At 39.1% G+C, this 135,294-nt stretch overlaps 2 protein-coding genes across 6 annotated transcripts; one reads left to right on the top strand and one right to left on the bottom strand.

Moving 5' to 3' along the window:
- The first annotated feature begins 35,410 nt into the window (after positions 1-35,410).
- On the top strand, positions 35,411-100,796 carry SCAF4 (SR-related CTD associated factor 4). Of its 5 annotated transcripts, none has more exons than XM_081326318.1 (20): positions 35,411-35,637; positions 58,572-58,655; positions 59,065-59,109; positions 60,125-60,286; positions 61,985-62,120; positions 63,475-63,611; positions 64,543-64,719; positions 65,481-65,578; positions 65,980-66,088; positions 66,224-66,391; positions 68,081-68,160; positions 70,680-70,870; positions 73,533-73,633; positions 74,153-74,266; positions 75,115-75,271; positions 83,350-83,513; positions 85,942-86,104; positions 86,387-86,482; positions 86,563-86,751; positions 98,102-100,796. In XM_081326318.1, the coding sequence occupies exons 1-20, from the start codon at positions 35,608-35,610 to the stop codon at positions 98,920-98,922; spliced, it is 3,222 nt and encodes a 1,073-aa protein (XP_081182444.1). In that variant the 5' UTR covers positions 35,411-35,607; the 3' UTR covers positions 98,923-100,796. The 5 variants fall into 5 exon arrangements, with proteins under 5 accessions (XP_081182444.1, XP_081182443.1, XP_081182446.1 ...); XM_081326317.1 differs by having other exon boundaries at positions 65,478-65,578; XM_081326320.1 differs by lacking the exon at positions 64,543-64,719.
- A 279-nt stretch (positions 100,797-101,075) lies between these two features.
- On the bottom strand, positions 101,076-109,299 carry SOD1 (superoxide dismutase 1). Its single transcript, XM_081326322.1, has 5 exons — positions 109,011-109,299; positions 104,726-104,819; positions 104,306-104,375; positions 102,285-102,402; positions 101,076-101,414 (listed from the first exon to the last, which is right to left on the bottom strand). Exons 1-5 carry the CDS (start codon positions 109,107-109,109, stop codon positions 101,304-101,306), a joined length of 492 nt encoding a protein of 163 aa, XP_081182448.1. The 5' UTR covers positions 109,110-109,299; the 3' UTR covers positions 101,076-101,303.
- Between the last annotated feature and the right edge of the window lie 25,995 nt (positions 109,300-135,294).

Genomic DNA, 135,294 nt, shown 5'->3' with positions numbered 1-135,294 from the left:
TGTCTCCAGCCTCCTTGGAAGCCGGTTGGCTGCCGCTTCCTCATTGGATCTGTCCATCACTTGTCCCCTCCCTCTCGCATCGTGCCTGGCTAGCTAGCTGCCTCTCTCTCTCTCTCTCTCTCTCTCTCTCTCTCTCTCTCTCCTGGCGCCGCTCTTGGGGCTCCTTTCCCCTCCAGCTGGCGAGGGAGGGGGGGAATGGGGAGCGAGGACTTCATTCAGGCTGGATTTGCCCTAATGTAACCCGATCGATCGCTCGGTTAGGGACAGACGCAGGAAAAGAAATAACGTGAAAATCGATGACGACCGAGATCTTGAAGTTCGGGTGACTCTTCCCCGTTATTCCCTGCCGTCCTTCCCCCCCCCCCCCCAGACACACACACCACTCCTCCCCCATTTCGCTTTATTTAGTGCGGTTTGTCTCCGGTACTAAAGCCAAGCCACATCACGAGGAAGCTCGTTTCTAGAGAACGTTAACATGAGTTACCTTAAATGCACGAAGATGCTGCGTGTTTCTATTATTAGGACACGCGAGCCGTCTCCTAGGCTCTTTGCATGTGTCTCTTGCCTGAGCAAAGCGTTTATTTTTCTCAAGATCTTTTATTCTTACCCCGACAATGTTGTTACGCTGCTTTCCCCCCCACCCCTTTTTTTTGCACCTTTTGTGCTCAAAAGCACTTCGTTTTCACTGTTTTTTTTCTGCCGGTGAAATGAGCTTGTTAGCTCAGATCGTGACAGCTCTGCCAATACAAGTATAATGCTTCCTACCTCCCTTTTCTGTGGATAAAGATTTGAAGCTGAAATGGCAGTTTCCCCTAGCAGCTGAAAGAAAAGCTCCACCTTTTCTTGTACATTATTTTGATTTGGAGCACTTGTCTCCGTTATCAACATCTTGTTTTATCTTAAACCTAGTTTAATAACTTGCTAATATAGCAAGTATAGCGTTCTAGAGTACTCTGATTGATTATACTTCTATACCAATAAAAATGGAGACTCTGAATAAATGCAGAACTCTCAGAACAATTTAATATCAGACAAAAAAAATACAGAACATCTGTGGATCCAACAAATCTGCCTCCAGTTATCATAAAGACTAAATCAAAAACATTACGGTTGCCACATAAAGATTGCTCCAAATACTTTCACATGTGGTAACTCTGTTATGAGGGCTTGTAAAAAAAATTTTTCAGCATGAGCCAAACCAGAAAAAGGGGGGGCCTTTTGGGAGTTAGCAAGTGTAGAAATATGAAAAGGCTATCATATGGTCTTTGATAAAGTAACGAGAATAAGGAAATTAGTCAGCTGAAAAGAAAGAGTGATTATCTATATTTCAATTGGGAGTCCATTCTAGGCATTGAACCATTCAAGATTGTTCAGTACTGACTGGTCAAAGAATGTATAACTACTATATTTTTTCTTCTGTTCCAATAGTTGGCCATCCTTTTCATGGCCTTGGAAAGCTGCCGAACTATCTGTTCTTTGCCAGATTCCTGTTTTGCTCCACCTCTTTGTCCATTGGCCTATTCCCTCTCTCTCTCTCATTGTGCTCCTGTCACTTCCCTCCTTCTACCAGGACTGCTTAAGAACATTAGGCCCATTTATCAATTCCTATTGGGGGGGGGCTGGACCTACTGAGATCTACAGATTCAACCTTTGGGCAAAACTTCCTGTTTTTAAGAAAATGTAAATCTATGACTAGACCTAAACTTATTAACACTGAAATATTCCCATTTTTTCAAAATTTATTGATGTAAGATGGCATTGAGTTGGACTCAATCCCTGACAACTGGCAATTATTATAGATAATTAGCACTGCTCAGTCTGATTAGTATCCAGTTAAAAAATTCTATGATATGCTAATTTATGGCATGGAAACAATTTCTTTAAATTCATTCTACCAAAGAGAATACATTGGTTGGAGTCTGATGCCTTCATATGTTTGATTTCATTTTACTCTTAAATATTGGAAAAAATAGTAGAGGACAGGAAGGCCTGGAGGAACGTTGTCCATGGGGTTGCGATGAGTCGGACACGACTTCGCAACTAACAACAAATTGGGAAAAAACTATCATTGTATTCTTTTGAATATGCCAAGGAAGATTCAAACTTTGAAAACATTTGATAATATCATCAAGGCTTTGTATAAGCAATTTACTGCTAAAACATGATTTACAATTTGACTAGGAAAATGTGAATGAATGGATTTTGACCTCAGGCTCATTAATCTAGGACAGGGATCCCCAAACCCTGGTCCATGGACTGACACTGGGCCGTGGCATGCCAGCAACCGGGCTGCAGGCAGCACAGGAAATCACGTCCCCTCTGGTCCATGGAAAATCCTCTCTCCACAGAACCGGTCTCTGGTGCCCCAAAGGTTGGGGACCTCTGATTTAGGATATAGAATTTCAGGCTCTGAGGAAAGCTGAAGATGTCCTTTATCTAGCTACTTTCATTGCCAGGAAACACTAATGCAGAAGATATAATTGGCTCAGTACAGAAGGTGTAACTGATCTGGACTAGAGTTATACTAGTTTTCTACAGAAAAAGTTGAAAACTTCCTTTTTCCATTCTCTTTGTCATTTGGTACAAGTGAGATGTCATTCCACTTGTGTGAAATACACTGAAATTATATCTGATCCAAGTTAATGGTTGGTGGAAATGGAGAAGGAAGGGAGGCTACATATTAGGCCAAATGATAGTTACTGTTCTTTGACATTAATGGATTATTTCTTCTATATATATTCTTGAAGTAGCAGCTGAGACATTAGTTTGAAAAATCACACCATCTCAGGTAGATTTTTTGGAAGTTCCCAAAGAACAGAGTGTCAAGGAATTAAGAAACCATGATTAAAGATGGTTGTTATATGAATAAATAACTTTTCTAGGTAGAATGGGAAAATCAAGAAATAAAGCATTTTTAGTTCACTCAGAAAAAGGTGGAATGGTTTTGACCTTTGTAATTCAGAACCTGCCAAATCTTTCTTAGAAAGAAAGGCTACTGATTAAAATAAAACCAGATATACACATACACACACACACACAGTATATTATCTGCAATCATTGACCACTAGAGCTTATATAGCTCCTAAAGCTAAAGCACTGTATATGGTCATTTAAAGTAGAAAGTTCAATGAGTTCAATTCCTACTCCAAACCTCATAGACCAACATCTATAACATCTGAAAATAACATCCCAACAAAGATGAAACCAGCCCCGTGATGCCTTCCCAGTGGTCAATGTCCTAATAATTAGATATTTCTCAATGAGGCTTTTTAATACTATTAAGCTTTTACAACATATTACAGATAGGCAGAGTTGTTCTCTTATTTCATTTGTAACTTCCCACATTTCTTCAATTTATCTAACATCTTTTTTCTAATTAGTAAATAATCCAAAATTGTACAATATCCCCCCCATTTAAAATTTCTGAAAAAAGGGAAAAATATATAAATATATAAAGTGCAATTACCTAGCTGTGTTTTTCACAGATTTATGCTGCAATAATTAAGAAGTAGATGCTACAATAAACGTTGAGTAAATTAAAACATTTAACTGAAAGCCATCTTTTTCTAAGAAATTGATGTCCTAAAATAGGAAACATTTTTTTTCTGACTTTAGTATAGGACAACACTTGCAAATGAGATTTAGCAATAATTGTGTGACAATTCACACAATTAACTTGCTTCACTTGGGTCTTTGTGCTGTTTTTGTCACTAATGAAGACATGAGAGAAATCTGCTGTTGAAGAATTGACTTATGGAGAAGGCATTTTAAAATATTGCTACATGTACATGGAAATTAGCATACTTTTGAGTATTTTACTGAAGCTAGGTAATTAAATAAAATTTTAAAGAAAGTTTTAAGATATGGAACCCAATGCAAACGAGCACAGTTTCATTTAACTACTATAAATGTGTTATTTAGTATATTTCATTTATGTAATGATGTTACAGTTAGCAAGCTAAGCAGGAACCTACAAGAACCACTTACTTAGTAGAAAGGGGCCTTAAAAATAGACTAATAGAGGATTTGTTACTAGGGTAAAATTATGAATAGTAAATGGAGAGAACCATGGAGAGCATTAATTTTCATACTAAGAATCTGTAAAATCCAGGAAAGACCTCATTCTGACCTTGTGAGTAAATTAGGGTTTAGCTACAGGGCACTCTGGCTTATATTTTTTCTGCTCACTTGCTCTCCTATTCATAATAATAATAATAATAATAATAATAATAATAATAATAATAATAATAATAATAATAATAATAATTATTATTATTATTATTATTATTATTATTATTATTATTATTATTATTATTATTATTATTATTATTATTATTATTATTTTATTTATATACCGCCCTTCTCCCGAAGGACTCAGGGCGGTGAACAGGGCAAACATATAAAGATACAAAAGTTAAAAAAGAATTAAACACAATGCCCAAGCTAAAACAATAAATATATACCGGTATATTAAAAACAACAGTAAGATCCCAACCCAGGCCAGCTTGTTCGAATAAGTGAGTCTTCAGATCGCTTCCTTCATAACAGATGTTGATTAAATTGGACAAGCTTTGAGTCAAAAAGTTTGCATTTAGAACACATGAGAAAAAGTTAATGAATCCTAAAATAAAATGTGTCACATAAAGTTCATATATTTATAAAGATGGGTGACAAACTTTTCATAGATTCATTCTACCTTAAAATTACATCTACTGCTATAATTTTTCAAAATGTGGTAACCAGGAAAAAATCCACGCAGAAAGCTAATGTTGGTGACATTAGCTCTTTAATAAGCACAAGGCGTAGTTATTTGTAGAACTGCCTATCTCCACCTATCTCTGCATATCGCTTTGGCAGTGTGAGCAGTGTGGGCATGCTCCAGGTACCAATGTACTGGACAGTGTTGTGTTGTATTGTGGGACATAGAAATCTTCTTTGTTGCAATGTCTGTCTTATGGAATAGCATCCCCCAAGAGATCCTGGCTCTGTTGGCCTTTAAGCTAGGTAGGAGGTTAAGTGAACTTTATTGACTGATATTTTTTCAGTTCCAGTTTTTTGGATTAGATGTTAGAGACTGGTTGTTCTAGATATTTATTTTATATTTTGTTGTTTTTAACCTTCATGTTTGCTGACTAGGTTTATTGCAAGTGAAATAAACAGCTATATAAGTTGTATAGCTAAATAATACTTTTAAGTGAAAAATGAGGAAAAGAACTCTATTTTGCTCCAGTAGCTGTAAACCAGGGGTCTTCAACTCCGTACCTGGCTGAGGAATTCTGGGAGTTGAAGTCCACAAGTCATAAAAGGGCCAAAGTTGAAGACCCCTGCTGTAAACAGTATAAATTTTCTCTTCACAATAACAGGCCTGTGAACTATGTTGGATAAAATTGATTTAGATAAAGTCAGCCAACTCATAACTAAGGTGACTTGAATCCAGATCTCTCTAATCCTAGTCTATTTCTTAATTATTTCACTGATTTTATCCTTGCATGTTTTATTCTGTTGCCTTATGGTGTCTAGCATGACCTCCATGCTCTGGAAAATGTCTTTCCCTGGAAATTCAGCTTGTCACAACATTGATGGACTTTCAGATTAAGATTAACTCCTATGGTGATTTGGAGTTTTGCAGCCCAGATCTTATATCCCTTTTAATAAAAAAAGTCAGTGGCTATAGCAACCTCAGTTATTAACTATGCCAAACTCTCACTGACAACACTCATAAAAGAATTAATAACAGCCATGATCAGCAAAGTTTGCTCGCCTGGAGAGTAGGAAAATAGCAACTACTCTTTTTCACAGTGCTCATCAAGCCCCAATGGCTTGCTCTGAGGAGTCCTTCCTCAGAGGGAAGCATTGTGAGCATGGTGTCCATGGAGACCATCTGTGCTGTGGCAGCACCAGCAGTCTCCATGGACACTTCGCCCACAGTGTCTTGCTCTGAGAAGGAGCCCCTTTGAACAAGCCACAAAGAATAAAGCTGCTAGAGGTAGCAGCTGCTTTCACACCTGAGGTGGGACATATCTTGGGCTCCACTAAATATACTTAATTTTTGCACTGAAAGTCATTTCTACTGCCAGCCCTGCTGTTTTCAGAATGTTTTAGCCCCATAGATCACATTTTACTTTCAGTGTGACCACTTACACTACCAAAACTGTGGAATGCATTACAAAAACACAAGGACAAAAAAAGGAGGCAAATTGGCATTAAAGTAACAACTGCCCAGCCACTGTTATCGGGACTTGTAGGTAAGCAAGATTAGTCCTAGTTAGTATTTGGTTAGGAGACCACCAGAGAATTCTAAGATTGTAAACAGAACTAAATTATACACCCACCTATCCACACATCCAAAAGAAGACAACTGCCAACTGCTTCAATGCTATTTGTTAAGCAAGCTGCCTATATATCTCCATATGGTCACCAAAACCCTTGCTGAACTTTACTCTTACTTTACTATTAAGTACTGATGAAAACTTTATAAATAATGAACAATGTTTTATATGGTAGTGCAGTAAATCATGCTGTAACACAGAAGATTTTATCTAGGTATCCATCTGTTTCTTCTACTGTACCTGATGTCCAGATTGTCTTAAAAGTCAGCTTTGAGGCTCCCCATTCTCTCAGTCCCTGATATTTGAACTGGGTATAGGTGACATAAACTTTAAAGAAAGAGCATTTTTCAGTAAAGGATTATTTTCTGTAAAGGAAAACACATGGCCATCCTAACCACATGTATATCTGTCACTGGGGATAATAATTCAAGCATATAATGAAGAGAGTTCTAGACTGTGGAAAGCTGTGCTATATTAAATCTGTTTGCTTTTAAGTTACTTTAGCTTCCTTTGTTCTTTTAAGAGTAACATATGATCATTGTTATCCTCTGGAATTTTACCATGGTGTTATTACATCTGGTAATTTTTATGACAATTTTTTTGTTTATTTATATATATATAGTATTTATTGATTTATGATCTTCTGAAATTTCAACAGGCATTTCACATATTTAACTACTCATCTTTTATATTCTTCATAAGCATTTTAAATCACATATATACTTTCTTTTTTTCTAGTTCCGTCAGAGCTCTTGGTTTACCTTCATCTTAACTGTTTAATAAAGGTAAAGATAAAGGTTTTCCCTGTCCAGTTTTGTCCGACTCCAAGGGATGGTGCTCATTTCCATTTCTTATTAAATTTACATGCTATAGTTTACAAATCAGTAAGACTGCAAAAATGTTTAAACCAGAGCAGAGTATGATCTTGGTACTTCTGGCTAATTTTTAAGCAGGGTTATTTCTCTTAAGTGGAAATTTCAGAATTTCTTTTTTTTTTGTTTTTTGAAAAATACATGATACTGGGAATTTAATTTATGTGACGTTCAAGATTCTTCTTCTTCTTCTTCTTCTTCTTCTTCTTCTTCTTTTTCTTCTTCTTTCTTCCTCCTCCTCCTCCTCCTCTTTAAATTGCCATTTTTGAAATTTATTTCAATATTTCAAAGTTTGTATATATTCCATTTTATACATGTCTTAATATCACATGTCATTCTTAAACAATTTATTAGGAATTGTTTGTGGATATAATACCTTTTTAAAGAAATGTGTAAGTGTTCTAATGTAACATTTTCTCACAAGCTGATTGACACATTCACACAGTATGCAAGAGAAATGTGTTTGTTGGTGGTTAGGCTGGTTGCATCACATACCTCAAAAGCCTGTATGTTAAGCCAAACAAAGAGCAGTGCAGATTGCTGCTTCTGCACAGTTACTTAGCAACCATACAGTGAGTACTGAAAACAAAATATTGCCATACAACATTTAACATGTTGAACCTGAAATAAAACTGATAGTGTATTTGGTGAAATATATTACATATAAATGATTTTAAAGTGTTGATCAGAAAGAAAGAAGCAAGAAAATACCGTGAGTCTTTTGATATTTCCCCATCCTGATGGGTCTGTACCTAAAAATCCTGCTATAAAAAAACTTATCAGAAAGACTTATTCATATGACTCCCACACATGTTGCTCCTGTCTCCATGTTGCAAGTTAACTGCACTAATTTACTTACTGTTTTTATTGAATGTGTGCTACCAAGCCAGTGCTGACACTTAAAATCACATAGATTTTCTCCACAATGATCTTTTCACAACCTGATCCTTGAGGTATTCCAAAGATACATATGTCCTTTGTCATAGCCCTTTTCATGTCCATAGACCCAGAATTAGCCAAGCAATCTATGACAACATTGATCCATAGTGCACCCAACTTAGCCAAATACACAAAGATTGAAAAACCCAGGATTGTGGATTTTATAAACCTCTGCTTAACCACATACTTTCAATTAGACAGGCAAACCTATCAACAAATAAAAGGGAAGGAAAATATGGGGTCACTGCTTTCAGAATTCATAGCGGAGGTCATTATGCAAAGTCTTGAAACGATAGCACTTTTACAAATCCAATCCAATATATGGATCAGATATGTAGAGGATACCTTCACCATAATAAAAAGGACTAATTAGAGAACACTCACAAAAACATCAACAATATCTTCAAAGTAATCCAATTTACCAGGGAGAAAAAAAAACAACTCACTACCTTTTCTGGACATCCTGATCAGCAGAGACTATGATGGCAAACTAGAAACACAAGTGTACTGAAAAACCACCCACACCAATCAAGTGCTCCACTAAGAAAGCAGTATCCTAACCTACCATAAAAGAAAGCTGAAGATATAAATCCTTCCATTCCCCACCATCCAGTCAGAGCTGAAGAAGCTTCTTGGATGAAAAGCAAAATTTCTTCAAAGAAAAACAAGAAAGTCCAGTTGCCTCTTGAAAAGTCACCTCTGGGCCAACCATGACCTGGATGACTGAGAATCTCCATAGACATTCAGACATTTAAAGAACTATTCTGTGGATACTTAAAGATTTAATATGAGCAAATTAAAAAGCAGATCATAAATTTATGGAAATCAAAAATTGTCTATCAGAAGCCCCTCTTTCCAATAAATTCTCAGCCTCCCTCCAGTGTATTTTTATTACTAATCACAAATTTGCAAAATCATTGGGTTTTCTTATTCCATGATCTTCAGAAAAACTAATTCTGGTTAGTGTCTACTCAGACCAATTCCAAACTTGACTGGGAATCTCTTAACTGCCATTTGTTTGTGCACTTCATAACCTTGCAGAATTATTTAAGAAATACCAGAACTAAATGTTGCTTTTCACTAATACAAAAGAGACAATATCTATATTGTGTAGTGGGTCCGACGCAAGAGAGACGCCAGCCGGTGTGTGAGTTCAGCTCTTTATTGGAAGGGGAAGTGAACTGGGGAATGAGGCTACCTGGCCTCCTTATATACCTGGCCAGGTAAGCTAACAGCCAATGGGGTTGGCCCTAGGTTTCCCGCCGAAACTGTTCAGGCCAACGTCCTCTGGTGGCTGTTGCTATGCAGGTGCCTGCATACATAACACCCCTCCCCCTTTAGAGAAGACCCACATAACAACAACAACATGCAACTACTATAACTATGAGTATATATATATAAAAAAACAGTGGAGTCCTTGTGTGAGGGTCACTTGCACACATAGTCCGACAGGTAGGCTGGTGTCCTGTGTGGACAGGTGGATCGTCTGGGTGTGCTTGGCCCCTGGGCTTGGACCGTGGGTTCCTGAGGCCTTTGTGCAGGGCTGCAAGGAGCCGGCATCAGGAAGTCCTCCTCCTCTGGTCCCTGCCCTGTGACGTCCTCAGCTGGGTTGACCCCTCCTGGAGTGTGGTCCTCCTGTTGATCGTGTGCGTTGAGTTCAGGGACGTGTGTGACGCGCTCAGGGGCGTGTGTGACGTGCTCAGGGACTCTTCCTCTGAGCTGATCGATGTGTCGCCTTATGCGTCTGTCCCCCTCCACCCCTACAATGTACGAAAGGGGTCCTGTTTTCCCGACCACTGTCCCCGGAACCCAAGGATGTCCAGCCCCATAGTTCCTTGCCCAGACCAGGTCCCCCAGGTTGAGGACCCTGTGTGTGGGTGATGATGGCAATGGTGATGGTAGTGATGCTGGTGGTGATGGTGATGATGGTGATGATGGTGATGTTGCCCTTCCGGTTTCGGCTGCTACCCGGTCTGGGTGTAGGCGGTCCAGCTTGGTGATGAGGCGCCGTCCCCATCGCAGTTCTGCTGGGCTCTTGCCGGTAGCCACGCATGGTGTTGTGTGTTGGGCTAGTAAACATTTGGCCAGTCTGTGGTGCCAATCCCCGCTGATGATGTGTCGGAGTGCGTCTTTGGTCATCCTTACCATCCGTTCGGCCTGCCCGTTGGTAGATGGATGGAAAGGCGCGGAGGTGGCGTGCCTAATCCAGTTCGCCTTCAAGAACGCCTGGAAATCAGCAGCAGTAAACTGAGGCCCATTATCAGACACAATTATGTCGGGGAGGCCGTGTGTGGCAAAGAGAGCTCTGAGCACCTGGATTGTCCTCCCCGAGGTCATGTTGGGGACAGGGACTACCTCTAACCACTTGGAGTGACTGTCCACCACTACTAAAAATAGTTGACCCTGGAATGGCCCCGCATAGTCAATGTGAATGCGGGACCATGGCGTGTGTGTGGCCTCCCACCGGTGTACTGGTGCATGTGGCACTTCTGGCCTGGATCTCTGGCACGTATAACAGGCCTTGACCCGATCCTCAATCTCCTTGTCCAACCCGGGCCACCAGAGGTAGCTCCTAGCCAGTGCCTTCATCCTGACCACCCCCGGGTGCCCTTCGTGTAAGGAGTCCAATACCCTGGCGCGTAGTGCGGGTGGAATGATGACCCTGCTACCCCAAAGGAGGCACCCCTTGTGTGTGGAGATTTCATCGCGTCTAATGAAATAGGCCTGAAGCTCTGGTCCCGGGGATTTGTCCTGCCACCCTGTGCAAACCCACGAGTGCACCCTGCCCATGATGTTGTCTGTGGCTGTGTGGCTGGCAATGTCCTTGGCAAGAACTGGACACTCGGGTAGTTCCTGCAGGGCTAGGATCTGTGTGGCTGGTGCTGGGTCTAGGTCGTGTGTGTCTAAGGGGAGCCTACTTAGACCGTCTGCGTGGCCCATCTCCTTCCCTGGCTTATGCACCAGCTTGCAATTGTATGCTGCAAGGAAGATGGACCACCAGAGCATCCTGGGGGACAGAATCTGGGGGGTTTGCCTGTCTGTGGTGAACAGGCCCAGGAGTGGTTTGTGGTCTGTGAAGACAGTGAACTCCCTGCCATATAAGTAATCGTGGAATTTCTTGATTCCTGCCACGATTGCCAGGGCTTCTTTGTCTATTTGGGCGTAGTTTCTTTCTGCTCCAGACAGTGTCCTAGAATAGTATGCTATGGGGACTTGTGCCCCGTTGGGCTCAAGGTGGCTTAGGACAATGCCCACACCATAAGGGGATGCATCGCAGGCGATACAAATGGGCTTGGACTCGATGAAATGGGTTACTGTGGACTTGTCCGACAGCAATGCCTTCAGGGCCTTGAAGCTCTGATCATGGGTGGCCGTCCAGGCCCATGTTGCCTGTTTGTCTAGCAGCCTGTGGAGCGGTTCAGCGATGGCTGCCTTGTGTGGGAGGAATGTATGGTAGAAATTCAGCAGACCCAGGAATGCCTGAAGCTCTGCTTTGTTCTTGGGTGTGGGTGCTAGTTTGATGGCCCTCACCTTGGATTCTGTGGGGTGGATTCCCCTGGCGTCTACTCTGAACCCCAAAAATTCTGTGGAAGGAACGCCTATGCTACATTTTTCCTTTTTGAGTTTGAGGCCAGCTGTGCGCAGCCTTGCTAGCACTTCCCTAAGCCTCCCTGCCAGTTCCTTTGCTGATGCTCCTGCGATCAGGATGTCATCAAAATAGGGGCAGACTCCTGGAATGCCCTTGAGTGTCTTTTCCATAACCTCCTGGAAAATGCCGGGAGCAACGCTGACTCCAAACTGCAGCCTGTTCACCCGGAACGCCCCCTATGGGTTACTATGGTTTGGATGTCAGCTGTTTCCCTAGTGACCGTGAGTTGCTGGTACGCCTGTGCAAGATCGAGCCTTGCAAAGATGGCGCTGCCTTGGAGTGAAGCGAGAACGTGGCTGACCGCGGGAACCGGGTAAGCGTGCGGGTTTAGGGCGCGGTTTACCGAGCACTTATAGTCGGCGCAGATCCTTATTTCCCCGTTGGATTTGAGGGGGGTCACGATGGGGGTTTCCCACTCCCCTCCATCTACAGGCTCTAAGATTCCCTGGGCCACCAACTTGTCTAGTTTGCGCTCGATTTTGTGTTTGAGCGCAAACGGGACTCGCCGCGGCCAGACCCTAACGGGGGAGATGTTCGAGTTAAGCTTGAACGATATGGGGGCCCCGGTGTACTTGCCTAATGACCCGTCGAAGACGGCTAACTCCCGGCAAACGGCCTCAACGGAGTCCCCCTGGATCCGATGGATCCCAGATACTGAGATTCCCAGGGCCTCAAACCAGTCCAGCCTGACCAGGCTGGCTCTGCGGCCCTCTACCACTACAACGTCCAGGTGCCCTTCACGACCCTTAAACCCCACTGAAATGGTGGCCTCCCCCTTCACCTTGACCGGCGAATTCTGAAAATCGGTCAGGGTTAATTTAGTAGGCCGTAATTTAATCCGTTGCTTGCTCCGGCTAATTATGTGGTTAAGGGTCTCGTCCGAAATAATCGAGACCGCTGATCCGGAGTCAAGCTCCATGCTGCAAGGGACGCCTTGCAAACGGATTGCTAATCTAATTTTGGGTTTGAGCAGCCGGCGGCTACCTGTGTGGTTAATGGCCAGCCGGCTCTCGACATAGCCAATTTTTGTTTTGGTGGGGGCCCCAGTACCTTCGAACGGCGGTTCCTCCAGCTGCAGCTCGTGGATCTCCTCCCGGGTGCGGCGGCTACGGCAGACGGCGGCTATGTGGCCTGTTTTCTTGCAGGCCCGGCATGTGGCGGACCGGAACTTGCAGAGGCTGCGCATGTGGTTCCCACCACACCCTGCGCACCTCTGGGGAACGGCGGTGTTGCTGGGAGGCCTGGGCCTGTCTAGGCGTCTGGCTCGCTGGTTGGGGGTCAACTTCCGCTGGAGGAGGTCGATGCTCAGGTCGTCCTCCTCTGTGGCCCCTTGCCAGTGGACGCTGGTTGCCTGGTTGGGTTCCCTGGCAGGCTTGGACGGCCCCGCAGGCCGCTTTGTGGGCTAGGATGGCGTCCTCGGCTTCCTGGAGAGAGACCTCCTCTCTTTCGAACAGGCGCTCCTGCAACCGCCTGTCGCGTAGGCCGCAAATCAGCCAGTCCCGTAGTCGCTCCTCTAAATTTGTGAACCTGCAAGCGACGGCAGCTTCCCGCAGGGCAGCGAGGAAGTTGGCGCCGGTCTCGTCGGGGCGCTGGTCCCTTTTCTCGAATTGTGACCGTGCGGCCACCTTGGAGCGCCGGGGCCTGAAATGTGCATTGAGCCTGGCCACGAGTTCTCGGTACGCGACGGTGTTGATGGCCTCCTGGGGGAACAGGTTCACGGCAACTTCCAGCAGCGCTGGTCCCCCAAGGCAGAGCAGGGCGGCCGCCTTTGCACCGTCCTCCGATATCTGATTGAACCGCATGTACAGTTCAACGTGAGCCAGGTAACGGGGCCAGGTTTCGGGGCAGCGGGTCTCGAATTTGCGGGGTTGTCCGGCTCTAGCCATGGCGGCAGTTGGTCGTGGATGTGGCGCTTGGCGTTGCTGGTTCGGCTGGTGGTCGTGGGGGGAAGAAGGAAAAATGCCTTTCCCTTCAGCTCGCGGAGCGTTTCCCCAGTGACTTTAGCTCTTGGTCGGCAGCAATCCCACCTTCGTCGCCACTATTGTGTAGTGGGTCCGACGCAAGAGAGACGCCAGCCGGTGTGTGAGTTCAGCTCTTTATTGGAAGGGGAAGTGAACTGGGGAATGAGGCTACCTGGCCTCCTTATATACCTGGCCAGGTAAGCTAACAGCCAATGGGGTTGGCCCTAGGTTTCCCGCCGAAACTGTCCAGGCCAACGCCCCCTGGTGGCTGTTGCTATGCAGGTGCCTGCATACATAACAATCTACACAATTGAATGGAAGATCACTTCATCAGTATAAATGACAAAGTAACATGTTCCATTTCATTTGGAAAATTTTTATGTTCTTTGACTTTAAGAAGTTAAGGAGCATGATGTTTACATTGCTCATTGTCACCTAAATATTACTTTGACAACAAGAATATGGTGACAAAAGGTACTGAAGTATATAACAAGAAGTACATCTTTATACATCTTCCCCAAAGTTGAAGTCTAACTGCTGTTTGAAAATGGATCTTACTGCCTAGTAAAGAAGTTGACTTTGGCCTGTGAAAATAAAGGGCAAAGATTCTTTGCTAATTTTAAGGAAATTACAGATACTTTTCCACTTGTGCAATAATATTTTGTCCTGCATGATGCAAAGTTCAGTTTATGTTGGTTATCTGTTATGAATGTGAAGCAGAGAAACAGATACTCCAGATAGCATTACATTTGAATAGGTTATCAAATCTAGTCAGAGATTTGTATTAGATTTGTATTTGTATGAGAGTTTTTCTTTCATTTTGTCTATATTTCTCTATTTCATATATTGTCTCTATTTCTCTATAAAAATTATGTGTGTGGTTTTGTGTCCACTTTCAATCAACTTAAACATGTACAAGGATATTATTTATGTTTGGAAACTTCTTATTTCTGTGTGATAACCTGCATTCTACTCTAAACAATTTACAGGAAATTTTGTGGCAGACCATCTCCATCTTCTGGAGCACCGCATGTTTATATTTAAAATTAAACAGATATTTTTGTATTTTATATTTTCTTGTTCTAATGACATTTGTTTATTTTAGTGGACTTTGTCTATTTCCAAAAGGCTAAATAATCCAACTACAAATCTCTAAGCTACACGTTGCATTTGAGAAATTATTTCTCTCCTGTTGTGTAGTGGGTTCTGGAGAGCAGGAAGGACGCCGAGACGATGAGTACAACATAACAGCTCTTTATTAGGTGGAAGTGACTGTACTGGGGAATAGGGGCTACCTGCACTCCTTATATACCTGGCCAGTACCTGGCCAGGTACACAACCAACCAATCGGATTGAACCTCTGTTTCCCGCCAAAACTGCTTCCCGCCAAAGCAGTTACAGTTCAACGCCTCCTGGTGGTGACTCTTATACAAGTGCTTTAGTTGTTCCTAAAAGCCTAATACATAACACCTCTTCCCCCTTAAGGATGAAACAATACACATATACAACTATTACATTCATGACAACCAAACTTCCCAATGGACCTAGCCAGCTGGCTTCCCTTATTTGCACACATAGTCAGTGAGGTACGTCTTAGGGGTTCTTCCCCCTTGTGGGCTGGTGCCTTACTCGGTGTATCCTGGACGTCCAAGTTCTCCTGAACTGGAGAGTCAGCAGGTAAGCTCTGGCTGACCATTTCTGGTAGACCCACCCCATAGTCAGACCCTGTGGCAGGGTTAGCCCTGCGGTCCTGGGAGGGTTGCTGTCCTGGTTGCTCGGGGTTCTCCCAATGCAGCTCTGTGTCAACCTGGTCCTCCTCGTGCTCGGATGCAATTGTTTGTTGGTGGTGCTGGTAGGGGGGATGTGAGCTAGCTTGTGTGCCAGCTTGAAAACTCAATGAGGGGTAATTCTCCCTGTGGTCGCTTGGTGACCATTCTGGAACTCTTTTCCTTACTTGGTCTATGTGCCGTCTGACCTGACGACCCCCCTCCACCCCTACTACATAAGATAAGGGCCCCGTTTTGTCAACCACCACCCCCGAAATCCACAAGTGTCCCGGACCGTAGTTCCTGGCCCAAACCAAGTCACCTGGGTGTAGTTCTCTTGGGGTTTTGGGTTGAACGGCCTCAGAAGCCACTCTTTCGGGGTGAAGCCTGTCCAGTTTGGTGATGAGGCATCTGCCCCAACAGAGCTCCACAGGACTCTTCCCCGTGGCTGTACATGGTGTGGTGTGTTGTGATAATAGGAATTCCGCCAACCTGTGGTGCCAATCACCAACGATAATGCGCCTGAGTGCGTCTTTGATTGTTCTCACCATCCTTTCTGCTTGTCCATTAGTCGATGGGTGGAAGGGTGTGGATGTGGCGTGTCTAATCAAGTTTGCTCTCATGAAGGCCTGAAATTCAGCAGCGGTAAATTGAGCCCCATTATCTGATACCACAACGTCAGGCAGACCATGTGTGGCAAAAAGTCTCCTGAGCACTTGGATTGTTCTGGCTGTGGTCATATTTGGGACTGGCACTACCTCCAGCCATTTTGAGTGGCTGTCTACCACTACTAGGAAAAGCTGTCCTAGAAATGGACCAGCGTAGTCTATATGGACCCTGGACCAGGGTGTATGTGTTGCCTCCCATTTGTGGACAGGTGCTTGGGGCATCTCAGGTCTGGACCTTTGGCAAGTGTAGCATCCCTATACTTGCTCTTCCACTGCCTTATCTAACCCTGGCCACCAAAGATAGCTCCTTGCTAGAGCTTTCATGAGAACTATGCCACGATGCCCTTCATGTAGAGACTGCAGAACTCTATCTCTTAGTGTTGATTGTATAATAACCCTACTACCCCACAACAGGCATCCTTTATGTGTGGACAATTCATGCCTCCTTAAAAAATACGCTTGGAATTCCGGGCCTGGACTTTTATCCTGCCACCCTATGAATACCCAAGACTGAACTCTGCTCAGGATTTTGTCTGAGGCTGTCTCCGCTGCAACGTCCTTTGCATGGAGAGGGCATTCCGGTAGCTCTTGGATTGCCAGTATCTGTGCAGCTGGCATCGGATCTGGTTCTATGTTTGCTAGGGGTAGCCTACTTAACCCATCTACATGGCCCATTTCTTTCCCTGGCTTATGAATCAGTTTAAAATTGTAAGCCAATAGGAATATGGGCCATCTGAGCATCCTAGGGGAGAGTATTTGTGGGGTTTGTTTGTCAGTGGTGAATAAGCCTAATAGAGGCTTATGGTCCGTAAACACTGTGAACTCCCTACCATACAGATAGTCATGGAATTTTTTGACCCCAGCCACTATTGCCAGGGCTTCCTTGTCTATCTGTGCATAGTCCCTTTCTGCCCCTGACAAGGTTCTAGAGTAGTAAGCTATGGGGACCTGTGTACCATTTCCCTCCAGATGGCTTAGCACTGCTCCCACTCCATATGGTGAAGCATCGCAAGCAATGCAGATAGGCTTGGTTTCAATGAAATGGGTGACTGTGGACTTGTTGGACAGTAGAGCCTTTAGGCCCTGGAAGCTTTTGTCATGGACATTGGTCCAGTTCCATTCAGCTTTTTTATCTAGGAGTCTATGCAGGGGTTCAGCTATGGCTGCTTTGTGGGGTAGGAAGGAGTGGTAAAAGTTTAGTAATCCCAGAAAGGCTTGCAGTTCCACCTTGTTCTTGGGAGTGGGGGCCATCTTAATTGCCTTCACTTTGGATTCTGCGGGATGAATCCCACTGGCATCGATCCTGAACCCCAAAAATTCTGTGGATGCAACCCCTATGCTGCATTTGTCTCTTTTTAGTTTGAGACCTGCAGAGCGAAGCCTCTTTAAAACTGCCCTTAGTCTGTCTGCTAACACTTCCTCTGTTTCTCCAGCAATGAGGACATCGTCAAAATAAGGGCATACACCTTGGATGCCCTTAAGTGTTCGCTCCATTACCTCCTGAAAAATTCCTGGTGCTACACTTACTCCAAACTGCAGGCGGTTAACTCTGAAGGCTCCCTTATGAGTTACAATTGTTTGTGCTACTATACTGTGGGAAGTCAGCCCCCCAGAGAAGGAAATATTAAAAGGGCAGAAAAATATATTTCCTCAAAAGGATCTTAAAGAGGCAGGAAAGCATGCCCAGTTTTTCTTGATAGCCCCCAGGTCTCCCTCCAGCAAGCAGAAACCAGTTCTGTACAAATGCAGATGTAAATCCAGGAAGGTTGCAGGCCCCCAGCTGGGAGATTAAGAAGACAAAGACACCTAAAATTTACATACCCCGGCCCCAGGGAAGCTGAATATGAACTTTGGACAAAATAGGAATAACCCATCACCATTAGAATACCAGAAGGGAAACCCAGACTCAGCTCAGAATACATGACACAGGAAATAGCCTCAAACAGGAACAGGAAATCACTCCAAACAAAAGGCTCAAGAGGGTATAAAAACCCACTCCCTACATGTGCTCAGTCCTTTTTTTTCTGCCAGCCAGACATCTTCCTGTCTGATTCTCCTCTCCAATAAACTACAACCTTCTTCCCAAAGCAGTTGCCATGTTTATTCCCAGCTTGGATGAACCATGATGAAGGCCTTTCTTCCAACAATACTATACCCTCTTCCTTAGAGAAGTTGTCAAACATACTTCCTGGAGACAAATAGCATATAAATTGCAAGGAAAGTAGATTTGTGTATTCTGGAGAAGGAACTGCCCATTCTGAGTTCTCCTAAAATCAGAGCCATGGGCTATCTGGAGTAAAAGTACATTTATGAATTCTGACCATAGAATAAAGAGGCATAGATGATGCTTGGCATCTAGAATTTGAGGGCAATATTCTTGGTCCCCAGGGTTTGATATCTAACCCTTTCCCAATAGCTACATTTTCTGAAAAATTGTCAGAATTTTATGATTAACTTTAGATACATCACTAATTTTTACTATACTCTTCAGATGTTTAACTAGAGCTATTACTTCCCTTACAGACAAGAATTTCTCTACTGATTCTTTTAACTGGAAGCTGAAGCCAATTAGTGTTGGCAGGAAAAAGATAACCTCCTGATCTATGTTCCATTTTGTGGCTGCCCATACCACCTACAAAAGATTTAGAAATAACTCAGTATTTAAGAACTTTGCCTCAGCTGTATGAAAAAAGTATATAAATGTATAAAACCAAGACCAACATGTATTTTCAGCTCCTTTTACTCTAATTATGGTGCCTGGCTCAAACTATTTAATTAACCCTTAACTTTTGGAGAGAAAAAGTCACGTGGCAAAAGCAATCATGCTTATTTTCCATAGTTATAACTTATTCTGTCTGAATATGCAAAAATTCAGAAACTCTGAGAAAAAAATAAGAGCAGAGAAGAGCAACAAAGATGATTAGGGGGCTGGAGGCTAAAACATATAAGGAACGGTTGCTGGAATTGGGTATGTGTAGTTTAACGAAGAGAAGGGTGAAGGGTGACATGATAGCAGTGTTCCAATATCTCAGGGGCTACCACAAAGAAGAGGGAGTCAAGCTATTCTCCAAAGCACCTGAAAGCAGGACAAGAAGCAACGGATGGAAACTAGTCAAGGAGAGAAGCAACCTAGAACTAAGGAGAAACTTCCTGAGAGTTAGAACAATTAACCAGTGGAACAACCTGCCTCCAGAAGTGGTGAATGCTCCAACACTGGAGGTTTTTAAGAAGAGACTGGACAGCCATTTGCCTGAAATGGTATAAGGTTTCCTGCCTGAGCAGGGGGTTGGACTAGATGACCTCCAAGGTCCCTTCCAACTACTTCTTCTTCTTCTTCTTCTTCTTCTTCTTCTTCTTCTTCTTCTTATTATTATTATTATTATTATTATTATTATTATTATTATTAAAAATGATCAAAATTTCTCAAGGGTGAGTCTCTCCTTAGGCAGAATCCATATTCCACTGCTTTTTTTAATTTGTTCTGATTAAAAATATTTATTTTCACTTCGTTTGCTTTATGTATTTATACATAGTTGAAAAATAAAAAATAATATTATCAGAACAATTCTCAGGAAACAACATAGAAAATGAGCCTTGCGTTTAAAAACAGATCATGAACCTGATTCTTCCAATCCTGCCTTGAGACAAATAGTCAGTTGCAGAATTTGTCAGTCCTGGACCGCTCTACAAGGATACATGTTGTCACACGTGCTCCATTCTTTCACCCACATCCCACTGATCATTACTATACGAAGAGATTTCAATGAGTCAGTCTGTAGTTAAGTGCCATCTACTGGTACACCAATACTTCAAAATACACTGTCCTCTATTAAACTCATTTGGCAAGCTAGCCAAAAGCATTTTTTTGTTAAAGCAACAAAGAAAAAAAATCAAAGTAGTATTAAAAATTAAAATATCAACTCTCAATGATATCATGGCACCTCCATGCAGGATTTTTTTGGCAACAGTATGGAATATCTATGTAAGCTTATGAAAATATATGTATCAAACTGTTAATGTTTTAATGAGTGGACCATATTCCAATAAGGTCCCAGGCTATTAATCCTGAGACAACCTGATAATCATCACAAGTAATTATCAAGTAATTTTTTTTATAAAATCACTTAAGCAAGGATCAGTGACAAAACATCAGAATCAGCTGTCTTATTACGTGCAGACTTATTCTAATCACCCTCTTTAAAGATACAATTTAAATATGATCCAGTTCAGGAAAAATGATTGCATTTCAACTAAAATAAAATGTTTTTGTATTTTTTTTTAATCAGGACAATGCTTTCTATGAAAGAGTTTGTAGAATAAAAGGCAACAAAATTTAAATATGTTGTCAGCCATTGCTCATCTTAGAATTAATTCCATTTTGAAAACAATGAAATCTAAGTATTGTCTACACTTCATATTATTGGCATCACAGATAGGATGGAGTACATAGTAATTATAAACTGTAATTGTTCTGCCCCAAGTTCTTTACGTTATTTTGCCTATGTTCCTCTAGGGGCCATTGAGGGCCACATCAGCATTGTGGTTGCCCTCGGGGGGCCGGGTGGGTATGGCCAGGGTGGGCGGGGCCTACTGGGTGGGCGCAGCTGGAGTGTGTATGGCCTACTGGGTGGGCATGGCCAGCTCTACATCATTGGCATCAAGGGTGCCTATGGGGGCCTGGGCAGGACTGGGACAGATCTGGGAGTATCTGGCAGAAGGAGGGTCTCTGGGCCAGGGCCAAGGCAGCGGGGACCGTTCCCTCACTGTTTCCAGGATAGCTTTGGGGGCCACATGAAACCACTTCGCGGGCCGGATCTGGCCCCCAGGCCTTGTGTTTGACATGTCTGCTCTAGGCTTTTTAATCCACTGTGCTATGCTAAGCATTAATTCTTCCATTTATTTTAATAGCAGTACTTCTGACATGTTTAAATCTTAAAATCTTAGTCAAGACTGGAAGCAACCTGATCGGAGGATATCCCAATGATCCCAGAAACACTCCATTTTAAAAAAGTGAGCACAATTGAAAACCACAACTCTTTGGCAAAAAAAAAGCAGTCCCAGAGCTGCAGCGCAGCACAAAGTCCAGCTCCAACTTGGCTCATCAGCGCAGCACAAAGCTGCAGCTGACCCAGCACCAATTCCAGCTACAATCGCACTCACTAGTCTGCACTCCCAGGCTCCTGCCACCCTGAGCTCTGCTGCCCTCTGCTGCCCATGCCACCCAGAGCTGCCTTCCTTTTTTTTTTTTTTAATTGAAAAGTTTCAACATACAATTTTTCTTTAAAACCCCCCCTCCCCCTCCCTTCACCCTCCCCCCCTACCTCTCCCCCCTCCCCCCCTCCCCCCCGACTTCCCAGAGCTAAATACAAGGTATATATAAAAAAAACCAATCATAAACAATCATATACTAACAACTATAAACTCTAAAATCCATCACTCTCTAGCTTATATAGGATAAAACAAAGCTTAGTAGTATTAAATATATATATAAAAAAAACTAAAAGAAAAAAAGAAGAAAAAAGAAAGAAGACTTATTCAAATGCTACATAAAACTTCTTAACCCTATACTTATTCTGGATAAACTCAATCCATTTTCTCCATTCCATAATATAGCGTTCTTGCGAGTGATCTTTCAAATAGGCCGAAATCTTCGCCATCTCTGCCAGGTCGGAAACCTTTAAAGTCCACTCTTCTATAGACGGCAATTCCTCTTTCTTCCAATACTGACCTATCAAGAGTCTTGCTGCCGTAATTAAATTCAACATCAACTTAGTGTCCACAACTGTAGCATCTGTAATTATTCCCAACAAAAAAAGTTGCGGACAAAACTTTATCCTCTGTTTAAAAATCTTCTGCATGTTCCACCAAACTTTTATCCAAAAGGCCTTAACCTTTTTACATGTCCACCATATATGAAAATATGTTGCATCTTCATCACCGCACCTCCAACATTTAGGCTGATAATTCGGATACATACTTGCGAGCTTTTTAGGATCTAAATGCCATCTATAAAACATTTTGTAAAAATTCTCTCTTAGATTTTGAGCTTGTGTAAATTTTACGTTCCTCACCCAAATCTTTTCCCATGTGTCCATTGTAATAACTTCCTGGATGTTTTGGGCCCATTTTATCATACAATCCTTAACAAGTTCTGTTTCTGAATCAATCTCTATCAACGCAAGATATATCCGTTTAGTGCTGGTCCCTGGTTTCTAATTTGCTTTATCAAATTTTCATCAGTCATTGTAAAACCATTTTTCTGATCTTCTTTCCACCTGGCCCGTAACTGAGTATATTGAAACCAGTTTTGAACAACCTTCCCTTCTCGCAAGAGGCTATATGATTTCAAACACCAGACATTTCTTTCCAAACTTAGGATCTCCTTGTACGTAGTCACATCATGTTTGAAACCAGCATGTATATTTTCTATTGCATGTTTTGGAATTGCCCACAGTGGTATCTTGCAATCTAACTTATGTCTGTACTTCTTCCAAACTCTCAGCAATGCCTGTCTTAAAATATGCACTCTAAACACATTATCTACCTTCTTGTCATACAACAAATATGCATGCCAGCCAAACAACAAATCATGGCCCTCAAGATTTAATAATCTCTCTTGTGTCAAATTAATCCAATCACTTATTCCTACTAATGCAGCAGCTTCATAATATAGTTTAAGATTGGGCATTTTAAGCCCACCTCTCTCACGAGTATCCTGCATAATCTTAAGTTTAACTCGTGGCTTTTTCCCTGCCCACACAAATTTATTGATACCTCGCTGCCATTCCTCCAAATTAGAATCTTTCTTAAGAATCGGTATCATTTGAAATAGAAATAAAAATTTAGGCAAGACATTCATTTTCACTGCTGCAATCCGTCCCAACAAAGACAATTGCAATTTTTCCCAATTCTCCAATTCCTTTTGAATTTTCCCCCATAGTTTTTCGTAATTATTTTTATATAACTTTGTATTAGAGGGCGACAAAAACACCCCCAAATATTTAACCCTTTTAACAATCTCAAATCCAGTTAGTCCTTCTAAAAGAGCCTTTTGCAAAACTGTCATATTTCTGACCAAAATTTTGGTTTTCTGTGTATTAACTTTAAATCCAGAAACCTTCCCATATTGTGTTATTATCTCCATCAGGTCCACAACAGAGTTCTCTGGCTGGGTCACTGTAACAACCAGATCATCTGCGAATGCTCTCAATCTATAATCCTGATCTCTAATTTGTATCCCCTTAATTTTTTCCGAATTCCGTATTTTAACCAATAATATCTCTAATGTTAACACAAATAACAAGGGCGATAACGGACACCCTTGCCTTGTGCCCTTCTCAATATTACATGCTTCTGTCAAGCTATTATTAACTATAATTCGGGCAGTTTGTTTTTGATATAATGCCCTAATCGGTTGCAAAAATTTTTCCCCAAAATCCATTTTGTCTAAAACTTTCAACAAAAATTGCCAATTCAATTGATCAAAAGCTTTTTCAGCATCTAAGAAAATTAGCGCCGCAGAGATCTGGTTGTTCCTTTCCAAAAACTCTAACACATCAACTATATGCCTCACATTATTTTTCATTTGCCTACCACTAATAAACCCCGTTTGGTCCCCATGAATCACCTGTTGCAGAACCCTCATCAGTCTATTAGCCAAAACCTTAGCAAATATCTTGTAATCTGTATTTAAAAGCGATATCGGTCTGTAATTTTTAACTTGAGTAGCATCTTGGTCTTCCTTCGGAATCAAGGAAATAAAAGCTGTTCTCCAAGACGGTGGCACCTTTCCCCCCCTCTGGATTGTCTGGAACAGTTCCTTTAACGGTTTTATCATCTCTATTTGTAGATTTTTATAATAGGCCGCAGTCAAACCATCCGTACCTGGTGCTTTATCCACCTTCAATTCCTTAATTGCTGTAAAAATTTCTTCTTCTGTAATCAATTGATTAATCCCTTCTTTTTGTACTTGCGTAAGAACCGGGATGCTAGCATTCTCCAAATATATATCAATGTCTTTTTCATTAATTTTCTCCTTAGCATATAATTTAGAATAAAAATCCACAAAAGCGTCCTTGATAAGGTCCTGTTGAAACACAACCCTTCCTTTATGCTCAATCTTGTCTATATTAGAAGTCCTTTGTTTTTTCCTCAATCTATAAGCTAACCATCTACCTGGTTTATTAGCGTTGCAAAAAGTATTATGCCTGGCAAACCGCAGATTGGTTGCCACTTGGTCAGCCATTAATTTATCAAATTGTCCTCTTAACAATTTAATAGCCTCCTTAGTCTTCACATCCTCTGAGTTCAAAATCAAAGCCTTTTCTTTTTCCTTTATTTCATTCTCCAATTCTTTCCTCCTAACTTCCACAGCACGTCTATGTTTATTATTCATATATATCAACACCCCTCTCATGTAGGCCTTGCTAGCATCCCACACCATATCCATAGAGGTACCTTTGTTCATATTAGTTTCAAAAAAATCCTTCATCCGCTGTTTGCATTCTTCCACATTTCTCTGATTTCTAAACAAATTCTCATTTACGCGCCACGAGCGCCTGTCTCTTTTCTCCTTATCAATCTCTAACCAAACTGGACTATGATCAGAGATAGTTCTTGCACAAATCTTCACCTTTTTAGTCCTCAAAAAAAAGTCATTAGTCACCAAAATAAAATCAATCCTCGAAAAAGATTGATGTCTATCAGAATAAAAAGTATAATCCTTTTCCTGCAAGTGTCTCTCACGCCAAATATCTCGCAGTTCCAAGTCATCCTTCATTTAAAAAAAAGATTTAGGCAGTCTAGCATGACTTGGAATGCGCTTAAAAGCTCCAGCCTTATCCATCTGTACATCCAAAACACCATTCCAGTCCCCCATAAAAATAAAAGATTTATAATCCAGCTGGGTAACCTTTGTATGAAGTAAACTAAAAAAGTCAGCCTGTTGTTGTTGTTGATTAGGGGCATACAGTCCAACTAAAAGCGTCTTTTTGCCTTCTAGCAACAAGTCTATCAGTACGTATCTTCCATGCTTGTCTGCTTCAATTAAGTCCGCTGTTATGACACTTTTAATATAAACAACCACTCCATTTTTCTTATTCATTGCAGAGGCAACAAAGTGCGTACCCAGTCTTGAGTTCAATAAAAGCTTTTGGTCCATAGCCCTAATATGCGTTTCTTGCAAACATATAACATCTATCTTGAATTGTTTTAAATATTGAAAAACTTTCTTTCTCTTCTGTGGTGAATTTAGTCCATTAACGTTCCAGGTCAAAAATTTAGTTGCCATGCATATCCTCCCAAAGCTCTTGAAGCACTGCTTTGATAGGACTATCTTCTTTAGGCCGTGCTCCTCCCACTGCTTGGCTATGAGTACGTTGTGAAGATTCCGAAGACTTTTGCTGGTCTTGTTCTTTTATTTTCTTTGCTCGTTTTAAAGCAGCACGTGTTACCCTTTGCTCTCTAGGATCATCCAAAGAAGTTATAGCTTGATCTCCTCCAGCACCGTTTTCCTCTACTTCAACCTCTTGATGTTCTCCTTCTCCAGATCCCTTTGCAGCTTCCAGAAGTGTTAATGGGGTTGCTTTTAAAACGTTGTTATAGAAATCACGCGCTTGCTTCACAGTAATCAGCCGGTACCTTTTGCCTTCATACATCACCATCAACCCATCTGGAATCTCCCATCTGAACCTTATATCTCGTTGCTTAAGCTCTTGCACAAGAAATGTGAAGTCTTTCCTTTTCCTTAAAATCTTTGGAGGAATTTCTTTTAAAACCAAGACTTCTTGATCAGCAATCACAACTTTAGCATCATAGGCAGCTTGTATAACTTCATCTCTAATTTCTCTTTTTGCAAAGTAGACCACCACATCTCTAGGTAGCTTTCTCTGTCTAGCAATCCATGAGTTCACACGGAACACTTTATCCATAGCTTCTCTTATTTCAGATGCTGGCTGATTCAATACCACTTCGAGAGCCTCAGAAACCAGCTGCTTTAAATCTTCCTTAATATTCTCTTTTAAGCCTCTGATTCTAACAGCAAACTGCATCTGGTAATATTGAGCAAGACTTAATTCCCTTTCCATTTTGTCTCTTAAATCTTCATTCTCCCGTACTTTTGCTTCTAATATGGCATTCTTTTGAGTCAAGTCATCCACTTTTTCATCCAAATCATCCACACATTCCGCCACTTTATGCACTGAAGACAAAATGTCTACCTTCATCACGCTGCACTTCTGTTCCATCCTCTCTTCTATTCTCTCCTCCAGTTTCTCCAATTTCTCCTCCATCTGTGCAAATTTATCACCCATTGATTGATTGATTGATTCCAAAAGTACCTGGGCATGTTTATCCAGAGCATCTCGTAAGTCCTTCGGTGTCAATACATCAGGAGGGTGCAACGCCTGTAATGATGATTGTTGCACCGGAGAAGATCCACCACTCCGAAGAGTTTTAGGGGGAGGTTTAGCCGCCATCTTTCACTTTCAATTGTGACGCACTTTCACTTAAAGTTTAAAAAAATCCATCAAGCTCGAGAGTAAAATAAAATAATCCTCTTCACCTTTTCCTCTTGTACCGCTCTGCCTGCTCCTTTTAATCCATAGTCCTTTCCTCAGGCAGGGGTGGTCGCAGACGCCTGGCTCTGCTCCAAGAAATCCGGAGCAGAGACGCCGGCCAGCTGGGAGCAACCCAGGCTTCGGGGGAGTTCAATCCTTCAGCCGCCCAAGCTCCAAGCTCAGGCGGCCCCGGAGAACTCTACCCCTACCTGGGGCCTCACCCCCTCCTCTTCTCCCGAGGAGGGGGCTTCAAATTCACCCGAACAGCTGATCGGCGCTGTTTCAGGCGAAAAAACACTCAGCTGAGCCGCGGGCAGCCCGGGAAGGCTGTCTCCGTCGCCGCGGAGCCACCGGAAGTCCCCTGCCTTCCTTGTCTTCTTGCTCCTGCTGCTGATGAGGCATGCTTGGCTTGGCTCTTCATGAAGCAGCTGCTGATCATGTGAGGGTAGCTTTTCTAGGTCTCCAAAGATATTTTTTATAAACAACTATATGAAAAACTAGCTGCAAACTTCCCCAGATGAGGTGAAAGGCGAAAAGGCTGCCCGTGCTACAGTGAGAACTGAGAAACTTGAGAGTACCATAAAACCAGAATAAGATTTTCAATTCAATGAGCTGAGCAAAGTGGACTATGCCTGGAGGCTAGCAGCATACACCTAAATAGACTATGACTATAGCCCTGCAGATGATGTTGGGGCAATGGATGAGAATGCCCCATTGGAGTTATAGCACATCCCACGCATTCAGTCTAAGCTACCTAATAATATATAGAGCCAAATCCAGCACCTCACAGATCACAGCAAAGATCTCAACTCAAGGAAACGGAGCAACAAACACAATTGATCTAGTTAGGAAACAACTAAAAATAACTTGCGACATCTGGATTTATGAAGTTACATGACAATTGAGATGACAGAAATTAGATAGTTTCTTTAAAATTATTGAAGGCATGAAACTACCTCCCACTACCAACACATCAAGCTCAGCCTGTAGATAAAACAGCTGTGGCATAAAATCCAACAGTGAAGAAAAGTTCAAGGCAGCATTTGGGAAGTCATTGAACTCCAACTGGAACAGACTGGACACTTGCTGCAACACACTTATACTGCAAGAGTCTGGTCTTATGAAGAGACTAAGAACATTTTCAGAAGTAGCATGAATGATTTCTTCAACTTATGGGACTCAAATCGTATTTAAACTGATCAATTCTGAGGAAGTGGACTCTGTCCTTGCTGTAGTGAGCTCTGCCACTTGCGTTGTGAGCCCATGTCCATTCTGGTTAGTGAAGGCCTCCTAGGAGGTGGCATATGGTTGTGTCAATGGGGTGATTAATACCTCATTGTGGGAGGAGGTAGTGCCACCTGCCTTGAAGAAGGAGAAATTATGTCTCCTTCTCAAAAGGTCATCCTTCGATCTATTTGATATAGCAAAGTAAGTGTACTTGCATAAAATAAGCAAAATGTCATGGTTACGATAGATGAGACCAGAAGAAATAAGACTTCTGAGGCATTTGTTTTCCTCAAAGAACAATTTTAATGGCTACATATCAGCACGAACATAGGTGAAACCAAGATGGGACGTCCCCCCCACCAAAAGGTTACAAAGTAAAACTCCCTACCCACTAAATATGTAATAAATCACATTCTCCAATTAACACCTTTGGCGGGCTCTCTAAAGGTAATTCTAGCCTGCCAAATGCTTGAGCAATTTGACCTTGGTTCCTACAAGAAAGTTATTGTTTTGACTGAACTGGAAGAATGCATTTTCCCTCCCCCCATAACTGTGGCAAGCCGAAAAAACAGAAGAAAGATGGCTGCAACCAAAAGTAGTTTTGTAGGTTTGACATAAGCAAGAAAAGTTATGCTTAAAATTGACTTTAAACTCTTTGATAACAAGTAAATATATACTTTAATGACAGATTGAACCAACTGGTTGATCGATTCAGGACTCGTCCTCACCTGCTTTTCTCCTCTCCTTGAGATGGGAGAAATGTGTGTCAGGGCAAAAGGTGCTGCCTCTATGGCCTATTGATATTGTGCATCAGCAATGAGTTAATCACTGCTGCTGTTAATCAGTGCTTCTTTTAGATTTCTTCCATATTTGAGCCAGGTCTGTTTCACTGTTCTTATTTGATTTCTTTCCTTGGAAGGAGGAATTGATGAGATTGATCAAAGAACATGGAAGATCTTTGTTTCAAAGAATAACTCAAATGCAACTAAGCCTGCTTCAGTTGTTTGTTTGTTAATCAGAGACAGGATGGGCAATTTCAAGCAAATTGCCCCTAGTTCTTATAAAGGGAATAGAGATCTGAAAAAGAACCTTACTTGGTTCTCTCTAATGGTTCATATTCCTCTGATTAAAAATAAACTGGTGGGGGCAAGATTTTGCTCTCTCTGGCAGCTAAGTACCATGGCCATTTCAGGTAAAGACCCCAGCAGTAGGATGGAAGTGGCCTGTCTTGAGGCAGATTATTTGGAGACCGGAAGGTCACCAACGTTTAAACTTCTTAGTACAGGGGTCTTCAAACTTGGCCCTTTTATGACTTGTTGACTTCAACTCCCAGAATTCCTCAGCCACAAGATTTTCTTTCATTCTTCCAGATAAAAACTACTTTCAAGCCAGAACAGCTGGAACTAGCTTTATCTTGCTTCAGTTGCATATTGGATACAAGATGGAGGACATTCCTTAGGAAAATGGAGTTTCTTTGAGCTAGGGCAAAAAATGGTTTGTGTGGACAAATTAGAATGTCTTTAAACCATGGAATTCAGTGCTACACCCACACAGCACTCTCCTTTTTAAGAAATGGGAATATTTAAAATAATGTATCTTATGTTCCCCTTCATGGATTACCGCCTTGTTGTGGCGAAGGGGCTTGCGTAATTCAATAAAGCTATGACCTATCCCGTGCAGGGCCACCCAAGACGGAAAGGTCATAGCAGAGAGTTCTGACAAAACGTGATCCACTGGAGAAGGAAATGGCAACCCACTCCAGTATCTTTGCCATGAGAACCCTATGGACAGTACCAAAAGGCAATACGATATGACGCTGGAAGATGAGCCCCTCAGGTTTGAAGGTGTCCAATATGCTACTAGGGATGAGCAGAGGGCTAGTACTAGTAGCGCCAGAAAGAATGAAGCGACTGGGCCAAAGCCGAAAGGACGCTCAGCTGTGGATGTGTCTGGTGGTGAAAGGAAAGTCCGATGCTGTAAAGATTTTTTCTCCATAGGAACCTGGAATGTAAGATCCATGAATCAAGGAAAGCTGGACGTGGTCAAACAAGAGATGACAAGACTGAACATCAACATCTTAGGTATCAGCGAACTAAAATGGACAGGAATGGGTGAATTTAATTCAGATGACCATCAGGTATACTACTGTGGGCAAGAATCCCTAAGAAGAAATGGAGTAGCCTTCATAGTCAATAAAAGAATAGGAAAAGCAATACTGGGATACAATCCTCAAAATGACAGAATGATCTCAGTTCGAATCCAAAGCAAACCATTCAATATCACAGTAGTCCAAGTCTATGCCCCAACCACCAGTGATGAAATTGACTGGTTCTATGAAGCCCTACAGCACCTTATAGAACTAACACCAAAAAATGATGTCCTTATCATCATGGGGGATTGGAATGCTAAAGTAGATAACCGGAATAACAGGCAAGTTTGGCCTTGGAGTACAAAATGAAGCAGGGCACATGTTGACAGAATTTTGTCAAGAGAATACGATGGTCATAGCAAACACTCTTTTCCAACAACCCAAGAGACGGCTCTACACATGGACATCACCAGATGGTCAACACAGAAATCAGATTGACTATATGCTCTGCAGCCAAAGATGGAGAAGCTCTATACAGTCAGTAAAAACAAGACCAGGAGCTGACTGTGGCTCAGACCATGAGCTTCTCATTGCAAAGTTTAGGCTTAAACTGAAGAAAGTAGGGAAAAGCACTAGGCCATTCAGGTATGAATTAAATCATATCCCTGTTGAATATACAGTAGAGGTGACAAATAGATTTAAGGAATTAGATCTGATAGACAGAGCGCCTGAAGAACTATGGACAGAGGTTAGCAACATTGTACAACAGGTAGCAACCAAAACCATCTGAAAGAAAAAGAAATGCAAGAAAGCAAAATGGTTGTCTGAGGAAGCTTTGCAAATAGCTGAGGAAAGGAGGGAAGCGAAAGGCAAGGGAGAAAAAGAAAGATACGCCCAATTGAATGCAGAATTCCAGAGAATAGCTAGAAGAGATAAGAATGCCTTCTTAAATGAACAGTGCAGAGAAATAGAAGAAAACAATAGAATAGGGAGGACCAGAGATCTTTTCAAGAAAATTGGAGAGATGAAGGGAACGTTTAATGCAAAAATGGGCATGATAAAGGACCAAAATGGCAGGGACCTAACAGAGGCAGAAGAGATTAAGAAGAGGTGGCAAGAAGAACTATACAAGAATGAGCTTAACGTCCCTGATAATCACAATGAGGTGGTCACTGACCTTGAGCCAGACATCCTAAAATGTGAAGTGGGCCTTAGAAAAGCTGAGCAACAACAAAGCTAGTGGAGGTGACAGTATTCCAGCTGAGCTATTCAAAATCTTAAAAGATGATGCAGTAAAAGTGCTACACTCAATTTGCCAGCAAATTTGGAAAACTCAACAGTGGCCACAGGATTGGAAAAGATCAGTTTACATTCCAATTCCAAAGAAAGGCAGTGCGAAAGAATGTTCAAACTATCGCACCATTGCACTCATTTCTCATGCTAGTAAAGTTATGCTTAAAATCCTCCAGAGGTATGTGGATCGAGAACTACCAGAAGTACAGGCAGGATTTCGAAGAGGCAGAGGAACTAGAGATCAAATTGCCAATATACGCTGGATCATGGAGAAAGCTAGAGAGTTCCAGAAAAACATCTACTTCTGCTTCATTGACTATGCTAAAGCCTTTGATTGTGTGGATCATAACAAACTGTGGCAAGTTCTTAAAGAGATGGGCGTACCAGACCATCTTATTTGTCTCTTGAGAAACCTATATGTGGGCCAAGAAGCAACAGCGAGAACTGGACACTGATTGGTTCAAAACTGGGAAAGGAGTCCGGCAAGGCTGTATACTGTCGCCCTGCCTATTTAACTTATATGCAGAGCACATCATGAGAAAGGCAGGGCTAGTTGAATCAAAAGTTGGAATTAAGATTGCCGGAAGAAATATCAACAACCTAAGATACGCAGATGATACCACTCTAATGGCAGAAAGTGAAGAGGAACTAAAGAGCCTCGGTTGCGGGTGAAGAAGGAGAGTGCAAAAGTTGGGTTGAAACTTAACGTTAAAAAAACTAAGATTATGGCATCCGGCTCTCTCAATTCCTGGCTAATAGATGGGGAAGATATGGAGGTAGTGACAGATTTTATTTTTCTGGGCTCCAAGATCACTGCAGATGGGGACTGTAGCCAAGAAATTAAAAGACGCTTGCTCCTGGGGAGGAAAGCCATGGCAAATCTAGACAGCACACTAAAAAGCAGAGACATCACCCTGTCAAAAAAAGTGCATTTGGTCAAGGCTATGGTCTTCCCAGTTGCAGTGTATGGCTGTGAAAGTTGGACCATAAGAAAGGCTGAGCGCCAAAGAATTGATGCCTTTGAACTATGGTGCTGGAGAAGACTCCTGCGAGTCCCTTGGACTGCAAGGCGATCAAACTGGTCAGTCCTAGAGGAGATCAACCCTGACTGCTCTTTAGAAGGCCAGATCCTGAAGCTAAAACTCAAATACTTTGGCTACTTAATGAGAAGGAAGGTCTCACTGGAGAAGAGCCTAATGCTGGGAAAGATTGAGGGCAATAGAAGAAGGGGACGACAGAGAATGCGGTGGCTGGATGGAGTCACTGAAGCAGTAGGTGTGAGCTTAAATGGACTCCAGAAGATGGTAGAGGACAGGAAGGCCTGGAGGAACATTGTCCATAGGGTCGCGATGGGTCGGACACGACTTCGCAGCAAACAACATCTTATGTTAGAATAATAGTACTGAAGAATCTATATTTGTAGGTCTTATGTTTGTCTTGTTTTTATAAACAGAAGTACAGAGCCTGCTATCTGAGACAAAATGAAAGACAACAAGGAATACTGTATAATGGTTAAATCCTTTTAAAACAAGATGTTTTCACACTATAATTCTAACCTGGAAACACCTCAATTTTCTTTAGAAAGAAAAATGAGGAAGAAATGATGGTAGATGGAGACCATTTTGTAAACTCCTTGTAAAATTTTAAAAATAAGGAAGGACAGGAGCATAATGAAAGTTAGAAATGTGTTTCAGCTGCTAGATAATCATCTGATTTTCTTAGCTACACACGTGACAAACATTTTGTTTCATTGGATAAGGCAACAGTCCCTTTAAGAGAGCAGCTTTCTCTTATCCTTGGTATTATATAAAATTTTGAGGATTTTGCTCAAAAGGAAAAAGAAAAATAACTGGCAATATTTAAACAGGAAGCCTAGTTGCTTTTATTTGTTCTTTTGAACTAATCTTTCTGCGGTGCAAATGTGCTGGAATTTGATATGAGGCAAGCATGTATTGACTTGTTTAATTAGGTGTACAGTCTCTTCACTTATAGATTTGTAATCACTGGCTTGAAAAGGAATTGCTCATTGAATTTTTTCCCATGTGCAATCCCACTTGTTTGTACACATCATTTGTGTTTCAGGATTGGCACAAAATTAAGTTCTGTATGGTGCTTTTGAGCAGGAAGAACCAAAACACCTCCCTTGTTTTTTTTATTGCTTTTAGTGTAATTGACCCAGGCATCCTTTTGGATAGCCTGGGAGAATTTGGCCTTGGAACCACTATTTTCTGATCATTCCAATCCTCCCCTTAGGGTTTGCTGGTGTAAATTATCTTGAGTCTGATGCTGGTCAAGATTTCCATGAAACCTTGGAGCAGTTAATTCTAGCCTTAATGGTATTCCATTTGCAAACTTAACTCTAAAAAACAATCTCTGTTCTTGAATTATATTTGTGCTTCATAATGGTCTGGGTAAAACAGCAAAATAAAAAAATCAAGACTAAATTGCTCCTAATTTAGTGCTTACTGAGCCTTAACAATCACTGGCTATAGTAAGGAATGCAGTTACAATTAGTACATAGCTGCAACTGTTGAATTAACCATTTTGTTTTGGTAAAAATTTTCTATGCCTTAAATACAAACTTGACTTGAGCACTGCAGTGTCCTCTATTTGTGGCTACTCTTGAAAATTGGACCCTAAGAAGAGAAAATACCACACAACAGAACAAAACAGAAATTTACTTTGGAAATAATGACTCTGATTAATCCAATGCATTTCTACTGTATTAGATTACATCACATATTGTACCCAAATGACAGGCTGAGAGTTTTTAAATGGGGTTTTATATTTGTTCAGGGATTAAATTTAATTATTTTAAGTGTCTTTAACTTTTGTATTGTATTGACGTTTTTAAATACTTTGTAAACCGCCCTGAGTCCTATGGGAAAAGGGCGGTATATAAATTCAATAAACTAAACTAATGTAGCCTAAAATACATTGGACCACACAAAGACTTTTTACTCCAGCAAGTGATATTTTTCTTTTATCTTCTGCATGTTATCCTTTCTACATGGTATCTGTAGTGAAAGATCTGCAATGATCGTAACTCATTTTTCATTCACAGTTTGATATTTATGTTTAAATGTCTAAATTGATTTATGTAAAGCTGAGGTCCCCAAACTTTTGGGCACCAGGGACCGGTTCCGTGGAGAGAGGTATTTCCATGGACCGGAGGGGCTTTGCTTGTTTGTGTGGCCTGGTTGCTGGCATGCTGTGGCCCAGTACCAGTCCATGGACCGGGGGTTGGGGACCCCAGATTTAAAGGACCTTCATCTGTTACCAACCTGTCTGAATATTAGAAAATGCAAGACAGGGCCTGAAAATGTTCCTGCTTTCAAGGGACTTATTATGAAACAATGTTTTCTCTTACATAAATTCCAAACATATAGGATACATTCCCTTGTGAGTTATGATTTGGTCCCTACTGTTTTTGATGAAAAAGGTTTATTTTTATCTATAAATCTTTTAAAGACAAATTTTTACTATTTTGTTTATATCTTTTGCATTTTGTATTAAACTGTACAGTGACCTAAGTTTCCAATTTGAACTTAAAGGCTGTATATAAATCAAATATAATTTTTCGGTTTGGTAGACCCAGAAACCCTCAGTCCTGCAGCACCTTTAATCCCCATCAGCAATGGGTTCATTTCCAACCGTCCACAGGGTTACAACATTCGTTCTGACGTCTTTAAACTGTAAGAATGGACAAAGTAGCGAAGTTTTTAAATTGCCCTTTTGATTTTAACCAGCGTGTATTGTTTAACTGCTTGTTTGATATTGGTATTTATCGTTAACGTGAAGACAAGTCAGGAAAATGTTCATTAATCAAGGACAGGGTAGCCTTAACAGAGTCTTCGGAATATAGTCCAACAAAACCGACAACTGGAAAAAAAAGAAAGCTCAATCTCGTGCGTTTCCTTGCGCGCGTGCGCATTCGCTCGCTTCTGTGTCTATGGTTTTTGTCCCGCGGTCTCCTTCCTCCGATGGGTGGCGCGAGGCTTGGGAGGCCCTTGCTATCCCATGGTGCCGTTCGCGGCGTGCACTTTGCCATTCCGCTGGAGGGAGAGAGAGAGAGGGAGAGAGAGGGAGAGAGAGAGACAGTCTGTGCGAAAACTTCGCCAACGAGTCGCTGCGGGCTGCCGCCAAAACGGACATGTTAGCGCCGAGGCCCTGAAGGCGGGACGGCTGCTGAAAGCGACGTTCGGCGATCACCTTTCAGCTCCTCTCGCGCGGTAGCCTAGGCCGCCGACCGACAAACATGGAGGCAGTGAACGCCTTCAACCAGGAGGTGGGAATGGAGTCCGGCAAGCGAGCGCGGGACAGCCAGGCCCTGCCAGGGCTCGGCCTCTTTGATGGGTGGAGGTGGTTGTTGGCACGGCCCCTAACTGGAACTATGAGGAGGTGTTTAGTGGTTGGGACGGACTTGAGTGGAAGAATTATCGGGTTTTTTCCCCCCCTTAGGCTGTGCGGCCTCTCCTGGGCCCGGCATGTGTAAAGGCCAAGCTGCAGCAGAGTGACACGAGACTTAAGAGGCCTACCTCTGAGGGCTCTCCCCTTTCCCTATGAAGCCTATTAGCCCTCAGAGAACCGACCCAGTTTGCCGTGGTCCAAATTGTGCAGGAAACTTGGCAGAGCTGCTTAAGGGGGGTGGGGGGAGGGGAGGTGACCGAAAGAAAGGGAGCAGAAGTTCGTCGGTGCGCGCCTATCTGCGTGCTAGGTCACACTCCTCCTGTGGGTGGTGTGGGCATTCCCATTGTGTGTGTATGCGCCAGTTTGGTGAGAGATGGGGTGGAGCGAAGAGGAAGTATTTGGCCTTTTTTCCTCTACAGATGTAATGAAGAGCTCAGCGTCAGACAAACGGACAAATTCGTTTATGGTCTAGTATTTTCTCTTTCGAAACGGTAGACGCTTGAGCCCAGTCTCGAGCCTCGTCCACTTTTGTATTGTGGAAATGGGAAACGAATAAAACAGTAGTCTCAAATTGGCGAAGAGATTGAGGGAAGATGAATAGACACTCTGGAACATTTTGTCAGCAAGGTTGTGGTTCTGAAGAGGCGCTAGTGCTTAAAACAGTATTGAGCAAATAACTTAATTTGCAGACAGTACTGTAGAATTTCAAGCGGTGTCATACATTTCTTTGAAACGTTGCAGGAGGTTTTCCAGTAAGTCACAAATTAACACTCATAAAAGTACTCCTAAAAACTGAACTGATGGGGATATGTGTGTTTTTTTGTTTAGCTACATTATAGGTTTTCTCATGGTTTAACTTACTGAACAGAAAGCTCTCTAAAATTTCCAGCAATTATTGTAAATTGAACTATTGAATTACTATAGGTAGTCCTCGACTTACTACCACAATTGAGATCAGAATTTCTGTCATTAAGTAAGATGATTGTTAAGTGAGTCACACCCAATTCCGTGGTCTTTTCTGCCACAATTGTTAAGTGAATCATTGTAGCTGTTAAATGAATCTTTTGGCCTTAAGCTAATCCAACTCTCATTGAATGTGCTTGTTGGGGGAAAAAAAAACTGGAAAAGTTGCAATCATATTAAATGCATTCTGGTTGCCAAATTCTGATCACGTGACTGTGGGCATGCTGCAATGGTCGTAACTGCAAGGACCAGTTGTCACTCTTGTAACTTTGAATGAGTGGCTGTAAATCAAGGACTACCTGTATATCCCTCCTGGTTAAATATAGATACAAGGCTACATGTAGGTAATTTGTAGCTACATATGACAAAACTGCTTGCAAAGCACAATTTGTTACAAAAGTGGTGGACTCTGATTTTTGGATCCATAAAGCATTAATCTTTAAATTAGGTGAATAACAGGTAATATATGTACAATTGTCTAAAGTTTAAATGCTTCTCATATGCTTTTCAGAGCTGCTATACTTGGATAGCAGATTTAGAATGTGACTCTTTTCTCTGGGTTGGATAAAGATGCTATAAAGCAGTCTTTCTTAACATTGGCAGCTTTAGGATGCTGGCTGGGAAATTCTGGAGTTTAAAAACTGCCAAGGTTGAGAAGGTAAAGTGCTGACTTACTTTGAGTCAATAAATGTAATTCATCTATATTAAAAAAATTTCCTAGTATTGCCTTCCCTGATGTGTTGCCTTGCAAATGTATTAATCTGTGGCTCCTAGCAGCTGGGATTCTGTGCATGATTAGTGTAGGATTTCTTTCTATTTTGTGTCTGAAGCACATATGCAACGGCTACCATATCAAAAGAGAATGGTGTTATAAGATCTGGAGAAGGATTCAACTCTTTAGGAACTGTAGTCCAATATATGATGTTAGTGAAGTGACACCAGATTAAAGAAGATTGCTGGACACTATATTAGTAATTGGAAGGGGTATTGTCACTTCAAAATAGACACCATTTGACTGTCGCATACTATTGTCAGTAGTTGTTTACTTTTGAAATAATATTTAATTTCAATAAGATTTCCATAAGAAAATGGAAAGTTGCCTAATGATTCATACTAAGTAAATACAATTTTGCAGTGTGCCCTAGATAGGATAAGGTCTGAGACATAATGAAATAGTCATAGAATTCAGCTTTATTTCTATATAGCAATTGCATATATGTATCCTTATTATAGCAGAAGGAGCTGTACTACTCCCACTCTCATACAAGTTCAATAGCTGGAGATTAAAGTATATATCTCTGTGTGCTTTGTGATTTCTCTTTTCTCTCAATGGTGGAACAGCTGATCCTTGAGTTGTGGGTGCTTCAGTATTATACATTTTCAATGGTAGGAGGATTCCTATGCTAGGCAAGGGTTTGGACTAGAAGACTTCCAAGATCTTGCCATTCCTGTGATTCTATTTCTTTCCTGCACATTCCTAGGGATACAGAATGAGAAATATTTATTCTTCATGTCCCTAGTGTTATAAGGCAGTTGAGAGTTACATTTGCCCCTTGTTTTTAATTTGGGTAACTTAACTCTTAAATGTTTATTGATATATAGCAAAGAGAAATTTTATTGTCTACAGAAGGGTAGTTCTGTTCATTCCTACTGTTTCAATAACAGTATAAGCAGTAATTAAATAGTTTTAATTACATTTATTTGAAAAAGATAGCATTTATCTTAAAGTCATTGTATTAAAATTATTTTTAAGAATGTTAGCCTTGTGGTTAATTTTCAAAGTGAATGAATGTTGCGCTTAGATAGAGTTAAAGGTGTCTTATATGCAGAGTTGCTTATCAGTAAGATGAATGGCATAAAAATTTAATAGATGAATAAAATATGTAATTGAATACTTTCTTCTCAAGCAATTTTAGGTTTATTATTTAAAACATTTTAATGGAAATAGCCCTCCAATGATGTCTTCATAAATATATTAAAATTGTAGAACTAATCAATCAACAGAGTCAAAGCAGTCACCATAATAAAATCATTTAAAAATATCACAGTAATTTGAAATTGAAACATCCCAAACTTGAAACATTCTATTTCAAGAATATTACTCTGTGGTTTAAAACAGCTTTTCCAACTTCAGAATATGTTGGCCTAGTTGTTGTGGAAGTATTTTGAACTGAAAATACATTCACTCAAAATAGAAGTCTTGAAACTTCCTTACAAATGAATGGTGTGGCGTAATGAACATTAGATAAGATGTAAGTGTGAGAACTTTACTCAAGGAGCCTTCTGTCTTGTTTTGACAGAGCCCTCAAAGAAAGGTCACAGAGAAAACCCTCTGATTCAGATATTAAAACATGGATAAATTGATATAAATTAAGAAACTACTTCAAGTAATTCACAAGGATTTACAGTGTACCTGCCAACTTACAGTACAAACTTTAGTTTCAGTATAAAATGGTTATATTTCCTTCTGCCTCTAGTCATGAGTATTTTATTTTTACTTTCTGTTCTGACACCTGAACTAAGAATAAAGGAGAAACATGGAAAAGGAAAAAAATCCACAATTTTGTCTAATTTGTAAATTCTTATGGTCCTCACAAAATGTATTAGCTTTTTCTTTATAGGTAAAACAGCATAAGTATAGTACAGTATAGTGCAGTGAAAAAGTTGCAAAGCTTGATTGCAAGAATGAAAGTATAGAGGAAGGAAATCCCAAATACTTTCTATCATTAGGTGGCAAGCACTATTCTTAATGGTTGTCTATTTTTGAGATGTATACATGATACATACAATTCATTCAAGAACATTGCCTGTAGACCTGGAAAGGTAACTGTTGTGTAAATATGCAATGATTTTAGGAAATCAGAATGTAGTACAAATAGTTCCCAGTTTAAGAATGAGTTCTGTTCTTGAAGTCTGTCCTTAGGCCCAATTTCTATGTAACCTGGAACAGTTTAGTGCAGAAGTCCCCAAAATTTTGGGCACCAGGGACTGGTTCCGTGGAGAGAGGTTTTTCCACGGACTGGAGGGTGTGTGGTTTTGTATGCTGCCTGCATCCCATGGATGGGGCTTTGCTTGTTTGTGCGGACCGGTTGCTGGCATGCTGTGGCCCTGTACTGGTCAACGGACCAGGGGTTGGGGACCCCTGGTTTAGTGTATAATATTGTGTAATAAACCATTGCATATTTAACTTAAAACATTGTGTATTTAACTCAATTTTGCTATAATAGGCTCTGTTATCAACCATGGATTGTTCTTAAACCAAGGAGCTCTTAACCTGGAGACTTGCTGTACAAGGAAAGACTGTTTCTACTATCATTTTCTAGAGATTGTCAATATAAGAAGCTTTTGTTTGCAATACTGTTAGGTTTTTTTCCATTTTATAGAGTGGTATGTATACAGTATGATGCGTTAGTTATAGAGGTAACCATTTGGGAGAGTTACTGCATACCTTCAGGCAAATATGTGTTACCAGTCTCCTTGCTCAGTACATCCTTATGTGGAAAAGATAATATTTTAATACTAAGTGTTAAAATCTAATTTAAGGTAAAATTAGGGAATGAAGCAAATATTAAAACATAAAGTTCATACTCTCTCCTCCTACTCCAAATTATGCACAATGTTTTATCAACAGTTGCTGGCAACTATTGTCAACTAGCATACGAAACCAAAATACTTTTTTTCACTATAGAGCAGTCCTCTTATGAGTAACTGGACTTTTGGGACTCTGGGTTTCTGATCTCACAATATGGGAATGTCACAGTCAATCCTGATGATACAACATTATTGTGAAGAAAGTTCACTAAATCGGTACTATATAAGGCAAAGGTCCCCAACCTTTTGGGCACCAGGGACCAGTTATGTGGAGAGAGGTATTTCCATGGACTGGAGGGTGCATGGTTTTGTGTGTTGCCTGCATCCTGCGTATGGGACTTTGCTTGTTTGTGCGGACCGGTTGCTGGTATGCTGTGGCCCAGTACCAGTCCATGGACCGGGGGTTGGGGACCCCAGATTTAAAGGACCTTCATCTGTTACCAACCTGTCTGAATTGGATGCAGTATTCCAAGTGTGGCCTTGGCTTTTTGGGCAGTTGCAGCACACTGATGGCTCATATTTAAGTGATTGTCTACTAGGTCTGACAATCTGGTACCTATTGCATCTGTGCTTCTCCACAAATCAGGAAAACGGTTAGCTCTTCCTTTCATAACATCTCCAGGATCTGGGAATTGTTTTGAATACCATTCCAGGTTTAGCTCCTTCCAAATGCTAGGAAACCAAAGAAGATAAAAAGTGATGACCTGCCAAATAGTGTTGAATTTATTTGGCAGATCATTCTTTTAATTTATATATGCAGATCCTTATGAAGTTACGCATGGTGCGGTTCATGGCCGTGGCTAAGGATCGTCCATAGGTTGTGCAGTGGATGATATTGCCTTTTTAGAAGGTGATAGCAACAGGGAGCTGAGCCAAAGTTCCACTGAACTTACACTTAGCAGAGTCATTTGAGTTTGGATGTCCAACTACCTTAATTTTCCATTAATGAGTTCTTTGTACTAGTGAATGTCTGGACAAGGCTGACCTCGGAGCCAGTATTTTGCTGTGGATGCTACTGGACTATGGATATCTCTGATACTGGCTTTCAGTTTTTTCTGATTAAGGGCTGCTGCTTTCACTTACTTCATTTCAAATCTAATTAAGGCATTATGTATCATTTCCAGTTTTTTTTACCAATACTTTGTTTGGTGCTATTCTTTGGACTTCTGCTGTTCGAATTTCTTTCTCCCTTAGTATTCTGTAAACTCAAAACCCTAGATAGTAAAAGTTATAAGGGAAACATTCCCATTCACCCTAGTCACATGTGATACTAGCCTTCTAGATTGGGGTGCCTACTGCATGGCTATGTGATCCATAAATGCTGGACATTCGGGTCTGTTTGAACATTCACTATGTCATTAGCACAATGCTGTCCTGGTGGACAACAACACAACCTGAATTTTTATCAGTTGCCAAAGAGTTTTGGTTTATAGTGAGGAAGTCCTGTAGATCAGGGTCCCCAAGCCCCGGTCCGTGGACCAGTACTGGGCCGTGGCATGCCAGCAACCTGTCCGCACAAATAAGCAAAGCCCCATCTGCAGGATGCAGGCAGCACACAAAACCACGCACTCTCCAGGCCGCGTAAAAACCTTTCTCCACGAAACCGGTTCCTGGTGCCCAAAAGGTTGGGGATCTCTGCTCTTAAGATAGAGCTTCATCTCCTATCCTCTCAACAGAGCATATCTGAAGTTGAATGATAGATTGGTTGAGCTAATGTAATGGTATGTGGGAATGATCTTGGGAGGCAGAAGGAAGACCTGCAGTCTAGGAAACAATCTGATTAGAGGGGACTCAGTCCTGAGGTGGGGGGGAAAGCATGGGAATTGTTTCAGAAGGGACCCTCTCTAGTTTTCTGGAGACTCTAAAGTGAGGAGGGAAGAAATGCAAAATGGGTGCAAGGTGGTCCAGGCGAGAGGCACAGCCAGATGACCTAATCCTACATTATTTTAAAGTTACATTAGTGTTTTCCACTGTACAAGTATAGATTGTGTTGCCAAGCAAGTCACCAGTTCATTTTGTGGTTTTCTTTGGAGGGAGCCATAGACTTTGAGATTCAGTATTGGTTCAATTGCCCACAAATCTCTGTTGTACCTCCTCAGTTAGAAAGTCCAGCTTCATCTAGAATTGAAGTGGTTACAGTTGCAATTCGCAGGTTAAATATCAGGCCTTGCAAATACTGTGCTTTAACCTAGCCTATTCTCCTGCTGAACATCAGTAGTCCAAACATATGAAATCACCAGTTGTACCTTTGCTGCTAGCAAAGGAAGAAGAAGATCTGGTCCATCACAGCTTCAGTTGTTCATTTATAGTTCTTCTTTGGTTTAATATGTCCTGAAGTCAATTTTATAGATTTTTTTTCCTGCAAGGCATGGAAAGAATGTAAAACATACCTAGCTTCTTGTGCATGCACAAGAATGAAGGCTATTGCTAAGCACATTGATTTGTGCTTAGATTGTAAGCCGCCCTGAGTCTTCGGAGAAGGGCGGGATATAAATGGGATTAAAATAAATAAATGAAATAACAAACATGCACAGTACAAATGGTAATCTGATTTATAAAAAAACTTGATTTGTGCAACAGTTCTTAGAATGGAATGGGTATGTAAACTGGGGACTGGCCTTTTCCAAGCAGGACTTGACGACGGTCTGGAATACAATAAAGATGTCAGTGCTGGTTTGAGGCCTTCCAGATTCCCAGGGACCATCCACCTCCATGTGTTCATACATCATAATATTACTTTCTGAAGTCATAATCTATTTCATAGGTTTCCTTTACGTCATCTCCAACCGGTTCTAAAAATGCCACTGTACTATTGTTTTGAACTCATCCACTAATTATTCAGAAACTGCTTTCTTTGCAACCATAACTATGATCAGACAGTGATTGTAACTGTTGGTTTGAGAAGAACTATGTAAACTATCCAGTCCTTGTGGTCCTATATATGAATCCCAAGGTAAACTTAACATATGACTGTTCAGAACACAAAATTCAGCCACCATCTTAAAGAAACAGCAGTACAAATTAGCCATCAGAAGAACTACCTTAAAAGTATCAGGGCTACCTCTTTGTTTTCTTTCAGTAAGCTCTTCTCTGCCATCTTGTAACCTCCAGTACAACCAGCTTGATAGAAGCTTACTGTACTTTGTCCTTTTCACCAGTCCTTCACTGAACAACTTATTCAGAATGGCAAAATGGTCTTCCTTAAATTAGACACTTCATTTCCAAGTCTTGGCCAATGCCTTTTTGGCAGTGGAATTATAATTGTAATCAGTGGCTAGTACCTCCCCTTACCTAAAAAACACTCTCAAGCTACTGTAGCAAAATAGAGCTTTGAATTTTATTAGTTTTCCAATATTACAATAATATCTTTAAAGAGCAACGTGGTGTCCGGGTTACAATAGTTCCATTTCAGACAAATACATATTATTACAAATCTCCAAGTTATTATAACCAATACTTCCTCTCTCTCTTTTCCTTTAATATATACTATCTCTTATCTAAATTAACATATTTCTTATTGCTACCCATCAGTCATTTAATAGTTTTTTAATATATATATTTATCAATCTTTTAGTATATTTCATATTTTAACATTCCATCTTTAAAACATCAAAGACCTTATCTATTTTTCTAGCTTTAATTTTACATTGATATTGAAATTAAAAAGATTTCTCATTTTCATATTACTAAATAACCTCCTTTCCCTTTACACAATTTTCTTCAATACCTAGTAATGTAATCCAGTTCTTATTTATTTCATTTCCATATCCATATCCATATCAGTCATACAATATTTAGAATAGTAGTAATTAAAATACCAATTGCAAGGAGGAGAAAAAAAGGGAGGACAATATAATATTCTTGTTTCTCATTTCTAGTTTCCACATGTTAAAAATTAACCAAACTTTATTCCATTTCGACATTTAATCCTTTCATGTCTCTACATCCAAGTATATTAGTTACATTCTATCATTTTTAGCATATATACATCTTAACCCATATCATTTAAAGAACTCTATATTTCAATGTTAGTATTCATACATCTGTATTTTTTTTATTTTTTTTTTAGTTAATCAGTATTTTTATCTACTCATCAAAACAATCTCTCGTAATCCCAATACAATCCTGTCCATTTTAATATTATCTATTTCAGGCCTCTTAAAAATGTTCATATTTCTTCAATCTTATTGTTGCTTTCTTCCTTTGCCATGTCATTTTACGCTTCTTTGCCTCAGGGTCATCAAAGCATTCTTGTATTACTATATCATATTGAAGTGGCCCTCCAGTCTCCACCTTTGAAGGATTGAAGAATCTGCCAACAGCACCAAATCTTCTCATTATTTTTACCTCTTGATATAATTGTCCTGGTCCAAATAAACTTCCTTCCATATTTTCTCCATTACAATCATCAAAAACCTGTATTTGTTGAATATTTAATTCTGCCAATGTATTTAATTGTTCAATTTCTTCTGTTAAGTTCTGTCCCAATAAAATATTAATTGTAGTCACAGTTTAAATTTGGGTTTGTTTCATTGAGATGCTTTCTAATTCTTTTCCAAAAGCTCTTATTTCATCGCCAGCTGTAGAAAGGAACTGATAAGTTTGGTAAGATATTTCCCACATAGCATGGATTTGTTTTTGAATCTCTTCCGTCGTAAAATTTCACATCTGGTGTTCAAGGTTACTCTTATCTTGTTTTTCTTAAATATTTTCTTCGTTTTTTTAAAGAGAAAGTCAGAATTGCAATTTCAAGTTTAGCCACTGGGTGTCCCCCAAGTACTTTGGAAATGCTTTTTTTATTATTTCTTTCTTCAACGTTTTTTTTTAAAAAAGCACCCCTGGGCTTGTTTGCCGCTTTTTGAAGGGAGGGTTAAATTTCCCCCTCCCCCTCCACAGGGGGGAAAGTACTTAGCAGCTTAATTAAGTGTAAAGAAGATTAAGGTATAAGAGAGGAATCTTACCCCCGTCTCTTCCACGCTGCTTTAATGTTGCCTGATGGTAAGTTTGACTTTGGCTGTCTGCAGCCTAGTAACTGGCTTTATTCCTATGGCCAGTCTTTTGTCCGCTGGTACAAAGGGAATGCAGGCACTAATGGGGGTTGCTGCTCCCCCGCGTTTCTGCAAAAGCCCCTTCTGTCTGGACACCCCTCCAGGGTGACTCTTAGGTCCTTTTAGGACCCCCCAGCGATGCGAATCTGGACGTGGAAGACAGGAGCCGTCTTCCAGACATCCATTGTCGGCTGTTGGCAAACCGGAAGTCTGCTATGAAATTTCTTTTTCTACAATACATAGAAGGTATCTACTCCCTTATCTACATCTCTTTTTAGCCTATGTAATTCCTATTAATATCTCTTGTCAGTACAAAAACTGGCTATGGGTTCTCTACTGCCATTTGGGACCTTCTGAAGAATTTTAGTTGCTTGAGCAACTGAAGTGGTACAATTCCACGTTCTGAAGAAAGGCAAGGGCAAACCACTGCCATATTGTTTCCCCAAAACTAGAAGGGGCATGTTCCTATATCAGGTGTTGAACTCAGGTGGAATCTTTACCACTGGGATATGGAATGCTTTCTTTGTAGATAAACAATTTTGTGAAATGATATTTAGAGTAGAATGATTATTCTGACTTTTATACTGGAAATAAAGACTAACAATTAATCAGAGGAGTGGGGAACCATTCTCTAGTTCTGCAGGTTATTGTACTGTGTCTTGGAATAATTCACACATATAGCTTTATACATCTAACATACTTCATTTGCATAATTCTTAATTTATGACTGCATAATTATTAACCAAAGTGAGCAGTCAATAAATTGCATTCTTCCCTCCCACTATTGCTGGGAAGATAAGATAACCTCACCTCTATTGTTATTTTTTTTACTGTCGGCACAATGGTACACATCAAAAATGAAATTTAGTTGCCCACTCTCAAAGTGAACACATACATGACATAACATACTATATACAATATATGTATAGACCCATACCCCTACATATACATAACAAATATTAAACACTGTCCATCTTGAGAATATAATGGAAGGAGGAAGCTTGAGAGTTCACAAGGTTAATGCTGTATGGAATGAAACTGGCTGAATCTGGATGTTCTGCTATGGATACCACGAAGCCATCCAGAAGGTAACAAGGAAAACAGGTCGTGAAGAGGATGTGTAGTGTCCCAGACAATATGGCGGAACCTGCTTAAGCAACGCTTCTGTGCTATGTCCTGGATGGAAGGGAGGGAACTGCCAATGATCTTTTCGGCCATCCTCACAACACTTTGCATCGCCTTCCTGTCTGAAGCAGTGATGTTTCCAAACTAGACTGTGATGCTATATGACAGGATGCTCTTGATCGTCCCCTTGTAGAAAGTGGTAAGGATAGGAGAAGGAAGATGTGCTTTTTTCATGCAATGCAGAAAATGCAGGCACTGCTGTGCCCGCTTCACCAGTTTCTCCCTGTTGAGCGACCAAGCCAGCCTGCTTGTTAGCTGCACACCCAGGAATTTGATGCTGGTAACCATCTCCACAGGTAGATCCTTAATGCACAGAGAAGTGTGGCTGTGCCTACCTTTTCTGAAATCGACAATGATTTCATTGGTTTTTCTGGTACTTAAAACTAGGCTGTTTTCCTTACACCAGTTCACCAACCCCACAACCTCCTTGCGGTAAGCGCCCTCCCTGTGCTCAAGAAAATGGTATTTGAGGTATTTGTTCCAACTCACACATATTGGGGCCTTTTGGTAAGAAAATCAAGAATCCATTTGCACAAAGGAGTCTTTAAGCCCAAAAGGCCCAGTTTGTCTACTAGATGCTGGGGAATGATTGTATTAGATGCCAAACTGAAGTCAACAAATAACAAACGCACATGAGTATTTATTTGCTCTAAGTGCTTCAAGCTCAGATGGAGAACGGAAGAAATAGCATCCTCCGTTGAGCGATTTGGTCAGTAGGCAAACTGAAGTGTGTAAGTAATGTCCGTTATCAGCTTCTGAAAGCATTTCATAATGGTGGATGTCAGTGCAACCGGACGGTAATCATTGAGGCCTGCAATTGTGAACTTTTTTGATACTGGCAAGATGATGACCATTTTAAAAGATGATGGGACCACTGCCTGCTGCAATGGGAGATTGAAAATATCTGTGAGAACACAAGCCACCTCATCTGTGCATTCTCTAAGGACATGTCCAGGGATGTTATCTGGGCCTGCTGCTGTCTGTTTGTTAACTTTCTGCGGTGGACAGAGGTGACATCAAAGCTTAGCACTTGCTCATCAGGATGGGGCACAGCTTTCCTAGCAGGAGTGCTATTTGATGCCTCAAATCTACCAAAAAATGCATTCAGTTTGTTTAGGAAGTCTGTCGTCCTTGCATCTCGAGGGAGTCACCTTGTAAGCCATAATGGCCTGGATTCCTTGCCACATTCTCCTGGTGTTTGTTGGGTCTTGGCAATGGGCTTGCTTTGCACCTTTTATGGCACTTTTCAGATTTGCTCTGGCTGTTCTAAGTGCCAGCATGTCACCAGATTTAAAAGCCATGTTCCGTGCTTTCAGCATCTTGCAGACCTCATAAGAGCTACGTTTTTTCATTCTCCCTCATAACAATGCTTTTTAGGACACAGACATCTTCTATGCACTTTTGGATATATGCAGACACCATGGTGGCATACTCCCCAACATTTGTATGTTGGTTATCAGTAGCTGCTTCCTTAAACATGCCCCAATCCATGCACTCAAAGCAGTCTTGTAATGCTTCTATACTCTTACTCACACTCAAGCATCAATTTGTAGCAACTTGAATTTCATTATGAAGAACATTGTGATATACATATAAGCAAATACTTTGATCAATCATACCAACCTTTAGTCTGAAAGTAATGTATTGTATATGAAAAATATTGAGGTAGTATATATAATTCCATCTATTATATCCAATTATAGCATTTACATCAGAGGTGTCAAACTCGCAACATCATGTGATGTGTTGTGACGTATCGTGACTTTTTTTCCACTGCTGGCAATGGGGTGGGCATGGTTTTGGCATGATGCATCCGGCTCACGGGCCAGCAGTTTGACACCCCTGATCTACATGATTAAAAGTTTACTGGTTAAATTGAACTATCTGAAAAGTTTAGTGAGCTAGCTTAGTAGATGCAGTTTTTCCTGTTTTTAGGAAAGAAGATGACATCAATCTTCACCTAGCACCCATTATGACTGCAGCAGACTGGATGGCAGGGAATGGGAAGGAGGTCAAGTGCTTAGATAGAAATAGTTATGATATTTTTAGTAAACAAAAGATATTTTGCTACACACATGAATGTTAGTGATTTCTGTCTTCATAATATAGAATTATAAAGTGTAAGTGGCTGTGTTATAGAATTGGAGGTGCTTTGATAGAGAATGCAATGTCACAACATTAAGAATTATTCTTGGAATAAGAAAGTATATACTTTTCAAATTTTTTTATTTTGGAGTATATTTGGTGATATAATTCTTGTTTTGAAGAAAATTGTTTGGTCCTTTGGTTCTGTCGCCACTTCACAGAAGTATGTTTGACAGTCATAAACTGTTATCATGTAACAGTTTATGAATAACACGAATAACAAAAAAAAAATCATCTTTTTTATTTGCCTCTGTCTATTAAACTCACCAAATAAATGAATAAAGTATCTCGGCGTTGCTTATGGAAATTTGAAATATAATTAATAAATTGTATTGCATCCCTATCTGTAATGCAAGGTAGGAGGAACCTGCAAAATGTTTCAAATTTAAACAGTTATCTCAGGATTTAACTGGGTTGTTTACCCGAAAGTAAGACCTACCCCGAAAATAAGCCCTAGTTTTGGGGCGAGGTGCATGCCTAAAAATTAAGGTTGGGTGGCGGTGAGAGGGAGCTTACCATTGCAGCCAGGCCTCCCATGGATCAACACTTGCCGCGAAATGGGACAGCTGGATGGGGCTTTATTTTCGGGGAAACACGGTAGAAGTAGCATGGTACTATTCTGACTATCCTAGAATTGCTTCAAGCTTGAAACATCTATTTTAGTTCAAAACATATATCCAGTACCTACTTGAATGTAGCCATTTTGAGTTCAGGGTGTTTTAGCAGCAGGCACGATAGCATTGCAAGAGAGAGCTTCAAACGAGAAAGCAAAAGTTTTGAATTTTTTTTGTACACTATTAATTTGCATACATAGCTGACAGATTGCATTCTGTGAACTATCATAATATAGGAGAGGGAGTAAAGGTCTTAAGTTACTGTTGGGTCATGGTAAGATATTAAGAAAATGCCCTAATTGGAAGAATAGTTTTCATCATGGAACCTTTGTCCTCAGGAGGCAACATTCTTCCCTTGTTTTATGTGCCCAGTGATAGACATTGTAAGTGATGCTTTGTTCCACTGTGCTGACTCTAGCATTTCTGTTCTCTGATTTTAAGAAATGTTTTCCATATTGGTTTTGTTAAGGGCTTTTTGAAACTCACTCCCCCAAAAGAAAGATCTCAGATTTCCTATTCTCTTTTCCAAAAGTTGTGGTCTGGTCAAATAATCTGTATTAGCCAGCTGTTTTCATTAGTATTACTTTGATTTGTTTTATGTAATAAAGGATATGAATACAATATGAAAATACTGGCAAAAAATCTTGTGTGGAAGAAAAAGAATCTTCCATTAAGATGTTTCCATTTTCCTCCTGGAGAAAATATTAAAAAAATCCAATACCATATTGACATAATTCTTCTAAAGAATGAATACATCAGTGACATCTGAGTATACCTTATTCATTTGGGCAGTTCGGGTAGCTATTTTGGGAGATGGTTGGAATAGTAAAATAAATCATTCCTGAAATGTTCTGTTAATAATGTTAATCTATGCCTATTAAGGATGGAATATTTATAAAATATTTTTGCAGAAGTTGATTTTTAAAAAATACAAATGTCATTTAAGTTATCCTTCCCATTGTACTTTTCCATATACAATATTGCTTCAGTAAAATGGAGTAATTATAGGAAGAGAAAGCATAAGGTTTGTTATCAGAACATAGAACAACAGACTGATTTGAAATTGGATGTAAGAAAAGACAACATGGAAGCTGCTTGAATCTAAATAAAAAAGAATAAAAAGAATGTGTGGGAGTTGAAATAATAGGAGATATGAAGAAAGTTTAGTATAATGATAAAATCAAGGAGGCGGTGGAAGAAAAATCCATATAAGAGTTTTTTTGCAAAAACTGCAAAGGATATTGAGTAATGTGCCTATACTGAAAAATAATTTTTCAATTATTTTCAAAGTCAAAGAGAGAAAGGAATGGTTAAGAGGCAGAGAAAATAGAGACTAATTCTGATGGAAATAAAAATAGCTTGCAGGTATGTTAAAGGAGCTAAAGAAGGAGCCTGTGAAAGAGTGAATGAAATATAAAAAGTAATGATATTAAAACTGAATTTGAAATTTGAAATAGTTTTAGAGGTTCTTGGATAATTGGGGTGACTATCAAACTTGTACAGTTTGATTGCTATCTGGATAATTATGTGCATTCAATACCAGTGATTGTATGTTCTATTCACTGAGTCAAATTCTGTCAGGTGTGAAATTTAGGTCTACATGTAAAGATTCAGTGAAACTGATTTATTGCTAAAACCTATGCACAGGAATCCTTTCAACTAATGGTCAGCACCTGGTGAGAGTTAGATAAGGGTCAATGGAGTTCAAGGGGGATTGAACTTTGTTTGCTTGTGCTACATAGGGATTCTAGGCTGATCACTCTTTTCACTCTTAACTCCAGGTTTTGCCATTCCTTCTATAGCAGGCATGTCAAACTCGTGACGTCACGTGACATTGTGCGACGTATCATGACTTTTTCCCCATTGCCGGCAATGGGGTGGGCGGGGTTTCAGCATGACACATCCAGCCCACGGGCCGGGAGATTGACATGCTTGTTCTATAGAATCCAAGAGAAGTGTAATATTGTTTTGTGAGCATGAATAGCAATCTCTTCACTTAGATGAGTTAGCTGTCAACTTTTAAACCATTATGAATTATTTAGGGTTTTCAAGAATACTCTGAAATCATTAGTGTTTTGTCAATTGTAATCCATGAAAAATTTAAATAGTTTGGAGTAAAAGTTAGAACTTCAGTTTACCATTGCTTCAGTTCTCAAAATGGCCTTTATAAGGGTAAATGGCCCGTATGTTCAGAAGAAGGCCAGGAATAGAGAGGAACTATAAAAACCATGAAAGTTGAAAATATATATAGGGCTTTTAAGCAGTAGGAAGAAATTAGATGGTTTTAAAAGTAGAATTGTTCATTGTGCATCTGAATTGGTACCATATAAATTCGGTAATAAAAATGTAGGGTATGACATAGAAATCCAATTAGGAGCTTTATGAATTGCTTAATTGCTGAAGAGATTTACTAAAAAGGCATTTAAAGTTTTAATAAAAGTATAAAACGGTATATTCACGTAAATGTAGAACACTAGAATGAAAATGTTCCATTCAGCTTTTAGGAGTCATAAGAACTTACCACGGCTGGCAGAGGAAACACCAAGCTATAGCGTCAACAGTAAAGATAGAAAAGCCATAAGGAAAGATGGATTTGACTTAACCTTATGTAAATTATTGGGGGAAACTATTGAATCTGAAGTTCAGTGTTTTAACAGTACTTAGAAAAAGAATGATCAAGAATCATTCAGGCAAATAAAGCTAATAGTATTGCTCAAATTTACATTCAACAGTTAGTTGGACTAGGTTTTCCTGGGAAAACAAGTGACAGATTCCATTGTTTACTTGTTTTATTTATGCCTAATAGCTGCATTAACATGTTTTATAGAGTGGAATTAGACTTTGGAAAAAATACTTTGTTTTATATTACAGGTATATTCCATATAAAGTACAGAGGTTTGCATCAATTTAATTTCCATATTTTCCTTGAGAAGTGGAAATAATTTTGTATTTTTCATTTTAGGGATTGAACCGTTAGTTGGTTATATCTGAGTTAATGCTAAAATACAAACATTAGGGATTTAATAATTGCATTCCAGTACTAAGGAAAATGTCATCTTTTTTTATTATGAGGCATGATTAGAAATTATTACTGTAAATCAGAATTTACCTCTATAACTGGCAGAGGAGAATTGAAGTTTGTAGCGTTAGTTCAATAGCTTTAAGTATCTTGAGAATTACAGTCCATAAAATTTTGGAACAATTTTTAAAATGTTTAAAAAGTAGCAAAATAAAATTATACTGATATACAGTATGTCAAATATAATTTTATTTTGCTACTTTTAAAACATTTACAAATTTTTAAGTAAGTTAATCTTTCAAGGCAGAATAAGTTGAAATGTGGAATATATAAAATAGCTGTCAAATTGGTGAGTTGCTCAAATCACAATTAGTACTTGAAGTTCTTCATATTTGAATTATAGGGGAATGCTTCAAATGTTAGACAGGCTAACTTGATTTTAGCAGAAAAGTCTTAATTGGTAAATTTACTGTACTACACAGAACTAGAATGGGAGTGGATAAATTGACTACACTTGCTTCTTCCTCTTGTTTCTTAGTGTTCTATTTTGATTCTTCTGATTTTTTTCCCTTTTATAGAACATAAACAGCAGCATATATGAAAAGCTTTATCATTATTATCTTTGGATATTTTGCTTATCTGTTTTTATTTTTTTGCTTTTTGTTATTAGCCTTATGATTAATATGCTATGTAAATGTTACATTTTTATATTCTTTTAGAGCAGGGGTGTCAAACTCGCAACGTCACGTGACGTGTCGTGACGTATCGTGACTTTTTTTCCATTGGCAGCAATGGAGTGGGCGTGTTTTTGCCATGACGCATCCGGCCTGTGGGCTGGCAGTTTGACACCCGTGTTTTAGAGGGTACATTTTCACTGTATAACCAAATAATGGTCTGGGACCAGATTTGAACTTGTGCTTTTAAAAGTAGATCTATTTGCTGACATTGCTACTTAGTTTAGTCATAAAGTTGTGGAAGTTCCTTGGTATTTTGAAGACCTAATTGGAGGAAAAACTTGAGGTAGATGATAAAGATACCAATAATGGAAGTCTAGCAATAAAGGAGAATATTTGTAGCTCAAGGTTGAATGGGGGATTCTTGGTGCTCTCTGAGCTTGTTTTCTTGCAGAGCTTTCGTTACTCAAACTAAGTAAAATCATCAGAGCTAGTCCCAAACTAGGTAACATTATCAGTGCTAGTCTAATGACTAAACTAGTTGGGATTATGAAATGTCTACAAGAAAACAACCAAGCGCAGAGAGCACCAGGGACCCCTCAATGGAATCTTATTATAACACAGTAAATAGTGAAAATATGTAATCTTACTTTAGTGGTCATGGCAATGAATAAATCATATTTTTACATCACCGCTGCATCTATTCCGTATAATTTATCTTAGTTGTTTAAAAGGTAGTTGTTAAGTGAAAGACCATTTTAATTTGCTGGGAAAACAGGATGTAGACAGACTTCTTAAAGAAACATACTATATATTCTTTAGGCTTTTTTTTACCTATGAAGTCAGCCAAAACTCAAGTCTATTGGAGTGGGTTTTTTTTAAGGCAAAAGAGTTTTAAATTGCAAAGGAGAATGTTTTTTTAAAGAAGCAGTACTGAATTTTTTCTTAAATGAAAATTACATCTTATATCTTCAGAAAACTATTATTCACTATTAACCTGTGTCCACTTGGATAGTAGCAGTCTTTGTTCACTGTCCATTTTAGGTTCATGGGTGGAAATTAGGTTAACCCGTGCAGGGGAGAATACAGAGACTAGTTGCTATAAAGCTTCATCAGGGTTAGCTTTAATATTCCTAAAATGGGTTTTACTGTACTATTCTGAAAATGAAGAGAAGAGAAAGATTTGGAGAAAACAGTAAAATCATAAAATATGAAGACCTGCAAATAGAAATAGAATGACTTTGGCAAAAGAAACAAATTTAATACCAATAGTAGGCCTGGTAGGTGGATAAAAATGGCAAATCCACTCTAAACATATGGCTGACTATGCAACCAACCATCATGAATAATCATAATGAATAATAATGAATATTAACCTGATGAGTTTGAGAGCTATGCTGGTGGTAATGTATTCTACCTGAATGGTCATACATGGCTGACAGGTTTCAGGAAGGAGCCAGACTAAGTGTGTCTACCAACGCATTTAATATGGTAAAAAACAGAAAAAAATTATACTGGTTATTGCCCAGGTCAACAAGGACTACATACTTTTTTAGAATTCTTGGTTATCTGGCAACAAGTGGGCAACAGGACTCAGGAGCTGTGTAACTCTGTAGCATTGCTGGAAGAATAACCTCAATCAAGCTAAAAGTATACTGTATACTGTGCTTGAAAACTGCACCATAATGACCTGCTATTACAAGATATAAACAGGGTCAACAAAGCAGGGATACTTAAAGTGAATGCTTGAACTGTGGAAAAGAATTTATTCAGACTCAAATACTCAGAACAATGAGTAGCAGATAGAGGGAGATTCATTACCAGAAATAAAATATTCAGAGATGCCAAACTGGAAGAGATTCAGAAAAATTGTGAAGATGGAAGATACTATAAAAACAATAGAATAGGAAAAGGAACTCGAATAACAACAATTGGAAATTTGGAAATATAATGGAAAAAGCTGATGTGAACTACGGAAATGATCACTTAGAAGAAGTAACAACAACAGAGAAGTAATAGCAACAGAGTACTATAAATTGGCACTAAAACAATTTATAGACTAATCCCCTCAGAAGAATTAAGAGAGAAAATTATGGTAAAAGCAGAATTACCAGTAGAAAGATAAAGACTGCCAGCATTGAAAGTGGTACTCCAAAAAGACCTGGCACCTATAATGAATTATGTAAATAATGCCTTTGAAGGATTAAAATACCTATTGAACAGACTGGATTGTTTGCTGTACAGTGGTGGTTACAGAAGAACTGGGTATAAAAATTAAAAAAAATCTAGATCTTATTCAATCCCAAAGTGGGAGATCAGATTGGATGCCAAGATAAGTAAAGATCAAGAAAGAGCAAAAATTGGAGAATATAAGAAGACAAGCCTAATTAAAACCCATGAGAAAATGAAGCAACTTTAGAAATCAGAAAGCAACAAATAACAGCAATAACTAGGAAAATTGAATGCTACGAGGCACTAATCATCCAATTTTAGTAAAATCAGCTATTTCAATCAGACTAGAGGTGATACTACCGAAGTATAAATGGCAACAAAAACTCTGAAAAGAATTGAATTTTGAAAAGATCTATGGGAATCTAAAAAAGACTTTAATAAAAATGCTGGATAAAAGAATATGAAGATGTATTTTGTATCAAACAGGAAAAAATGCTAATGAAATCTCACATTTGCTTATATAGATCAACTGAAGCTTTATGGAAAATCAAAAATTGAAATCCAGTCATTGACAAAGTGTAAGAATCTATAGCACAGATACAGCAATGGATTTTGGCCTAGAGAAATGTGCTACAGTAACAATGAATTGGGGTTAATTCCAGAACAGTAATAGAACTGAAATGCTAAATGGTCCAAGCTTCATGTGCCATCAAGATGAAGCCTATAAATATCTGGGCATCTTACAGTTGGATAACATCAACTATGGAAAAGTTAAAGGCTTGATTAGTAAAGAATACATGAAAAGAGTCAGAAAATTGCTAAAGACAAAATTAAATGGGAAACATCCTCAGAACCATCAATACTTGGGCCATACATCTAATAGGACACACTGGTTGAATTATTAACTGGACACAAGCTGAACTGGATAATTTGGACTGAAAAAAAGGAAATTGATGATTATTCACTATGCATTACATCCCCATAGTTATGTTGATAGATTATACTTGCCCTGCAGAAATAGAGGCAGAGGTTTACTTTAAGTCAAATAAGCTATCAACAAAGAAAAGCATAACATTGGCCGATTATGTAAAAGACTCAAAAATTAGAACTTACTGCATGTGCAAGAAACAAAACGTGATATCAAAACAATGTAATAAAAAGAATACTGGCAAAGAAAAGCACCATTCCAAAGGTGATTTCCAAAAAGCACTTGGACTTTCTTTTTTTTTCCCCTTGAAAATATTTCACTTCCGAACTGAACGGAAGAATCTTCTTGGATGAGAAGTGAAATGTTGTCAGGGGAAAAAAAGACAAAAACCAAGATCCAGTTGCCTTTTGGAAAGCATCTTTGGAACAACCCTGACCTGGATGATTGAGAATCTCCATAGACATTACATGGTCTATTTCTGCAAATAGTTGAGGGGAAAGGGGATAAAGATGAAACCTGGCAATCACTTACAATTGGAAAATTAAAAAATAAATAAATTGGAGACTTTGTTGTTCAAGTTATTTGAAATAATGCAATCAAGGCTGGAATTGAAAAATGACCAAATAATTTGGGGTGCAGATTGTGCAACAAAGCAGAAGAAACAGATCATATTTTAAGCTACCATGCTTTCCCCCAAATAAGACCTAGCTTGATTTTTTACATGTACGCCCAATATAAATCCTATCCCAAAAATAAGTTTTGGGGCGAGGCGCACATGTAAAAATTAAGCTAGGTCAATGGGTGTGTGTGGGGGTGGAGCTGCCCCACACGCCCTTCAACCGCTTACCTTAGGACTGCTGCAGCCAGGCCTCCCACATGCTGACACCTGTTGTGCCTCTGCGCAAGTTCGTCTGTGGCCACACTCCACGTGGCGCGTTGCGCTGCTGCTGCTAATTGCAGCAGGAGACCATGAGGCTCATCGTGCCACTCGCAATCGGTGTGATGAGCCTTCCGGCCTCCTCCCACAACCGGCGGTGATCGGCAAGATGCACTAAGCAGCCTCTTGTTGCTACCGGTGGCAGCGGTGCGATCAGCATGACGAGCCTCGCGGCCTCCTGCGAGTGGCTGCAGCAGAGCGATTGGCACGACGAACTCAGGCAGCGGCGCGACAGGTGTCGGGGTATGGGAGGCCTGGCTGCAGCAGTCCTGAGGTAAGCGGATAAGACATAGGCCGAAAATAAGACCTGGTGCCTTTTTTGGAGGCAAAAAAAAGATACGACCAGGTCTTATTTTCGGGGAAACACGGTAGTGCAAGAATATCACAGAAACTGATTATAAATATAACACAGTTGCTAAAATGATGCACTGGAGTATTTATAAAAATTGCCATGTGCCAGTAATGAAAAATTGGTGGAAAAATATAGTTGAAAAAGTAGTTGAAAATGACCAGGTTAAAATATTTCTGAATACAAAAAGTTTTGGCTAATAACATGCCAGATTTAACTCTTATTGAAAAGAAAAATAATTGGATAATTATGAATAATTGATACGGCAATACCAGGGAATAGTGGAATATAAGACAAAGCATTGGAGAAGATCACCAAATACCAAGATCTGAAAATTGAAGCTGAAAGATTATGGCATAAACCAGCCATTGTGGTCCCAGCGGTTATCCGCTTACTGGGTGTCATACAAAAAATCTTGGATGGCACAAAGACAGTTTGTACATTGACAAAATTTCCATCTGCTTGGTTCACACATATACTAATCTGATACATTATGACATCTTAGCTTTTTGGGAAGACCCTTGATGCATATCAGTGTCAACACCTGCTAAATGTTTAATAAGAAACAGTACATGGCACCAGTATATCTTTGAAGATGGTACAAGGTCATCTTAGCCAATTCTGTAACTGTTACATAGTAGTAGTTAGAGTATGTAGTTACTTTTAAGAGAAACTAGCAATTCTAAATGTCTTGTCCATTTAAAATGTTAAATGAGTTTCTTAAATCCTATCTACATACTTTACATTTTGTCTGGTTCTCAATTTTTTTTTATTTTTTAGTAGGTGCAAGGGAGTATAGGCAGTTTTTAGGCGTCCTTTTATCTCATTTTATCTTCTAATATTGAGGAGGAACTTGAAAATCACTCCTTTGCAGTTTTGCTTTACTTTCTTGACCATATAATTGATTTTCGTAGATTTCTAAAATAGAACATGATTTTATCCTAATGAGTTAAATAATTATTTATAATGGAATACTAATATATAGTATTATAAAGTAATAAAGTTTCATTTTCATAAAAAGTAGAGAACAGTCTTATCATTTTTAAGGTATTAAGGTTCCAAATCAGAATAAATAGTTTCATGTGTAATTTTATAATTTTATAATGATTACATAGTGTAGTAAATAACATATTTATCTAGAAATATTGCATTTTTAATTTTGCTACATTTCTTTTTTTTTTTTTTAGCTCTTCTCATTGATGGAGATGAAGCCTCCAATTTCTCGTGCAAAGATGATTCTCATTACTAAAGCTGCCATTAAAGCTATTAAGGTAACTTAATAAATAATATTTCTTCTGTCTTAGGCAAAGTTGCCCTATCATAGCAAAATGCAAGATTTGTAGAGTTTTATTATGTTTTTTTTTACAAATTAATTAAGAGTTTATGTCCATTTTCATTATTTTGTAAACCTTGAAGAATATTTGGATTCACCTTCTTAATATGTACTCTTCATGGTATGTGTAGAGGTCTTTTAAAAAATAATTTAAAAGAATTGTTCAAAAGAATTGAACTGATTTTTAAAAATTTCCATAACATTTACTAAAAGATTCCATCTTGCTTTTAATTATAATTGTTGTGCTCTGCAATTTATACCTGTAGAAATAAAAAGGTATTTTTCTATATGTTTTATGGAATGAAAGATTTCACACCAAATAAAACACATTTAATTCTTCCTTTCAGCTTTACAAACATGTAGTCCAAATTGTAGAGAAGTTTATTAAAAAGGTAAGTGGAATTACATAACTGAAATAAATTGTAAAGAGTCGGCAGTTTTCTTCCTATTAACATTTTGTCACATATAACATCTGAGAAAGGATATTGTACAAATCATGGAATTATCTTGCTTCCTAGGTTTCTTGGAGGCTGGCAGTGTAGAGCGAGGTTAAACTTGTTCCCTTAACAATTCTGATCAGGTTTGAAGTAGAATAGTTTGATCTTCATCCTGACAGCATTCTGTTTGGGTGGATGGAAAAACTGCTAAAGTAAATGCATGTCCAACAATGGGAACATTCTGCTCACCTCCATCTTTAGGTGTGGTTTTAGTGGGTTTTAATAATATTTTAAGGTCAGTTCCTTTTAATCTTTTAACTATTTCTCACTTGTTTTTATCATTTGTAAGCTACCCAAAGTCACCTTGTAGGGGAAATAGGTGGCATAGAAATTTAATATAAAATAAATAGACCGTATCCATATCAAGGAAAATAATAGAGAAGAGGGCAAAGTATTTGAATAAGAGGTAGAGTGGGAAAATATTTGAAATTAAGCTGAGAAGTTTAAGAGATGGATAACTGGTCATGTGTGACTTTTCTATTTTGTTTAAAATTCCATCACTGATGATCCTGTAGTCTCCAAGTTAGAAACTCAGATACAGAATAATAGCCCATTGTGAAGAACCAGTGATGTTGGTTCTCCAGAAAGTAGGTGCATCAAAGCACCACATTATTCATGGAGAAAAGAGACAGCAGGTAGTGAAAAACAAAAGAGGAAACTATAGTTCTGTGAATGCGAGCCAGGCACTAGAAAGGAGAAAGTACTGGAAAGATAAGAAACATGATCTTGGGCATCAGTCTGAAACCCTTAAATATGCTAGAAGCTCAAGCATAAGAAAGGAATAGTTGTTGGCTAAACCTGAAATTGTTATCCAAGTTATCCAACAGACTGATGAGCATTTAGTAATTAATGTTAGTACGTTCAACTTCAGTTGTGCATTTAGAAATGGTGATATGTTTTCTTTCTTTAGTGTAAGCCTGAATATAAAGTTCCTGGACTGTATGTTATTGACTCCATTGTTCGCCAATCTCGTCATCAATTTGGAACAGACAAGGATGTTTTTGGGCCAAGATTCTGTAAGAATATAACTGCCACATTCCAGTATTTATATCTCTGTCCATCAGAAGATAAGGTATAGTTGTTGGTTTTAGCTTTGTTACAAGTGAAGGTGTTTAATTTTGCTTGAAATTAATTTATAACCTGTACATGAGCATTTGTCTAGGATAGAGACCCAGTGATTGTTAAATAAGACTCTGGTTTTGAATAAGTCCTCTAAGTTGAATATTGCTGGTGATGACCTATAAAGCCCTAAAGCTTAGGGAGCACCTGCTGCCAGCATCAACTTCCCATCGTCTTGTGCGCTTCCACAGGGAGGGCCTCCTCAGGGTCCCGCTGGTCAGGGAGTGCCAGCAGGCGATCCCCAGGGGGAGAGCGTTCTTGGTGGGCGCGCCTGCCCTATGGAATCAACTGCCTGTGGAACTCCGGATCGCCCCCGACCTTTGCTGGTTTTGCCGGGACCTAAAAACCTGGCTATTTGAGTTAGCCGGCCTGGACTGAGGGATTTTAAGGTTTTAAATTTTAAATTTTAAACTCTTTTGGGGCTATTAATTTAATTTTATTTTAATTTGTACATTGCACTGTTTTAATTTGCCCTGTAAACCGCCCTGAGTCCCTCGGGAAAAGGGCGGTATATAAATCTAAATCTAAATCTAAATCTAAATCTAAATCATGTTTATAAATAAATAAATAAATAAATAAATAAATAAATAAATAAATAAATAAATAAATTGCTCTTTGCTTTCAGTTTTGTGAGGCACTTTTTCCTCATTAAGACTGGAAGAACTTTTCAGTGGGATTGCAAAGTGACTTGGGAATTGTAAGGACACATGGAACACAATTATTGGTTACTATAAGCTTAGCTTTGAGCATTTGTTCACAATTGCTATATGAGCAGCTATTTACGTTCTGTATAACCTTTACTCTTTAGATTCGGATTGCTGCATAATCCTGCTTTCTAATGTAGATAGTCCTGGAATTTGAATGTTAATCTATTTGAAATAATACTACCATAAGGCTTGATATGATCGATGATTTAGAACAAGGATTTTTCAGTAGTTCTCAGCCTGTATAATTTAAGTTTTTTTTAAAAAAAATCTGGAACCCTTGATCAAGAGGCAAAATTCCAGTGATAGCATGCCCGAGTGATCATTTGGGTGTGTGTGTGTGTGGATTCCTTCATCTATCATGGAGCTCATGGTTCTGTTGTGCACAATTAAAAAAAATCTGATTTCTAAATGTTCTGCAAAATAGATATTCCCAAATTTAGAATACCACATTCCAAATAAAGCTCTGGGACATGTTGGAGTTTGAGTTGGATTTCATGTGATGTTGTCTCTCTACCTAATTACTATAACTCATGCTTTTAGATACTTTGCCCTCTCCTAATCTTTTTTTCACATGTAAAGACTAAATGATACTTTTCCTTTTCTTTTCTAATGGGAGACTGATATTGTATTGCGATTCAGTACTACTGCTAAGCTTGTAAGCCGCCCTGAGTCTTCGGAGAAGGGCGGGATATAAATGGAATTAAAAACATTAACTTCTTTCTCAGAATAAAAAAAATACTCAGATTGGAATAGCCTACATTTATTGAATAATGGAAAGGAAGTCCCGTGGGTGGATGTGGGTGGTTTTTTATTATTATTATTTCTTTTATATGGTGTTTTTATATCCTTGTAAGTTGCCTTGAGTCGCCACTACTTTCTGAGTAGTGTTTAAAAATATCAAACTGTTTTTTAAAAGTGTACTGACATAATTTCTTGTTGAACAGAGTAAGATAGTTCGTGTCCTCAACTTATGGCAGAAAAATGGTGTGTTTAAAATAGAAATAATTCAGCCACTTCTGGACATGGCAGCAGGAGCTAGCAGTGCAACTTCAGTGACAGAAGATGCTACCAATAATGAAGGTAGGAATAGGATCACCTTGATTAGACCCAAACGATCTCAGCTTCAGTCCTTAATATATTAAAGCAAGATTGAAAAAAAACTGCCTGGAATCCTGGAGAACTCTTATATATAACTTGGGAGAACAGTGGTCTGACTCAATAGAAGGCAGTTTCCTAAGTTTGAATATTGATAGCATTATTTGAAGTCTTATTTTGTTATAATCTGTGTATGATGAACTGAAATAAGGTTGCTGATTAAGTACTCCTTTTTATAAAGGAATGCATATTTTATTCTGATGATGTGAGTGAATATATGAAAGATCGGGAATGCTGAAGAGCATTCTAGTATGCTTGGTGTTTTTCAAGACCTGTCCAGATAGGTTTTTTTATATTCTTTTTCTTTGATTTTTCTTCAGTATTGACAAGGATGAGCAGAGCAACTCTTGAGCGAAAGAGGTACTCTGCACATCCTTATCATTGGTCATATACCTAACAAATATTATTAACTCCTGTGTTCTAAATAAATTTGCCTGAAAATAAATAGAATTAAATTGCCCTAATGGATATGGAAGATATTTTCTTGATGAAAATTATTTTGGTTTAAATAAATATGCCTAGGAGAATTTTATGAAAATGTGGGTGAAGTTGTATTTCACAATAAATGATTCAAGCAGCAATTTTGTGATTTTTTAAAATAACAAACGGGTACTAAATAGAAGGGAAGATATAAAATCCAGTAGTACCAATCATAATAATTGTTTCACCTAACCTAGCTTTTGCTACATTTTTTTAAAAAAACAATCTTGCCACTGCCATCTGCCATGATTACTCTTGTGTTATGATGTAAGCCTTGTACATTGTATGATCTTCAAATAGAATACAGATTGTATTAGGAGAATGCAGAACCTCTTCATGGTTGTGAGACATATATAGAGGACATATTCAATCCAATTTAAAGAATCTTGCTGTAGGAAGTCAAAGCTACTTATCGTACCGTAGAACAGGGGTCTTCAAATTTGGCCCTTTTGTGACTTGTGGACTTGTGCCTGGCTGAGGAATTCTGGGAGTTGAAGTCCACAAGTCATAAAAGGGCCAGGTTTGAAGACCCTTGCTGTAGCATAGACTTGTCAAACTCGTGACATCACGTGACGTCGCACAACCTATCCGGGCTTTTTCCCCATTGCCAGCAATGGGGTGGGCGTGGTTTCCTCGTGATGTGTCCGGCCCATGGGCCGGCAGTTTGACACCCCTGCCATAGAAGATCTAGAATTTAATCACTTCAGAATAACATTGAAGTACAAAGTGGTTTATATATAGGAGCATTTCAAAATCTTAAATTGTATTTAAGATTTATATATTTAAATATATTCCATAGGTTCACCACAACCTGCTACAATTCCATCTGAGCCACCACAGGTTGGTGCTAATTCAGTACCTGCTGTGCCACAACTGCCCAGTTCTGATGCATTTGCTGCTGTTGCTCAGTTATTTCAATCAACACAAGGACAGCAGGTAAGTAAGGGATTTTTTTTAAAAAAAGTACTTCATTAAGAAAATATTATCTAAGGCAAACTATGTCTTCAGTAATACACGTTTAAAACTATCACAGGAACTTGTGAAATACATTGATAAAAAGTAAAATTTGATTTTCCGCTGTAATACATACTATATCAGCATATGAGTAAAAAATGTTCAGTCATGCAGTTTACCTATGCTTGCTCTCTGAGGAGAATATCAAATGTCCTAACACATGTAGGAAACTGTATTTTTCATTTTCCCAACAGCAGTCCATTCCCACTGCCATTGCATTCCTCTAAAAGCAATCATGGTACGTTGCAGTATTTACATGCCAAAATGGTATTGTAGCTGCCTATTCTAATTTTTATGCCATGTTGTAGTCTGCAAGGTAGATGCATAGTCGCAAGAGCAACTATCTTTTTACTACAGTATGTAAAATCCATGGCTAGTGGTAAAAAGTAGTTGAAATGTGGTTCATTTTATTCAGTTATTTTTGACTTAACTGAATATTCATAGATCTCAGAGAGAAATTCAACCAATAAACAATCTAAGAAATAAAATAAGTGACAATATATAGTTCACATTGAAAAAGCCTTAATTCATTTTCAAATAAAAGTGTAGATAAAAAGCCAGGTTTAAATGAAATTGAAATAAAACCAAGGGTAGTACCTGTTGGATCTCCTGAGGACTATATTCCATAATTTTGGGTAGCCAAAGAGCCCCTGTCTGGTTTCTACATAAGAGACAGTTCCCAGTAATGAGAAGCAAAGGAGAACTGTTTTAGGAGATTGTAATTTTCAGGCAGGAGAGAATACTGTACTAGTTCTGTTCACCTTGGGAGTGCTCCAAATTTTAGTGCCTAAACAATGTCTCTAGTGTCCCTATCCTTAAATTATATTAACAAGTTTCAATTTTAATCTGATAGCTCCAACAGATTCTCCAGACTTTTCAGCAGCCTCCTAAACCTCAGTCTCCAGTAATAGATAATAATGTAATGGCTCAGGTTCAAGCTATCACAGCTCAGCTGCAGACCACGACAACACAGCCATCAGAACAAAAGCATGATTTCCAAATACCAGAACAAAAAACATCTTTTGATAAGGTAGTATTTTTCTTCTACTTGAAAAGGAATTACCCAAATATTTTGTTTCAGGAGAAATCCATGTCAAACTGTAGTTTAGTGCTGTGAGAACAAGCCTGAAGGCATCTCCTTGCATTCCCTCCTTTCATATGCATGCAAAAATTCCATCTTCCATTTCTGCCTTTTGGTAAACCATAATGTTGGGATATTTAGGGAGTCTTACAGCTTTTTAGAGTGTCCGGCTATATGTAAAATTGTTGCTCTTTTTGAAACAATAATACAGTCCTGTGGTTCTTTTTTTTTAAAGTGAGTCTTATTGCATTAATTGCATTAATTTCAGGTGTGCATATAGCAGTCATGATGCAGATAAGCAATTGATACTGACTTTAATATTTGAGGTGATACAAGCCATGATTTAGCTCCGATTGGTACTTTATCTGACCTTTGGCCTAGATAACATTGCTGTTCTTAAAATTGTTGAAATGTCTGGAAAAAGTAGAGGAGAGAATCAAAGCTAGTTCTGGCAGGTTTAATGGCTAGGTTAGATTTTAAACAATTAGTAATACTTAATTGGATATCCAATTTCAACTAAGTATTTATTTCAGCTTTGCTCTTCTAATATTAATGGACCATTTTCTAAGATTGAGGAGGCAAGGGGAAAAGACTGCTTCCTTAATTTGGAAAATACTTACAAAAACTTACATCATTGGTAATATGTTTTGTTTATTGTTCTATTATTATAAAAGAAAATGGAATTGGCTCAATGTAATATGTTTCAGAAGCTGTTGGATCGCTTTGACTATGATGATGAACCAGAAGCAGTAGAAGATACAAAAAAAGAAGAGGCCACAACTTCTCCTTCACTCTCTCAACCAACATTGTATGTTTTGTTTTGTTTTGTTTTGACAACCATAATAAGATTTTAACATCAAGGGGATAATATAGAAATCTAAAGTTTATAGGTGATTGCATCACTATTTGGAATTTATTATTAGTGGTTTATACTATATTGTTTTGGTATGTAATTATCTGTTGAAAAATTGTTCAGTCTCAGTTGAATATTTACACTCTTTATATTCTTTTAACTGCAATCTTAATTTTGACCAAAAGAAAATGGCAGATGCAAAAAAGAAAAATGGAAATTATAGTTAAAATGGAGCTGGGAATATGGAGTCAATTGAAAACTGTTCACAAGGGAAGGGAACATTGATGTTGTTTTGAGCCAGCTATACAAAATATTGCATTATTGAAATCCTGTTGAATTTTTTTTTTATACCTTAGTGGATTTCCAGGCGAAGGCTTACAACCACCAGTTTATCCTCAGCTTCCAAATATAGATCAGTTTCAGCAGAGAATGCTGGGAATGCAACCGGATGCAATGCTTCACCAGGTAATGGAAAAATGTCCACTAGACTAATCCTTATTTTTTCAAAATGGAGAGCATTTGCTTTCTGTGAAAAGCTGTTCAGATAATGCTTACCTGTGCATTCTTCTATTGCTTACCTGTGCGTTCTCCTTGTGCAAGGTCCCCCTCCCTCCAAATGGACAGATGCCTAGCTATGGACTTCTGCCTACACCGCAGTTTACTCCTATAGCTCAACAAGTGATACAGTCTTCACCTCAGGTGCAGCAGTCTTTCCAGTCTTCTTTTCCAGCACAAAGTGAATCACATTTACAGAAAGCACATCAACAGGTAAAGAGCTATTCATACCCAATATTTTAGGCTTAATGCTCTATCTTGTTTCAAGAAAATGCTACTGTACTGCTTGCCAAATTCCCTTGTAGCAGGCATGTCAAACCCTTGCGACGTATCGGAACTTTTTCCCCATTGCCGGCAATGGGGTGGGTGCCGTTTCGACGTGATGCATCCGGCCCGCATGCCGGCAGTTTGACATGCCTGCCTTATAGCAAATTTCAATCAGTAATTTTAAATACATGCGTTGATTTTTCATATGAGATTTTTGGTACAAGTTACATATTTTAGATTTTAAAGTTGAGGAATTAAACAGCATTCAGTGTAGTGATTTGGAATTACAGAAGAATGTAAAAAAGAGGATGACCTTCCCTCTGACAATCAAACTGCTTGCACATTCTGAAGATCTAGAATGGGAAGACCAATCCTTTAAATTGGTGTGTGTTTCGATCGTAAATCGATAGATCTTCAATGACATCTGGTTTACTAGTAAGCTTAAGATGGAAGAGAAATAGTAAGCAATTTTGTTCTGGTTATAAAGTACTAAGATTAAAAATCAGAATAAATAAGCGTATCTTACACATTTGTACAACATAGGTTGATAGAAGTGAGAGCAGAAATCTATTTATGCCAATGTTATTTTCAGTGCATTGAATATAAAATTCCATCTTGCACAATTGGCCAGGCAACATGTTTATAACTACAAAGGGGGGGGGGGGGAGAACCAGTTTCAGAAATGAAGCAGACTGTATATTTTTTTCTTTTTCTTTCTTTAGCTTGTTATTGTTTATTGATGTCTTTTGGGTATTTTTTCTTCTTTTTTTTCTTCTGTTTATTTTTTGTATATTTTTTGTAAAACTTGTAAAGTAAAATAAAATAAATTGAAAAATGTGTTACAAAGATCAGGTAAATTAGAAATTATAATTATTTCAGGTGTAATTATACAAATGTGTTCAAACTATACTGTATAAGGACCATCAATGTCAAGCTTTTATTTTATTCAGCTATTAAGAGCAGAGGTCCCCAACATATGGGCTGTGACCCACTACCAGGTTGTGGTCTCTTGACCACCGGGCCGTGTAAGTGGCTGGCCAGTGTGTGTGCATGTGCTCAAGTTCCCTTGCACTGGCGTTAGCCTTGGCGCTATCCTTGGCGTCACTCTTGTGCCGGTGCTAGCCTCGGCGCGACCCTCGCGCCGGTGCTAGCAACTCCATTTATGGAGTGCGCATGCTCATGGCCCTGTTCATGCGTACATGCACGCATCTGCATTTGGGTGTGTGTGCCTGTGCGCGTAAAGGTGTCAGCCCCTCCCTTTCCCACCAGGCCGCCAACCCAGAAAGGTTGATTACCCCTGTATTAAGAGTATTTATGAGAAAATATTTGATGATAACTTTCTAGTAATTATTTAAGTTCATAATCCTATCCAAGGAGCTGAATGGAATTTACTCCCCATGTATTCTATTACTAAAATATTTTTTAATATAAATCATACATAGTTTTTTGACTCTTAACATTTAACTCTTAACAATTACATTTTAGGTTTGGTGTGTCTCTGTGTGTTTGTATATTTAACATAATTAGAGGAACAGACATGAAGACTTCTGTAATTGAAACAGTAGCTCTAGTTTTAAAGTTGATACTGATCAGAAAAGAGCACCACTGATCATAAATGCTTCTTGATTGTTTAAGGAACTGGAAGTGGATCAGCATCCAACTCAGGAAGGAAAAAGACACGAGAACAGAAAGTCAAGATCTAGATCAGCATCAAGGTAGGAGTGCTTTATAATTAACAATATTTTAAATACGTGAATGGACATAGCTGATATACTGCAGACGGCTGGGCTTTTAGTATTTATAACCCAGGTTTAAATGGAAGGGAGAGTAATTTTTAACAATTTGTGGAAACAGTTGTGGAAAGTATGTAGAATGCATAGGACAGCATTAAGCATATAAATCCACAAAATGTATGAGCCTAACAATAAAAAGGAATAGAGGTTGTTACAAGAAATAACCTCTAAAAATTTCATTTTATTGCTTGAAAGTCATCTTTTTTAAAAAAAAGACTAATTCATAAACCAAAAATCTGTTATTGTCAATTAGATATAGATTTCTCTTTCTGAATTCTATCCTTTCCCCAAACAATTTCTGTTATTTTGACAGTTAATTAAAAAGGTATAGCTAAGAAGAACCTAGGTATCCTTAACATACAATAATTGATCTAGAGCAGACATGTCAAACTCGCGATGTCATGTGACATCGCACAACGTATCGGGACAGTTTTGCCATTGCCTGCAATGGGGTGGGAATGGCTTCCAGATGGCACATCCGGCCCGTGGGCCGGGAGTTTGACACCCCTGATCTAGAGTCATACTACTGACCATGATTAAGGCAAAGCCATACCATAAGAGTTTAGTATTCCATCTTTTGAGATATATCTCCAACAGCAAGATTGTAATGAGCATTTTCTGAGCTGTCAACTCACAGGAAATAAAACTTTTTATAGCATAAATTTCATTTTAAAGTAATAGAAAATTACTTTAAGCTTCCATAGGTGTATTAGGACAGGACATTCCAATTACTCACTTTAAAAGTTACATATATAAGTAGAATCAATTTCATAAAGTTTCTTCAACTAAAAAGAGTTACTGGCTTAGGATCCACAGCTAATTTATCCAAAACTCTAGCCACTTAGAGCCTCAAAAAGCAGCAATGATCACTGGATCAGATATAATAAATAATAAGAGTTTAAGATGAATATCTTAACATCTACATAAAGCTGCTGGAAGAGATCATCAGTGGTTCGGGGTACAATATCATTAGTTCATCTCTGCCCAAGGCAGGTTGGGCAGTGTGAAATTTGAAGGATCTGAGTGAAATAAAATAAGCTGAGACTGAATTCAAGAAAGATGGAGAATGGCTGTTGATCCAAAAGCCATTTGAGTCCATGACAATCTCACCATTAATTTTTGATGTGTTAATGATCTCGTAGAAAGAATTGATATTTTGCCTATAGATGTTTTTGGTCCCTATGTTTTTAAACTTAAGATTTATCTACATTTAGCAGGAGATCCTAATTCTTAATTACAAAGGACATTGCCATTGATGTTATTAATGTAGAAAACCCTGAGCAACAAAAAGGCATGCTATATTCATCCATAGTATACACAGAATGCAACCAAAAGTGAGGGGGGGAAAATGATAGAGGTATCTTTGTTTAATTACCACAACTGTGACAAATCTCAGTTGTTGAACGATACAGTGGCATGTGACAGCTTCGTTCACTGATCCTAGTATTTCTGGTTGCAGGCATTAATTGATCTCATAAGTTGTTAAGCAAATGCAGGGAGGTAAAATGCTCCCATGCCTGTGGGCATCATGCAGTTCTGTAGGCACAGAGAGAGACGGGGAAGAGTTTAGCTTTGTGCTTGCTTGGATTTCAGCTTCTGAAACACTTCGTCAGAAAGCTCTTTTAGCCAGCCCCCAGAGATGTCAGGGAGTTGTCTTGGCAGGCGGCAGCAGTTTGCAACTTTCCTTGCAAAGCGGTAAGCAGTCAGAGAAGATTGCAGATGGTGACCACATGAATGTGGGGTGCTTGACAGCCAGTTGTAATTGTGAACAGGTTGACAAGTACTCAGATTGCGATCATATGACTGTGGTTATATTGCATCCTTTGCTTTAACAATTGTTAAACGAGGACTACCAATAGTAATATGAAAAAAATAAAATTGATAAATCCCCTATCAGCTGTGGTCAAGCATTATAGATTTTCTCTGCTACTCTGTACACAAATTAATAAACTAATCATGATTATTAATATTCTTTCCGTTATATGAGCAATACAGAAGAAAAAGGGAAAAAATATAATGAAAGGTTTATTCTTTAATAAATGCCTATTAAAGAAGAGAGTAAAAAACTAAAGTGAGGAAGGGATCAAAAAAACAAAGATAGCTGTTAAAGAGTTTCCAATTTATATGCTTCATTATTTGATAATTTCAGCTCTCTTGAACTCTGATGGAAAATTACCAGCATTCTTGAACAATAATTTTGAGTTATTTGTCCAATATTTTTCTGCATTGATGAATTTCCTTAACAGAACCAGGGAAAAATGAGGTTTTTTAAAATTTCCCTATTCATCTATACACATAGAATGGGCCATTTTTGAAATGTCATTTCTCTTTGGCATATTTAAAGCAAACTCACAGTGAATGACTGAGGTATATTAGTTGTACAAACAGAAAAAATTAGGAGCCAGTGAACCCTCTAGATTATGCATTTCTTTTTATACTAGATCACCTAAGAGAAGAAGATCACGATCTGGTTCTCGAACTCGAAGATCACGCCATCGTCGTTCTCGTTCTCGATCCCGGGACAAGCGACGTCATTCTCCTAGGTCACGGTCCCAGGAAAGACGTGAGAGGGAGAGAGAGAGAGAACGCAGAGTGAAAGGCCTTCCTCCAATCAAACCAGAAACTGTTAGTGGTGAGTATTTTTAAAAATAATTTTATTAAGCATTTTGATTACAAAACAAACTAAACTCTGAAAGGGAGAGAAGGAAAGAGAGAGGGAGGGAGGGAGGGAGAGAGAAAGAGAGAATAAATAAGTACAAAGAAAGATCTAAGAACAGAAAAAAAGATACTTGAAGAAGTGACTTCCAATCTTCAACACATTATAAACAAATTTAGTAACTTTTCACCCTCTATAAGGTTACAAACAAATATATCTTCTTCCCATAACTTGTCCATAAAGGATTATTAGGGCTTTATAGAAATCGTTCCTTTGGTCAAACAAATCAATTTTATATTCCTCCTTTTTTTTTCTAACCATCTTTTAATTTCTTCAAATGTTGGAGGATTTAATCTCTCCCCCAACTTTTCTGCCTCCCATACCAAAGGCTTCTTCAAGGCTTTAGCATCCTCTTTTGTAAATCACATAAATAGTTAACTATCAAGGTCATTCTCATGGTTTATGATTTTTATGTCAATTTTCAAAGCTTTATGTAATTTTTGTATATTCAATAGAAAGCGCTAATCCTGGCCATTCTTTTGGCTTGTCACTTGTGTTTTCACTTTGCTGCCTTCTCTGTCTTGTGATTTACACCTTTTTTTAAAAAAATTATCCAGTATTTCTGATTCTACTGTTGCAGATGGGCCGCGGCAGCTTTCCCAACAAGCGGCGCCGCTGCCCATTCCGAGGTGCGCGCGCACCTCTCCGAACGAGCGGAGGTGCGCGCGCACCTCCCCAAATCTTTGGAGAGGTGCGTGCGCACCTCCGCGCGAACGGGCAGCGGCGCTGCTCTTTGGGAAAGCTGCTGCGGCACGTTTGCAGGCTGCCGAAGGCGGTAGCTCTGCAAACGGGCCGTCACCGTCGCGCAACCGGGAACCGGTTCCATCACACATTAAAAAAATGGCAACAGCGCGCGTCCGCGCATACGCAAGAAAAAAATGTTTTGTGCATGCGCAAAACGTTTTTTGCGCGTGCATGGACGCACACACGCGGCTCCCACTTTTTTTTATGTGTGATGGAACCGGTTCCCAGTGGCTCTTTTCCTTTATCAGGTTGCCGACGCCTGGGATAGACAGAATAATTTTGTCCCCATGAATGGCTATATAATTATTCCCAAACCCTTAGAGTACAAGTCTCAATATTTCATATTTATCTGAACCATTAATTTGCTTATAACTTGCTTGAATCAAAACCTTATTTAGCTTTTTGCCCCTTATGTCTAACTCATTACATTTTTGAATGCATTGTTAATTTTTCTTTTGTTTAGAATGAAGGTAAATTCAACAGGTTGCTTTTCAGACTTCTTGTTCTGAAGACATTCAATAGCCTTAAGGTAGCAAATAAGTAATTGCTGAAATTGAAAGTGAGGTTAGTGAACCTAATGTCCTTTAACAGGTTCTGCCAGAGCTGCAAGCATAATGGATGTTCCTTTAGCCCCTGATGCTCAAACCCATGGGAGACTGTTCTCATGAGGAACAGCTGTCCAGAGCTCATGTGGATAGAGATAGTCTTCAATTTACAAGCATTCATTCAGCTCCATTTGAAATTACAATATTGCTGTTGCAGAGGCCCTGCAATCACATGATCAAAATTTGGGCACATGGCAGCTTGCTTGCATTTACAGCCACGAGTGCTTCAGCTCCCTCCGCCTGCCCATCTCTTCTCTTCCCCCCCCCATCTCTGCCTTTTTGGCTGCCCTTCAACCAACCCCAGAATTATGCAGTTTGCCCAGCTGCCTTCTGTCCCAATTCCGTGTGCTAACATTTTACCTTTTGCACCCAGCCACCATGCTCAAAGGAGAAGTGCCTTGCTGTATTTGCTGCCTCCTTTTTTGGGCCCATTTCAGACCTAGGTCCTTCTGCAAACGTTTCCTACACACAGCTAAAACTGTGCTATTTTTGGAACACTTCAGATATTATGGAAGAGGCACAGGTTTTACTGAACAAGACGGAGACTGATGTAAAAGTGAATTTAAAAATAAGGGCCTACAAGGATATGGAAAAAAAAGTGCTACACTAAGCATACAAAGAAACCAGCTGATGTCTTAATAAATAAAATGGATATACTAAAGAGTGACCTGAATAATTTTCCTGTATTGGATTTACAAAAGCTATATGTTAAAGCTTTGAAAATTTTTGTAAAAAGAGTCAATAAAAAAATGAAATCAAAAGACATATGAAGGAACTAAAGATGAAGATTGTTAAAAGTAAAAGGAAGGAATATAAAATTGCTTTGTTTGATCAAGGTTAAATTAGATAGGTTGTTATCTCTGGTAACCTTAATGGACTTTTGCTGATCAGGCAATGAGGCTTTAAGAATTTCTTTAGAGATAAGATGGACATGGGAAGAATAGATCATTTGTTGTATTTTAAGAGAAAAAGTTAAGCAGGATCTACTAAAATTGTTTATACTTATTGTAATGAACAGCGAAGTCATTTCATTTTCCCCCCCTTTGGTATTATTTTTTCTTTCTGATTCTATTTCTACTTTTACTATTTTACTTTATATTTTCATCTATTTAATCATAACTTTTAATAAAATTGCTGTAAAAGTTTTGTGATTGAGATTTAGTAAAGATTTGTATATATTTGAAGTAGTCATTTTAATATTTAAGTCAATTCAAATATATTTCTCTTAGTTTGCAGTACAACTCTTTGGGTAGGACAACTGGACAAACGAACAACACAGCAGGATGTTGGAGGTCTCTTAGAAGAGTTTGGTCTAATTGAATCTATAAATGTGAGTGACAGTCTAAAAAAATAACAGCAATAAAAAGCAAGTTAACATTTCATTTGAAACTTTAGATTTTTCTGTGACATGATTATTACTGGTACATTAATAAAAGCAAAAATAGGAAAAATAACTCAGTTTTATAGCTTCTAGAATTTAATTTCCTTGACTTTTGCCTTTAGTTATAGTTTAATTTAGTCATTTATTATTTGGTGCCTTTGAATCAATCTAGATTCCTGGCAACTACCTGGATAAATTTCTACAATTTTCTTGGCTTGCCATTGCCTGTTTCCTAGGACTTATAGAAAGTGACTGGCCCAAGCTCACCAAGTTGGCTTCATGCCTAAGCAAGGACTAGAACTCAGGGTTATTTGATTTTTAGCCTGATGCCTTAATCACTACAGCAAACCAAACTGGCTCCATTATTAATAATAATACTAGGTACACTTAAAAATCACAATATATTTTAAATAATATATATTATTATTATTCTTGTAAATTAATTTAATGTTTCTTTGCTGAAAATAGATGATACCCCCAAGAGGATGTGCTTATATTGTAATGGTACAGAGACAAGATGCAAACCGTGCTCTGCAGAAACTGAGTCGTGGTAACTTTAAAGTGAATCAGAAATCTATAAAGGTATTATGTTGATATTTTTCCTATCGCAAAAAAGAATATTTTGTTTTATTTTGTTTGTTTATTTTGCTATAAGAACAGCAATAATTCAGTTCTTATAAGTTTATAACATAGAAACCGGATAGCACCAATAAGTACTAAAATAAATTCACTTAATGGGGCTCACTTGTGTTTCTTCATATTTATATTGCTGTAGGATTGAAAAGTAGGAAAAACATACTCTAGTTATCTGTAGTTTAATGTCAGTTGTAGGGCTGATTCAACTGTTTATAGTTTTAGCTTTTCAGATTTATTGTGTGTAACAGAGGTCCTCAACTTTTTGGGTAGCAGGGACTGGTTCCGTGGAGAGAGGTTTTTCCGCGGATTCGAGGGGGCGTGGTTTTGTGTGCTGCCTGCATCTCGCGGATGGGGATTTGCTTGTTTGTGCGGCCCGGTTGCTGGCATGCCACGGCCCAATATTGGTCCACAGACGGGGTTGGGGACCCCTGGTGTATAACACACTTCAAACAATTTAATGAGCACTTGATAATTTTAAATCAATATGTGGCCATTATTCCTATTTCACTTCCCTCTTTAGTTTGAGAATAAGAGCCCAACTTTGTATGTTTTTTACATATTACTATAAATCACTAAAAATTTTTTTTAAAGGAAAATAACCCATGGTTGAGTCAGCTGAACCACTATAAATCAGTAGGGGATATGAAATAAACATATGTGGCTTCTACATAGCTTTAATTGTGATTGAGCCAGATCTTTACCTGATATTATGATTATATTGAAATGAATGAATATAATTTATTATCTTAATAGTAAAACTTGTTGTCTGACAAGTTATGTTCTTTTTCTTTCAGATTGCTTGGGCTTTAAATAAAGGAATTAAGCCAGACTATAAACAGTATTGGGATGTAGAATTGGGTGTTACGTACGTACCATGGGGTAAAGTTAAACCTGAAGATTTGGAAAGCTTTTGTGAAGGAGGAATGCTGGACAATGATACGCTTAGTCCTGGTAAGAAAATAAATTTATGTTTAAATAGAAGTTTTAAATTAAAATCTTTGTATACATAAAATATTTTTAATCAATTAAAAACACAGTTTCAGCTTTTCAGGGATTGAATTACATATTACATCCCAAAAGTAGCTTTTAAAGAAAAAATGAAATTTTGAAATAAAACCGCTTAGCATGCATATGAGGCTGGAAAGTAGTTACGTGATTCTAAATATCTGAAATCCTTCAAGAGAAGAAAATACAGTTAGCTATTGTACCCAGGTCTTAAGCTTACACTATAAGGCTTTGGATATATTAGAATAGGTTCAGAAAAGGCACAATAAGGATAATTGGGGATTAGAAGTTAAGTCTTTTGAAAAGACATGGATAGACTGGAAATGTGCAATCTTGAGAAAACTGATGGAGGATAAGGTAGCCCTTTTCAAGTACTTCAGAGAAGAAGTGAGAACCTATTCATGTTATGATGCCAGTAATTGAGTGATAGTTTCAAATTACAAGAAGGAAGCGTCTGACTGAATGTTAAGAAAAAAATATTTCTATTAGAGCAGTGTGGAAGTAGAATGAATTACTAAGGGGGAGAGAGTTTCTTTTCATTAAGTATATTCAGATAGAAAGTTAACCCTGTGCCAGGGATGCTGGAGTCTTATATTAAGCAGAGAATTAGACTTGACAGTTTAAATGAGCCTTTCAACTGTTCGATTCTATTGGGATTGGGATACATAACAATACTGCTTCTCTTGATTATACCGGTAGTTGTCTAAGCTGATGAAAATAAATACAGACCCTGTCAAAACATCCCAGTATTATAATAGGATAGGGGCTCGGTCATAATGAGTTTTGAAAACTCATTTTCAATTAAAATGCTATGAAGCTGAAATATCATTTGTAAAATCTTAATATATTTATTTATATTGAAATATCAAATTTCCAAACTTCCCATCTCACTCACAGAATGATTCTGGACACAATTATAAAGTTTAAACATTAATTAATATGAAAGTTATACAGTCAAATGATTACAACGTTCTGTAAAAAATGCAAAAGGCTTAGTTTAAGATGTGGCCCCTTGATGCTTTTTTTTTAAAAACCAAAGAGAGTTGGTTTGCTCCCAAGAGCGTTTGTTACTTACCTTGAAAGCAACATTAGTTGTCCATTAGGCCAACTAAAGGGGTTGAAAGCAGGAATATTTTAAAAGAATTTCCTTTTAAGATCTCAAATAGCTGGAACAGGTTCTCAGGAAGTCAGGACAGAAAGTGTAAAACTATGTTCTTAAATTGTGCCTGCTAAAATAGTTAGCAGCCAACAAAGTTGTAAGTGAAAGGTAGTTCCAATATTATACCCAATTGGCTATATTTTGCTTCAACTGAAATCATGTACAATCTTTGATGTATCCAAGGCATGGATTTGGCCCCTTTAGAAATAGTTGTACCAGGGATACAGCAGACATAGTTTTGTAAACAAATTCACTATAATTGAATATTTTAAGATATACTTGATGATCAAGAAGAATCCCAAATTACACAGCAATCCCAAATTAAATAGGTACATTTCAGGGTATTTATCTTACTTTTCAAGTGCTATATTATGAATTATGCAAGTTTGGCATACCCTAGACATGATAAAATAATTCTCATTAAATTTTATACATGTTTTAGGACTGTGTCTATTCTGAATGCTGAATACTGACTTCTGGACGAAGTACAAATTCAGACAATAATAAGCAGGATCTAAATAGAATAAATAAAGCTAAACTTTACAATATATCTAGAAAAATAAATAACATTCATTTAAGAGAGCCATATGATTATAAACTAAATTGAAAATACCAAGGATATTTTATATGTGGGTCTTTGTATGCTGAATTCTTCAATACTTACATATAATTTTATTTCATAGTGATGATGTAGAAATGTAATTTTTGTGCCAAATTGACATGCTAATTTGATTTTGATAAATTGCTGACATATATACATACTGTTGCGTTAGCGGGAAACAAATAGGAAAGAAAATCAAAGTGCCTGAATAAAAGAGTACAATACACCTTATTGAAGTGCTCTGATGAAATCCTTATGGCTGTCTAGAGTTTGGATTCAATTTGGAAGACATTTGGATGATCCAGGAATTTGAATACATGCTTGTAACTCATTGAAGTAGCTACATCTCCTTCCAGGAATGTATAGCTTTATAATTACAGTTGCTTAAATGAGTTCTGACTAGTGCTGTGTTCACTTTAAATAATATCTGCAAAAATTCAGAGCTCTAGTTCATATACCGTATATACTTGAATATAAGCCGACTCGAATATAAGCCGAGACCCCTAATTTCACCCCCCAAAAATGGAAAAAGTTGGTGACTCGAGTATAAGCCGAGGCTGGGAAATGCAGCAGCTCACCTTATGCTCCTCTCCAGAGATCTTCCCTCAGCAGCGGCCGGCAAAGTAGCTCGCACGCGAAACAAGCCCGGCAGAGGAGCCGGAGCGGCGAGCAGAGGCGCCCGGCCCAGATCCTGCAAGGCCCGGCCGAGACGCGCCCCCAGCAGCGGAGCTGCTCCGGCTCCTCTGCCGGGCTTGTTTTGCATGTGAGCTACTTTGCCTGATGCTGAGAAGACCCGCTTGGGCACTCGGGTTGGTGTCAGTCTCCGCAGGCCCTTCTCGTTTCCAGGAACGTCAAGCGCGCTTGGCTCTCCACCCCCACGGCAGGGCAGGGCAGGGCAGAGACTTGCTCGCCCTTCTGACGGCCCTGAAGAGAAACGAAGGGCTTGCAAACTCCCCGCGAGAAGCTGGGCGAAGCGCGCGGCTGGGCGAGTGTGTGCCTGCGCGCGTATTTACGAAAGAAACGCTCCGAGAGTTCTTCTTTCTCCGCCCCCTTGGGGGGAACTCTAGCGACTGCTGTAGCCGCGCTTCTCTTCTCGGCTCCAAAAATAGGGATTTCTACTCTCTCTCTCTCTCTCTCTCTCCCCTCCCCACCCCGCATTCTCCTGCCTCTTCGATTGCGACAATAAAAGGGCGAAGGGTGCGCTGGTTTCTTCCTCCTTCCTCTCCCCCTCCCCTCCCCTCCCCGATTGTCAGGTGAGGCAGCTGGAGGTCTGGCCGGGAGATTGTAGCCGTTTTGAAACGCCGCGTCTTGAAACGCCCGATCAGCTGATTTTCGGGTGGAAGAGCCGCGGCTTGAATCTGTTTGCATCTGCCTGAATTAGACCGAAACGGCCTGAATTTGACCAGAGTTGCTTTGTAATGGCTGGAGGAACTGCAGAGGAGGTCTTGCCGGGAGATTGTGGCCGTTTTGAAACGCCGCGGCTTGAAACGCCCGATCAGCTGATTTTCGGGGCGGAAAGAGCCACTGCTTGAATCTGCTTGTATTTGTTTGAACTTAACCAGAAACGGCTCGTAATGGCTGGAGGAACTGCGGAGGGAGTGAATGCTCCAGCCTGGAATATTTGGAAAGGCTGGGGGAACCGGATGAACTGCAGCTTAAGCGACTGTTGCCGGAGGAGCCATGGCTTGAAACGCCCCAGTTTTGGGGCAGCGTTTGCTTGTTCCCTCCCTCCCTCCCTCCCTCCCTCCCTCCCCTCTAAATCCTTCCTTCCTTCCTTCCTTCCTTCCTTCCTCCCTCCCTCCCTCCCCTTTCCCTCCTCTCTAAATCCTTCCTTCCTTCCTTCCTTCCTTCCTTCCTTCCTTCCTTCCTTCCTTCCTTCCTTCCTTCCTTCCCCAGCCCTAATCCGGAAAGTGGAAGGAAAGAAGAGTAAAGGCTGGGCGGAGGAGGAGGGGAAGTTTAAAAAGGGGGCGGCGTTCCCTTTAAAAAGCCGCCCGCCACGCCGCGCTCCCTCGCAGCACTCGCGGCGGCTGGCTTCTTGGCTCCCGGTCTCCCCCAGGCTTCCCGGCTGTGATTGGCGAGCGAGCCTCCCGAGCTCCGGCAGCCGTGACATCAGCAGAAGCGGAGCAAGCAAAAGCGAAGGGGGAAGTCTCCCCTCGTCCCGGGAGACTCTCGCTTCCCCCCACCCCCCACCCCCCACCCTCCCTACATCCCGAGCCTTCCAGATCTTCGCCTGCCTACTCGCGAGCAGGCATGTTTTCCAGCCAATCCGGGCCTGGGAGCAGGGCGCCGGCGGCACGTCCACTTTCCCCGCACTCTCCGTTCAGACGGCGCCCTTTGAGCCTGGAGTGATGCGGACGTCGGAAAAGGGTGCCGGGCGAAAGCAGCGAAGCGGGATCGCCGCGTGCCCCCCACTCCTCCTCCTCCTCCTCCTCTTCTTCTTCTTCCTCCTCCTGGTCGGCTTGACACCCCCATTTCGGCTGCTTCGCAAACTGCTTCCTCCACCCCACCCCACCCCACCTCACCCCTCCCCGCAAAAGATGCCGGGGTCGACAGCGTTTTTTCTACCCGGAACAAGCAAACACGCAGGCAACCCTGCACTATTCAGCTCAGTGAAGTCACGCTTGAAACGGCTTGAAACGCCCGATCAGCTGATTTTCGGGGCGGAAAGCTGCGGTGTTGTTGTGTTTTTTTTCCTCCCCCCGAAAGTGAACGGCAGCTTTCCGTACTAGTGTATTGGAATGTCAAGACACCAGCACAAAGACCAAGGTACAAGGAGCCCTCCTTCAGTCATTATTGAAACATTTGATCAGCCCAACTTCTTCTTCTTATTATTATTATTATTAAATCTGTTTTTTAACCAAGCGTGACTTCACTGAGCTGAATAGTGCAGGGTTGCCTGCGTGTTTGCTTGTTCCGGGTAGAAAAAACGCTGTCGACCCCGGCATCTATTCAGCTCAGTGAAGTCACGCTTGGTTAAAAAACAGATTTAATAATAATAATAAGAAGAAGAAGAAGAAGTTGGGCTGATCAAATGTTTCAATAATGACTGAAGGAGGGCTCCTTGTACCTTGGTCTTTGTGCTGGTGTCTTGACATGCCAATACACTAGTACGGAAAGCTGCCGTTCACTTTCGGGGGGAGGAAAAAAAACACAACAACACCGCACGCTTTCCGCCCCGAAAATCAGCTGATCGGGCGTTTCAAGCCGTTTCAAGCGTGACTTCACTGAGCTGAATAGTGCAGGGTTGCCTGCGTGTTTGCTTGTTCCGGGTAGAAAAAACGCTGTCGACCCCGGCATCTATTCAGCTCAGTGAAGTCACGCTTGGTTAAAAAACAGATTTAATAATAATAATAATAAGAAGAAGAAGTTGGGCTGATCAAATGTTTCAATAATGACTGAAGGAGGGCTCCTTGTACCTTGGTCTTTGTGCTGGTGTCTTGACATGCCAATACACTAGTACGGAAAGCTGCCGTTCACTTTCGGGGGGAGGAAAAAAAACACAACAACACCGCACGCTTTCCGCCCCGAAAATCAGCTGATCGGGCGTTTCAAGCCGTTTCAAGCGTGACTTCACTGAGCTGAATAGTGCAGGGTTGCCTGCGTGTTTGCTTGTTCCGGGTAGAAAAAACGCTGTCGACCCCGGCATCTTTTGCGGGGAGGGGTGAGGTGGGGTGGGGTGGGGTGGAGGAAGCAGTTTGCGAAGCAGCCGAAATGGGGGTGTCAAGCCGACCAGGAGGAGGAAGAAGAAGAAGAGGAGGAGGAGGAGGAGGAGTGGGGGGCACGCGGCGATCCCGCTTCGCTGCTTTCGCCCGGCGCCCTTTTCCGACGTCCGCATCACTCCAGGCTCAAAGGGCGCCGTCTGAACGGAGAGTGCGGGGAAAGTGGACGTGCCACCGGCGCCCTGCTCCCAGGCCCGGATTGGCTGGAAAACATGCCTGCTCGCGAGTAGGCAGGCGAAGATCTGGAAGGCTCGGGATGTAGGGAGGGTGGGGGGTGGGGGGTGGGGGGAAGCGAGAGTCTCCCGGGACGAGGGGAGACTTCCCCCTTCGCTTTTGCTTGCTCCGCTTCTGCTGATGTCACGGCCGCCGGAGCTCGGGAGGCTCGCTCGCCAATCACAGCCGGGAAGCCTGGGGGAGACCGGGAGCCAAGAAGCCAGCCGCCGCGAGTGCTGCGAGGGAGCGCGGCGTGGCGGGCGGCTTTTTAAAGGGAACGCCGCCCCCTTTTTAAACTTCCCCTCCTCCTCCGCCCAGCCTTTACTCTTCTTTCCTTCCACTTTCCGGATTAGGGCTGGGGAAGGAAGGAAGGAAGGAAGGAAGGAAGGAAGGAAGGAAGGAAGGAAGGAAGGAAGGATTTAGAGAGGAGGGAAAGGGGAGGGAGGAAGGAAGGAAGGAAGGAAGGAAGGAAGGAAGGAAGGATGGATTTAGAGGGGAGGGAGGGAGGGAGGGAGGGAGGGAGGGAACAAGCAAACGCTGCCCCAAAACTGGGGCGTTTCAAGCCATGGCTCCTCCGGCAACAGTCGCTTAAGCTGCAGTTCATCCGGTTCCCCCAGCCTTTCCAAATATTCCAGGCTGGAGCATTCACTCCCTCCGCAGTTCCTCCAGCCATTACGAGCCGTTTCTGGTTAAGTTCAAACAAATACAAGCAGATTCAAGCAGTGGCTCTTTCCGCCCCGAAAATCAGCTGATCGGGCGTTTCAAGCCGCGGCGTTTCAAAACGGCCACAATCTCCCGGCAAGACCTCCTCTGCAGTTCCTCCAGCCATTACAAAGCAACTCTGGTCAAATTCAGGCCGTTTCGGTCTAATTCAGGCAGATGCAAACAGATTCAAGCCGCGGCTCTTCCACCCGAAAATCAGCTGATCGGGCGTTTCAAGACACGGCGTTTCAAAACGGCTACAATCTCCCGGCCAGACCTCCAGCTGCCTCACCTGACAATCGGGGAGGGGAGGGGAGGGGGGGAGGAAGGAGGAAGAAACCAGCGCACCCTTCGCCCTTTTATTGTCGCAATCGAAGAGGCAGGAGAATGCGGGGTGGGGAGGGGAGAGAGAGAGAGAGAGAGAGAGTAGAAATCCCTATTTTCGGAGCCGAGAAGAGAAGCGCGGCTACAGCAGTCGCTAGAGTTCCCCCCAAGGGGGCGGAGAAAGAAGAACTCTCGGAGCGTTTCTTTCGTAAATACGCGCGCAGGCACACACTCGCCCAGCCGCGCGCTTCGCCCAGCTTCTTGCGGGGAGTTTGCAAGCCCTTCGTTTCTCTTCAGGGCCGTCAGAAGGGCGAGCAAGTCTCTGCCCTGCCCTGCCCTGCCGTGGGGGTGGAGAGCCAAGCGCGCTTGACGTTCCTGGAAACGAGAAGGGCCTGCGGAGACTGACACCAACCCGAGTGCCCAAGCGGGTCTTCTCAGCATCAGGCAAAGTAGCTCACATGCAAAACAAGCCCGGCAGAGGAGCCGGAGCAGCTCCGCTGCTGGGGGCGCGTCTCGGCCGGGCCTTGCAGGATCTGGGCCGGGCGCCTCTGCTCGCCGCTCCGGCTCCTCTGCCGGGCTTGTTTCGCATGTGATTCCGGGCCAGGTGCTGCTGAGGGCGAGCAGAGGCGCCCGGGCGACCCCAGCAGCGTCAGGCAAAGTAGCTCGGCCGCGCGCAAGTCCTCGGTAAGTTCTTTTTTTTTGTTGACTGGAGTATAAGCCGAAGTGGATTTTTTCAGCCCAAAAAGTGGGCTGAAAAATTCGGCTTATACTCAAGTATATACGGTATTTAAAAAAAATGAAGCTACCTTGACAGCGTATACTCACATATTTAAGAAAGTGTTTTGAGTTTCTGCTTATTTCATCCTTCATCTGTTGCACAGAAAAAAACTTAGATATTGTGAAATCGTCTTAAATGAAAGTGAAATCTGTATTCGTTTCTTCTGTTTATACTTATGGATATTATTTATCTAATTTTATAAAGAATCCTTTTCATGAAAAAATGTGTGGGAAGTTTTCTATGCTGGATTAGTATAAAAATATTTCTTGCCTAGACCATAATTCTGAGTACATAGTGATTAGAAAGCAGTATAAGGGGACTGAGTTGTAGATGCAGTATTTAGAAACGTGCCTTAATCCATTTGTATAAGGAAAAATTAAGACAAGTATGAATTCTGTATACAATGTATTTAGGCAACCTTGTGTGCATAAGGAATTAAACATACTTAAAGCAATCTAAAGATAAGTTTAAATGAATGAATAAATTGAGATAAAATATTTTTACATTCTTTTTAATATTCTTTTATAGAATGGAAAGGAATTCCAAAAAAATCAGAAAACCAGTTAGCCCAGAATGGAGGGGCTGGAAGTGGTGATACTGCACATAGTGAACAAACATCACCTGTAGCTAAAGCTTTGCCAGTCCAAATGCCTGTACCTATACCTTCACCAATAACAGTACCACCCCCACAGGCAAGTTCATCACTTCCCTTTGTTTTTATTTCTCTTCGTGCTTCAGTTGGATACCTGTGTAACTTCATTTATATATATATAAATAAATAAAATTATGTTTGAAATTTTCCTAAGTGCTAAGATTTTCAGCTTAAAGGACAGGCAAAAAACCTGTAATAATCAGGTCACGATAACTTCATTCTGTACAAAACCAGCGTGAGAGTTAAATTAATAGAAAACAAAAGAGATGTTTGAGGCCCACTCACAGTTTGTTAAATTGGACTTATTTGTGAATGAGAACCTGAAAAGTGATATTAAATGTGTCCTTCAATTGAAATTACTTTTATTACACAGCATTTTAAAAAAGGCATACATAAACTGAGGATTTTTTGTCATTAAATTGTGGAGAAGATAATAAGTAATCTTCCTGTTGAATGGAAAGAATATACAGTATTAATTTACAAAGTATAATTTCTGAGGATATTTCATGAAGAAATTGTGGTCAAACTAAGAGTAGATTTCATCAGGATTAAAGGCTTAGAAGTGAGCTAGATTTTGCAAAATGATTACGTGCAGAGCAGGGATGTCAAACTCAATTTCATTGAGAGCCACATCAGCATTATGGTTGCCCTCAAAGGACCAGCTGGCCGTGGCTGGATAGGTGCAGCCGGCCTAGCTCTGCTGACGCCGGCCGGCTGGGTTGTCACAAAACAAGTCTTATGGGCTAATTTGACGTGTTTACTCGGTGCCCCACAAGCTCCTCGCCTCCCCAAACTGCCGGCAGCCAAGTGTGCATGTGTGCACACATACAAACACCACGCATTCCAAATTTGGGGACTTTTATCCACAGAGCAGAGAGGTCCTTCTCCCCAAGCCCAGTCATAATTGGTAGCTTGCCAGCTCAGATGTGGATAAAAGTCTCCAAGCTTGGAATGGTATGTGTGCATGCGCACAGCACACCAAAGTTGGGTATGAGCCCAGGGTGCCCAATAAGCCACGCTCTACCCCGCCCCACCTGCACCGCACTCGAGTACCTCAGGCCCCGCAGTCAGGCCCCCCCTGCCCTGCCACCTGCTTCCCTCGCCTCGGCGGTGGTGGCACTGGCAGCAGCGGGAGCCCTGACCAGCAGGAACCCTGCTGCCCCTCCGCTCTCCTCCAGGAGGGGAAGCTGCTGTTGCAGACCGCAGGGTGAAACAGCCCCCTCAGAGTGGCACCCACGAGCCTCAACCCCCTGCTGCCCTCCCGCACCCACTATGAGCAAACTGGCCAAGGAGAGCGAGCACAGCAGCAGCGGCCTTGAGGAGGAGGTAAGCTCAGCCAGGTGCCGCTCCAAGGTGGCTGCTTTGCCCTGGCAGACTGCAATAGCAGTTTCTCCTCTGGGCTCGCGAGCTTCCCAGGCCGGAGGAGAGCGGAGGGGTAGCAGGGCTCTTGCTGGACAGGGCTGCTGCTGCCAGTGCTGTCACTGCGGGGGTGAGGTGAGAGAGGTAGCGGGGTGGGGGTGGCCTGGCTGCAGGACCCCAAAGTGCGGTGCAGGTAGTGCGGGGCCAAGTGTGGCTTATTGGATGCCCTGGGCTCACATCCAGTTGGCTGTCACCGGCCAATGAGCAGCTGAGGGGCCAATGAACTGCAGCTGCTGCTGGGCACCACCAGGCCCTGCACGCTCGCTGCTTCCTATGTGCCTGGGGTGGGCTGGGGCGGTGTGGGCTGGCCTCTTGCTGTCTCCAGGGTGGCCTTGCGGGCCTGATCTGAACACATCACAGGCCAGATCTGGCCCGCAAGCCTTGAGTTTAATAGGGAAAAGTTTGATACAGAAGAAAAGTGCAAAATGAATTTCTGACAGCCGTTCAAAGGAGTCTTGTAGAATTTCACTGAGATATAGGAGCTTGTAAGCCGCCCTGAGTCTTCGGAGAAGGGCGGGATATAAATGGAATTAAAATAAAATAAATAAAAATAAAAATATAACCTAAACATTCTTAGTAGCTTTTTGTGCTGGACTTTGTAGGTACACTAATTGCACTGCTCCACCTGAAAAACACATTTTTGAAAAACAACATTTCAAACAGCACTTACAAATGTGACAATGTATGAGCTACAATTTTATTTCATTTCATTTTATAAACTGAAATGTACACTGTTAATTAAAGAAATAATAGATGTTATGCCAAAGGAAGAAGCATTGATAAATAAGGAACCTCTGAATATTTGCTTCTGTCACTACTGTTTCTATAACTGTGTCTTAGTTTTAAAAATAACATTTCTCGGTGGTTTAAATTTCTAACTATTAAGCATTTAAATTTCTAACTATTAAGCATTTCTTAGTGAATAGCAGAACTATTAACTTCTAATAAAAATGAACTTTAGCAATTTTCTGTTTCTAGCATCATTTTAAATTCACCTGTAAGAATAAGAAACTGTGCAGTAAAATGGAAATAATTTTATCCAATTGCAGGTGCCACCACATCAACCAGGGCCTCCAATGGTTGGTACTCTTCAGCCTCCTACATTTACTCCTCCATTAGGAATTCCACCTCCTGGATTTGGTCCTGGAGTTCCCCCTCCACCACCACCACCATTTATGCGACCAGGCTTCAATCCAATGCATTTACCACCAGGTATATTAATTGTTCCCAGAAAGTTCATAGGCATGTGAATTATGTGCTAGGTCAGGGGTAGGCAACCTCGGCTCTTTTATGACTCATGGACTTCAACTCCCAGAATTCCTGAGTCAGCATAGCTGATTCAGGAATTCTGGGAGTTGAAGTCCATGAGTCATAAAAGAGCCGAGGTTGCCTACCCCTGTGCTAGGTATTCTTGAAAGTATGGCTTTTTCTTTATAGATCAATTTAATGGATGGTTGTTCTAAAAGCGATTCTTCATTATTTCTTTCTTCACAGGTTTTCTTCCTCCTGGACCACCACCTCCCATTAATCCTTCGGTTTCAGTTCCTCCAGTTTCTGTCCCTCCTTCTGGAGGAGTAAATATCCCAAATTGTAAGTGAGACTTATTTGGTGTTGAAGATAATTCAAATAGAAGTTTATGCTCTTTAAAATGATATTAATGTCATTTTTAGCTACTGTGGCCAGTATAAATGAAGACACTACAAAAGACTCTTCTGTAGGAAACCCTATTCCTACAGTAGTTTCTGGAGCTAGAGGAAATGGTGAAAATGCAGAAGGCTCCAAAGGATATCCAACTGCTCCACCACCTGTAACTTCTGCTAGTATATCAGCTCCTGTATCCCAACCAGTCCCACTTCTTGGTAAGTTCAGCTTTCAGGTGTTGGCAGTGCCACGTTTCTTTTTTAGTATTCATTCCAGACGGATAACTCCTACTAAGCAAAATATAATCTGGGCTGCATAGTTTGTCGCTGGAATGTTAAGCATTTAATTTTTGAATTCTGATTATGAAGAATGAAGAACAACATTCACCCTGATAAGCTTGAATTGATAAATTCATTTTGATAGAAAATGGTAAAGTACCGGTAGTCCTCGGCTTACAACCACAATTGAAGTCAAATTTTCTGTTGTTAAATGAGACATTTGTTAAGTGAGTTTTGCCTCATGACCTTTTTTTCCCCTCAGTTAAGTAAATCATTGCAGTTGATAACCTGATTGTTAAGTGAACCTGGCTTCCCCATTGATTTTGCTTGTCAGAAGGTAGCAAAAGGGGATATGACCTAGGACACAGCAGTGGTCATAAATACGAACCCGTTGCCAAGCATCTGAATTCTGATCACATGAACATGGGGATGCTACAAAGATCATAGCTATGAAAAAAACTGTCATAAGTCACTTTTTCCAGTGCCATTGTAACTTTAAATGGTCATAAAATGAACTATTGTAAGTCAAGGACTGCTTGTATACATTTTAGTAAAATGAACACTTCAAATATTTTGATTTCAACTAAAAAAGCAGATTTGGAATTTGAATGTTAATTTATCAGAGTTTTCCCCTCTGATAATTGAACTTCATCAGTACATTTTCAAATAGAAAAAGATGACAGTAGAGGAAAACTTCCTCTTTGTATTTCTCAAATACACACACTTCCAGACCTCGAATGCTGTCTTTTTAGTCTCTTAACATGAAAATTTTTAATCTATTTATGATACATTAAATATAACTATAGACAGACAGACCTCCTGTCTCTTTGCCTCTGTCTTTTGGGAGCTTAGTTGACATTTTAGAAAATATAGCTCGTGTTTTTCCCCCCTCAATTTAAATCTCATTGTGAGGAGATGTGGAATTTAGCTTTGTGATTCACTGGCTGCATTTATTATTTAGCGGTGACGACTCTCAGACAACAGATATCTTATATTTTTACTCTTTTGTGTGCTGTGAGGCCTTATTTATCACACAATACCTATCAGTTGTGTCAAGATTTGTTTTCAGACCACCGAATTATTACTTCCACAGTTGTTTCAGGAAACTTATACTGGAATTATTCCGGATTCATTATTTTTAACAATTGGCATCCATAGTACATAGTTATTAAAGTTCAGATTGTCCATTAATGCAAAACAAAATATGTTCTGAATAAGTTCTGAATACGTTTCTAGCAGGTCTACACAACAAAAACTTCAGGGCTGCTTCCAGCTCCCGTGCTGCTACCACTTCATTGGGCACAGAACAGTTGATCAGCACATCTGATATTCCTTTGACATATAATCTTTGCTTCCAGTGGATTGCATCCAGTGTTTTCATTCCATTGTTATAGAACATTCAAATGGCTAATACCAGAACCTTTACATCCAATCAATTGTTCATGTTCATTTATTCGTTCACCATGTCATACCTGTGGTTTACAAAGCCATGGTCCAATATAGTTGCTAGTCCTTTTTTTCCTGCTACCTGTGATGTATCAGTTTTGACACCAAGATTGTGCAACAAAAGATTGTGCAACAAAAAATTATCTTTAAAGTCAAGTAAATTAAAGTAAGGAACTAAAATGGCAATAATTTGTAGTATAATAAAAAGATTCACTCTACCTATATGTGTGTATGCAAAATTAGTATACATAAATTAATAAGTTACAAAATCATGAATTATGGAGAATGCTTTCTGATCCTGGCTTATCCCTTTTGATCTGGGCTTGTTATTCTTATTTGTTCATCAGTGTTAGCTTAGAGTACCCCAAATGAGAAGATGTAGCTAAGGGAGGAATCCATGGTAAAAGAATTTGACATTTATAAATTATGAATTACACCAGTGTGGAGACAGTTTTAAGTATTTGTGCATTTGATTACATTTGTTAACATTTATGAGCACAAGACTAATATAGGTAGTCCTCAACTTACAAGTATAGCTGGGGCCAAAATTTCTATTTTTAAGTAAGGTGGTTGATAAGTGAGTTGCATTTGATTTTTTTGATTTTTTTTACTCTGGTTGTTAACTAAATCGTTGCAGTTAAGTGAACCAAAAGGTCATTGAGTTAATCTGGCTTCCCCCATTGACTTTGCAGATCAGAAGCCAGTTGGTAATGTTGTAGGTGGCTATCACATGACCCCGGGATGCCGCAGCTATTGTAAATACAGCCCAGTTGCCAAGCACCCAAATTTTGATCACATGACTGTGGGGATGCTGCTACGGTTGTAAGCATAAGGACTTTTTTCCAGTGCCGTTGCAACTTTGAATGGTTGCTAAAGAAATGGTTGCAAGTCGAGGACTACCTATAATCCACATATATTGTTTGGTCTTATAAAAACTTGAAAAGAAAACCTGTTGTCAGATTAATCTTTGGTACTGCCCTATTTTGTTACTTGCATAGTTGTAGGGGAATGGGGATATTTAATGCGGAGTTGAAGATAAAGTTTAATTTCATATCAAGAGGCTTGTGTTAGAAAGTATAAATACTTTTGCTGCAAGGCTTAAACTTATTTTTTTTCCTGGCAGCTGCAGCTTGAGGATAAACTAATCAACTGCATTTAAAATTGTTAAAACTGTCAGTTTAGGATTAGGAATGGTGCCAGGGTTTTCTTGACCCACCTAGGCCCTAAGTTATTAAATACCAATTTAGTGAAATAGTGGATTCAGGCTGTCTGAAATATATGAATCCAAGGAACTAGGTGATGAGGTGCTAATATAAGGGCTTGCTGCCAATTATCACTAAGGTATTACCTAATCTCAATTTCAGTTTAGTGCTTATTGTTTAAGGAACCATGTAAGTTGTGCAGTGGATTTAAAGAGGAGGGAGAATGGAAGCTGGTTTCAGCATCCCCAAAGATTTTTTTTCAAATCAGCACATGTGTTTTTGCTACCTTAATTTAGCAAAGGTATTTGCAGCCCTTCAGTGGCTGCACCAACACTTACAACCTTTTGGGGGGGGGATGGGGGCAGAGAAAGGAAACCTATAAATCTTCCTTGACTCAGTATGAATTTGACTGTAGTTTAAAATTGCCTCCATAAAGAGCAATTTATTAATGTTGATTGGATAGTATTTTCCTCACCCAGTTTTTATGAAATGTTCATAGCATATTTTCAGAAGTGCAAGTCTTGACTTCCTTCAGTTTGAAGATATATGAAGTTTATTTTTTCAGAAAGTAATTTGTTATTTTGTAAATTAGAGTCTTCAAATTTTTTATTATTCCACTTAACCTAAATAAATGAAATTGCTATAAGCACTGAATCGTTTAATTCAGATTACCTAATCTTTGGATCAAGTTAAATTTGATATAGTGAAACTAATTTCCTACTAAAACTGGTCTATATACTGCAGCCATGTTTCTAAATTTAATAATTTACTTCGATGTTCTGCTTCTAAGAAGCAGATAATAATTTCCTGGATCAGCAAAGTATTGTTGCAGATGGACATAATGTACACTTTACCTAAACTATAATGCCTATTGACTTAAGGTGTATTTCAAAATCCACCCACACATACTTATTATACATTTCTTTTTCCTAATGATAGCTGCATAACATTCATATTGTTTTAATCTCTAAAAACAGCACTGTGTACTCTAGTAGAGATTACTTCCAGGTTTCTTGAATAATTCAGGGTCTAACAAAAGAAAAAAATGTAGAAATGATATGGAGTCCCATTGTCAGTCAAAACAAGGTGAACTTGCTGAACAGAGTTCTTTTTGTAAAAAAACAACAACAACTAAGGGTAAGTTGTGATGGTTCTCCCCCAAAATTAAGTCATAATCAGATGCTATGGAAAAGTCTATGAAACCGTATTTAAACGGCATTTTATGTGTATTGTTTAGTCTGAAATTGGTATTGAATAGTATGGGAGGAAAAAAAATCTGTGTAGCAAACCTCATGAAAGAACTTGTCACAAATGATTTGAAATGAAGAGGGCACACTTGAAGGTAATATTTGATTTTGTTTTGAAACATCAGTACAAACACAAGCCAGTAGGTTCAAGTGTTGGAGTAGGCTGGGGAGAGCCAAATTCAAGTTCACCCTCAACCATATAAACTCACTGGAAGACTTTGGTCCAGTCACACTTCTCAGCCCAAAATACCTCATGTGGTTTGGGAAAAATTAAAGTAGGGAGCACTGTGTATGCTACCTTGCTCTCCTGAAGGAAGGTGAGATATAACTGTAACATGCAAATCAATAAATATGTAATATAAATATGTTACCTAGAAGGTATACTACTTATTGGATGTGTTAGAAAAAGAAACTTAAAAGAACTATTGTAGCTTTAACAGTATAATTTCAAAAAAGTTGTGTGGATTCCCATATACTGTTTCCAATGGAGATGCTCATATGACAGACAGAACATTGCATCACTTGTAGCCTCTAATGTTATGAAAGTAATAATGCAGTACTGTATATCTTTGTTTAAAAGAAATGAACTTATTCCAGTGTAAGTGGATCTAAGCTGTAGTCCAATGTCCTGATACATTTTTTTTAAATGAAATAAAGTTGTATGGATGCATCTTTTCTAGAAATATTGATGGCTATGTAGAATTGCCACCAGCATAGTTGTAATTTTATGTCTGACATACTACATTTTTCATAAATCCATGGATTTTGCTGCCTGCATAATTTATGCATATTAATGGAATCATTTATGCTCTATTTTGATCTTGTTAGTGAAGAAAAAAGCCAATATAAGTATTAGGAATTTTTTTTTGTTGAAATGAAAACTAAGTTTCTCTATTCCAAGTGAATACTAATGTCATCTACATGAATACACATATGTTTAACATTTAAATCTGCAAAGCTAACAAAACCATTCTGGTTTATAAAACTCCTCTTAAGAAATGTGAGAAAGTTTTCTAGAGGAATTAACCTAGTTGAATTAGTTTGTAATATTTGGTAGAATGATGGATACATGGATGGTGAATAATCCCATAATAATGAAGCTCTTCATATACTGCTTCAAGATTCAATATCAAGTGATGAGATATACAGTTTTTGTAGCTGAATATCTTCACATCTGGTGACTACATTCTGATTTCTACAAATGTTACTTTGCATTGCTATTTTGGTAATTTGTGGAACAAGTATATTTCAAAAAAGATTCATCGCTATCTCAGTTACTTAGACTCATACATAGCACATGTCTGTCTCTGTCCCATAATTATGAGTCTAAAGGCCACGGATACAAAGGATTCCCCATGATACTTGTAATGTTAGTAAAATTGTAGTCAGCATTCAGTACACATTACTTTTTGAAAAAAAATTACATCGGGCTTTTATCTTTCTGTAAAAAAACATATAACATATGCAGTACCTGATACTACTTTGGTACATGAAACAAAGTCACAATGGGCATACATATATTGTCTGCATGTTTTGGAGATGATTAACAAGGCTGGGATAGAAAATAGATGTAAACCTAATCAAAGCAAATTATTTTTTGCTTTGATTAAAGCAAACTATTTTACTTAAGTAATTTTAACATTCATTAATTAACACAGTAATATATAATTATTAACCATGTGTTGTAAGAAAAGTAACTTTAATCAATGTATTGCCATTGAATAAACATCTTGACTGAAATGTGACTGATGATAAATAGAAACAGAAAAATAAGTAATTTTTTTGCTTTGATAAATCTAGTACTGGATTTAAAGTTGCCATATTTAATTCTTTCTAGTGAATAATTCCAAAGCATTTGGTACATGAAACATTAGCCAGCAATGGGTTACTGTAGTTTTGTTTATAATTTTTCAGATCAATATCCTTAACTGTACAGATTTAAGAGTTCAGAGAAGAACTTTGTGTCCTTGGAAAAATAAGTGAAAAAAATAACATTCTGCTATTTATACTCCAAAGAAGGGAAATTGCCCATTTTTCTGTGTAATTTTGTTTTATTGTCAAATAGTTCTTACTGTTAGAAAATGTCTTCATTTCATTTGGATTCCGTTTTCATGTAATTGAAATTCATTCTGGAATTAATTAAACATACCTTAATTAGCTATGTACAGTCCTCAAGAATATTCCATGGCACAGTTATCAACCGTTTCCTATTCCAAAAGCTTTGCTTCTGGGAAACTGCTAGGTACAACGGCTGTATCAGTACAGGTTAGTTTTCCTTTAGTGGTCACAATTTGGACTGGTAAGGTTATTAAGCAAACTGGTCACAGCTATGCTTGTGATTTTTACACCGGACAATGCATATTAACGTACTGTATTGGTGACAGAAAAATGCCGTGATGGTCGTAAATGCAGCCCTTGGTCACCATTTTTCAGCACCGTCATAACTGCAAATGGTTGCTGTCTGAAGCAGTTGCTAAGTTCAGAGAAGAACTTTTAACAATAGACCTCAATCCTTTGATGGTCAGGAAACAGACTTCACATGAACTACTGGAACTCTATTGTTGCAGAGTATAATAGGATCTTGAAGGCAGGACAGAGTCTCTCCATCTTCTGCTGAAGGGAATCCTGACAGCAAGCTTCAGTTTGTTTCTCATTTTTCTTTTCTTTTAGGGTTAAGCTACGTTTACATAACTGCCTTTATAGTCTTTCTTCAAGGTTATAGTCTTGTACAACAGAATATTCTGTCCCTGGCCTGGACTACTTTGTATATGCTTAGTCTTGATTTTCTGTTTGATGCAGAAAGGTTTGCATATATAATCATACTTAACTGTATTTAGATTTTATTAGATTTATATACCGCCCTTTCCCGAAGGTCTCAGGGCGGTTTACAGGGCATTTTAAAATCATACCAATACAAAATACAAAGTTAAAAGACAAATAAAAGATTAAATTATCCCTGAAAATAAAACCCAGTTAAAATTCTCAGCCTGGGTCAGAGAGCTCAAAGAGCCAAGTCTTCAGGTCTCGGTGGAATAAACGTAGGTCAGGGGTAGTCCTGAGCTCCACGGGCAGCTGGTTCCAGAGGGCAGGTGCACCTACAGAAAAGGCCCTCCCCCTGGGTGTTATCCGCCGGCAATCTTTTACTGGCGGCACCCTGAGAAGACCCTCTCTCTGCGAGCGTACTGGACGAAGGGAGCTTGATGCTGTATGATTATATATAGGATAAGGAACCATTTAGGCCAGAGGTGTCAAACTGCCGGCCCGCAGGCTAGATGCATCATACCAAAACCACGCCCACCCCAATGCCGGTAGTGGGAAAAAAGTTGTGATATGTCGCGACACGTCATGTTGCGTATCTGACACCCCTGATTTAGGCTATCAAATCCAACTCTGCTTAGTTCAGGAATCCAAATCATTCCCTATATAAGGGTAATTGATTCCATTTTCAAAGTGTGTGAAAGGTGTTTTTTAAATACTAAAAATACATTTTTTCTGTAATTGTGTATTTCTGTGATGGAATTGTGGGAATTATAGGAAAACAGGCCTGTGTACTTTCAAATATGCAATTATATTCTTGATTTTTAAGACTAAATGTTCTCGGTGTCTTCAGTTTCTCAGCATGGGACTTAGCTTCTAAATCCCTGATAGTTTTCATTATTATTTTCTACATTTGTGTAGTTTCTCTAAAACAAAGTTTTCTGCCTGAAACCAGATACTACATGGACTACAACCTGGCCATTGCAGAATAAAATGGAAGAGTTATTTTATATTATAAAATGTATTTGTTGCCTGCAGTTGCCTTTTTTCTTTTTAACCATCTCACCACTGACTCAGTTTGCAATCTGTTACTAAACCACGTTATTTTTCTGCTTGTCAGAACACTTGCTTTACTCTCCTCCGTTCAGCCCCGGTCCCTCGACTTCCATCAGCTTTTGAGCTGATAAGACCACGTGGGAAATATCTAAAGAAATTTCTAAAGAATTATCAAAACAGTGACAATGCTGGCAAATGCCCATATTGCTGATACTCGATTGAATTCATATGCAACTCAGGTCCAGGAAGATATATTTATTTTTCTAGAAGCCCATTAAATAGCACCTGAGTACAATGATGATGGTGATAATGAAGAATGCAAGATGGTGAAGATAACTTAATACTTTTGCCTCCTATTTTTCCCCACAACAACCCATTCAGTGTCTTGGTGTCTTTTGTTCCCATAACAAAAAGCCACCCAAGGCAATTCCTGCTGCATATGATGCATGACCTGCCAGGAAGTTCCTGGGAAAATAGCAGACTGCTGCTCCATTAAAAAAAAAAGACTGCTTTTAATTGCTAAGGAAATTTACCTTTAAAAAATGTCTGACTATTATCTTCTGGTATGTGTTTTCTGTTTTATCAGGGTTGAACAGGATTCAAAACTTTCTGAGTCTTCTATATTTCTCAGTTCTGCCAGTTTCATCATGTAGCATCCTCTTGTTTCTTGTTATAGCACCTATTTTCTTTGAGCTGTTAAAGGTTCATCCTTTTACATCAATTGACCTTTTCTTCATAGACCCCTGTAAAATTTGCACTTGCTCCTAATACGTGCCAATTCATGTTTGAGTTCTACCACAAACTCGCCATAAGCACTGCAGGTTGTGACTACAGATTCCTTCTTTATCTTTACATTTGTTTATTAAAGTTGTATAGAAGGCTTTTATTTATTGTTTCTTTCTCAGGTAAGCCAAGGATACACTCTTCCAACAGAGGAAGAAGCTTTTAAGATTCCCTCCCTGCCCAACAATTCACATTCTCTCTTGGTCAAACCCCATTTTGAATATGGTGTCCATTGCAGTCCCACATTTCATCTCCATTTACTGGAGGTTTTAAAAACAGATTGGACAGCCAATTGTCTGAAATGATGTAGCGTTTCCTACTTGAGCAGGAGGTTGGACCAGAAGACCTCCAAGGTTCCTTCCATTATTCTATTCTGTTATTCCAAAAAGTATTTGGAGAAATTAAAATAGGTTCCAAGAAAGGAATCAAGAATGCTAGGTGACTTGAAATCAAGTTCTTGAGCAGATATTTAAGGAATTTGTATCTTTAACCTGAGATAAACACAACTGGGGAATATAACACACTTCAAATACTTGAAAAAATGTCATTTGGAAGAAGATGAAGACTTTTTTTTATTTCAGAATATAAAATACAGAATAATAAATGTAAGTCATTGGAAGGGAGATTATAATTGAAAATTAGTAAAGGAACAAATTATCACGGAGGCTAAATAGATGGCTAAATCACCATCTGCATAGAATTTGTTAATTTGGATTCCGGAGCTCAGTAGATGATTAGACTTCATGACTCAAATCCAATTTTATGAGTTTATGAAACCTTACTAACAAATTTATGTTGGTTTTCCTTATCTGCTAACAAAAGTGCTTAAGTGTTTATTTTTCTGTAGATCATCTATATAACTATTAAATTTTCATTGTTGTGACCTTTAACTAGGAAAAATGGCACATCACAGGACAACAGTTTTTGAACCAAGCTACTTCAAATGGAGTAATGTACAAAATCTGGGACCCATGACTCCTGAGGGAATGAAATTTTGGGAAGTTATGGCTGCTGCTGTGGTCACATGATCTATTTTCAGTGTTCAGTGATCATTTCCCTGTCAGTCTCTCAATCCTTCATTCCTTCCCACACCCAGTAGCAGCCACTTACCTGCCTGTTGGAAAGGGGATGGAGGGAGATTTCTGATTCTCCCTGCCAGAGTCCACCTAGGAAATTCAATGGGAAGCTGGCTGGGAGTTAGAAATAGTTTCTTGCCCCCTGCTTTTTTGCCTGCCCATCATTCTGTTTCTCTGGATAAGGAAATGTCTGAAACAATGACTCAGTGGGGCATGGGTTGTCTAGTAATCTTTTTATTTCTTGACTATTATTCTTCCTCCTAATTATTGTTATGCTTTATCTTTATTTGAAAAAAAGTATGGAAAATATGTCAAGAAACAAAATCTAAATATAATCCTAAATAATACAGTCTAAAAAGATAGCTTATGTTGCAACTTAATCCCAGCTGAATTTCTTGATCCTTGAGTTCAATAATTTCAGTAGTTATTTAGAGATCTTAAATTGTGGCTGTTACTTTAATACTAAACATATCCATTGTTTCCTGGTGCTTAATTTTGTGAAGTGAAATGTCTTCAGAGAATGTGTAAGTTGTATCATTTGTTTCCATTAAGCAGGAAAAGTGTTTCTAAAAAAACAGACTGTGGAGTCTTGTGTTCAGGGCATTAGGTATTTCTAAGGAGTTAGAATTGCTATGCTTACTGATGTATGTGTATGGAAAGACAATGCTGAAACAGATATACACAGTATTTAAAAAAAAGTTGTAATTATTATCAGCCAAGTATACATAGAATTGAGCAGCCTTAATAATATATTGGGTTGCTGAAAATAATGGCCCATCAATTTAAAAATGCAAAAACTTTAATTCTTTGTGTTTTGGCTCTTGTATCAGCTTTACAAAGGAATGGGAATTAGTTGTGAAGCATAAGACATAAGATGTTTGAAATGCAATTTCAGTTCATCCTTGGACTTTTATGTTCTGCTCTGGTTATAAGATTTGGTATAGAGTTGAAAATAGAATCTTTAATTACTGAGTTCCTATTTAGATGTTTCTTACGAATGAAGATGGTTCTGAAATACCCATATGGTGTAACATATTATAGATGTTAAACCTTTTAAAGAAAAAAAACTTCAGAAAATTATTCAGGGTATTATAAGCCCAATTTTATCAGCAAAGCATTTAATACAAAATCTTTAAACATCCCCCTGTTACATACATATATTCTTAAAATGAATTCCATCACTTTAAATTTCTGGATGGATTTTGGATTGGTGGCAGGGTGGTTAACTGGAAGACAGATAACCTGTCGTATCAGGGCAAGTTTTTTGTGGTAGTTTTGAAATGATCGCAGAACTGTTAGAATAGACCTATTAAAATAAAGATTTAAATTGGCCTTGCGGATTAAATGGTAGTGATCCATAAATAATCCATCTAATTTACAGTTTAAAAAACTGAAAGATTTTCATGTGCAACCTTCTCTAGTAGCTTATTTTACATACTTGATTTTGAGTTGAATTTTCAGAAAAAGGGTATTCATGGGGTTCGAATTGTGTACTCTTTCATAGTGTTTCAGTTTTGGTAGAGCATACTTTTTGAAAATAAATTGAAGGCAGGTCTCTGTTCACTAAATTTTAAGTGTATCGATTGTTTGTTGCATGCTTTAATGTTCATAAAAATTATGTTACAAAATTGAAGCCTGAAAAAAGAGGACATCTAACCTTTTGAGAGATTATATGTAAACAAGAAGTATCTTGTAATTAATTTCATGTTTTTTGACTTACTAGGTACTCAAGGAGTTACATCTAGTCCAGTGATTGGGCTTCAGACACCTTCAACTGGCCTTTTAGGTGCCCGGCCTGGTTTGATACCACTTCAGAGACCTCCAGGAATGCCACCACCTCACCTGCAACGTTTCCCAATGATGCCACCTCGGCATATGCCTCCTCACATGATGCACAGAGGTCCGCCCCCAGGCCCAGGTGGTTTTGGAATGCCTCCACCTCATGGGATGAAGGGCCCTTTCCCACCCCCAGGTCACTTTGCAAGGCCTAGTGGGATGCCTGGAGGTGGTCCGGGAGGACCTGAGGATAATAGAGATGGAAGGCAGTTCAGGAATGACAGGCCACCATTTACTCCACATAGAGACCAGGAAAGGTTTGGAAGGAGATCTTTTGGGAATCGGATAGAAAATGAACGTGAACGCTATGGCAACCGTAATGACGACAGAGAGCACGAACGCCTTGGTAATCGTGAAAGGAGAGAATGGGGAAGAAGAAGCCCTGAACGTGATAGACACAGAGACTTGGAGGAAAGGAATCGGCGTTTCAGTGGACACAGAGAGAGAGATTCTAGAGATAGGGAACCTCAGAGAGAAAAAGATGAAAATCGAGGAAAGGAGAAACCTGACCTAACAGACAGAGTAGATGGGGTCAAAAACTATGAATCTCAGAGCAGTAAAGTAGAAAATACAGACTCTGTTTCAGAACTTAATAAAGAGTCTGAACCCATTGGTGTGAAACCAACTGAAGAAGTAGCATCTGAGTCTACCTCATCTCTTGAAAAACCTGAAAAACCTACTGGCTCAGTTGTGGAGGCTCCTCGCTAGAGACTGGAATTTGTCAAATTACATTGGGAGTGTAGAGCTTTAGAATTGTACAGTATGCTGTATATTTGCTTTTGCTATATCACAATTCCCCCATAATTCATGGGGACATGTAAGCAATTTGATTGCTTCCCTTCTATTTAAAATAGCTACATAATAACATGAAAAGAAATAATCCATTACCCATTTTCTGCTGTAACTTTTTTAAAGTTTTTGACTTTAAAAAGATTACAAATCAGACTTAGAAGTGCTTTCTATTTTTTTTAATTTAAGTGAAGGTAAAATGGTAAAAGCTCCTAAAAATAGGGATGTGTTTTTAATAAACTCTATTTTCATAACAATCCTTAACGTGTGCTATTCTTCCTATGCTGCACTGAAGTGGTAAAGAATTGTTCAACATCTTAAAAGTTTGAACTAATGCTGTACTGGAGTCTAAATTAGACTGTTTAAATCTGTTAAAACTGTATAATAGTTCACAGAAGCTAAATATGTGATAGTTACATTGATTTTAAATTTATGCATTTTAATTACATTATTAGATAAAAATTAATAGCTTTTAAATGTTTTAAGAAATCTGGTGTTTGCAGTGTAGTCACTTTTTTTCCTGGCCATCCAATAAATGCTGTGGTAAATGTTGCCCTATAAATAAGTTCCTGGACTTATACCAGCTCCTGTGGAAAAACGTTTTCTGTGATTTAACCCATTAGTATGTTTGGGCTTGTTCACCTCCTCCAAATTACCACTGTATTTTAATGTGTCTTGAAATAGAGTATATGAAAGCAAACTACTAAGATTTTTAAAAAAGACTTTTGCATTCTTTTGCCAGTAACCAAGCTATTTAAGCTGGCTGTGTCATCATAACTTGTAAGTGAAAGAAAACAAGTATTAACTCCATTAGCAAATGCCAGCAAGCCTTAAGAGTGATATACATTTTATTCCATGATTTATTCTATACACAGTGAAACTCTTATCCGAAATTGCAGTAAATAGCAAGTACTGATGCCATGAAACTCTTCTGTTTTGATTTGGTGTGTCTTTCAGATAGCTTGTTATGCTCACTTAAGTGAAAGTATAGATTCTCCCCCTCCCTCCACTTAATTTTTGAAGGATTAATTTAGAGGCAAAATTCTTCTTTGCAATAGAATAAAAAATAACTTTATATATTGTGAAATTAATTTGTTTTGAACTGTTTCCATACCATTTATCAAAATACCCAAACTGATTCTAAAATTCATTTAGTAGCAGTCCCTAATTCATCAAAGGTCATCTTGTATGTACACATAGAAATGATCAATACTCAACTTGAAAAAATGTGTTAGATATAAAATTTCTATGCAGCACTCTCACAGAGCTTCCAACTTGTTGGCCTGCATTTTGTTTTAGATCTTAAAACAACACTTAACTGGGCTGTTGTCATTGCTAGTTACCAGGTGGTGAAACAGGCTTGTGTGGACAAAGCATATACATTGCCAAGTACCATGTAGCCAGCTTTTAAGACAAGGCCACTAATTTGCTCCAACACAGGTAAACGCTGCTAACAATTCTGATTTCTCTACCTTTAGCATTAAAAAAAAGGACCAGATTCACTAATCGGTTTTTATTTTCAGCATGGTCTTCTTTGAAATTCCATCTTTATATAATAGGATTAGTAATATAAAACCATTACTAAATTTAGGGGGTTTTGCTTTGTTTTAAATGCCATACAGGATTTTGTAGATTTTGTTACCAAAGTTTTTGTTATCAAACCCTTAAAAGGTCTAAAAATGAAGCCCATCTGAGCCATTTTTCAAGTGGCACATCTACACGCTTACTTTCCATAGTGAAGCAACTGCCTTTATAAAGGTAATGTAATATAGTTATGTAGACTTCATAGATTATTACTTAAATGAACATATTTTATTTGGTTTCTTGTAAAATTTAACATTTTAAACCACATCCCATAGCAAACAGCAACAGTTCTATATAAAAAATTAATTTGGATGTATATTTGGAGTATGTGGTCTCCAGTGACCAGGCTTGATTTACTAATTAGATAAAACCTAAAATAAGAATTTGCCAGATTTTTAAAGAATAGGATTGTCAAACTAGCTGAGAACACAGCATTAGAGCGATTTGAGATGTCCAAAGCATTTCCCTTATCTTTTTTTTTAAAAAAATGCACTCAACATCCGTACAATACCAATACTCTGCATTTGTGTTTTACAGCACTTTAATAACAGATAAAAAGGTAAACAGAACAAGACTTGTCAGCTTAAATTCTAGCTTAATACAACCATAAGATTCTTTTTCAAACCATAACAAAGCCCAGTAATTGGTAATTCTACAGACACATTTATATTCCACATACTGTAATGCTTCTATTCATTATCACTCATAGAAGTACTTTATGCTTTAGCTAGTCCAATCACCCCACAAGCTAGGCGAGCACCAGCATTTCCAGTTTTCAAGCTCTCTTCATTTCCTCCTCTACCCAGATCATCCTCTTTTTCATGAACCTAAAAGGCACAAATCAACAAGTTCAGGTCAATGCTATTAGTTAATAAAACTGGAATTTTATTCTCAATTTTCAGGGTGTTTTTTTTTAAAAAAAAACACAACCCCGTACCTTTGTTGAGTTATAAATGCCTACAAGAAATTACACATTCTACCCTATCTTAGTATGAAGAAGAAAGCGTCTATTAGTTTAACAGTGTTAAAATTAGTTAAGATGCTGACATATCCTTTGCTCCAACATGAACATAAAATGCTTACAAGGTACTGAGCAATCTTGTTGCAGGGAAAGCAGGCCTCATGAGAAATATGATGAGCCATCATAGTATGTATCAAAATGTATACTGAGGTTCTAGATAAATGCAATTATGGGATCAAAAGGATTACTGCCTTCAGCGTTGTGTGGTTATTCCTATATGCTCATAATACAACTACCAAATCTGGATAGTTTTCTCCATGTGCTGGTGAATTACATCTCATAGCATTCTTTGTTACTGGGCAGCCTTGATTTGGGCCACTGGCAACTATAACCTTATGAATAGCCACATGTTCAATATCCCTAGTGTACAGGAACAGCTTTCTGTGCCAATTAATCTGAAAACTTATGCATATGCAGAATTGTATCTTATATTAGGGATCTCTACTGGATATTTCTTCATCTAGAATTTATACCAAGACATCAAGAAATCTGGACTTAAGGGTGCTATCGCCTAGGTCTAGTCAATGGGTTCCATATCAACTGTTTTACACATAAGTCCCTGCTAATTATCACCTAAAAATTCTGGGTTTACAGATTTTTTTAAAAAATGCTTATAAAGGTCACTCAATTTACAAAGGTTGAGTGAAAGCCAGAATAAAAAAATAAATTCCCATACCACCATAGAACGTCCAATAATTGAATGTGGTCCTGAGAGGGAAATAAATTTGTCCTCCATTGACACCTCTGCAACACCTGACCCATCTGCAGTCACATTTCCAAGATCACCAACATGCCTGGAATACAGTTATTTCACAGTTAACAATAAAACCTGACCAATAATGTCTTTTATACATAATTTTCTACAATAATACCGCCATACAGCTGTTTTCAAGCATGAAAAGTCATGTTGATCAGTTTTTGCGATCATTCAATTGTAGTCAACTGTTAGAAATACTATAGCCAGCTAATAATACTCTTAACAATATTAGTCAATATTTAGATATTAATCATTTAAAATTTGCTGTAAACAGAATCTTTCACAAATGCAATATCCAGTTACACCTAAAAGCCCGTAACATTAGTCTTAAGGCTTCATTTGTAAAAATAATCTAAGTATACTTCAATGCCAAATACAATGCTAGCTGTTTAAAGTTTTCCTATGGCAGCCATTGCCTTTTTTACACTGTTATCATGATCAAAATACTGGATCTCCTTTTGCGCAATTCTTAAAAAAAAGTAGCAGCTGTTAATGACAGAATTTATAACTATACAAGCTTCCAGAATGTCCTGAAAAGTTCTGCTGGGATCTATTTGTAATATATAGCTACAATTACAAATTGATATTTTCATTATAATTCATGTGTATACAAGTACTGATGCCTTTAATTGTACGGCTGTATTTTGCTTGTTCAAGTAGTAACTGTATTTTTATTTTTGGCAATGCTGAATAAACTGTATGAAGCACAAATCTCTTGCTACGTCTTCAAACGAGTTCATACAGAAATATTCTAAACATTCTAGCTTGGTGCCTCTGAACAAGATTACTAAGGAAAGAACCCCTGTTCATTTAATACGATCTGGTGAAAAATCAATGTATTTATTCATTTACTTATCAAAATTATACCCCATCCCCAGAATGACTACAGGTAGTCCTCGACTTACAACAGTTTGTTTAGTGATTGTTCAAAGTTACAGCAGCACTGAAAAGTGACTTATGGCTACATTTCACCCTTACCACCATTGCAGCAACCCCATGGTTACATGATAAAAATTCAGATGCTTGGCAACTGACACATATTTATGATGGTTTCAGTGTCCCCGAGTCATTTGATCATCTTTTGGGACCTTCTTACAAGTCAAGTCAAGGGGGAGGCCAGATTCACTTAACTTTACAACCACAGTGATTCACTTAGCAGCTGTGGCAAGAAAGGTCATAAAATGGGGCAACTGTCTTGCTTAGCAACAGACATTTTGGGCTCAACTGTGGTCTTAAATTGAGGACTACCTGTACTTTTAATCCGTAAAAACCTCTTAGTTGGAGAATTACATCAGTTACCGTCTTTAGGACACAATATTTATGGCTGAGATTTAAAGCAAGTGTTTTTTAAGAGAGAAAGGTGGCGAAGTCAAAAGCTGGAGAACACAATAAGATAGGAAGAAGCTAGGTTACTGAAGGAAGCAGGTGTGCCCATAAAGTACAAAAAGCAGCTAAAAAAAGGTCTTAAGCAGAATCTACAAAATTAATAACTGAAGAGATAACGAAGAGAGATAAAACAACAAACTAGTGATAGGACCACTGCACAAAGCTTTAGGGATTCATAGACTTTTACTTCTATCTTGCACGTGCACGCGCAGATAACATTTCTGAGATTGTGAGCCAAGTCACCGGGAACATGCACACCTGCAGAAACAGTTTTGAAAACAGTCTGTGTGAAGCAGCTTTAACCCTTCCAAGAGCGCTGCTTCTTTTACATGAATGAGCTATGCAAAGCATCTCTTTCAAACATTTTGAATAGCTATACTCTTAGTACCTGTGACTATTAACACTCTGGGAAATTCTTTGGAAAGCTTCAAAGATAACACATATATCTAACCTCAAGTTAAAGAATTAGAAAGGTGGACTTGCAAAGTGCACAAGCCCACTCCACCAGAAGTTTCCTTTAAATCACACCTAGGAGGAAATTTTTCTATACACACCTTATTTCATCCTGTGGCCCACCGTGAGTTTTCCCCTCAGGATTGAAGTGAGGACCTGCACTGGTACATCCTGTAACATACACAATAATAATAAGTTAACAAGGATAGCTTTAAAAATAAACCTCACAGAAAAACTTATAGATATTTAAGATGGTTCCATGTATATATTCTATATAACATATACAAACTATAAGCATTCTTATTAGGATATATAAGAAATCTACCATTTGAATTCTAAAATAATTGTTTGTCTCTATCCACAATATGAAAAGCATTTAACACCTATCACTAGATGAATTTCATTTCTTTCATTTCAAAGTTAAATGAAAAACAATCTTGGGCATTTATCTATTATTCATAGCTTTAGGATTACAATCTGTATTCATAGTTATCAGAAAAGTTTTAGCACAAAAATGTTACCAGTTGTGTTATCTCCAAATTCATGGACGTGGAAACCATGTTTCCCTGGAGACAATCCTTGAATTCTTCCTTTAACAATTACATCCCCATCACCCTGAAATATTAAAAAAATTGCACAATAATATTCAAACAGCAATTTCACAAAACGATCTTAAATATGCAGAATTAAAATTGTTCCTCATTTAGACAGTAATTTAATAGGAATTTAGAAAAAATGTCCTTATATAGAATTGGAATCCAAATTAACAGACCAAATCAAACAATACATTGAAAATTGCATGATGAATGCACACATATCTATAACCCCAAACAGGATGCTGTTCTGCCACATAGCAGGATTAGTTATTTCAAAATGTGTACTGTATACTTGATTTTAATGCGCACATTCTCAGTGCCACAACCAACAGAGGTATATGATATTAACAAGCATATGCATATATTTGTTAATATCTATAGTATGAAACACCTGTTTCAATTTTTCTCAATCTTGGCAGGCAACCTTTGTGGTAATATTATTTAAAAAATAATATATAAAGAAATGACTTCCTCTTCATTATACCGTAAATAATTTTGGTTAACTTATTACCTTCTCTTAAAATACAAATGATCTCCAAAGCCCATCTCTTATCAATAAACAAATCCTTAAAACATCCTTGTTCAGTCATAATCAGCAAAAGTCTATTAAAGATTACCAGATATCACTTCCTTTTAACAAACTTGATTTTTGGTCTCTTCAAATAGGGAGATAGTTTTCATAATGGTGGGTTTGGATAGTCAGGTTAAACCACAGTGAACCCTCTCTCTCTACCATCCCAGTTTTTCTTGATTACTTTTGTGTGTGTGTGTGTGTGTGGAGGGGGGGGGGTGTTTGGCATTTTCAAACAAAACACCAGGCTGTAATTGCCTATTATTTTTCAAGGGTAACTTTTTAGGAATACCACATTCTTATCAAAAGCTTTGTAATATTGCAGCTTACCACACTGTAATTAATAAAAAGGAGTATTTTAAAATATCAGATGGACAAGGAATTTGGCAAAAGCATAAGCTCCTGAGGCATGTCAAAGTCTGAAGCCAAGAGATAGTGTACTCCTCTGCATATGTTAAAGGAGAGATTAAACACTTGGAAAGGCTTGAATTGTTGGCAGTTATGAACGTTCTGCTACAAACTACTTTAAATTTAATTATCCTATGGAGTTTATTAAAATTCCACCTAATTTGATGACAACCAAAAATGTAAAGTTCTAAGAACTTCATTAAGAAGAGATCTGTTTTACCAATCTCTTCTGGGATTTTTTAAAACAGGTTTGACCCTTAGATTTTAGAAATTGGCCAAAGATGGCAAGTATGTCATATACTCTAAATGCCTCCACTTCCAAAGACTAGATTACCTATGTAGTCCAACAGTAATGTAACCTGTTACACTATTCCCAGCACCCAAAATCCAAAGAAAGGCATTTTAATTACCGTAACTGTTTAATAGATGTGCAACATCCACAATCAAGGGGTAAGTTTATTTCACAGATTCTTTTAGAAATTATCTGAAAGTTTGTAATTGTTCTTTGGTTATTTAGATCAGGGGTGTCAAACTCAATTTCATTGAGGGCTGCATCAGCATTGCGGTTGCCCTCAGGGGGCCGGGTGGGTATGGCCAGGGTGGGTGTGGCCTACTGGGTGGACGTGGCTAGAGTGCGTATGGCCTACTGGGTGGGCATGGCCAGCTCTACGTTGTTCGCATCAAGGGTGCCTATGGGGGCCTGGGCAGGAGTGGGACAGATCTGAGGGTCTCTGGCAGAAGGAGGGTCTCTGGGCCAGGGCCAAGGCAGAGGGGGCTGTTCCCTCACTGTTTCCAGGATGGCTTCGCGGGCCACATGAAACCACTTCGTGGGCTGGATTCGCCCCCCCCCTTGTGTTTGACATGTCTGATTTAGATAATCATTAATGCAAGTATTTCATCAGTGGCAGTTGTTACTTATTCACTTCGGAGACTCCCCCCCCCAAGAGTTAACATACTGCAGCATCAAATTAAAAGCATGAGATGTTGACCTGATGCAAAAGAAAGTATAGCATCACTAACACCCAACTATAAGAAATTAATCATATCAGTTGAGAGCCACTTTGCTAGAAACCAGAATTCTAGTCTCAACTTGGGTGCAAAGTCAGCTGGGTGACTTTGGGCCAGTCACTTTCTGTCAGTTCTAGGAAGGAGGCAATGACAAACCATTTTTGACAAACCTTACTAAGACAAACCTTACTAAATCCCTTACAGGGATTTATCCAGTCTGAGAATCAGACCCAATTAAGGTAACTGATACCACACAGAAATCATGTTTTATCTAATACATATGTACCAAAGTGATTTCCAAAAACTATTTACAATTAAGGTAAAAGCTTGTGTGTTACGTAAAACTAAGGAGAATATTTTAATTTGACAAAGTATGGTTAATGTTTCTTTTCTAAAATAGCTTTAGTTTTCTATAAACAAGTACCTTTTGATTTCAACACATAAATTCACAAAAATATTATTGGGAATGAAGGATAAATGTATATGACTATGTCACAATGTTAAAAGCAAAATGTCCATTGAATGCTTAGGTCTGAACAAATACATTTCCAAAAATCAAACAAAACAATTGAAAAAAATGCTCTATTGTGTAAATCTTCAACTGCCACCACTACAAGTGTTTGAAACCATTCTGCAAACAGTAAATTTTACTGATCAGAATTGATTCAAATATTTCAAAGCATTTCTCCTTTGCCACACTTTAAAACAGCTATCGCTAAAAATTATGCCAGCATTACCACATACATAATTAAAGTACATACAAAGCTGATGCAATCTATTAAATAAGTAAACAAGCTATGTACAGTATGTAAGAGCCTTGGTGGAGCAGTGGGCTAATGCCTCCTTAAGTAACACCAGCTGCCTGCAATTAGTGCAGGTTCGTGTCCCACCAGGCTCAAGGTTGACTCAGCCTTCCATCCTTCCGAGGTAGGTAAAATGAGGACCCAGATTGTTGGGGGCAATAAACTGACTTTGTAAAATGCTGCTGGGGGGGGGGGGCGAAAGCCCTAATAAGCAGGCATATACATAGAATGAAGGCTATTGCTAAGCACATTTCATTTGTGCTTAGATTGTAAGCCGCCCTGAGTCTTCGGAGAAGGGCGGGATATAAATGGGATTAAAATAAATAAAAATAAATAAAATAAAATAAAAAAATGTATGATAAAAGACCAATCTGATCTAGTATTTTCTAAATAGAATACAAAAAAGATCTACAATAATCCACCTCATCTCCATTTCAGTTTCCCATGGTAGATGTATACTGAGCACCCACACATAATCTTTATATTGTTTTTTTATTTATGAATAGGCAGAGGTTGCGAAACCTGTTTGTCCAGTGAGAACTCAAAACCCACACTGCCTTTCCCCCCTTCAAAAGCAGTCAAAGGTCCTCTTCTAAAACTGTGACTCAGCAATTATTTTTTATAGAGATGATTAAATAAATCTGGAACATATGCCTCTCCTTTATTACAGAATGAAGAACAGAGAGAGATGCTCTGAGTTTTTGAGGAAGTTATTTTCACTGGAAACCAAAAGATAGAAAAATCAGAACCTCAATTAGTTTCACTGGTCCAGGTGTTATTCTGCACAAAGGCAAAGAAAATAGAGGTAAAAATGGCATGATAGAACTGAGCAAGAATTAAAAAAATATTTTATTTCCCCCAGCAATACGCTATTTTTTTCTTTAAAAAAAACCCCCAAAACTTTTCTTTGCCTTTGTGCAGAATAACATCTCAACCAGTTTCTGACACCTTATCTGGTATTTCATAACTACTACTACTACTGCTCTACAACCTTAACCGAGCCAAATCTAAACAGATCAAGGGCAAATCAGGATAAAGTAGGAATCGAAGTTTCGCCTGCAACCGCAGAGTTGTGCAATGAATCCAGATTAGTTAACCTGATTTCTGCAACCTTCCGCAATTATAGAAGAAATCCATGGGGCTCACAGCAGAGCTTCTCCCGAAAGAACAGGAGCCCAGGCTGCACCAGGTCTCAACTTGCAATAGTAACCCGCTTATCTGAGACATCCTCTTCGGCTCAAGCATTTGAGCCCGGGAAATAACAGCCTACCAAAAAAAAGCCGGCCAGGGACTTCCAAGCCGCAGTTTCTTCCAACGGGCAGGACTACTACGCAGCCCTTCCAATTTACGCTCCCTACAGCGAAAGGAGAAAAAAGAAAAGCCCCCTTTTCTTAACAATAAACAGAGAGTCAAGCCTTACTTTCTGTTCAAAGTAAATGACGCCGCTGACGTTGCCCTCTCTGGTGGGATCGGGAACGAGAATGCAAACCGCTTTCCGCGACGCCATGTCCTTCGCCATGTCTTCGTTCGCAGCGGCCTCTCCCGCACTGCAAATACCCTCTCACCCGAGCGCTTGCGCGACGCCCCCTTTTCATCCGCGTTTTATAGCCTCCGGGCTTTCTCTTCCTCCCAATCACGAAGCTTTGTTGAGCTTTTAGGGCCTGCCTCCGCGGCGGGACGACGAGGCCAATCTGTGAGCCGAAAACTTGTGTGTGTGTGTGTGTTTTTTTCCCCCCTTACGCAACCAGCGAGAAAGATTAAAGGAACCGAGGCTCCTCTGCTGATTTGGAAAACGCCAGGGTTGTGTTTTGTTCGCAGGCTTCGTGTGGTGCAGCATCGAACATAAATGCCCGCTCAGCTGACTTTGGAATTCTGGGAGTTGAAGTCCGCACCTCTTCAAGCTGCCAAGATTGAGAAACGCTGCCTCAGAGGTTGCGTTTTATTACCATTTTCAAATAGCTTAAAAGTTATATAGAGAGTAAAAATAATACAGAGAGCCAGTGGAAGGTATCAGAGACCATAAGTTCTAGTCTGGCCTTAGGGACAAAGCTGGCCGGGTGACCTGGGGCCAGTCACTTTCTCTCAAGCCTAAGAAGAAAGCAATGGCAAACCTCTTCTAAAAATCCTGGTCCAGAAAATTGCAGGAACTTGTCCAGGCAGTCTCCAAGAATTTGGACACTATTGAAGGGAACACAAAAATTGTGAGACTTCTCTCTGTTATATTGTCATCCATTCATTGTGCAGGTGACCTTAGTACAGGTAGTCCTCGACTTAGAACAGTTCATTTAGTGACCATTCGAAGTTACTTATGACCATTTTTCACACTTATGACCGTTGCAGCATCCCTGGGGTCGTGTGATTTACATTCGGATGCTTGACAATTGACTCACATTTATGATGGTTGCAGTGTTCCGGAGTCATGGGATCCCCTTCTGAGAACCTTCTGGCAAGCAAAGTTAATGGGGAAACCAGATTCACTTAACAACCGTGTTACTAATTTAAGGACTGGAGTGATTCACTTAACAAATGGGGTGAGAAAAGTCATAAAATGGGGCAAAACTCAATTAGCAACATAAATTTTGGGCTCAGTTGTGGTTGTAAGTTGAGGACTACCTGTAGTAAAGTAGAAAATCATTTGCTAAATAGTGGGATGATTTGCTCTGTTGATATTTTTTGTCCTGAAGAGGATGGTACCCTAACCCTTTCTTTAAATGATATCTTATTATTTCACCTTGAAATAGCAGTTTAATCTTAGGTATTGCTTATTTTCTCCTCCAATTCCTTTTAAAAAGAGTGCTTGTCTCAAACTTTCCATATAAAAAATACCATGTACAACGACTATAGATATTTCCATAAACCCTAGAACATGTGACACAAGAGCAAGAGAAATCTGAATACTACATGCCAAATAGTTTTATGGTACTACATTTTAAAATGTCATTTCATTTTACAGTTTCTAACATCAAAAATTGCTGTGACGGTTCATCCTCTATCACTGAATAGACAAGGAAACTTCTTATTTTTCATCCTAAACTTTAATAATTTGACTTATGAATTTCTTAAAACACAATATTTATGTTACAACTTTTGAAGAGTCAAGAAAAACAATCTAAAATTATTAAGTGTTGAACTCAGTAGTTCCCTCACTTTATGCAAATTCATTATTTTGGTCCTAGAATTTTTTGGCCTAGTTTATTTATTTATATTAGTTGTCCTAGATCATTTTTGTCTTTATATTGCTTTATATGAACAAATTTAATAATAGTAATAATGATGATGATGATGATGATGATGATGATGATGGACCTTGGAGGTCATCTAGTATATGCTATACAATTTGTGCCCAAAGGTCTGGAAATGTGCCAATACATCCTTCTGCCACTTGAAAGTTTTCCTACCAAAACCCCTTCTGCCTTTATACAATTACTGCTGTTTTTTTGGTGTTGTTCTAGCTGTATGTCCTGTCTTCCACTTTACTTCTATACCTGCAATAGCTACTATTATTGTAGTAGTAGAGTCAAACAATCATCAACATTTTATCCAACCTCTTACCAGAAATGAAAAGGACCTCTTTAAGACTAGAAACAAAACTGGACGTACTATGTTGGCTGAAGTTAATGAAGGATCTTCAGTCTTATGATGAGCTTTTACCCTGGACAAATCTACAGTGCAGAACAAAATGAAGAATGCTAATACAATTTGTAGTGCTGTGATGTAGTCTACCACTTTGTTAATCATGATAATGATATCAATTAGAAATCCAGCTGTAAAAAGATGGAGAAAATACCTTAGATAAACATGTCATAAGGAAGAAAATATGTTTGAGTAAAATAAGGCTTTAAAAATTTACAAGCATATTTGCCAGAGCATTTGAGAATGTAATCCAAGGCTTAAGTACTGTGTGAGCTCCCCTTCTTGCTCCAGCTCCTGCCATCCTAGCAGTTTGAAAGCATGCAAATGTGAGTAGATAAATAGGTGCCATTTTGATGAGACGGTAACAGTGTTGCAGATGCCTCGGTATATAGTCATATCGGCCACATGACAATGGAAGTGTCTTCGGACAATGCTGGCTCCCTCAGCTAGGAAACGGAGATGAGCACCGACCGCTAGAGTGGGACATGATTGGACAGCGGAAACCTTTACTCTTTTTTTTTAGCATAAAATGAGGAAAGTCAGCATTTCCAAATGAGGATTTTATTGCGCAATTGTCTTACTTTATACATAAAATGGAATGAAAAGTCCACATTTCAATTCCATCAGTATGTTCTCCCTTTTCCCGTTTTCCTACTTACAAAAAATAAATAAGGAAGTAAAGCCAAGAAATTTTCAGATGAGTCTTTTAATGTAAACATTCTGTCTTATTGAGTAAGATTGTTTTCCATTTATGTCTCTCTATGTTTTCTACCATTAGTAACTTTCTTCCTTATTTGGAAAGATAGTCATAGAAGAAAAAAACTGAAACCTCTACTTGGTAGCACTAAGAATTAGCCAACAAAAATCATTCTTAAGAAATATTTTTAAGTATTTGAAAACTTCTGCATTAAAACACTTAAGTACTTGGGCTTATACTGAAACAATCCTACCCTGTAGCAGTGTTCCTTCATGATGGAAGATAATGTTTTGGGTGAGAGGTAACTGGTCATTTACCTGTACACTACATTTCCCCCCCACCCAAGATTTTACCTCTAGCACTGTTATTACTGCTAGAGACAGTTGGACTAATTTTTCAAAGTATTGGGTCATAAATATATTACAGGTAGTCCTTGGCTTATGACTGGTTGGATAATGATTGTTTGAAGTTATGATTGCCACCCTCTCCAGTCATGTGATCTCATTTTGGGTGTTTGGCAAATGGCTCACCTTTATGGCTATTTGCAGCATCCTGTGATAACATGACTGTAATTTTGGACATCTTTTGCTGGTTTTTGGCAAAAAAATATGCCTATTTGGTAAAATGGATATTTGCTTGACAACTGCTATGTTAATGTCTAGTGTGTTTAACAACTGCTGCATTTCCTTAATGACTGCCACAAAAAATTCATAAAATTGGGTAGGGTCACATGATAACTCACTTAATGACCACAATGACTTACAACTGTAATTCTGGGGTCAGTTATGCTCATAAACCAAGAACTACCTGTAAAAATATTTTCTGTCATTTATTATATCTTTGTTTGTTTAGAAGACTGATATGGCTGCCTTATATAATGCTATGGAATATGATTAATTTTTTACTGTAATGTATTATACCACAAAGGGACGCGGTGGCTCAGTGGGTTAGGACGCTGAGCTTGTCGATCAGAAGATCGGCAGTTTGGCGGGTTGAATTCCGAGTGCCGCGTAGCAGCGTGAGCGCCTGTTACTCGTCCCAGCTTCTGCCAACCTAGCAGTTCGAAAGCACGTAAAAATGCAAGTAGAAAAATAGGGACCACTGCGGTGGGAAGGTAACAGCGTTCCGTGCGCCTTTGGCGTCTAGTCATGCCGGCCACATGACCACGGAGACGTCCTCAGACAAGCGCTGGCTCTTCGGCTTCGAAACGGAGATGAGCACCGACCCCTAGAGTTGGAAACGACTAGCACACATGTGCGGGGGAACCTTTACCTTTACTATACCACAGTACATTATACTAATCCTAGATAGCTCCTAACAAAACCAATAAAACAAGATACAACCTTCATACCTTGGCACACATGTTAGTAATTGTACGCCCTTTCTCCTGGGCCAAGGTTTTTGTTTGTTGTTTTGATGTACATTATGAAGAGCTCTTCAGCATTCTTCAAAGCTATTTACTTAAACTACAGCATTTGGAAGTCAAGAATTACTTGTTCATTGGTGTGAACTTTCTTTTTCTTCAAGTCTTTCTTCAGATCTCATTTTTTTAATTGTCTTGGCTTAATTTTACCTTTAAAACTTCATTCTCATTTGAAATAATTCATGCTAGGAGTAAGCCATATTAAATACCTTATTATTTCCTACTTATACCCATGTGAATGCTAGCTTGCTATCTTGGTCTCTAAAATCCATCATACATTAGAAATTTCTCCTATTTCTCTCTCATTCTCTCCAAAATAGCCATGATGTTCCATCAGAAAAAGGGAGAAGTCAGTTGATTAGTATCTTCATTAAGATGTCAAAATGCCAGAAAAATAAGTATTTGTATATTTTGGAGCTGGATGTTCATAAAAACAATAAACAAGAAAAGAAACAGAAAATCTATTCCTTCTTTATCATGACATGCTTTCACCTCCATCTTTTTAGAAAATAATGAAAGGCCAACATAACTATATGAAGCAAAACCAAAGCTAAAGAAAGATTGCAAAAGAACTGCCATGATAACCTCTAGATTTTTTTTATTTTTATCTTGGCAGTGTATTATTCTTTAAGAAGGCCAAAAAAAGGCAGTGATCTTCTACAGATATTTTGGAACGCAGGATGCTACATTATGGGAGGTGATTGACATTTGGGTGGGGTTGGTTGAACTGGATGATATGTTGTTGTTTACAGATGCTTTTTTATAATATGATATTAATATTTTAAGCATGTAAGTCCTCTAAAATCTTTCAAGATTCACTTAAAAATGCAAAAATAAATAAAAATGTTTAATACATCAAATGTACATTTCTTATTCAGTATTTTTCATTGATCCTTCTGTCAGCCTTTTAAGATGGACATATGAGGAAACAGACTCCATAAAAAAGAACTATATTTCATTATGATAGACTATATCAGGGGTGTCAAACTCAATTTCATTGAGGGCCGCATCAGCATTGCGGTTGCCCTCAGGGGGCCGGGTGGGTATGGCCAGGGTGGGCGTGGCCTACTGGGTGGGTGTGGCTAGAGTGCGTATGGCCTACTGGGTGGGTGTGGCCAGCTCTACATCGTTCGCATCAAGGGTGCCTATGGGGGCCTGGGCAGGAGTGGGACAGATCTGAGGGTCTCTGGCAGAAGGAGGGTCTCTGGGCCAGGGCCAAGGCAGTGGGGGCCGTTCCCTCACTGTTTCCAGGATGGCTTCGCGGGCCACATGAAACCACTTCGCGGGCCGGATCTGGCTCCCGGGCCTTGTGTTTGACATGTCTGGACTATATGAACTGAACCTTGCAAATCTCATTATCTTTTCTTACCCCCTTATACCCCAGGAAGTTGGGGGAGCCAGCCTGAGTCTCTTCCTAATACTTTTTCCTTTCCCATGAGTCAAGGCATGCTTCTAACTTTTTGTTTTGTAACAGCTGTTGACATTTTTTTCTAACACTATCTCCTTGCTCCCTGTGTGCTCCCAAGAAAGTCATGTGAGATGCTTAGAATTTACAAATACATATTATAAGCGATCATAGTTGGATAAAAGAGTCAGTTTGTAGCCCAGTTTTTGTGGCACGCTAAACTAAAACAACAGACTTATTGTAAAAGGATGACTTTTTAAAAGTGGCTCAACTAATATTGGAATTATGCTTCGGTTCCTTTGGCAAAGAATGAATAAGACCATGAAAGTCAAAAAGAAAGTTAAAGTGAAAAAAAAAGGAAATAAAAAGAGGCTGATTATTTCAACAAGCCAATGTTTCAAGACATATCTTCAAATCAATTACAGGAAGAAAGATAAAGGATTAAACATGGCCTTCAAAAGCAAGAACAGAAGGACTCTGAATTGACTACAGGAAAGAAGGACAAATGGGGTAAAAAGAGGATCCACTAACTTTCTTGTATCCGTGAGAAAGATTACAGTGAAAAACTGCAGTTTAAAAAAAAGTTAGGCAAGAATTAGAATTAATTAGAATTAGAATGATGAGTCATGAGCTAAGGACTATACCAATCATAGATCCGAAGAGGCTGGATTGAAGCTGATATATATATATATATATATATATGTGTGTGTGTGTGTGTGTGTGTGTGTCTTGGCGTATTCGGGTCTTTTCCCGTGTAGGATACGCCAAGACCTATATACCTATAGGTAGGTATGTGTGTGTGTGTGTGTGTCTGTGTGTGTGTATATATATAAAACACGCAAAAATAGTGAACAATATTTCATTTTAAGGCTATACCTGCTGGACAGAGGACATAAAAAAGAGGACATGGCCTCCTTTTGCTGGACATCCGATAACCAGGGCTTTTTTTTCTCATAGAATGCTCAGAACGGAGTTCCGGCACCTTTTTTGGATGGAACCTTCTAGGGTAGGCAAGGCGGGTTGTATGACATGTGTGAGTTCCGGCACCTTTTTCTTTTACAAAAAAAGCATTGCCGATAACCATAGTTTCACCTGAGGAGAGATGTTACAAACAGTGATTGAAAAGTGCTACTATTAGAAATCCATGCCTAGTAGCTTCTTGCAAAGCATTTGAGTTCTTTCTTTACCAAGAATGTGTTTGCTCAGTTAAGTCTTTGCTACTGAGGGGTAAAGGACTAGCCTTGCTCTCCAACAATTGCTTTGTTTAATCTGAGAACAGTTGTCACAGCTAGAATCCCATACACTTATCCAGGCACTTGCAAGAGGTGCTTAAATTTAAAATCTGCTGGCACGATTCTTTACTTCGCTAACATTTTCCTTTCTTCATTCTTATTACTTCCCTTCATCCACAGAAGACATAGAATAAGAAAGGATGGAAGGCAGGAAGAAAAAATAAAGAAAGCTGCTTTAACTCTGATATCTATCTTTAAGAGAATTGACATGACTTCTTTTGGGGGTTTAAAGGACACAATGGTTTTTTAATAACCTGACTCAACATGTCTTGAGAATATGGCTCAGTTGCCTTAATTATTTCCCTTCTTTAGATCTAGCTGCCTTTTCAAATTACCTCTCCTTTACTGCTGATATTAATGTTATGCTCCATATGTTTTGTCATATAAAGAAGTGTTGGTAAAAACTATGCAAGGCCGTGCTTCCAGGAAAAAACTAATTTTGATTTAATTAAAAATGGTGAAGATGTCATCTTATTAAAGTCATATGTACACTGTCATATTGAAATTATAATTTAGTAACACCCAGGGCTTGGTCAGGGAGCTATATAGGGCCCTGAGTCACAAGATGTTTACCCCATCTTGGGTAAATTGGTGAAACTCCAGTTTGTAATCATCAAGATATTTTTTTAAAGAAAACTTTTTAAAAAATTAATCTGATTAGCCATACTAAGTTCATGTAACGTTTAGTCAAAGGAAGTAAAGAATATGAAAACTTGATGTCTGATTAAAATGTTGGTATGGATTTCGAAGAGGCAGAGGAACTAGAGATCAAATTGCTAACATACGCTGGATCATGGAGAAAGCTAGAGAGTTCCAGAAAAACATCTACTTCTGCTTCATTGACTATGCTAAAGCCTTTGATTGTGTGGATCATAACAAACTGTGGCAAGTCCTTAAAGAGATGGACGTACCAGACCATCTTATTTGTCTCTTGAGAAACCTATATGCAGACCAAGAAGCAACAGTGAGAACTGGACACGGAACCACTGATTGGTTCAAAATTGGGAAAGGAGTCCGGCAAGGCTGTATACTGTCGCCTTGCCTATTTAACTTATATGCAGAGCACATCATGAGAAAGGCAGGGCTAGATGAATCAAAAGTTGGAATTAAGATTGCCGGAAGAAACATCAACAACCTAAGATATGCAGATGATACCACTCTAATGGCGGAAAGTGAAGAGGAACTAAAGAGCCTCTTGTTGCGAGTGAAGAAGGAGAGTGCAAAACTTGGGTTGAAACTAAACATTAAGAAAACCAAGATCATGGCATCTGGCCCTCTCAATTCCTGGCAAATAGATGGGGAAGAAATGGAGGTAGTGACAGATTTTATTTTCCTGGGCTCCAAGATCACTGCAGATGGGGACTGTAGCCAAGAAATGAAAAGACGCTTGCTCCTGGGGAGGAAAGCCATGGCAAATCTAGACAGCACACTAAAAAGAAGAGACATCACCCTGTCAACAAAAGTGCATATAGTCAAGGCTATGGTCTTCCCAGTTGCAATGTATGGCAGTGAAAGTTGGACCATAAGAAAGGCTGAGCGCCAAAGAATTGAAGCCTTTGAACTATGGTGCTGGAGAAGACTCCTGTGAGTCCCTTGGACTGCAAGGCGATCAAACCGGTCAGTCCTAGAGGAGATCAACCCTGACTGCTCTTTAGAAGGCCAGATCCTGAAGCTAAAACTCAAATACTTTGGCCACCTAATGAGAAGGAAGGACTCACTGGAGAAGAGCCTAATGCTGGGAAAGATTGAGGGCAATAGAAGAAGGGGACGACAGAGAATGAGGTGGCTGGATGGAGTCACTGAAGCAGTAGGCGTGAGCTTAAATGGACTCCAGAAGATGGTAGAGGACAGGAAGGCCTGGAGGAACATTGTCCATAGAGTCGCGATGGGTCGGACACGACTTTGCAACTAACAACAACAACAAATGGATTGATTATATTTAGTGTTATTTTTCCCTTGTGGAAAGGACTTGTTGAACTTGCATATGATCAGTTAGGATTGGAATTGACTATTATACTCCAGATCAGTTAATCTGATTCAATATAATAAGATCAATTATCTATAAACAAGTCATTCCTGATTATATTTGTATCAATACTTGTTCTCAAAATCATTGCAACAAGCCAGCTGATCTCAGTGGATTTCTTTCCATGGCTTTAGACTAAAGCAACTACTATATATACTGTACTTCTAAGATTTGAGTGGGTGAAAAAATAACACATTAAAAGATTAATGTTTAATACATTAAGGCAACCAGCTCAATACAGAACACACTAAACATATACTCAGAATTATATAGGTAGATTTCCAATTAAATTTGTGTTAAGAAAACCACACAAAAGTGGCACACTGGCATAATTAAGCATTAACATAGAATTATAAAGCTAAATATACTTTATTTAAGTATACAATAAATCAATAGGCAGACCTCAAGACTCTTGACAACAATTTGGATTCCAGTAGAATGATGAATAGTGAATAATCTGAAGGGTAGTGTCAAACACGATGTATTTATTCAGTTTACACGCATATTGATTGCTCTGGTAAATAATTAAAGTACCACTAGCAATAAGAGTAGGTTAACACACTGCTAAATTGTGGTTGGTTAACCATTATATTGCTTCTCTACTTCTGCCTCTCAAGAAATTCTGTGTAATGTGTTTCAGACTGGAGATTGTCAATAACTTTTAGTATAGTTTTTCATTTATAAAATATAGAAAGCATTCAAAGCAGTAGAAGTTATAGTGGCTGTGAGGAAAAAAAATCCAAATTTAATCCCTTCATTAGACCAACAGAAGTTATAAAAAATTCAGTTTCAAGACTTTTAATAAGGAAAGTTGGTTTAGGGAGGAAAAAGAAAGGAAAAATTTGGTCAAATTTGGAGCAATGTCTGCGACAGCTTCCTGATATAGAGGAAGCGATGCCAATTAGATCTTGTCATATAAAGTAATATGAGACGGATTAAAACACCTTGCTTTTCCTGCAATGTGTACCAACCAGGAGTCCAATAAAACACACCGGTGATCCGCGGAGAGTGAAAATAAGTTTATTCAGCAAAAGTTATCGAGTTGCTTTGGATGGGCAGGAGTGCAACACTTTTCTTTGTTTCCTTTTTTATAGGTTTCTGAAGTTTAGAAATTTAGCCAATCATGGAATCATTACAAACAATGGTTTCATTATAATAGAAATAAAGCAGATGCCTCCTTATTTATAGCTAAACCAATATTTCTTTATCTAGAGCCAAAACAGCTGTTTTTTATGCATGATATGTTTTTACATAGATATGTTACCTGTGTCCATTTGTGTCAAATTGCAAGAGCTAGCATTTTCTTTTTATAAAATGGCTACTGTTTATATGATCTTTAGACATATAAGAAAAATATTTCAACAGCTTACCACATAGATTACCATATTAAGTGCCAGATGAAACCATGGATTACCATAAGACCTTAGAGCACACTTTTCTAAATTACTATTGTAAATATAGGTCCACACTCACTATTGTTTGTTATACCTTATGCAGGTTTCACAGCAAAGTTGATCTTAGTATGTATTTTAGTAAAATTCCTGATACAGGTTTTTGTTTCAGATTTCAATTCAGTAGGTGCCCTTGTTAAAATATATGCTCCAAAGAATATCCAAAGTGCTAAAAGAATATTAAGCAATTATTCTAAGTAGCCAAACTGCTTTTTAAAAAGTATTCAGATTGTCTTGGATGCAGAATATGAACTTAGATTAGATGTCACTTAATCGCAAAAGAGATTAATTATATTTGATTTATTAAGAATTACATAAAATAGGAGAGCCTCTGCGATATCTTCAGAAGCGGGAAACATGAGAAAACTGAAATTCTCTTTTGGCCCTTAAACTCATTTAACAAGAGCAGTCCAGGTGAGAAAGAGGGGCAATGTGTGAAGATCAGTGCTGTACCTGTCTCTTGTCATTGGCCCTAATGGTCAAAACAACGTAGGTTCAAAGAGATGGTGCAATTTCCAACAGTTTTTACCTTTTATTTTGTTTTAGCTACTTATCTAGCTATCAAAAAAAATGAATGATGTATTTGCATAAATTAACAACTTTCTTCACACAAATCTAATTGTTAAAACTAATTTATCTCAATGCTGCTGTTTCTGCATTTTCTTGCCTGTTTCACCCACCAATCTCAGCACAGGTGTAGTTGAGAATGGGAGGAAATAGAGGACCTTTTAAGATATCTTGTTTGGGCTGGGCAGCAGCAATCCAGATAACCACTAGATGGAAGCAAAGTTTTACCGAATATTGCTTCCATCCAGAAGTCACATGGATTTTTGGAGCCCAGGTGGGATAGATCTGATCTTGAAAAAAAACTCCTCTAAACCTGAAACTAGGACAGTGATGGCGAACCTTTTAGAGGCCGAGTGCCCAAAAAACACCCCCGGCCCACCCGTTCCCGCTCCACCCTTGCTCTGACCCCTGCCTGCCCCCTGCCTGCTGCCCCACCTGCCTGCAGGACCACCCACTGCATCCATGCCTGCCACAGTAGATCGCCCAGGTGGCCCGGCAGCACCATGGCGGCCATGCCATCCGCCTGCAGCTTGCAGCATCATCTGTGTGTGACAGGGCGCGAGGGTGGACTCTTGTCCTCGCTGCCCAGCTGCCATGTCCTTGGCTGTGCTGCTCCGCGCGGGCCATGCTCAGGGGCGACTCTCCTCTCGGGGGGCTGCTGGTGAAGAGGGGGCCATGCGGGGAGGCAGGCCTGGGGTGACGGCACGCGTGCCCACAGAAAGGGCTCTAAGTGCCGCCTCTGGCACTCGTGCCATAGGTTCACCACCACTGGACTAGGATTAGGTAATCCGAGGTTGTAATCCTATGCCCACTTAATTGAAACAGCAAGAGATACACATATTGAAAGGTGGCTGGACTGTAGAGGAATGCCTAGTAGCTTGTGTTCCAGTTTTCCTCCCATTATTTTGCTGAAAAATCAGCCCTTACGAAAATACAAACTGATTGCACTTTAGTTGGCCTAAGAACAAAATAAAAAGATCAGTCTGATTTTTCTGCATTCATCAAATGAGTTTTTCCAAGTCAGCTGATGTTTTTCTGCTGAAAAAGGCAAAGTTCATTAGAGACAAGTATTCTGCCAAGAACAAGCTCAAACGTAACTGAGAAAAGCAGCTATTAAAAAACTGAAATTGAATAAAGATCCAGGATGATGATGGTATTTCTAAAATTTACTAGAAATCTTTCCAAGAAATCCTTTAGGAATTTTCTTGACAAAAATATCAACATTTTATTTAAGAATCGTTATTTAGATATTTCTAGATGGAGAAAAAATTAAATTGAGTAGGGAGAATCACGGCTGTCAAAATGAATATCCTACCAAGAGTACTTTAATTTTCAAATCATTTCAGTATTTACTGAGAATAAGCTATTAGATCTTTGGCACAGATAAGTAATGAATTCAATATGGTTTAACAAAAACCAAAGATTAAATTTAAATAATTGTAGGACTCAGGAGAACAGGATAACTTCTTGTTTCCAAATTTTAGATAGTTATTATCATGCCAACTGTTTAACATGGATTTCAGAATGGATTATACCTCTTAATGGTTCTCTTACCTTATGGAAGAAGGTGCACCTTTTCCAGAGCAGCTGCAAAGGGACTGCACCTCCATCAATGCATACAACCTACAAGAGATTTTGCAATGCAACCCCCCCCTTAGATACTGTAGTTATTAAATTTATTTAAATTACAAGTTTTTATTGATAACAGGACAAATATAAAATATCTCAAGACTCTTACTGTAAAATGGTGTCCTATTCCAACTAGTTTTAGTACCTTCAGATAAGTGGTACAGCAAGTCGTAGAGGCAAGGGGAGTGTTTAGAAGTTTAAACAATTTGAAAATCTTATAACGCATACCATGTTTTATAAACTATGAATGAAGTATGATTCAGAGTCTGAAGAAATTAAAGATTGTCAGATTAAAGGATACAGAACATGAATATAGTTATAAGGTAAAAGGTAAAGGTTCCCCCGCACATGCGTGCTAGTCGTTTCCGACTCTAGGGGCCGGTGCTCATCTCCGTTTCAAAGCCGAAGAGCCAGCGCTTGTCCGAGGACGTCTCCGTGGTCATGTGGCCGGCATGACTAGATGCCAAAGGCGCACGGAACGCTGTTACCTTCCCACCGTAGTGGTCCCTATTTTTCTACTTGCATTTTTTACGTGCTTTCGAACTGCTAGGTTGGCAGAAGCTGGGACGAGTAACAGGTGCTCATTCTGTTACGCGGCACTCGGGATTCGACCCGCCAAACTGCCGACCATCTGGTCGACAAGCTCAGCGTCCTAACCCACTGAGCCACCGCGTCCCTTTTGAATATAGAGATATAATAATGGCAAATTAAGTGGAAATAAAGAATTTATTTTGAACAATATATTCCAAAAGAAATGGTGTAAGTTATTTTTCCATTGGTATATCACTTCAGTCTTGATTACTAAGATGACTATTTTTTCCTTAAAAGGTTGAAAATGTAACAAGCGGGTTAGTTCTTTCATATGTGATGTCAGTGATTCAACAATATTGAAACATTCACTCTAATGCTATTTCACCCAGAGATATTTTTAATAAATTTTACAAAACTATGTATCCCTTGAAAATGTACTGATATGGCATTGCATATGTTAATGGATACAAGGACATGCCTTTTTATTGGAAAAGACTTTGATTCCCTCTTTGGAAGAATGGTTAACTAAACTGTCAGAAGATGCTCTGTGTCTAAAATAATGTTCCTTTTACTTCAAAGCTCAACAAACTTAGTGGATTTTTAGTAGAAAATGGGTATGAAATGTCTCATATGTTTCTAATGAAGTATTAGAATATTTTATTCTATTGTTTTCCACCCATATATCGGTATGCCTGATTTTATTGTGCTAATTATTTCTTGTTGTTTAAAATATAAATAATAAAAAATGAAAAAGACTTGTAGAAATTCAAGTTTGTTGTTTAAAATCAAGAATTAAGTATGTGAACATGCTTTGTCACTTATAAATGAAAAAGGAATACTGTTGTTGAAGTCAAAACAGAATTATTGTTAAATTAGGATTTATAGACTATAACCTACATCACTGGAGGGCCATAGTCTGCATAAAATCTCACTATAATCAGTCATTTAAGACATTAGAAGACAAGAGCTTATAAATGTTTTCTGTTTCCTTGGACAACATCACTTTACATTAACACTGAAAATATAAAACTGCAATTATTAAGGTAGGGAAAAATGAAAAATTAAGTGAAGAAAGCCCCAGCAGGTGGTGCTCTTTGTCAGTGCCAAATACTGTTTTGAAATCTTTGGGCACAAACATTTTTTGATTAAAGAGCCTTTCTGTCTTTGTAATATGAATAATGTTGATGTTATCCTACAGAAATAAATGAATCTAATAAATTGCACATATCAAAGCTGTGCATTTGAAAATGTAGGCCTGGAGCATTAAACCACTCCCTCAATTTCCAGTGTTCATGTTTAGTGTATGTGGCTGCTTCTGTGGTGAAAACAGCTGTGCCTACAAAGAGGCAGAGGAAGGATTCCAAATTTTACTGTATTACCAAAAAAAGAAAGAGAAAAAAAAAGGATGGATGGATGGAACAAACAAAAAAACCAGCCCTGTGGAGGTTGTTCATTTTTGTAGTTATAAGGGAGGAGGGCAGAAATTCACGAAAAGGCAATAGAACAGAGTAACACATTATAGTAGTATGATTTTTATGGATACTGAATAATTTGTTAATTCTATATCCTGCCTTTCCCCCAGGAGTTCAAGACAGTGTTTCCTCTTGCAATTTTTCTCCACACAGCAACCCTGTGGCCATCAAACTGAGGGAGGTTCAGTGGCCTGAGGTCATCCAGGTGCTTCCAGTCCTAGTCCAACACCTTAATCCTGACACTGCTTTGACATATTTGATTTAATGTATTTACAGTCTATCTTTTAGACTTATTTCTTTATAATTGGAAGAAAATGCAATTTGAAACATAAATAAGGACTCCTGAACATACATTGACTAAACTGCTCATTTTGACAACTATACCACCAAACACATGTAGAAGTGCCATGATCTCAACCTGTGAAAACACCGAGTTCTGGAAAAACATGATATAATCCATCGGTGTCTGCACGTATAGTCAAAAAAGTCAAGGTGATGGCATGTGGATGTGTTTGGAGCTCTGTGACACATGTAAAACACAAGAAAAGCTTTGGTCACGCTTTTGTGGCTGCCACTTTTGATTTTCTTGGACACGCCTGATATGATCTTTTATGCTCCTCAACATAAAAACAGATATTCTTATGGAGAAAAATGCTTCTTTCTTTCTGTTGGCACATTCAAAACAACTGTTCTGATTGCTGCAAAACGATAAAAAAAGCTTTACTGCTACTTGTATCCATACAAATAATTTCCTTGAAATACTATAAACAAACAGTACTTCCCGCTAGTCAGCAGCCAAGCATCCATCACAGCTGTTTCTTTCCCTAGATTTGCCTGTTCCCTCAATAGTTTATTTATTGAATTCTCTCCATCACCATTCCTTATAAGTTAACTTATTCCCAGGCTTCCAACAAGATAGTGAAGAGGACAAACTTCCACTATTCAGGGGTGTCAAACTCAATTTCATTGAGGGCCGCATCAGCATTGTGGTTGCCCTCAGGGGGCCGGGTTGGTATGGCCAGGGTGGGCGTGGCCTACTGGGTGGGCGTGGCTAGAGTGTGTATGGCCTACTGGGTGGGCGTGGCCAGCTCTACATCGTTTGCATCAAGGGTGCCTAGGGGGGGCCTGGGCAGGAGTGGGACAGATCTGAGGGTCTCTGGCAGGAGGAGGGTCTCTGGGCCAGAGCCAAGGCAGTGGGGGCAGTTCCCTCACTGTTTTCAGGATGGCTTCGCGGGCTGCATCCGGCCCCCCGGGCCTTGTGTTTGACATGTCTACACTGTATCATCTGAAGAAGAAGGGTCTATTCTATTAAGTCTCTGTAATAGGGTAAACAGGGACCTCCAAGTAAATGATGAGGGATGTGGAATTAGACTTTTGTTCCTTATTTGCCACTTTCCATCACTCCCCCTGCTCTTAAGCCTGGTAAATTAAAAGGCTGGGTGCTTTGCCCAGTGGCTAGTCACTTTCAGTTATTTTCTTTTTATCATCTTGCTGCTCTGCTTGTACAATCATCTGGGGATCTGTCTGCATCCTCCTTGGGGCTATTTCTGTCCTTTCATATTATTCCACCTGGGAGGATGTCTAAATGGACCGTGGTGCACAGCAGAAGCCCAGATAACGTCTTAGTCAGCTGGACACCATTTCTGCTGAGCTGCTCCATTGGGACTTGTATTCCCTGCTGGCTGGTGACAACCCCAAGAAGCTGTCAGAGCAGAAGACCTTTCCTTTAACTGTTGACATGCTGACTAATCAAAAGAAAGTGATACAGCAGTGATTCAGAAAAGATGCCGGAGAGGCCAAATAAGGTTGGCAAAGAGGGCGGCAAATTTTGGGGCAACACAGCACTTTCATTTAACTGCTGATTTAATGCTTTGTATCTGTCATGATGACTACAGTTTAGGGCACATATTCAACAGAAATATTTTAAAGAATACAGTTCTGTTGTGAGAAATTTGCATGTCTAAGGTTAATGAAAAAGCTCTTTGGATTATATGAATTATATGTTTCAGTAATTAGATATTAATACCCAGAGATCTTTTTTATTGCATTCACCACATGAATAAATTCACTCTTGACTATTATGGTTACATTCCTATGCAGGATTTTCCTCTGAATAAAGATACACAGAATCCAACTGCATGTTACTTAAAACTCTAATGGACCAATAAACTTTGCTATAAAATCATTTGTTCTACAGTAGTGATTATCTACTGATCTATTATGAAAACAGTCTCAATAGTGATTGATATTTTAGAAATAGTAGCAGAAAAGTTGTATTCAGCTTTTTATTCTTGCAAAATCCTGAAATGTCTTTGATATGATTCAAACAGTGGTGTCTATGATGGGAGGTCAGATAGAACTGGCAAAGTGAGTTATTGCTATCCAAACCTACCCCCTTTTTTATTTGCTTCAAGATGGCATTGATGTACAAAAAAAGATAAGTTGGCATCATAAAGTAATGTCAGCTATCTTGCATTTATTGACCAATTTGTGGATATCGTTGGTTAAGTTTCTGGAATATATTCTTAGAAGACTTTTGTTTCCCGCAACTTTTTATACATTGGATTATTATTTGGTATCTTCATCCAACAAATGTCTCTGAACCTATCAAATAATATAGCATCACTTTACAGAGTTGCTGACTGTATCCTAATTTTCAGTATATCCTTGGACTTTTAACTTTTGTTAGACCAGCAGTTCTTAAATATTTTGATTTCAGGATGTTTTTACTTTCTTAAAAATGATTGAGGATCCCAAAGAGCTTTGGTTTATATGGGTTATATCTGTTGATATTCACTGCATTAGAAATGTAAATACTGAGAGATTTAAAAAAATATATTTATTTATTTGACTTTCCAGACCCTCTGCAAAGATCTTGGGGACACTTGGGATCCAAGGCCACATCACCATTTTAGGACAAGCACAAGACAATGTTGTGGAGGACAGTGATTGCAAGGTCTTTTATACCCTGTAGTAACAGTAGTATTAGTAATAGTAGTATAGCCTGATGATGTATTATATAATACTTTTACTTGTTGAAATTGTGTAACAATACAGTTGATATTAAGGATATTCTATTAATATAATGTATTTTATTCAGGATCAAAATATGTATAGATTATTCTAAAAAGTTTGTTTTAATAATATTGTATAAAATATTTGGAATTATGTTTCTATTAAATGTATCAAAAGATGTTTATTTAAATATGTCTAAAGGCATAGATAGACTGCACTGAATGCATATCATTGGCCAAAATTGTCTTTCTGATTTAGGAATAAAAGTAATGTAATTAAAATGCACATACAATAGAATAGAATAGGATAGGATAGGATAGGATAGGATAGGATAGGATAGGATAGGATAGGATAGGATAGGATAGGATAGGATAGAATAGGAAGGGACCTTGGAGGTCTTCTAGTCCGCCCCCCCTGCTCAAGCAGGAGAACCTACACCAGTGATGGCAAACCTTTTAGAGATTGAGTGCCCAAACTGCAACCCCAAACCCACTTATGTATCATCGGGTGCCAGGTGCCAGGTGGCCCATTGGGTGGGTGTGGTCCATTGGGTGGGCATGGCCCATTGGGTGGGCGTGACTGTGGTGGTAACGGCAGACTGGGTGGGACTAAAAAGTTCAATTAATCAATTCCAACTTTGCAAGATTTTTTTTCCCCGCGAGAAGTTGAAATTGATTGATTGATTGAACCTTTTTTTTTTGCACATGGCGGCGGAGGCTAAAATGAAAAGGTTTTATAAAACCCAGCTGAAGGCCTGGGACTGGGGCGATGGCGCGCGTGCCCACAGAGAGGGTCTGTGTGCCACCTGTGGCACCCGTGCCACAGGTTCACCACCATGGACCTACACCATCTTAGACAAGTGACTGTCTAGCCTCTTCTTAAAAATCTCCAGTGATGGAGCACCCATGATTTCTGGGGGCAAGCTATTCCACTAGTTAATTGTCCTCACTGTCAGGAAGTTTCTCCTTAATTCCTGGTTGCTTCTCTTTGTTCAGTTTCCAAACATTGTTTCTTGTCCTGCCCTCTGGTGCTTTGGTGAATAATGTGACATACACGTAGACTGATATATATCTTAAAAGGGATTCTAATATTAATTCCTTTTAGATATCTTACAGATACGTAACTCAATGAGATTTTTTTTTGTGGCAGGACAAGGTTTATCAGTTCTCTCAGATTGAACCAAAGTTGCTTCTGAAGAGAGTGGTTTTTCATCTATCAGATTTTGCGCTTTATCATTGGGCTTTTACTTTAATATTAATATTCATTAGGAATGCAGTTGATTTGATTATTATCCCCTCTGGGCTCATTTAAAGAGCTAATGTGCAGCTTCTTTGAAATCTTGGTAAGTTTTGCAGTCAATTTGCAGAAGCAAAGATTGACTTTCCCAGTCTTGAAAGCTGCTGTTCAGATTTAGTCATTAATTGAGAAGCAGTTAAATTTGGACCTAGATTTTCATGACAAATAGACATTCTGGAGTAATTCTAAACTGAAGACTGGGAAAAACTTTTCATTGTAAATCGTGAGCTGAGCAAAAAATTAACACTTTGAATTACTTGATTAGCAATTGCTATTTTAAGGACATTGAGAGAATGCATTTTGAATATTATTCATCTAAATCATTGGATGTTGGCACTTAATACAATTAAAGTCAATAGTTGTTACAAAAATATCATCTGAATGTTTTAGTAGTTTCAAAGACAACTGCAATGCTTGGATGTTTAGATCTATATTTGAATTATAACCAACAATTCAATTTTATATGAAACTAAAAATGTGTTGAAGGTTAATACTAATACTGGCACTCTCTCTCTCTCTCTCTCTCTCCACACACACACACACACACACACACACACACAAACAAACAATGTATCTGTTTGTCTATATCTATGTCTGTCTGTCAGCCTGCCTGCCTACCTACCTATCTATGGAATATAAACTGGAATATCCAATTCTGGAAAAATCAGTGGATCCAGGTTTTAAGAAGTGTTGAATATACTTGTTATGGTTTGTATGAAGTCTTCTAAAACCTTGCTTTGTGTTCATTGGGCTCTCCCAAAAATATTTTAAAAGGATAAATATCAGATTTTTGTGTTGACATTGTAATAAATTTGAGGGCTTTGTAATTCCTATGATTTGATCATGTTCCTTCTTGGTTTCTAGTCATTAATATAAATTTTTTTTGATTAAAATTACAGTAGTTATATACTAGGGACGCGGTGGCTCAGTCGGTTAGGACGCTGAGCTTGTCGATCAGAAGGTCAGCAGTTTGGCGGGTTGAATCCTGAGTGCCACGTAACAGAGTGAGTGCCTGTTACTCGTCCCAGCTTCTGCCAACCTAGCAGTTCGAAAGCACGTAAAAATGCAAGTAGAAAAATAGGGACCACTCCGGTGGGAAGGTAACAGCGTTCCATGCGCCTTTGGCGTCTAGTCATGCCGGCCACATGACCACGGAGACGTCCTCGGACAAGCGCTGGCTCTTCGGCTTTGAAATGGAGATGAGCACCGGCCCCTAGAGTTGGAAACGACTAGCCCGCATGTGCGGGAGAACCTTTACCTTTACATTTTTAGTTATATACTAATATTATATAATGTGTAGTTTGATATCTGATTAAGAACTCTGGCCCTATGGAGCTCAGGGCTTAATTAAGAGAATCATATTGTGTTAGTAGAAAGAAAACAGCCCTCTAGATCTTGAAAGTAGATTCAAGAGATGTGCTGTTAGTCTGTTTTTGAAATGCCTCTGTCTTTTACAATTAGAAGATGGAGCAGAATGTCTATATATAGTCTAGATATATAAAGCTAGTTATATATTAATACTATATGATTTTTTTCCTTTTTAACTTCCTCATGTGTAATTATTGCTGGTGTATCATTTTTATTAAATTTTACTAATAGAACAAACCACAAAATATTTTCTAAAGTCCTGGGTGTAATGAAAAATAATTAATCATGATGCCTGAGTAACTATGTATCCATCACAGAAAGGTTTGCGTTTCCAGATTGATAAATTCTGGTTCCATTTTGTGAATGGAAGTTGCTGTGTAGAATTCTAATCCTACCATCTTTCTGTGTATATTTTTTGTTTACTACTGTAAAAGGAGGGTTCTCCTAAGGATTCAGTATAATTTTCTTCCTATTAAAGAAATAATATCACCAACAAATAGCAAGCCATGACCTGGAAAGCAGAATCTCCTCAGAAAACCATAGTGTCTGGGAGCTGTTATAATTGAACATGTTTTATATCACTCTGTATGCCACTTGCAGTTACCAGCCAATTTTATTTATTCATGTTCTTGGTTGTCATCAAAAAGAGTAAAATTCTTTCATTGCAAATGGAGCAGTACCTTGCAATGTTAATGTGAAAGATGATATTCATAGTGAACAGGAATAAAAAAAAACCATAAATGTAGTTCGGAATGCAGTCTCTGGAATATTGCCAGTTCCAATGACTTTGGCTTGTTCCTAGAGCTACGTAATTTCAGATTTTTCAAGTTGTTGTCAACAGTGATCATAACTTTTGAAAAAAGCAATTAGCTGTTTTCATTAAATCCTCCCCCTAACGCACAATTTCACCCAAACACCGATTGCCATCTCTAGGCTTCAGCATTTCAGCATACCAAAAGTGCTACAGCTTACAGCAACAAGCCTAAACAAGGAAAATGTTGGTGCTTTTTCATGCTACACTTTTCTCTGAATGGAACGGTTGTTTTTCCACTGGGTTAAGGATGTCTTGGGCATGTTTAAGCTTGAAATGGCAGTTCACTTGATTCACTGCCATGCACCAGAAGAACAAATGATATACCAGCGCAGATGATTCATAGTTAATGCAGTCAGGATTCCTGAGTTGATGCAACCAGTAGCAGATCTCTAAGCTTTTCTCTGCAAATAGTTCAAAATATGATCAACCCTAGAGCTGCCCATGGTTCTCCAATGGACTGTGACAGTTACATCCAGTTTGATATAGTATTTGGTGTTCCCATTTGAATCCTTTTTCTGCATGTATAAATGAAAAACAGTCTTGTTAGTGCAGATGTCTTCTAATAGCAACAGAGGTAGGAATCTCTCTATGTTATTGCAGTTCAAAAAAGCTTTTCTCAAATGCTTTTACATTTCTCCATCTGTATTTTCTTTGTGTGGGTGTGGGTGTATAGACTTTAAGCAGGCACAATTGGTTTAAAGAATCTTCCCAGAATCTGACTACAGTAATCAGTTTTTCAGAAGAATGACTATCAAAAGAAAAAAAAATTCTGGAGAAAATGGGAGACATATATTAAAAAACATACCCATGTACTCACAAAAGTCCATTGTGATTTTTTAAAATTATTATTATTCTGGCTTAGCTTCATGTATAATTCAACTAACGGTGCTCAGTGGCTCCTACATAATTTCCTACCAGATTTGCATGAGGGGGTGATTACGGGGTGGTCATAAAAATCAAGATAGTAGCCACAACCATGCAGTGCATGTTAAAAAAAAAGTGGGGATTAAACCACATTGTTAAACCTGGTTCAACAGAATTGAGTGCAGTTTTCAGGCGTAATAGCCTGAAGCGATTGGATTTCTTGAGGCCTTTCCTGAAAGGATGAATTTCAAGCATGCAAAGATGTAAGTCCAATTGAAGGAGAACAAAGAAGTTAAGAAACAAAAATACGGAATACATCTCTAAGAATTATTTATGTAACTTAAATGAGTTATATGATTACAGTTTTCCAGTAGTGACTCAGGAGGGGTGTATCAGATTAAAACAACAATTGAACAATCTAAATTGACAGTGTCTGAGGTCAAAATTATGATTCCAACTAAAAAAGATAATCAACCAATAGAACTTGCCTACCTTGGCTTGAATACTTGGAGGAACAGTCTGGTCTTATAGAAAACTAACAAGATTGGGGCCATCTGATTTCTGGAAGGATGTGTTCCGTAGGACAGGCACTGCCACAGAAAAGACACGATCCCTGACTCCACCAATATCACATTGGCTGGTGGAGGTGGCCTAGACTAGAGCATGCCCTCCCTGCTAGATCTAATACATCAAGCAGAAACAGAGGTGGCCCTAAGCCATGCATGGCTTTATGGAGTGATAAGCAGAACTTTGAGTTGTACCCAAAAGCCCACCAGAAGTGGTTGAATTATTATGTTTCTATAGCTTATCTCAATAAAATACAGGTAGTCCTCATTTAGTGACCACAATTGGAACCAGCAGCTCCCAGCCCTGAGCACATTAGGCAAACAGCTGGTGCTAGTGCATTCTTTTTGATGTGTATTCCCCATTGCAAACCTGCTTACTCTCTTATAATCTCTTCCTCTCCAATTTCTTGGCTCTGCGAAGGTGAGGGGAAAGAAAAGAAAAAACAGATCAGGCAAAAGTCTATGTATACTAACTGACTGTAATGGCAAACACATGGCAGAGAGAGAGAGAGAGAGAGAGAGAGAGAGAGAGAGAGAGAGAGAGAGAGAGAGAGAGAGAGAGAGAGAGACTGTGAAGGTGATAAATGTGAGAGACTGTGAAGGTGATAAATGTATATCTTGGTTGCAAAGTTATTTTTTCAGCAGCGATGTAACTTGGACAATTAGTGAGGTAATCAAATTCTATCTGCATCTTTAGCCTTCCAAGGAGTTTATTTCTTAGTCTGGACTGCGTTCTAGGGTTGTGATATCAGTGTAATGGGAAATTATTATTAGAATTATTTATTAAAATCCCCAAACTGTCTGAATTGCTGTATTTTGGACCAGCTGCAGCTTCCTAATGTTCTTTAAAGACAGTCCCATATACAGCATGTTAGAATAATCCAAACCGGAAGCGACTATGGCATGCGCCACAACAAGCAGACCAATAGGCACAGTTGGTGTGCGACAAACCTTTGGAAAGACCTCCCTCCCCTCTAGGCATGGCTACCACCTGCTTTTTGAACAAGAGTCAGGCATCCAGGAGGACCTCCAAATTGTGGACCAACTCAAGCTGAGGAACTGTAAGTGAAATGGGAAAATCTCTAGATGTGTGGGCTTTAAAACCAACAGTCACCTCGTCTTCGGTCAGGTGCGAACAACCAGAGTGACAGGTGGAAGATTCAATTTACTCTTTTATTGCTCAACCCTATGCATAGGAATCTTCTCAGATTAATGATTTACACCTGGGTAAAAATAGATAAGGTTCAATAGCATTCAAGGGGGGGGGGTTGGACTTTGCCCTCTTGTGACTATGTAGTAGTAGATTCTAAACTAATTCCCCGCTTGACTTCTCCCCATGGTTCTGCCAGTCTCTCTCCAACATCTTGCTAAGATTGAGCCAAAGCCTGTTCTCATTCATCCAAGCTCCCACAACCTGCGGGCACTGGAAAAAACACTTGGCAGTATCATATGGTTGGCCCAAGGCAGAGATGTACTGTACAACTGGGATCATTGGTGTATTGGTGATATTGCATCCTGTCTTGATGAATGATCTCACCTAGTAGCTACATGTAGATATTAAACAGGAGCAAGGAGAGTAGAGACCTGAAGAACTCCACAAAGCAGGGGCTTGATGCTCAATCTTCCCCCTCCCCCCACAACACTGACTGGAACTAGCCTTAGAGAAAGAAGAACTAGTTCAATACCACATCTCATACTCTCAATGTCCTGATGGCACTGAAAGTTGTTGAGACCATCAAGGGCCAGGATATACTATCAACAAAGGTGATCAATGCCATCACAGTGCTATGACCAGCCTGTGATGGCATCAAATTATTTAAAGTTCAAACGAATGTATTCTTACCGCTGATAGAGGAATGAGAGTTGTAATTAAAATATGATCCATTGTACATAAACAATTGAATACATTAGAGCAAAACATGCTAATTTCATATATACACTATGCGATGGAATCTAAGATATAATAGACTAGAAAGGGATCTTGCGATTAGTTGTGACTCATATTGGCTATAAATCTTTCTTCACCAAGCTATCATCAACACACAAATCAGAATTAGCATTCCTGAAACATTGTTTCTCTATTATAATGGACCAACACACACTTTCTAGGGTGGCTTCATCTGTTTATGGAAGTGAATTCTCCAGATGTGGAACATCATAAACCATTTACTGTACTGGATAATTAACTTTTGGAAATATACTGTTTCTGGAATACTTGAAATTGCAGTTCCAGAAGAAAAGTTCAAGAATAGACCACACCGTTTTGCACATCTGTAGGAGAAATAGTGTGATGAAAAAAGGGCAAATTCCCTACTGGAGGATTTCAGGAAATGAATTACTAATAGTACTGATTCTACCTGCAACTACATTTTGAATACGGTGGAGTTCTGATTAGTAAAAGGTAAAGGTTCCCCCGCACATGCGTGCTAGTCGTTTCCGACTCTAGGGGCCGGTGCTCATCTCCGTTTCAAAGCCGAAGAGCCAGCACTTGTCCGAGGACGTCTCCGTGGTCATGTGGCCAGCATGACTAGACGCCAAAGGCGCACGGAACGCTGTTACCTTCCCACCGTAGTGGTCCCTATTTTTCTACTTGCGTTTTTACGTGCTTTCGAACTGCTAGGTTGGCAGAAGCTGGGACGAGTAACAGGCGCTCACTCTGTTACGCGGCACTCGGGATTCGACCCACCAAACTGCCGACCTTCTGATCGACAAGCTCAGCGTCCTAACCCACTGAGCCACCGCATCCCCGGAGTTCTGATTACTGCATATCAAAAGGAAGAGAAATTACCAAAGGTGAAAAAGAGAGACACTCAAATGTCTCCAGTTGACTTCAAGAGAGAGGTCTTAGTGAAAATGCATTAGTTTGCAATACTGTATTTGTTAATGGTATTAGATGACACCTAGCATTTGGCAACAAAACCCCTGCTATCCTCTGGTTTGAAAAACCAAAGACCGCTAGTTACCAATGTACTTCTGCCACAGATAAACTACAGGTACTCCTCGATTTATAATAGTTCATTTAGTGACCGCTCAAAGCTACAACAACATTGAAAAGTGACTTATGACCATTTTTCACACTTAGGATCATTGCAGTGTCCCTATGGCCACATGATCAAAATTCAGATGCTTGGCAACTGACTCATGACGATTGCAGTGTCCCGGGGGGGGGGGTCATGTGATCACCTTTCGCAACCTTCTGACAAGCAAAGTCAATGGGTAAGCCAGATTCACTTAACAGCTCTGTTACTAATTTAACAACTGCAGTGATTCACTTAACAACTGGCAAGAAAGATCATAAAATGGGAGAAAACTCACTTAACAAATGTTTCACTTAACAACAGAAAAAGTGGGCTCAACTGTGGTTGTAAGTCGAGGACTACCTGTTCCAGCCTGGCAAAGAGCAGAAATAAACACTGCTGTTTTTCTATTAGCAAAGCCAGAGTTCAACTGTAGGTGGTGTCCACGATAAAAAAAAATTCTTTCAGCTTTTTGAGACAACTTATCTGACAAAGAATTCTGGGGAACTCAAAAACGTATTTTTGGTGGTGGTGGGAATCATTTTGGGCCTGAACAAAAATATCACTTTACAAGGGTTTTGGTATTACTATAGTGCCTGAGTGTGGGAACGGCCAGAATTTGGCCTCCCAAGAATTTG

This window comes from Vipera berus (genome assembly GCF_964194415.1).
Source record: "Vipera berus genome assembly, chromosome: 4".
Classification (NCBI taxonomy): domain Eukaryota; kingdom Metazoa; phylum Chordata; class Lepidosauria; order Squamata; family Viperidae; genus Vipera; species Vipera berus.
This window is presented reverse-complemented; position numbering and strand designations above follow the sequence as displayed.

Coding starts and splice junctions, on each gene's coding strand:
- SCAF4 (XM_081326317.1), top strand. CDS start 35,608: ATGGAGGCAGTGAACGCCTTCAACCAGGAG. Junction 60,287..61,984: donor TCTGTCCATCAGAAGATAAG/GTATAGTTGTTG, acceptor CTTGTTGAACAG/AGTAAGATAGTTCGTGTCCT. Junction 86,752..98,101: donor CCAACCAGTCCCACTTCTTG/GTAAGTTCAGCT, acceptor TTGACTTACTAG/GTACTCAAGGAGTTACATCT.
- SOD1 (XM_081326322.1), bottom strand. CDS start 109,109: ATGGCGAAGGACATGGCGTCGCGGAAAGCGGTTTGCATTCTCGTTCCC. Junction 104,820..109,010: donor TCATTTACTTTGAACAGAAA/GTAAGGCTTGAC, acceptor TTAATATTTCAG/GGTGATGGGGATGTAATTGT. Junction 102,403..104,305: donor GGGCCACAGGATGAAATAAG/GTGTGTATAGAA, acceptor ACTGTATTCCAG/GCATGTTGGTGATCTTGGAA.